Genomic DNA, 115,367 nt, shown 5'->3' on the forward strand with positions numbered 1-115,367 from the left:
TGGAAATCGGGAAATTAATCCATTGATCAAGTGAAATGTACCGCACACACACACACAATCTATTATTATTATTATCGACGGTTAAGCCGATTCAAGTATACGGTAAACTTGCTCAATTTTTCGTAACAACAACAATAGCTTTAAATACAACAACAACAACTAATTCCTGGTGATAATCCCTACAAGCGTCTCAATATAGCCATTGCCTTTTGAATGGCCTATTTGATACAAAAAAAAAATTTTTGGATCAATGAACAATCGAATAGTCATCAAGATGGAATTTTATTTGATGAAAAAAAAACAAGAATACCATGTGTGTGTGTGTCTGTGTCTGTCGGTGCACTATTCTACATTTAAGAAAAAAAAATCTGGTCAGATCAGATTCCAATTTAGTGATGATGATCATCTGTGTCACAGATGTTGAAATGGTCATCGAATGTCCAAACAAACAAACAAACAAACAAATGAACACACACATACACACACACACACACACACATGGCGACAGAGATCATCTTTAATTCTCATTCGATTTTGTTTTAGTTTACATAGGGAGACATCAAACATTATCGCTAACCAAACACAAACTCGAAATAGATATTCAATTCCAATACAAGCAAGATGATGATCATGATGAGACATGTGATCGACATATGCATGTTGTAGCAGCACCACAAACATGTTGGACATTATGGGCATACAATCACAACAGTGATTGATAACGATAATACACATGTGTATGTATCTATCTGTAAAAAAAAGATGTACCAGATTAGAACAAAAAAAAACAAACAAACAACAACTGAAGAAGAAACAGTCAACGATAATGGCAATGTAATGCAATGCGACACTAATTGATTGATCGATTGATTTCAATTAGATATTCCACAATATTGCTTATCTTTTTCTCTCTCTCTTTTCTATCATCCATATGGGAACCTAATGTTTCTGATGATGATAATTTGACCTTTTTGCCATTGTGAATATGCCAGGTGAACAGGATGATGAATATGATTGTGTTATGAAGTAGGAAATATATGCTTTTAACACCGATCCGGTGCCAATGTTGATGATGATGATGAAATGTGTATTCAATTTGCGGCTAAAAAAAATCATTTGTGATTAGATAACATTATCTCAAAGATGGAGAAAAAAAAGGGAGAAAGTTTTTTGCCATAAGTTTAAAAAAATTTTCGATTGAGTTCTAATCAATTAAAAGCTGTCATCTTGAACTTTTCATTCGGTAGTAGTAGATGTATATGGATCCAACAAAAAAAAAACTAGATTTGACCCTGTGTCATGAACCTGTTTTTTTTGTTGTTCGTTCAAAATAAAAAAAAAATTCAGAATCAGCAATTCAAATAACAGAAGCCGTGTTACTTAATATCCATTAACCTCATCATCATGATCATAGTGATCATTATCATGGAAAAAAATATCCGTTGCCATCGACAACCACATTGATTCGTGAAATGGGTAATCGTCAACAACAACAACATTGGATTGTAATAAATTTTTAAATTTTATTTTTTTTCAAAAAAAAAACAGTCAGTCATTCATATTTAAACATTTGAATTTTTTTTAGGGAAAGAAACAAAAAAAAAATGCTACCACATTTCTGATGAATGGAATGAAATGAAATAAAATGATCTGGTCGGGTCGCTTAATCCGTTTATTGTGTTCTTTTTCATCTGATTTTTTTACCCTGTTGTTGGCCTTGCTGATCCTGAGAGTTGTTCTTTTATGTCCATGTTAAAATTCAACAACAACCAAAAAAAAAATAAATTGATGATTGGTATTGGCTTTGAACTTTGAACTATTGAAAATTCCATACAGACACACCATTCAAATTTAGTCTGCATATTCAGGTATTCACTAAATGATAGAAAATGGTGAACATCATTCAGTCATGAAAATAGTCGGTTTTAGAAAAGAGAAGAGAAAAGAACGATGAAGTACCAAAATGGAAATTTATTTTTTTTTTCGTTGACTTGAATTTTCAACTTTTCAATAAAGGGATTAATGTCAACAAAATAGGAAAAAAAAACGATCCATTCGCATTCAGATTCATTGAATGGCCATTTCCAAACAATGGACAACATATGGTCACAGATTGATCAACCACCACCAGCACCAGCACCACGTTTTTCAAACGTTGTTTTTTATCATTGTTGTTGGATCATTTTACTATCATTTTTTTTTTCACTAACACACAAGATAGTTTAATTGAATTTATATTCTACATTTAGTAGCCAGTGTATTTATGTTTATGTTTTTGTTGAGTATGTGTCGATGTCGGTGATAATCGGTAAAGCCATTATGGATTATTAGTATTTGGATGGATGAAATCTAGTTTTTGAGCAGATTATACATAAGCATTAAACTTTGTAGATAAAAAAAGAAAAACTGTTTTCGTGACAACAACAACAACAACAACAACAACAAAAAAAAATTCAAACTCAATTAGAATCATGATGATGATCCTCCACATTGTTATCTACATACCTTGAGAAATGACATCATACTGATCAATGTGGCACGACCAAATATAATTCCATATTGATTTAACGTATGAATTTTTTCAATATATAAACTAGTATGAATATGTAATGATAATGGTCGTAGCGGAAAATGAACAGAATAATAAATAATTTTATGTGAACATTTATGAATCTTGACCGTATATAGGGAACAAATTAAATGGATGACAAAAAAAATGACCGTTTGTTGTAAAATGACACCAGAAGCAAAAAATTTCCAAAGATAAAATTGATTATTGTTATCGAAAAAATATGTGGTGATAATGAGCAATAGATTCATTGGAAAATTTGCTATTAAATATGATGAAAAAAGATCCGATTCATAACATGTTAATCGATTAACTTGATCAAAATTATGGCCATGTAACCATAGAAATCGATTGACAATACGGCTATAATAACGAGGATGAGATTTGTTCATAATCAGTTTTGTGTTTAGAGTCGAATTTATTTGATCTAATTTCAGAAATATAGTCCATGTTATGACGATAAATTGATACATGAATAATAAATAACAATGAGCCATCATAAATTGTGCACCATCGAAAAGTAAACAATTCAATAATGAACAAAGTATACGGCTTACTATCAACGAATATCGTATTGTAAGCCATAGAATATTCTCATTATCATCATGAATGATTCGATCAGAATGAGCTAAAAACATAGTCATCTTGTTGATGCACACATATATCGCATACAAGGCGAATATATCCATTAATAATGTAATTATTTGATTCTGTTGAATAAATTCAATCATTTTACCACGTATAAAATGGCAGATATTCTGTTGTTTATGTTGTTTATGTAGAAAGTAACGGTCACCATCCGATTTGAACAGGATCATATCCATCAAACGGACAACATTATCAGGAATATCTAAATAAAGTTTATAGATAAGATAAATGCCTAAACATGTAAGAAATACGCCCATTAAATTCATTGCATTAGGTAAACCATAAATGTAGAATATGTCGAATACCAAGATTCTGTGTTCATTATTTAATGGCAAGAAAAACAATAGCAGATAACGAAACAATTGAAACGTTTGAAACCAAATTATATGATTAATAATACGGTTAGCATCGGATTTTTGGCCAAAATTTGTTGATGATATAACCTTCTTATCATTGTTGGCCATTTGTGTTACTGTCTGAAGATATGATTGAAAATTGCTTAGATTTTTGATGGGAATCATTTCCGAAAAAATCCAACGTATTAACGACATTTTTTTTTGAAAAAAAATTTAATAATACAATCAAGTCTATTGCCACATAAACAGTAATGGTTTCATATTCGTTTATCATTTATATTTAATTCAATTTCAAAATCAAACTGTACGCATTTTTTTTGCAAAAAAAAAAAAAACAAATCGATGCTTTGGTAAGAAAAAAAAATTCTTGATAAAAATGCCATGTGATCATATTCACACAATGGCAGGCAGACACACAAAGAAAGATATCAGAAAAAAAACAACAAAGAATGTGGTTTATTGATCAATAAAACACTATACTATAATGATAAAATATTCTTGTCTGTACATACTGATACAGAGAAATCATGTGGTTTATTCTGTATTCCAAGACAATGAGAAAAATGGTCTGAAATGTTTTTTTTTGTGAATAATGATAATGGTTATGGCATTGTAACAATAATAATTTTTTTGAATATGAAATGAAAAACCTTAAATTGAAAAATTCTATGTTTCATATTAACACCAATATTCTTTATATATACAACTACATTTTGTTTGTGTGTGTGTGTGTGTGTATGTGTGTGTGAATAGTCATTATATATTCAATTATAGCCAATTTGCGTGTTTATGAGGTGAAAATCGATGAAACCATCATTATCGATGACATGATGATATAGCCAAGTGTTATATTATGCATTGAGCAGATTATACATAAGCAATAAACTTTGTAAATAAAAAAAGAAAAACTGTTTTCAAGACAACAACAAAAAAAGAACAAATTGAAAATCATACAGAATTTTGATGAACATGCACATACCTTGAGAAAGAAAATCATGCTAATCACAACGGCTCCACCTAATACAATTCCATATTGTTTTGAAGTATGAATCTTTTCTATATATAAACTACTTCGAACATGTAACGATAATGGCCGTAATGGAAAATGAATCGACCAATAAATGAGTTTATGTGAACATTTATGAATCTTGATCGTATAAATGGAACAAATCAAATGGATGACAAAAAAACCGATCAATTGTTGGCCAATAACAGCGGTAGCAAAAAATTTCCAAGCATGTAATTGATTGTTATTGTCGATTAAATATGTGGTCACAATAACCAATAAATTCATTGGAAAATTTGCAATCAAATATGATGAAAAAAGATCCGATTCATAACTTGTTAATCGATCCACCTGAATAAATGTATGGTTATATAACCATAAAAACCGATTGACAATACGGCTATAATAATGTGGATGATGTTCTCCCGAAATCGGTTTATTGTCCAGAAACGAATTGATTTGATCCAATTTCAGAAATAATGTCCATGTTAGAAAAAGGAACACGTACATGATCAACATATAACAATGAGCCATAATGAATTGAGCCAAATCGAAAAACAAACAATTCATCAGTGAACAAAGAATATAGCTTACCATTATCGAATATCGTATTGTAAGCCATAAAATATTTTCATCCTCATCATGAGTTATTCGTTGAAAAAATATGGTCATCTCATTGATAAAGACATATATCGAATACAATGTGAACATATTCAATGCTAATACAAATAATTGATTCTGTTGAATCGATTCAGTCATTTTATGACGTATAAAATGGCAGATATTCTGTTGTTTATGTTGTTTATGTAGAAAGTAACGGTCACCATGTGTTTTGAACAGGATCATATCCATCAAACGGACAACATTATCCGGAACATCCAAATAAAGTTTATAGATAAGATAAATGCCTAAACATGTAAGAAATACGCCCAATAAATTCATTACATTATTGATGCCGCAAATGTAAAATATATCGAACGCTAAGATTCTTTGTTCAGCGTTCAATGGCAATAAAAACAATAAAAGATAACGGAACAATTGAAATATTTGAAACCAAATTAATTTACTAATAATACGGCTAGCATCAGATTTTTGTTGATCACGAAAATTTATACATAATATATGATGATGCTGTTCATTATGAGCAATTTGTTTTTGTAGCTGAAGATATGTTTGAATATAGTCAAGATTTTTGATGGGAATCATTTCCGAAACCAACCAACGTATTAACGACATTATTTTTTGTTGTAATGATACATAACCACTATGCAATGTTTCATATTCGTTTGCCTTTTATATTTGATTCATTTCCAAGTCAAGCTGCAGACTTTTTTCTTCGCAACAGAAAAAAAAACAGAAATCGATGCTTGATCAAAAGAACTTTTCCCGGTGTTTCAGTACAAAAATTAATCGAATTCAAAAATCCAGACGCAAATAGACAAATCTAAACACGGAAATGGTATTGAGAAATAACTAAAATATCTATGGCCCCGTATATATTGATTATTTTTTTTTTTTTTTTTTGACAACCATTCGGTTTTGTACAAATCCATAAATTTATCCAAATTGATTGTTCCATTGTTTTTTTTTTGATGATTAAATTGTTCCATAATTTAGAAGCGAATAAGTCATGAGTAAACCTTGTATATAATACAAAAGAAACTATGGTTTGTACATAAATTTCAACATTATTCAATTCAACAACACCATTAATTTGATATATTTATATAGAAATGTTCACTTACCTGAATGAAGAAACGCATATTCATTAATTGTATTCCACCTAATGTTAGTCCTAGGCGTTTATTGTTATGCATTCTTTCAATATAATTACTATGACGTAATCGTAATTGAATGGGCTCATATTTATAATAATGTGCAAACAAATAAATTAATGGTCGTGAACATTTATGAATTTTGATCGTATAAATAGTACATAATAAATGAACGATGAAAAAGCCGATTATTTGTTGCAAAATGACCAATGTACAGAAAAAGTATAGGCCTTTCTGTTCAATTAATTGATTTTTACGTAGAAAAAATGTGGTGATAATTAACAATAAATTCATCGGTAGATTAGCTATCAAATAACCGGTGAATAAATCCGATTCATATGATCCAACACGATTCATATGATCCAATGTGTGGCCATGTAAATGAAAAAAATATAACAATGTTTTACGATATTCAATTGGATTCATTTTGATTTTCGTTCGTTGTTGAACAATATTCAATATTTGATTGATTTGATCTAATTTCAAGAAAAATGTATAACTTAATGAATACAAAGAGATAAATGATAAACATATAACAATGAGCCATCATAATATTAGCACAATCAAACACGATAACATTGATGAATAATATGGTTATTCTTAAGGACAATCTTCACATATCTTGCTATGATCATCCATATTGATGATTCATAATATTGGTCCATAACGAGAAAATAATCACGTTCAGTGTATACAACAAAATTGATGGCTATATACAATGAATAGAGTGTAAACAAATCTAAAAATGAGCAAATATTAATATTGAATTGAAATCAAACGAAAAAAAAAAGAAAAGAAAAACAAACCTAAACATATGACAAAAATTTGATTCTGCATTATTGATTCGTTCAATTTACCACGAATATAACAACAAACATTGTTTTGTTTATGATTCTTATGGATAAAGTAACGCCAATCTTTTTTAAATACAATCCAATTAGATCATTGTTGATAGTCGTTCAGGTAATTCATAATAAAGTTTTTTAAGCAAATAAATTCCCAATATGGTCACTATTATAGCCAATATGTTCATTAAATTGCTCATATTGTACAAATAGAATATATCAAACATAACGATACGTTGTTTATGTGATAAAGGCATTGCATATATAAAGCCATAACGGATCAATTCTAGAATCTGGTAACAAATTAATTTATTGATTAATCGAGCCGAATCACATGAACTAGATTGGCCATCGTTTTTTATCATCAGACGAATATCTTTAGTTCGATGCAGATAAACGCTCATACAATCTAGATTCTTATATGGGAACATTTCCATGATGAACCAACGTATGATCGACATTTTTGTTGTGTGGTGTTTTGTTGTGGATGAATTTTAACGAATGAACAAATTCTTGATCGTTGAGTGTGGTATAAATTCAAATTTACAGTAGTAACTATGAGAATTTTAATTGTTTGATGAATTCAAGTGTGTGTGTGTGTGTGGTTGCTTAATTTTTGTTTAACTATTAGAATGTCAAATATTCAATTATTTATTGTCAAAAGAATCGACAATTTTAAGCTCCATTTTGATGAATTCCAATGAATACAAACATTGCCAAAAAAAAAATTTGAGTAATTAAAGTTGAAAATGGAAAATTCATCATAATAATAATAACTACTATACAACTATACATCTACATGTGTTCATTGTGTGTGTGTGTGTGTGGGCACCTGGACCACCTTAAACATTTTTTTTTTTGTTTTTGATTACCCGCAGAGTGAAATTGATCGATTTGAATTGACTAATATTTAATCATGGTTTGAATTTAATGAATGTATTGTTTCAACAACAGCAACAAAAAAAAACAATGGAGAGAGAGAGAAAAGAAAAGTTTAAACATAGCAAAACACAAAATATCATGAAATGAAAGTGATGAAATTGAAAAAAAAAATTTACATAAATGATAATCATTACTGCTACTACTGACATTTATCAGACGAATAATAATTCTTTAAAGTTTAATCGAAAAATAATTACTTTTTTTTTGGTTGGTTCATCATCATAGCACCAAAGTTTTCAATTATTACAATTTGAATCTAATTGGAAATTGAAATTTTTTTTTTTTCGTTTTTTGTTGGCCAGAATCTGCTGGTTGTTTTCAATTTTAAATACATTTTATTATTATTATTATCATTGGTGGCCACAGACAGACTTGAACGAAAGAAAATGAAAAATTTTCGAGATAATAATCAAATTCTTAAAAACTTGAAATTGATAATCGATCCGAACCGAACCGAAACAAAAAGAAAAAAAAATGGTGGTGGTGGTGGTGGCCCTATCAATCATCATTTGTGTGTGTGTTTGTTCATTTCATGGACAAGTTATGAATGTATAATGAGACACCAATAATAGCGCCCCATAAGCACGGATGAGATCGATAACAATCAACGCTATCATTTATAATATATGTAAATGATTGGCCAATGGAAAAAAAAGTGATCCATTTCAGATTAGACATTTAATTTTTAGGGTCTTGTTTTCAGGTATGAAATTTGTATACAAACAAAAGAAAAATAGAATATCGAATCATGGTTCCAAAGAAAAAAGAAGAAAAAAAACACCACCAATCGATTTTTAAATCGCTGCACGTGTTCTAAATTTTTTTTTTGTGATTCATTGGTCAATTTGTTGTTGTTGATTAACGAAATTATGTATGGCGCTGTAGAATGATGATGATGATAAGTTTTATTGTTGTTGTTGTTGTTGTTATGGCTGACATCACGAACAATTTTTTTTGTGTCACGTGAAAAATAGATTAGACCTAAAATTGATGTGATCGCTAAACAATGGTTTGTTTATTTGTTTGTTTTTCTCAGTTTGGTTCAATTTTGCTTTTGGCCAAAAAAAAACATGGTCAAAACAAAAATATTTTCGTGACTTGAAATCATTGATGTTTTGTGGATTTTTTTTGGTTGTTGTTGTTATTGTTGTTGGGCCATGATTTACTGATTTTTTTTTTCTTTATTCTGGCCAAACATCACATTATTTATGCAGGTTTTTTCTCTCTTTTCCATGATGGTTTGGTTTCACTTTAAATGGATCATTTATATTATTTACTTGATGACTATTGGTGATTTTTGTGGATTTTAATTAATTTTCATTTTTTTTTTAACCAGAGAAGCTGAAATGGAAGTTTTTTTTCCAATAAAAATCTAAAAAAGCAAAATTTATCTGCCAAAAATGTAAATGTACAATATTTATGTGTAATACAAAATGAATGAATCCACATCGATATGATCAGCATGAGATTTTTTGTTTTTCTTTTAAATTTCGTCTAAATTTATTATTATTGTCACGTTATATTTAATGTTGACGATGTCAAATATGTGTTCGATGTGTGTATGTGTGTGTATGACAGATTCTATGGAATCAAGAAAAAAAATTGCTCAATTTACACCCAACTTGACAAAAAGAGAAATGATCATGCCATGGTCATGATCATGACATGTAAGGTAAGATCGAAGGTGTTTGTTGTTAACCATGTTTAAATGTTCGACAAGAATCTTTGATGGTCGGATGATGATGATTATGATGATGATGGTAATGGTTAGCTGTGTGTGTGTGTGTGTGTGTGTTTGCCCATGACCACCATTATATACGATTGATATTGGAAGACGACAACTATGAGCCAATCAATTTAATGGCACCAATTATTTCTATTTTAAGAACTAACTTTTAAAAATCTATGGAACATTTATCATTTATAATGGTTATTGTTGTTGTTGTTGTTGTTGACCATTTATTGGTCATCAAAATGTAGGCTTTTTTCTATCAATTCTTCAATTACTACATACATACACACACACACAGGTAGTTTGATTGGACCAAATAACAACAACAACAACAACAACAAGGTCCATCTTTGGTCTTGGCACATAAACAAATCAACAAAAACGGGTGCTAGACATACACAAAATTTTAGATTTTTTACTTTAATGGGGAGCAATAAATCTTGTTGTCTATTTAAGTGTGTGTGTGTGTGTGTGTGTAGGTCATTTTTGGCAATTGTTGTAGATATCTTAAAATTGGGGACAAGATGATGATGATGATCAAGATCATGATTATTATGATGATCATTGCTAATTCTGAACAATTGCAATTGATTGCTTTTTTTTCTTTAGGAATAATTATGCTTGACCAATGTTCTCCATACACACTCACACAAAACAAATTTTTAGTGTTTTTTTTCTTGATTGTTTGATCCGAATCAAAAATTTAAAGAAAAAAAAGATAAATAAATTCATTCATTCTCATTGCTTACTTTGTGAAAGAATAACAAAAAAAAAAATACCGTCAACATAAAAAAAAGTACCGTATAATTTTGAGTAATAAAAAAAAAATTGTCCCGTAATGGGCAGCAATCAATCTCTGCCCATAGTAGTATAGTCTCAGACACATTTCTTTTGGCTGTCATTCATTTTTCGGTTGGATTATTCGACAATATAGCGACAACAACATTTGTTATGGGTGCTTATTAACCAGAAGCACATGCGAATAATCTAAGATGATAAAAGTTTTCATTTAAATTTCAAAAATTTTGATGCATTGATTGTGTTTTTTTTGATTGTTGTTGTTGATGATGATGATGATGTTAATCATGTAGAAAATGGCCAACAACAACAACAACAACAAAAAAATTACTCAAATGTCCGACACCAAAGTATCCGTGTGTGTGTGTGTTTGTGTGCGTAAACAGCAGAAGACAACAATAATAACAAGCCCCTTTTTAAATATAACAAGAACTGATCTGATTACAATAATCATCATCAATGATGATGATGATGGTCATCGCGTCATCGGTAAGAAAAAAAAAATGGCCAGACCCAAAAAAAATACCAGCCATATATCCAAAGTCCATTGTTCTTTATTTTCTTGAAACAATTGAATTTAGTGTGTGTATGTATTCGCCCAACAACAACAACAACAAAAACAATTCACTTTATCCTATCTATCTATCTGAATGACTAAAGAATGCGTAGGTTTCAATTAAATCGTTATGTTTTACTAGTCGTTGGCTAATTACTTATGACAAGAGATATTCAAACTGAATTGAATCAAAAAAAAAATTCGATAGATTGGAATTCATTTTTTTTTCACCCAAAAATATCCAGAAAACTTTGGCCATATTTTACCACTTGAGAAAAAAAATAATAAGATGATTAACCATTGATTCTGCTGTTGTTGTTGTTGTTGTTGTTGGCGCTTTTAGTATATAAATTCAGGCTACTGACTTCAGCCTGATTTTATTTGATGGTCATCGCCATTGCTGCAAAAAAAAAAAAAAAACAATTCAAGGCGTTGTTTCACCATAACAAAGTTAATGGACCTTTATATTGCCATCAAGATGCTTTGAATCTTTTGAATGAATGAATGATTGAATTGTTGATAATGAACATCATGAACAACAAAAAAAAACAGAACAGAACAGAACAGAACATTCATTCATTTAGAAATTGCATTCTAATTACCTTTTGAAATTGGCTATAAAAGAAAAGAAGAATAAAGAATTTTAAAATTCAAGACAATCCAATGTGTGATGATGATGATGATGATGATGATGGGATGCCCGATTTAATCACGATTTATTCACGATTCATCATAATCATCATCATGGATGCTGGAAACATCAGAAGCTTCAAAGCTCCACACCTCAAACCAATGTATTCTGAAATGGAGACAAATTTGCATTCAAAAAAAAAAAAAATTTTTTTTCTTTGGTTTCCTGTTGGGCTGTTGTATGCATTCACATAATTACATTCATTCAACCTCCGCAAATCACAACAAATGGTCATCATCATCATCATCATCATCTATCTATCTAATCATTGATCGATAATGGTCATTATTACACAGAAGAAGAAGAAGAAGAAGAGAAACAATAAAACAAAAATAGACCACCATCATCGTTGTTGATCATCAACAATAACAACAACTTGTTGATATGATGTTCATTTTGTTAATCAACATTTTTTTTTGGCTACGGTAATTCATCAAGATTCATACTGGCCATTGCCATTATTATCATCATCGATCAAGACCATTGTGTCCAGACACAGGATTGATCCAACAACAACAACAACAAATACAAATAAAAAATAAATATGCAGGTTCATTTCTTGTCTATCTAAATCTTTGCCTGTCTTTTTGTCAGGTTTTTTGTTTTGTTTCGTTTTCATTTTTTGTTTTGTTTTTTTTCTAGTCTATGAAATTCACATTCACTATTTGAATGTTATTGAACTATATTGAAGAACGTGAAATTTTTTTTTCATTTTCATTTATCCATTTACTCGTGAACAACAACAACAACGACGACGACGACAACAACAACAAGATACCGAAGAAACCAAATTGCCAAATAGTGGTGGTTACACGCGCTTTCAAAAGGTCATTGGGTATAGCCATCATCATCATCATCATCATCATCATTTGAGTTTTGAACCGCACATGATTACTCTCTTTGGACTATACGATGATTGACCATAACATAACATGTGTGGGACAACTACAACAACAACAACAAAAAAAAACCATATGCCAGATGCCTGTCTGAAATGGCCTCAATCCCCCTTACTTATTACAAATGGTCTTTGTGGTGGTCTTTCCACACACACACACACACACAGGTAACTTGTGTGCAAATCTTTCAAAATTTTTTTTTTCATTCCAACAATAAACATAAGAAGAAACCAGAGAGAGCGTGAGAATGGAATTTCGGTTATTTAGATGTGTCCAGATGATTGACTATTAGTTTCATTCAAAAATCATAACATATATTATATTGAATTATTATCGTTGTTGCACATGTTGTTTGTTCCATCATAATCATGATGCATGCATGTGTGTGTGTGTGTGTATGTGTGGAAATGGGGGTGTATAAAAGCCAGATGACCATTGAACCACTCGATAAATACAAGCATTACATTATAACAACTTATCATCACGATATAAATTATAATTTTTAAATAATAACCATTGGCGTTCTAGTTGTCCATTGTTTCACATAGATGGCATTGTTTTTTTTTAATAATTTCTTGATCCGTTTTTTCTATTTTATTTCTATGGATTCATAATAACCATAACAATGAACAGTGAACAGATTCATTCAAGTACATTCAATCAATACTGTTCGATAACATTGATCAATAACTATGAATGATGACCATTTAATCACCACAGCTTGACCACCACCATGGTGTGTGGTGTATTTGAGTATATAATAAATAAATAATATATAAATCCCAAATAATCTGTCTATTATTCACACTACAGATCATTTAATCGGGTTGTGATCAGACAATTTATATATATATAAGTTATAAGAGCTTTGAGCTTATAAACACCCACCCACACACACACACACATTGTCGCCAGACTATTCAATGATAATGGGGTAAAAAAAAAATCTGTGCCGTGTTTAACAACAAAAAGAACAGTACAATGATTGTACGTGATCAATATGGCTAGGTTACGATTTGATTCGCATTTATACTTGTGTATGTTCTTTTCATGGTTAACGGGGTAAATTGTATTGCATTTTTTTTTATTGTTGTTGTTGTTGTTGTTGTTCTGTTTAGTAATTTATCGTTGGATTTCATTTTTTTTTTTTTTTTTTTAGTACAATCATCCAACAACTCTGTGTGTTCAACAGATTACATTTATTATGATCTCAATTCTTTAGCCATCCTAAATAGGTGATTCATTCACATTCATTTTTTTTCATAGTGCAATAATAATAATGATCGAACATTTTTTCAATTATTTGAACCAATTTTGGTTCGTACATCGATTGATTTTCATTGATTATCCAAATTATTTACGTACAGAAATCGATACAACCATCATCGAACTGTTGATTCAATGTTTGTGGAAATTATTTTTGGATAATAATTTTTTCATTCGACCAGCATTCATTTTATCATTAAGTTTGTTCATAGTATCATTCATAAGAAGCACTGTGGTAACATCGATTGTTTCCAGATTTGTTCAAAATGGAATAGTGGCCGAAAATGATGCACGAAAATTTTATGAATGTTTCTGGTGTTTTCTATGTCACTTGTTAACATTCGTAGTGACATGGATAGTGGTCAACAGTAACAATTGTTTATTGGATCCGAAACAATTTTGGTCAGATATGAATCGTCAATCGATACCCATTTTGTATGGATTCATTTTTGCATTCAAAACCAGTTTCTATATTGATTCTACATATTCAATGATGTATGTGTATGTTAGTGAAAAAATGACACCAATCTATATGATACATCATATGACAACCATATCGTTATTAATATTAAGCTATATGACCAAAAATTATCTGAATGGTATCACTATAATCTATCTATTTGGCCAGGATACATTGCTTATGCAATTCAGTAAATGTATCATCAGAATTCAATTGCAAATCATTCAACGTAATAGAAACTTGGTTCGTAGAATTTTATTCTATGGATTTGCCACTCTTTGGATGTATAATCGTATATATCGTTATCCATTGATCATTATACCAGAATTGGCATTATTTGCATCGAAAAATTTCCATCTAGATTGGAGCATATTGGGCTATATATTGATTCTATTATTATGGATAATTTTAGTGGTCAGTCTTTTTTGGACAGTGTTTATTGTCAAAATTGTATCAAGTACATTGTTGGATCAAAAAGATATCTATCATTTGGATGTACAGGATAGCGAACAACAACAACAACAACAACAGAAAAAACGGCAGCAGCAGCAACAGCGGACAAAATACAACAAACATGAATGAACCAAAATTTTTCATTTTAAAATGTGCTAATCATATATAAATTTGAATTGTGAAAATAAATATCACCCTATTATCATATATCAATATATCCACATAGAATTTGCATTTACAATTATGATTATTGTAGCTAATAATCACAACAAAACTTATGGCTATGGGCTAGGTCAGGCCCATTTTTTTTTATTTTCTCTGATATCTGGTAACCACACATTTATACAGGACCTAAGTATTTGATGATTATTGGTTGTGTAATATAATTTCCACTTTTCATCACACAAGATGTGGATGATTAATTGTGCACACCTATGATGTTGATGATGACGATGATGTTGATGATGTGATTTGTTCATTGAGAATGGCATATAATGCATCTACTACTCGATATATCTAACAAATTATCAGCTCTAAATTATAGTCATATTGTACAAAATGAACAAATTGTTTATGATCAACAATGGAGAACAAACACACAAACTAGCACACACTATGGTTTCCAATTACAATGATGTAAAGTAATAATTGAGGATCGGTCATCATCATTCTTGTTCATTTGACCAATGGCCAATATTTAAAGATTAAATCTAGTGATGATGATAATGGTCAGCATTATCATCATCATCATCATATCCGCTTTGCCATTGTGGTCTCATCATCATCATCATCATCATGGATTATGAGATTGTTTGTGTGTATTGTTTATTTCGATGGTTTTGTGTTGATGGCAAGGTGTTAATGTGTGTTTTGTGTATATATGTTTTTTTTTGGTGTGTTTGTGTGCGTGCATAAGAATAATAATGATGACTATATGAGTATATAACAAGGTCTGTTTCATATATAGAAATATAGAGATTTAATATTGAAATGAACAAAAAAAAACAACACACGAAAACATGAATGCGTGGGCCACGTTGTTGTTGTTGTTGTTGTTATTTTTTTTTCTTCTTCGATCGACCATCACAAACGCATAAATCATAAGCTTAACCTGATTTGAATGGCCTTCATGTATAAATGACTTGAATGTTTTCAACAACAACAACAACAGCAAAAAAAAACATTCCATTGCATCTCCATGTGAAACATAAAAAGCTTCAATGGAAACAAGCACCAAAAAAATAAAATTTTATCTTTACATACATCATTTTCACCAGTGAATTATGGCCCAAACTTTGGCATATTCATATCGGTTTTTTTATCTTTACAAAAAAAAATCATTCAATGATGATCATCTGGTAATGAGTTGTGTTTATTATTTTCATTTATCGTTATCGTTATATAATTAATTCCTTTGTTTTAGTGTTTGAACATTTAGATTCAACCTTGAAATCTAGAGATTGTTGTTGTTATTGCCTCAAACCCTTCGCATAAATAACTCTATATATAATCATCATCATCATCATCATCATGTATTTTAATGGTATTTGGAGCCATCAAAACAAAACTAGTAATTTGGATCGACCATAAATTCTTACGAATTGTTTTTGTGTTTTTTTTTATGTTGATGATGATGATGATGATGTGTGATGACAGCCTGTCATTACATAATGATGACATGTGAAAAAAAAATGAAAGGCCCAAGGTAATAATTGTGTGTTGTTGATTAGAACCCTAGAATTATGTAAAAAAAAATGTAGCCATGCCATGTTTTTTTTTGTTTATACCATTGTTGATTTATCATTGATGATGATGATTAGATAATTGATCTAATCATCATCGACAATGTTGCTGTCACCAGCTGTAATTATGCAATGGAGAAATTATTTTAAAGAATTTGATCTCTCAATTGCGGAACGCAAAAATCATTACATCACTCTCCTTCCTTCACCTCCCCCCCCCCAAAAAAAAAATACTCAAGTTCAAGTGATTGGAATGTTTGTTCACATACAGCGAGAGAAATAGAGAAAAACAGAAAAAAAAACCAATCAAATCAAACATCGATAACCGAAACCAAATGAAAGAATATAGCCAATCGATTCGGTAAGGTCAATCCTAATGGCCACTGAATTGATCATAGTGTCAAGTTGATACTACCTACTCGACTTTTTCTTTTTTTACGACAAGTTGTTGTATATGGTTGTCAAACATATTTGCCTTACATGCATAGATAATAGTTAGTCAGGCCTACTTATAGGTTCCCAAAAAAAACAGCCCTAAACAGCGATGGGCATCAATAAATTTTTTTTTATCTCAATTGATTTTTGGAACCAAACCGAATCGATTTTTGATTTTTTTTTATCATGTTTGTTGTTTACACACACACATCGATTTTCGTATTTCAATATACGACTGATAGAATAAGAAGAAGTTATATTCTAATTTGATTTTCGTAAACCATAATGGTTCCAATTCGAAAAATGAAAACACCAATTTGAACCAGAAAATGTTCCATTTGAACATATGCCATGAAAATGGCATATCATTGAATGACATTTGTTATATACATTCATGCATGGGTAGTAGCAAACAGATCAAAACCAAACTATAGATTGACTAAACTGAATGAACCATATCAAATTGGCGGTCAAAAAAAAAATTCGTTATGGTTGATCATTGTCATCATCCTCATCATCATCATCGGTTGAACAAAATTGGAACAAATGACAATAGTGGTCATCTTGGAATGTATGTGTGAATTTCTTTCTATAAGTTTGATATTTATTTAAAAGATATTTTCGATTCATAATCACATTTTTTTTTTTGATCATTTTGGTGACACATGTGTTTATGTGTGGACCATATGTTAGCCTTATCGATACAAAAAATATATGACCAATTGGTCACGGAATCGAATTGATGATGATGATGATGAGGATCCAAAACCAAACAAAATTGACTATTAGAAACGTTGGTCATTGCTGGTTGTTGTTTAGTATTTTTTTTTTTTTGGCCATGTGTATGTTTGTGTATTGGCAATGGCCAGGGTCACGATTCAAAATCTGATTGTTGCCCATTAACGAAAGAGCAGCAATAACTAATTGTTAGCCATTGGGTGATTATCATCAAATTATCGACCAATTATCAAACTATGTTTTTTTTTGTGCGTGTATGTGTGTGATCATGTAATGAACCAATAAACCAAACTAGATATAAGCGATGGCAGCGGCAACTACACTTGACATCACGATCAAATTCTCGACAATGATGATTTCGACAGTTTGACGCTTCTAGCTAGTTACAAATAGTAACAAGTTTGCTAGATAGCAAAAAAAAAAAAATGAAATTCGTGCCACAAATTCACAGCTTTTTGATTTGATTTGAATGATAATAATTATGATGATCCGACAGGTGATAAGTAGGTGTCGATCACGAACAATCATTCGATCATACCAAAAAAAAAAAAAAAAAAATAAGAGTAGGCCAGTAGCGCGTGAATCCGGTACGTGATTTTTGCCATTTCCGTTTAATGTGAGCAGATGATTTTGTTTTGGGTGGTTACAACCAAAAAAAAAAAAAAATTCGTATGCAGCAATCAAATTATTTGTCATGATTAATCAATGATCAATGAATCGAACTGAACTAGTCATGAATTAAATTAATGATGAACACAGACAGAATTGATCTTTTTTTTCGAATATATGAATCGAATGACAAAATGAATTATTCATGGTCAAAAAAAAAAGAACAAAATCATCATTTCAGAATGATTTGAATGCCCACTATACATAAAAACGGCTGTAACATATGGGCTAAATTGGTTTTTTTTTCGACACAATCTCAAAAAAAAATAAATTGACACAAGTAGCCATTTAAACATAATGTCGTCGTTCATCAAGTGTCATTTGATTGGTTGTTTGAATCATCAAATTTCTATGTAATGAAAGAAAAATTTTTTATTCATTGAATTCATTGAACAAAGCAAATTTTTCTTCACCAGAAAAAAAATTGATATAGCCGCTTTACCAAATATATAATAAATAAATTTGTTTAAAATGAATGAAACGGGAAAAAAAACGGTGGCGACATTGCAAGAAAAAAAAATTGACTTTTCTTTATTTTTTTTTCGATGACAGTTTACTGTTGTTAGTTATGAATGAATGAATGAATATGAGCCTCCAAATGTCACACATATTTAGCTGCTGCTTTCAGTCATTCAGTATGTAGTTTCGGCATTCATATATGTTACACACAGAGAGAGAGAAGAAGATACACAGAAGTCAATAAGTCGAATAATGAGTATATATCATATTGAACAATTGAAAATCGATCAACAAAAGTCAATCTTTACCTATTCTGTATATCGGATATATATACACTCCAAGTCGAGAGTTTTTTTTCTATAGTGTGTAGTATAGTGTGTTTATGTATGCATGACAAAAAACAATCCGAAATCGAATAATGGACCAAAACCATTTCGGTATAAATAATTCACAAATTTTCGATTCATTGATCACATGAAGAAAAATTTTCCGCCATTCATTCAAATTCATGTATGTATGTTATGTTTCGAGAAGCCTACTACAAATCAATAATTTTTTTTTTTAAATTTTATTTCACATTTAGCCAATTCTTTATTTTGTGCGATTAATAATAAAAAATACGGAAAAGTGCCAAACGAGACACCGTTTTTTTTTGTCATTCACATGGCATTTTGTTTGTTTGTTTGAATGAATGCAAAAAAAAATAGAAAATTATTTACGAATACGTGGTCACCAGATTTTTATTCTCACTATGTCTGTCTCTCACTAAAATTGCAATTAACTCGAGGCGGGAATGATGGTAGTTTGTTCATTGAAACCGCCATGGACAATAATAATAATAATCATGTCGATTTGTGGCGGGGGGGGGTGAAAAGGGATCTATTCATTCAATTTTTGGCCATTTAATCGATCAATATATAATGATGACGACAATGACAATGGTGAATCAAACAAAAAAAAAAAAAGAATGGTCAATCCAAAGGCGACAAATATCCGATAGAGTGAGGGCAAAATATATCAGAACAAAGCCGGCAAAAGATTCGATTTGATTTTCATTCGACATTTTGGATATGGATGACCATCGGAGAGAAACAAACGAAAAAAAGAAATGAAAAATAGAAAGGTGTGATCTCGACAACTTTCATCGATAACAAGTTTCTTTGGTTTTTTTTGGAACATTTTCAAAAAAAAAAATTGACACCCCAGTGTGGCTATTTCCAAATGCTCATCATCATCATCATCGATTGAATGATCATGGCCAATCAATTCATAGCTACATTTGATTCACCAACAATGACGGAATTGATTGATCTTGTTCAACATGATTATTGTTGTTATTCCAAATTATAATTAGCCGACCATCAACGATATTTTTGACCCTGATTTAAACTCAACAAAAAAAATCGAAAAATACATTCTGGTCCATTATGATGATGATGATGAAATATGGCCGACATGGTTATATATAATGTATAGTCATCAATAGTGATTACTGACACATTCATTTTGGTCAACGATAGCCAGAAGCAGCAGCAACAATAAAATAGGTGCAGTCCAGAAACGAAAAATTAGTCTCTAAATAGACCTAGCCAAATACATTCATTGGACCTCAAACACCTTTATTGATTATCATCACCTGCTCGTCGTCGCCGTCGTCATTGGCTTCCCCACTTGTCACGTCCCCTTTTGTTCGTAAGTGATTTTGTTTATACGATTTGTTTTTGGATGATTTTTTAAACTATTTTTTTTTTGCCTTTGTAATTTCAGATTATCCAGAATAAAAAAAAATGCGACACTATTCAAATGCATAGGCCAATCACATCTTTTTACATCATCAGTCTGTAGTGGTATTGGTATCGAAAATTCGTTACTGGCCAGTTTTTTTTTGTTGTTGTTGCTATCAACAACGATCAAAAACGATTAATCTAATTGTAAATCGAATGTCAATACAACAATTTTCCAAGTGTAGGTAGTGAGTGGGCAACATATATACAGGTGTGTTATTCATAATAATAATAAATAAAACAAATAAACTCATTGGCCAAGTGTATGTGTGTGTGTGTGACAAATCGATGATGAGAGCATGAAATAATTGAACAGCAGTTGGCTGATTGATGATGGAAAACTTTTAGAGTTTTAGTTTTTTAGTATTATATAGAAATTAATTAACAATCACCTTCTACTACTTCTAAAGTTCTTACTCTCTGCATGATATGGGTGCAAAACCCTCTTAATATTTGCCAGTAGCTATAGCTAACTAAATATAGCTAGCAAGCATCAATTAATTGAATTATAATCCAAACAAGAATGTGTGTATATATAACTTTGAAATTGATTGAATCTTGAATCTTGATGCAAAAATGCAAATGTCGGCCATATTGGTCATGTCTTATGTAATATATGCTGGTGAATGCCAATATTTTCATACAGATGACTTTCTTTTTTTGGTTCATTAATCTTCGGTTATCTATTCGTACGAATCTCACTTGAATTTCTTTTTGATTGCTTGAATATGTTTCGATTAATTGATTAGCGTTAGGATTAATTTAAATATATAAATTCCATGCACATACATCATTCTTGCTAGTTTTTTTTTGCTTGTTCACACAAGAAAAAGATTGATTGTGATAGATCCACAGATAATTTTTGTTGCTCGTATATCACAGGTGTGAGAGTTAGTCAACAAGAAAAAAAGAGAATTTTCAGATTGCCAAGATTGCCAAAAAAAAAAAATGTTCGACTTGTTGCATTCGTATGGTTTTTGTCTTTTTTTTTTTGCTCACAGTTAATATTTGACAGCTCAATAGTGAGAATCTATCAATTATTCGGATATATCGATTATTATTGATCAGAACTCTGTGTGTGTGTTTTCATAAGTTCAATAAGCCAATCATTATCAATGACAGTTCAATAAATAATAATTGCCATTCAAAATAAATTTGATCAATAGAATCTATCAATCGCCGATTGATATGGTCTCTAGGTCATTGTTGTTGTGAGTGGATGATAATAATTTTCTCACTTGACCAATGACCATTATTATTATTATTATTTGAAATGGCCCCTATGGCAACATTATCTGGTATATATTATTTTTGTAATTAATTTCAGTAACAACAACAACATGGTCTAGTATGGTAGTGTGAAACAATTCACACTTGACAAATTAATAGCTACCAACACCACCACCACCACCACCATCATCTATCTATCAGATGAATATTAGAAAAAAAAGAAGAAGAAATCAGACCTGCCAAAAACCTAGGCCATGAAGATGATGATCAATCACCATTTTTTTTTCTAGAATCCATTTTCAGATTCTGCAAACACACACACAGATATACACATGATCATTATAATCATAACACAAGATGATGATTCACATAGATTGATCGTCACAGCCTGGTCAATTTATATTTTATTTTATTTTCTTGTTCAAGACAATGAAAATGTTTATTTTCTGTTCTGTTCTGTTCTGTTTTCAAATTTTTTTTTGTACATTGAAATAAATTGTTATTTTGTTTATCTTTTTTTTTCTTTTGTTCACGATAGGTTTTTTTTTACTATAGTGTCAGTCTCATTGAGTGGCCCTGTGTGTGTGTGTTAATTTAAAAATTAAATATTGACTCTCTCTCACCTCTCATATGGTCTCCATACACTATAGATGATTTTTTTTTACACACTTTCAAAGTCAATTGAGAATTGAAGAGATGGCCATTTCTTGATGCATTTTTTTTTCTCGCAAAAATATGACGGCAGACGAAAACCTTGTTGATTGTCGGAGCTTCTTTTTCTTCTTCTTCTTTTTCTTCTTCTTCGAAGTTATCGATTAATATATATATTTGACTAAATCAACAAACAACGATGAAATGTGTGATGATGAAAAATGGGGGTGAAACGATGGGGAATGTGACTTAACTGAATGTTTATTTAGCTCCTGCGTTGGTGTTTTATTCGTTTCGCTTTATTTACAACAACAAAAAAAAAATTTCGGCGCCATCATAACCAATCCTACAATTTCCAATGAATCAAGGAGTTGCCAATTTCAGTTTAGTTTATATTTTTTTAAATCAAATGAGATGAAAAAAAAAACTAAAAATTACCGATTGATTTGCATCGAAATCTGTGTGATTCGAATTTAGATATTCTGCATTTATCATGGCCACCATTTTGAATTATGAAAACGGCTTCATTACAGATGCCGCTATCATCATAATTCATGAATTAAATAAAAAAAATACCAACAAACAGACAATTTTTTCGGTTGACCGGCTTATGAATGATAAAAAAAAATAGCAATCAAATCATATGAATTATGATTAACACACCTACTCTTCCACCCTCAACACCACATGTTGATCATCATTTGATTGATCAAAAAAAAAAAAAAAATTTTGTCTTTGGTATATGTGTGGTGGCCAAGGGTTTTTTTAGATTATCATTCACACTCACACACACACACAGGTGATCACGGAACTTGAAATCATTCTCAAATTTTATTTGAAAAAAAGTGAAAAAAAATATGAAATTCTATGTTCATTGCTGGAGGTCAGGTGAGAATTACCATCAATTATGAACGGCATCATAATCATCATCATCATCATCGATGTTTGAATCGGATCTTGGATATATTATATAAATTAAGATGTCAGAATAATTGTTGATGATTGACATTTTATGTATGTGTATTATATATGAATTATTTCATAAAAGTCAACAACAACAACAACATTTTGGCTAAATCAAATTGTTGGCTACATGCTGACAAACACACACACACACACTCATGGTCATCATTTGGCTTATGACAAATGATCTTTTCTCATACTATTTTTTTCGTGTCTCTCTCTCTCTCTCTAAACTGTTTGAATCCACACGCATAACCGCCAACAATAATCATCATTTTTTTCCGTTTATATTCCCAACATCAAGCTTATCTTGTCAAGAAATTCCTTGGTTCTCTAGAAAAAAAAATAACTTTAAGAAGTGTCTATTCGATATGAGAACATAATTCATGATTATATTATACAAACGAAACAAGATTTTGACTAATTGTTGTTGTTGTTGTTGTTGTATATATCTATCGGTCGCGTTATCATCATTATGATTTTGGCAGCTCATTTTCATTCTTGTGGTGCTATACCTGTTCATTTGTACATTATTTATCTTTACTAATCTGGATCGTGTGGTCAAAACTCGGACACGATCGACATTTACAACAACAACAAAAAAAATTACATGTCATCGTCAACGACCAAATTAATGGGCCGTTGGCGTGATATGATCATCATTTTATATTGTGTGTGTGAGTGTGTGTGTGTATGTGTGTCTGCATGATCGTTTTTTGACCATTAATTGAGCGATTAATTTGGTAAAAAAGCAAATCGGCTTATGTCAATTATATATTTGAGAGCTTTTTTCTTTAATAAGATGACCAGCAACACACTCCCTCATCACATGTACACGCAAAAAAAAATGTGAACAATTTTTTAAATAATGTTTGTCTTGTTACGACGGTTCTTTGTGCTATTGTTGTTATTGTTGTTGTTGTTAATGTTGGCCATAAATGGATGTTCACCAATCTGTTCGATTGTGGCTCGTTTTGTTGGCTGTATGGCCAACATCCATGATAGACAATCTCGACAATCAGAGCTTAATCGATAATTATAATTTCGAAGTCTTTTTTCAATATTTCTACCATATATTTGCGTGTACAATGCATCATTACGATATTGTTGTTGCCATTCGTTGGATGGTTCAAATATTCTTTTCAATGCTTGCAGTCGTTCCTGTTTTGTATTGAAACGTACAACATCCAATGGATAGAAACCATGTAATGTATAGAATAGACAAACGCCCAATGCCCAAACATCACCTTTATATGCACAATATGGACTAATCATATCGATATTTTTTTTCGAATAAAAATAATATGAACGTAAAATTTCTGGCGCCATATAGATAGATGTGCCCACCGGTTTGAAGAATATTTCTCGTTCATCGTTGCTGTTGTTAATATCTGTTGAACTTTCATCATTACGATGATCAAGCAACGTACTTAGACCAAAATCACATAGTTTGACTATATAATTAAAACGTTGATCAATTTTTCGATGATGATTATTGTTAGTAGAAAAAGATGGTCGATGTAATAGCATATTGCTCAGTTTTATATCCCGATGTACGATTCGTTGTTGATGCAGAAATCGAACGGCACTCACCATATCGGCAAACACTAAACGGCATATATTTTCATTTAATTTCCTGTAATTTTTTAGATATTGACTTAATGTCTGTGAATTGGCATATTCCATGATAATGAAACAACATTTATATAATGGTGGATTCTGTTGTTGCTGTTGTTGTTGTTGTTGTTGTCCGATAGCCACAGCCGCCGCTGCTTCATCACCAGCCGATTTATCGGTTGAATCACAATGGTTGATTATTACTTGATGATCATGATCATCGAATGGGCAATCATTTTCAAAATAATCAATCAATGTGACAATATTTTCATGGCGACTAGCACGACGCATTATATTTACTTCACTATAGAATCGTGATTTCATTTTAATCGTATTGAGTATATTGTTATTTTTATGTTGTTGTTGTTGTGATTGCGCATTCAATTTTTGCATTACATTCGATATCACTTTACATGCATAATGAATACCATTACGTTCAATATGGAATACTAAACCAAAACCTCCTTTGGCTAGAAACCAATTACTATCATTAGTTTCATATCCATTTTTATGTAAACATTTACGATACATTTGATTAGTCAGATATTCAAGCTGTTTATCATGTTTATCAATTTTTTCATGCCATAAATTCTTAACAACAGGAGGAGAAGTTCGATCAGATCCAGAATTTTCATCATCAAGTAGTTTTATACCGTTTTCATTATGGTTATTGTTGTTGTTCTGATTGATATATTGGACACCTGATCCAATGAATGGAATAAAATCGTTAGTTAGTCTAATTTGTTGATAAAAACAATCAAACACTGACCTTTATTATTATCCACGTTATTTGATGTGGATTGTTCTGATGATATATTTATTTGTTTAAAACCATTTTTTAATCGATCATAAACCCGGGTAATGCGTTCACAGTAAATTTTGGTTTTTTCATTAATCAGAGTCATGTTGTTGTTATCGTTATCGTTATCGTTGCTGATTGCGGCTATTTGCGATAATGCCGGTTGTTGTTGTCGATTACCTGTTGCCATTCGAATAATTATTATGATCGGTGTTCTCTATTTGTCTGTCTGTTCAATGTGTCAGGTAATGTTTTTTTTTGTTTTGTTTGCGAATTGATTCACAAACAAAGCTTCACTAAAAATCAAGGTCGATTATTGACAAAATATATTAAAAAAGGCTTTCACCACAATATTGATAATTTTCACTCAATTATCACACCTTCGATTGGATTTACAAATCAGAAAAATAATTGATTCAGAGAATTTGATGTAATAGATATTCTTCTACCCCCACGATGTTCTTTCCTTTTTTTTCGCTTGTGAATATGAATAAACTCGAATGGCCTTGTTTCTAGAATCTAAATGGCCACACTTGTTGTTGCATGAATAATAACACACGATAATCAAACAAAATTCCATAGATGATGAATTCTATGTGCTAAACATGGCCATTTTATTCGAAACCAAACAGCTAACAGCCAACAACGATAATTAATCATGATTGTTTATTCACTTTATTTAATTCTAAACAATTTAGAATTTTTCATTAATTTTTTTCCAGCCCCTAATCAAGCAATGGAGAAATGAAAATAAAAATAAAATCATTGATCAAAGATCTAAGTAGTGTGTTGACAAAATTAAGAAAAAATATATATATATATTGATCCAATTTCAATCAGTAATCCAATCACATATTTGGCTTCAATCAACAAACAATAAGCTCGCCCGACAACAACAATGTTTTGATGGAATACCATTTTAGAGGTTGACAACAATATTTGATGATTGTGTATGTGTTTGTATGTGTGTGTTTTTTTTTTTTGGAACAAACACAATCAACACATGTCAAATATTCATTGATTACTTCAATGTTCTTGATTCATTCATTCATATGAGAAGCCATTATAATAATAATAATAATGAATAAGTGACGATCAATAAATATCGATAAGGGCCTAGTCGTGCCAAAATTGAAGGAAATTTAGCAAAAGCGGACCAAAATATTTGTAAATAACAGTTGTGTAAAAAAAATGAATACCATTTTTTTCACTTTTTCCCATTGTATCACCGTTACCGTTTTTTTTTTAAATATTTTGGTCATTGTTATTGTTATTGTTGTTGTTGTTGTTGTTATTGGGGCCATTATTTGTTTGGTTTGATATACAACCAAATCATCATAAGATAGAAAGGAGAGAAGAAACACTTTGAAGTTTATATCGATTGCTTTTTGGTTATAGCCAATCACCAGTGTTTTATTTTATTTTTTTTTTTGTTGTCTTGTTTGGTTACATGTTGATTGAATTCGTTTCATTCCTTCATCCGTTATATTCATTTATTCAATCATTCAGAAACCGAAGCAATCACACCAGTTTGGTTATCTTGATTATTCGAAATCATTCGACCATACTACACACAGGACCCTATCTCTCTCTCTCTCTCTTACTGTTATCACATACAAGACAAGTTTACCTTGCATATATGATTGAATTGATTGTCGCCAAATGAATAATAAAAAAAAATTTGAAAGACATCGACCATTGTTTGGATGCATTTTCGCTTCATTCGGCTGGAATGGCCGAATTCAATATTAGATTGATTTCTGCTTCAACGAATTTGAATCAAATCAAAAAAAAAGAAATAGTTTTTTCCTTTAAACCCTATTGGTCTAAAGCTTAATGGACTAAATATGATCAAATATGTGGTGGTAGTGGTGGTGAAGTATGATTTTTAGCCAGATTGTAGCTGACTGAAATCTCTCAAAAAAAATCCGGTGCAATCATGCGGATGCACCTATTTATCTCATCATAAATACTATATAGTATTGATCATTCCATGGAAAAAACATATGCAACCAATTATCATCGACTAGCCTACCAACAAATAACAAATGTTACCATGGTCATGTGTGTGTGTGTGTTAACATTAATCTCGTTTCTCATTGATTAGTCACCAAGAGTTGGCCACTGTAAATGGAATTTTGATCATGATAATGATTGACCAGATTATAGCCACCACCATGACCATTATCAATACCATCTGACATTGATCTAAATTGCATTATTATTTGAATCGCAATAAAATATTCTCGCCTCATGATCGTGATGATGGTTTCATTTTTGCAACAACACCTTGTTCATCATCATCATCATCATACTATCGACTAATTTACCTTTATATAAATGGAAAGGATTGCCGCTCTTGTTTATTGTTAAACATGTTGTTACAGAAAAAAAAACGTGTCCAACTAAATGGTCAAAATTTTTTCAACACATACACATACACACACACACACACACACACACACACACACACACACACACACACACGATTTGAACACATACATATTTTTTTCCAACCGGGGACCTATTATTTACTGATGATAATGGTGATGATGATGATGATGATGAGGGCTAGTAATAATAATCTAGTATAATGTTTGGCATTCACACAAAAAAAAGTGTGAACCCATTTTTTTTTGTTTGTTTGTTTGTTTGTGATGGACACCGTATGTTGTATGAATTTGAATGAATGAATGAATGAATGTGAAATGTCTAGAATAGAATCGAAATATTTGAAACACATGTTTATTTGCTTGTTTGTTTGTCAAATGTTGTCGTTGTTGTTGTTGTTGTTGGCAATGTGTTTATGTGTGATTCTTTTGCCAATTATATTTGGCCAGATTTTTTTCTTTCTCTTCAAGTCTAGCACAAATAACACAAGTTTGATTGTCGAAGTTATTTTCTTTTCAATCATAAATGTTATGATTTATGGCATTCCAAAATGTATTATTGTATATGAATGATCAAATAATATTTGCTGTCATATGGTTGATAAAACATACAGTTGACACTATCGATTGGTCAAATAATAATAATATAATATATTAGAAACCTTTAACTTGTCTTGTATAGTCGATTCATATATATGTAATCTTATTTGGCCGGCCAGTTATTAAAACATATATAATAACTGCAATCACAGACAAATGTGAACAGATTGACTGGAACAAAAAAAGGTAAAAAATTTGTATATGAATTTGTTTTGGGCCATAAATAATAATCACAACACGGATGCCAATAAAAAAAAAACGAAACTGGAGCTTTTGGTTTTTGATCGCGTGATCAATGGCCCAATTGCCCAGGGAATAGATGTATGTGTGATTACTGAGTGCATTGAATGCATAACGGGACAGGTGTTGTTGCCATGTCATTCTATATGATGTCAACTCCTCGAATCAATCTACAGCTTTGACCTTTCTATCTTCTCTCTCTCTCTCTCTCTCTCTCTCTCTCTCTCTCTCTCTCTCTCTCTCTCTTTCTCACTATGGTTATTTGTATATCGATCGTTCGATGTGCAATAATAAGTATAGTAGTTCACCAAAACCAAAAGATTGTGACCTGGGCCACATATCACCGACAACAACAACAAGTTGTCATTGTCGCCGTTTGACCTATAGATTGTGGTCGAAGTCGTCATCGTCATTAGTTATTACAAGCTGCTGCTTGTCGACTCAATGACCTCTCATAAACTTTCACCTTTGTCAAAAAAAATACATATTGGCAGGCAGAGAGACGACGATAGTTGATCATGATTGGAACACGATGATTTATTCGCCAATCACTATATATGTAAGAATCGTCCTGACGAAAGATGGAAGGGGCCAAGAATTTTATGTTTACAATGTGATCACTAGATTATCATCATATATTGAATCAAAAAAAAAAAAAAAAAAAAAATAGGATTGCAACAAGTTTTTTTTATTTCATCTTATTTTATTTGTTTGATATAGTAATGGAGCATTGATTTAGTTTCATTGCAAAAGTGATAAAATAGTGTGTGTGTGTGTGTGTGTATAGTGATTGCACTTGAACAATTTTTTTTTCAATTCCATTTGACTTTGCCATGTGTTTGAATATGTAGGTATGTATTGAACCGTAACGGTGAATACTACACCATTGATGACCCCATCATAGGAAAAAAAGTCCAAATGAATGAATATACAACAACAATAGCTAATTGAAACATATGAATGGAATGTATACTATTCAGCATGAACGATGACGACTATGACGACAATTGAATATCAATGAAAATGCATTTTCATCTGCCACAAATGAGTGACTAAAAAGGTCCAAATTGACTGTAAATTTGCTTGTGTATACCCTTTTTTCGTACTAAAGGGTACGATACATTTCTTTTCATTCCACCATGGTATTTGTCAAATAAACAATCAATTCAAATTGAAATTCATTTCATTCATTCATTCATTCTATTTTTTCGCAATAACATTTGGTCAACTCATTTTACACTTTATATATGTGTGTGTATGGCTTTGGCCACCAACTATGTCTCATAAAATATAAACACATTGATGACAATATCGAATGACCAAATAATCTATTTACCGAAAAAAAAAAATTTTTTTTTTTTGAACCAAATTAAAGATGCGCGACACATGATGTCTGATTATTGTGAGAATGTATCGTTTGTGCTGACAACTGATCCGTTAGTCAATGTTAAAGTGGCACTCAATCAATGTCAAGTCGACGACATGAGTAAATACACAGACAATATAATCACAGGCTTGATAGCTTAGAAATGAAGTTATTTTAGATACTGTGACCCACCCTTGTCACCTCGATTCAATTAAGCCACAATAAGTAGGCACAACTTTTTTATAGATCAATTTGGATCAATCAAGCAATCAATGAATTGTGATTGAAATGACTGGAAAAAAATAATTCAAATCATCAAACAAGTTTGAATAAAAACAGAGGCTACAAAATGTCAACCAGTATTATCGTTTTTGTCTCTCTCCACCTGGACAACAAGAAGATATTGGTCATCAATATTCGACCTGTATCGACGGTGACCATGTGTCGAGTTGTAAAATGTTATCGACAATTTGGTCATAACTCTTGTCGATCTTGGATCCGGGATCTTGATTGTCGTCATAATGGCCAAATATACATATAATACACACTACGCCATTATATTTTTGGTGATTTTCATGGTAAATTGTGGATTGGCCAATTTGTGGCTAATTTTCGACTATTCGATCGATGCCACACACATCGCGTCGCATAGTCGATAGTCGAGTTGGCCATAAGATTGTGATTGAAATGGCTGATATGAATTATATGGCAGCTAGTACTGGTTGATCATTCATCGGTTAGGCTAATTACTGGCTGATTGATTCATTAATTATTCCTACTATCATTGAGAATAGTTGACTGTCTGACTGGTTAGCTAGCTAGCTCTCTTGCTTGCCTGCTAAAATTGGTCCAATGAACTTAGTTAAATTAATAATGAAAAGATTTATTAGTAGACATCATAAGTTTTGACATAATCGACCTGTCCGACTAGTTGTGTGTGTGTGTGTGTGTGTATGTTTGTGTATTTGACAGTAAGAATTGATTGATTCTATAATCGATGATTTTGTTTGTCTTGTAGTCACATTGGAAAAACAATCAACAGGTGGCCATCGATCAGCAGCAACAACAACAAAATCTTGAACCGTTTCCAATGAATCTGGTCAAACATCATCAAACAGCTTCATAAAGTTTCCATACACGATTTCTTAGCTCTTTTGATGCATAATGATCGGGATATAGATTCAATGATTTCTGCACGTATTCATAGCTAAGATCAAAATGGCCAGAATTTTCTGCTAATAATGCTAGATTATAATGTGGTTCATATCTATGGTGTGTTTAAAAGAAAAGAACAAACAAATTTTGCTTACAGAATTGCTCAAGTTTAGACACAAACTACGTACAAATAAGATCCAACATTAGCTGATGATTGAAAATAAGATTTAGCCTGTTGAACATTGGCTGTCGTTGTTGTTGTTGTTGTCGTGTTTGACCGTTGATATTGACCACCAGTTGTTCCAATGCCTTTAGTTATCTCTAAAACGCCGAGATTATTGTACGCTTCAGCATGATCATTGTTAGAAGATGAAGCTAACCGGAAACAGTACAATGCCAATTGTCGATCACCCGAACCAAGAGCCACATGGCCAATGTTATACCATATATCAGCTATCATTTCATCAGTCTCGGCAAACATGAGAGCTCGTTCAAAACAAGTGACCACCATATCGTACTGTTGTGAATAGAAACAGCAAAGGGCTATATTATTGTAGATTTCCGATTTGAATATTCCCATCTGCAGTAATCGCCGATAATAGCGAAGTGCAATCTCTGGTTGATCACTATAGAATTCATTCATAGCGATCGAAGCGATAGCTTCAATATCGATTGCATCATAAGTCAATATTGATCGATATAATCCGATCGATTCATCCATTTCGTTCATCGATTCATGAATACGGGCAGCATATCGTAATAAAAGTGTTTCATTTGGATGTTTTTCCAGTCCTTGTCGATATAGATCCAATGCTTTCAATGGCTGATCCATTCGAATGTACACTTTGCCTAACCATATATAAACGTCGACAGCCACTTCATAATGCTGTAATGCATCGCGAAAATATTCCTCTGAATCACGAAGTAATGCCAATTTGTAATAACATTTACCGATCTGAGCCTGTTTATTTATTAATGATCAAACAAATTAAACATTAGATTATAATAATGAGATATATAAAGATGAATCAACTTCTATTACTTTCCACCACCAATCCATTTTGGCCATCTCTACGTTAGTCTTTATGGCTAGCTGTAAAGCTATTCGAAAATTACATTGATTATGGAAAATATATTCAAAAAGAGCACGAGCCATTGGTGGCATTTTAGAGTATTTGTCCACATTCAAACGTTCTACGTTGAGAAATTCGCCACCACTTTCCTTCAAAGCTAACATCGAAGCTGTACCAAGACGAGCATGACGTCCAGAAGCAGTGGTCATAGGTCTAGCAGAATATCCAGTACGTGGTGCCGATAATGCAGATTCTAAAGATTGATTAGCACCAACACTGTTTGTACCAGGTCTAATCATTCCACTTAACGGTCGACCAGATTGAGTAACCGGTCGAATCGCTTGTGATGTTGATTGTCGTGCTAATGATGTTGCTGTAGCTGTTCGAAGCGATGTTCCAGGACGAGCTGTTTCTGCTATTCGTGTTTCATCCATCAACGTTTCGGCTATACCATCTTCGTCGGCTTCCAGATCATCAACATAAGTTTGTTCGGTCAAACATCGAAGTTTCAAACACCAGAAAATCTATCAATTACAATTATCAGTAAATGCTGAATGATGGATAAAAATTGGATTGAACAAACCTGATTTTTTGGATTCTGTTCGATTTGTTCATTGCAAATTTCCATACATCGATCATGGTAACGGCGCCGATACAATGACATTGCATAACATAATGGATCCATGTTGAACAATTAAATGAACATTCAATAATCACAATACCAACTAAACATAGACAACATACACAGAATGTGATCACCATGGCAACAAACCTAATGGCTCGTCAAAACTTTATTTTTTCGCACTCACTTCATTAGCAAATTCTGTGCTAGACATGTTCACATTCAATTACAATGATCTTAAATCCTCGTTATTATTTGAAATGATGATTTAGACATATTTACAAAAAAAAAGATAATTTCTAATCGAATATATGCACAGATGAGAAAATGAGGCAAATATCATGTAGTGACCATTAAAGACAACTTTCGGTTGATTATAATCGATTCATGTTTGTGGTCTAGTAGGGCTGGATGTAAATGAGTTGATCTGGTAGTTTTATTTACAAGTTGATGTGTACAGTAAGTTGATCAATCGCTGTCAAATCCAGCCGGTAGTCTACGTTTTTTATTCCGTAGATTCGATTTTGATATGGTCCGTTGTGGTACATCCTCCTAGAATCCAATATTCAGTCAGTGAATCATTTAGCCTAACCACATAACAACTTACTTCTGAAGAATCGGATTCTGTATCCGAATTATTGGCAGTCGTATTTTGATTTGATGATTTCTTGCTAGAAGTCTTTTTAGCTCCCGTTGTAGATGAATTTGAAGAGCTCGTTTTCCTTTGTGACCCAGATTGTGATGCCGTAGACGAGGAATTATTGGTTGAGCTGGCATTCTTACCATTACTACTGCTGCCATTATCGTTATCATCACAAGGCACATCGGTGAATAGATCGGCATATCTAATGAGAAATTATTTAATCTGGTATTATGTTTACAAATGATAAAGTTACTTTGTTTTTTGTTGGTTTGTACAGATCTGCTTTAATTGAACCAACATGGCTATCAATGCATCCTGGTTGAAAACTATAAGAAAAAACAAAGACCAAATAATAAGCCAAATTAATTGATATGTATTAAAATCTTACAATTGACATCTTTATTGCTGGCGAATGTTCGTCTCATTTCGTCCAAATAGAAAAGCAACTGTTCAATGTTGGCAGTATTGTTCATCTTGTTCTTTGAGACATTGTTCAACACTCTAAACAAAACAAAAAAATCAATTAGAATGAGCAGGATCTATTAGGCAATCATCACCTTTTGTGTCGTTTAGTTGGAGAACTGATGATTGAAGAGACATAGGTGCCAATCACTTCACTAAGTTTGTCTTTCCAGCGTTTCGCCCAGTACAACAGTACGCTAAGCACAAGACAGGCATCGTTCAATTTGTGATGATCACGAGCCATAAATTGTTTCAGGTATTGATTGGTGGGCATTTCACGTTTGAACATCTGAACCAGATGACTATTCAATCCTCCTAAAATGTCTACATGCAAACAAGGACAGAGATAGAAATAAATGAACACAATGAGTATTAAGAATCAATCAACAAAAAAAAATACCATTGTTTGAATCCAATTTGGACAAGGCATTTAGATAAGAATCAGGAGTAAAGTCATGAGCATCCAACAGATCCCATAGTAGATGTTGCTGGATATGATCGAATTGGTTGGCCAACGCTAATAAAGATAAATAGAAAAAAATTCATCTTAGTGAATGAATATAAGTTAATGATAACTTACAGATGATGACCGAGAGAGAATCTTTTTTGCACAATCGCAATTGATCACGTTGTATGAGAATGACCAGGTATTGAACGGAATTGTAATCACCGAATTCGAGTATCATTCGGATTAGATCGAGATTGCCCACCATAATAGTAGGAAATGCTTTCATCACAGCAGGTATCAGGTAGAAGAATATATACAGATCATGCCAGGTAGCCGTTTCCAGATCAGCGATTAATGCCGTCGATAAATCTTTGGACATGCAACGAACCAGATCCCGGTAGACAGCCATTCGATCGAATGTATTGCCCGTAACGACCAGATAATGCAAAAATAGGAAACCGATTCTTACATTGTTCGTAGCCATTTCGGCCACTAGCTGCTTAAGATGAATGGCATTGTGACCACCGCTATTAGTTTCATCATCATCATTATCATCTTCATCATCATCGTCACTAAAATTGCTCTTAGGTTTCTCTATTTCACGATGACATTTGACCAAAGCGGCAAACATTGTGAACAGAGGTCCATCAATCGATGCCTTCAATGCTCGTTGATCTGGTTGATACCAACTCGTGTACGAATGCAGATAATAATCGGGAAAACGTTTCTGGCTCATATCCTCGTCTAGTATGGCCGACAAGATGATTGTCAGATTAGGTAAAATATCGGCAATTGGCGATTCTTCATCTTCTTCATCATTGGACTGAATCAATTTTTTGACAAGTTCTTCCATTTGAGCACACTGGTCAGCACGGTTTCTGACAGTCAAAGAATTTATTATTTCAGAGTTATTTGTGATTGTCAAAACTACTTACCTGGCATCATATAGGCGCTGAATAATGGATTTGATAGGTTCCAAATTTATTTGGCTGATCTGTTCTTGCATTTCTTGTGGTGATAGACTGTAAGGCGACTTTTCCTCTACTGTTGTCGATGAGTCGTGATAATTATAATCTAATTGATGTTCAATGTAAGGGCTTTGGTGATGACTGATGGTCGAGGAATAACTAGAAGAATCAATAAGAGTGACATCATCACTGTTGTTCGATTCATCGATTATGGTTACTACTTCAGGCTTGATCTGAATGTTTAAATCATTGCCATTGGGACTATTAGGATTAGAAAACATCGGGACTTCAGCTACCGATGGCGAAGCTATCTTGGCGTTTGGGAGATGATGTCCCATCATCAATGTGGGATTCATCGACGATGTAGAAGGCGACATGATTACCGATACCGGATTTCCTAGTGGTTGTTGTCCTATGTGTAATTGTTGTTGACCATTGTGGCTCATTTGATTAGGCCCAACAATGGCCGAACCTGATGATGATGAGACTGACGATGGGGATGAAGTGGTGGATGATGACATCACAGTCGAATTCAATATGTTGGCTATATATTCGGTCGAATTATTCATCGATATGATGGTAGATGTGGGAGTAGATGATGGTGAGGATGAGGAAGAAGAAGAAGGTGGAGGAATAGATTGACCAATCGAATTTATAGAACCATTGTTTTTGTTTAATGCCATGGTGCCAGATGAAACTTTTTTAGCTGTTGCGATCATTGGCTTCGAAACAATACCACTAGTTCCCGAGAAGCTGTTTGTTTTTTTCATCTTTTTGGCGGCTGGTTGTTTAGAACCAACAACTGAACTATTGGAGGCAAGTCTTGGATTTGTATCACTGGAATCGTTAATCAATTCATCCTCATCATCACTGAATTTGGAAGTAGGTGCTTGTCCCATGACCATCGGAATTTGCGATTGTTGTTGCTGTGAATACATTATTGTTGGCATCTGTTGTTGGAGTGTTGTTTGCGGCGGCAAGTGGTCGATAGGTCCTTGTGTAGATATCTGTTTGGTGATAACATTGATCGGTTTAATATTAGTGAGTATAGGATTAATTGAAGTCGTGGTTATTAGAGAATGGGTTAGCGGATCGATCATCGGATGTGAACCAGCTGTGACCACAGTGACTACCGATGAATTCGAGCAGGTCGATAGTAAGCGAACTGGACCGGAAGATGTGGCCATCATCATCGACGGATCAAACTGACTAGTACCGGTTGCCGTAGCTTTAGTAGCAGTAGTGAGGGTAGTCGATTGGCAACAAGCAGTAGAATAAGTGGAAATATAAGAAGATAAAATGGTAGAAGCGGAAAAAGAACAAGTAACAGCAGCAGCAGTAGTAGTGAAGATTGTGCAGGAAGAAGGCGTAATGAATGTGGAAATTGTACTAGTAGTAATTGGCCAATTGCTATTAGTGACATTAAGTGTATGAGGTGATGTGGATGCCGAAGCCGAGACAATCTAAGGCAAGATCATATATCATGACAATAGCAACAGCATAAGAGGATCATATTGTCATCAATGGCAAATCAACTATATACTACTAACACTAAAACTACTCTCTAATCGATCCCACTGCACCCGAACACAACATCCGAATATTTCGCATTGTAACCATTTACTAACCTGATTGCTTCCGGCCAAGTAGTGATGACCATTGATTCCGGCCGATCCAGAACCTTGTAACGATGGCGGTTGAGGCTGTGAGAGCACTGGTTGAAACATTAATTGCTGTTGCTGTAGATCAGCAATATTTTGGATATCAGGAAATGTTTTCGTAATTAGTTGTCGTAAATGCTGCTCAATCTTGGTCGGATCAAACATGAAAGCCAATGAAGGGGTGACACGTTTGTCTACAAGATGAAATAAAGAATTTCGAATTCCCATTTTGATCTGTGGGGCCATTGGAGGACAATATTCCACGGATATCTATAACATACAATATCGATAAACAATGCCTTTAATTGAATTATAATCAATAATGCCTACCCGACATAGAAAATCTAACAATGCAGCTGTGATACCCGGATGGTTTTTAAGTGAAAAGTACATGACCAACATGCCTGGTTCAAGATCCATGATCATGTTGTTGTTAGAATCTTGAATGTCAAACATAAGCCAATCGTAGAATAAGGCCATTCGTGACCAGGGTAATGACACATTTTGTGGACAAGAGTTGAGAATCCAACCAATGATAGCCCATCGTGGAACCATTCCCATAGCCATCTCTTCATTACTCGGATGTATCGAATTGCAAATAAATCGAATCAGATCGGTACGTATCAATTGATTATCTTGCGAATTTAGGTATTGTCGTTGAAACCAATCCTGATAGCGACGTTGTGATCCAAAACGAACTTGCGAGATAAGAAAGTTTAATTTTTTCTCAATGTCAAACGTAACGAGGAGTCGTATGAAGCGACGATGAGTTCTCGTGTGCATTACTTGTATCAGGTTAAACTTGGGAGATAGACTTGATGGATTGTTAAGCATCGTTTTCCATAGCTGTTCGAATTCAGTTATCCTACACACTTGCTGCAATAAACGGATCAAATCTCGTCCAATGCCAAGAAAATCACCAAAACGTTCGGTGAGTAGACAGTGGCAATATTTCACAGCTTTCATCATCAGCCTTGAAGGAGGCATGAGGTCGGCAATTAGTCGAAGATATTTGACCAATGCATATTGCAAAAGAGGTACATTGCTATCATAGCAGAGTCGATATTCGATTAGAATGTTTAAAATGTTTTCGGCTAGAGTTTGATTCCGTTGACTCATATCACTTGGCACGATATTTCGCATCAGATTATAGAATATAGTCTCAATATTCTGTATGGAACTTTTGAGCAATTCTTTGCACAACAATAGTAAACGATTTCGAGCATGTTCGTGAAGACGTAAAAATTTTTCTGTAGTGATTTGATTGATGTAACTACAAAGTAAAGTTCCGCCATCGCGATTCGACAATATGATGGTTATGAAAAGCTGTATTAAAGAGACATGTTAATCATTAAATCATGTTAGACAATTATCATACATACACGATGTGAATTATCACTTCCATTGTCGAGCAACATCGACACGATCAAACCAAGAGTAATCTCCTCAGAATATGTGACACTTTCACGACACATTCGTGTTAGCTCTTCGTGTATCTGATGTTCCGATTTGCCTTGTATCTGGTCCTGTACGAACTTATAATTGCGGCACATTTTCTACAAAAATGATTATAAAATGATAATACAAAAAAAAAACACAAACAGAATGGACTTACCTCTTCATAGTCGTCTTTGGTTTCTACTGGACTCAAAGCGAATAACCGTTCGAGATTCTGTTCCAACGTTGCCGGTTGTTGTTGTTGTGAAGAAATTAGATTAGAAGAAACAATATCCGTTTGTTGTTGTTGCTGTGATTGTAATGGTGGCATCGGTGGTCCTCCACCAATGTAATTCGATGTCGACATGAATGACGTTTTGACGATTTGTTTCTGATGTTGGCGTTTAAAATTACTTGATTGATATCATTCAATTTGGCATTCGTTTGTCGTTATTGTTGTTTGTCGTCGTTGTAATTGAACGATGGATGATTAGCGAGAGCCAGCCGAATTCATGATCCGATTATCAATAAATCATATGATGATTTTGCATCATATACTTTCATCTGTAATATTTAATTGTTTTCTTTTCAATCGAAACCGTCTCAGTTGGTAATATATAAATTTCTATTTCGACTATTCTAGATCAATTCACAATTACGATCAGGCCAAAATCAGATGAATCGATGACATAAGTCAAAAACCAAAATAGATCGACAAATATGAGAAAATATAGTACATACACAAGCTAGACAATAAATGCCCGACAAATCGCCAGCCACTCACCAAAAAAAAAAAAAAAAAAAAAAAAAACTCATCCACACACACACAGAGGCACAGTGAAAAGCAAAAGAACAAACACGCTGTTCATACCTGTTCATAAATATCGTATATCATTTAATTAAGATCCAAGGTCCTAGCCATCGTTAATACGATAGTAGTCATTGTAACAAAACAATTCAGCTAACAATCAATTCAAATTGGATTTAATTTGACCAGAAATTAGATTAACTATCAAGTCAAGGATATATTGGATTATAATTGATGTCCAATTATACCGATAGATGGCAATCAATTCAGTCATTCAGTTAGTTTTTTTTTCTATTTAGAATTTCAATGGATTGATGATGATGATGGATCCCGCCAAATTATTATTTGTTGATCTGATGAAATTTAATGATTATGGTTCGATCTGTCAACAGTACTACTATAGTAAGTTTGCGTGTGTGTATGTGTGTGTCTATTTTGGATTTAAAATAAAATTTATCATATTTTATTTCACAACCAATTTGAACAATATTGAAACGGATAATTGATTCGATATACATCTTGTCCAAAAGAAAATTGGCCGAATTTGATATAACTAGAATCGATTCATAAGTAGAAAAAGGCAATAATGAATGCCCATCATTTTATATCCGGATATTCAGTATGATGGAATTTAGGCCACATTGTCCACAAATAACGATGAGATATGGTGACAAAAATATGCCCAGAAAAAAAGCCATGCCGTTCATGTTGGCAACAATTGTATGTTTGTCGATTACTTGATAACATGATTATGATGATGATGATGATGATGATGATGGCTTTCCATCCGTCATGTCATTATCATCATCATATAATCATAAAATCAAAAAATTGCTGACAGGATTATCCATATACAAACCAATCGACTATATTCATCAACCAACGTACATCAAAGCTTCAGGTAAGATTTGATTCAATTATCTGGATTTGTGCATGCATACTAATAATCCATTGGTCGATCAAATTGATGATCAATAGATTTTCAAAATTATATTCACTTGATGGATAATTAGTAATTAGTAATGATGATGATGGTAAATCAATTTGTTTGCTTATATCATCCATACTGGATTATCAAATCGGTCATTGGAGATAATAACATGGTCAATTGGCCAGATTGCAATGATGATAAGAAATAGAGGTGAGAATTAATCTGGACACAATGGACCATCATTTCTTCCTGTGAAACATATGATGAAGGTTATCAACGTGGATTAATGCTGCCATAAAGTTGGTGTCATTCGTGTGATTATTATGTCGTGGAAAATATAATTAAAAAAACGTGCAATCATACATTGCCACAATCAGCTGGTTGACAATCGTCGACAACGACTGGTGACGATCATTTCATAATGGGGAACAAACAAGTGTTAAAACAATTACCATAATTAGGACACCAACTGTCTTCAAACTAACATTTATTCATAAAAAACAATTGTGGACACTATTTGAATTATGTGGACTATTAACACGCGAATAACATCAAAAAAAAAGCCAAACGATTATTGAACTTTCGTTACGTTGGGTTCTCCATGCTTTTTGACGTGGTCCTTCATAGACATTTGATTTTTCTGTATTCATCACTCTTTGTGGTCAAATTCGTGATGACCCCGACTTGCTACACATGCTTTATTGTGATATTAATTCATGGAGACATCTCCATTTTTCTAGAATGATCATCTTAGATTGATGGTTTGAACAACACATTGAACTCTCATTAACACAACTCTGGCTCAATCACGATGATGAGCATATATAATAATGATGATGATAATCAAAATTAATGCCATGATCATGATGATGACCACAATCACATACCAACACTATTGATGATGATTATCATTGGCGACAACAACAAGTAAACAATCAGCTATATTGATAACCTCATTAAATTGAAACTTAAATGACGGAACTACTGAAATCAAAACCAAAAGGTGTAACACTAAAATAGTAAATCTTACAACGCCCAAATTTAGAAAGTAATTTGACTGAATTGCCAATTGTTTGATGATGATACAACGATCAAACAATCAAGTAAAAAAAAAGCTGACAACAACAACTGGTATTCTATGGTAGCAAGATGATGATGATGATGATGTCCAAAAAATAATAATGATCTTAAACCGTATTGGCTATAGAATAAGATCATTATAAACAGTCATCATGTTGTTTGAATTTTGGATCAAATTGGTTTGCCACAACCATTATCAAGCATCATCACCAGACTATCATAGTATAATCATCATCATCATCCAAAATGATGATCATCGCCACCTAAATGACAAATGGATTTGTGTGTGTGTAAGTGTGTGGGACACCTTTGTTATCATTAGAAATTGGTTTGATCCAAAATGGGCAACAGACAGAAAAAAAAAATTGAAACGAATGGAATTTAAATGACAGTTGATATATATGTTTAAAAAACCAACTACGACGACGACGACGATGTGTTTTATTTGTCAAAATGACTTGGATTCATTCTGGTTTTCCCCCAATTGGTTGAAGACCATTATTTTTATTTTTTTTTTGTGGGAGTGAGAGAGAGAGATTGAAAGTGAAAGTTGAAGTGAGAAAAAGAGTGAATTATAAAACTTTTTTTTTGTTTCGTTTTGTTTTGTTACATCGAATCAGGCTTGTTGAGAACAACAACAGTTGTTCTCTATCCACACACAACATCAAAAAAAAACAACACTATGTGTGCACATCCTTGCAATATTGGTTTTCTCTTCTTCTTAATACATAGGAAACGATTCATTTTCGATGTCTTGAACATTGATGTTCAATTTTTTTTAAATTTATTCAACATTCATTCATTCATTCATTCATTCACAGATGATTACTATACATCATACATTGAGGAAAAAAAATTATTGACACTTTTTTGTGTGTTTCTGTGTGTGTGTGTGTGAATGTTTCATTTTTTTTCAGAAAAAAATATCGATTTAACGAATAAACGATTGGTCAAAGAAATTGTGATTTATTTTTAAAATAAAAACCAATCAAACAAACCACTGGTCAACACAAATCACATTGTCATCGTATCCGTGGTCTTACCATTAAATCATTCAACTTGTTGTGTCACACATAATTGTCATTTTGTGTTTGTCTGTGTGTGGGTGGGTGTGTGTATGATTGTGTCTTTGTTTTCTGGTTTTTTGTTTCGACAAATATACCTAATCATAATTAAAGAGTTTGATATTGAGAGAAAAAAAAAGAGAAAAAAAGATTTTGATATCAATATATTTATCGGATATAAAAAAAACCGATTTATTGGATGAAACCAGTGAAACTAAAAATCTTAATAAGTGGATGTGTCATAAGCATTTTGGCCATATAATTACAACAATATATACACGATAATCATACGTTTGTCATCATCAATCAATACAATCATTATTTGATTATGGATCGGGTAAGTCTTATTCGATATATAATAATAATTCATTTTATTATCATTATTATTAAACTCTGGTTCTTTTTTTTTGCTTATTTGTTCACCTTAATCTTATCTGTACTAGTTACTATCGATCATAGTGATTGCCATATTATTACCTGCTACAATTTCGTTTGCATATTCAGTTCCACCACCATTAACCGATGGTAATGATGTTGAAACGAATCGAGTTCTGGAACAATTCATATGGAAAAAAATAATTAGTGCACCAACAGATCCAAAAAAAGCGTATCAAGAATTACGATCATCATTGGATGCGATCTCTCAACGTAATGACGATCACATTCAATTACCTGAATCGTTGTACATGTTAAGAAAATCAGTTATGCAACCTCGATCATTGAGACGTCGATCATCGTATCCATCGCCTGCATCGAATGAATCGGCCATTCCATCCACATCGGAAACTAGCCCTGGACAACAAAAAATTTTCAATCATTACACCAATCTTGCTACGACCAACAAATATATTCCCGAATTTGGAGCTAAAGAGCTGTATCAACTAGTTGCTCCTATGGCCGGAAATCCTGATAAAGAACAGCCACCTCTACCACAGCCGCCTTCACCAACACAGGATAACAATAACAACAATCACAAACAAACCGATATATCTATTGCTGGTCAATCGCAACCATCGTTGAACAATCGTCGTGTGATCGATTATATACAGGAACAATTATCCGAATATCAGGAAATACTACGTAAACATCCGTCTAAAAAAAGAGCCTACAAAGCAATACAACAACAAGATGCTAACGACATTTTGTCAATACACAAATATAACCGTAAATCACTGAATAAACAACGGCCAGCTACTTCTAATCGATTGGAAGAGGAAATCAAACCTGAACAAGAAACCCAACAACAGGTTAGCCATCCACCGCCGGTCAAAAGTAAAAATCGTGGCCATCAACAGGCACAATCACAATCTATTTACGATATTCTGCCGATGCCATCATATGGACAGCTTAAGAATACAATCCGACCATATGGAGGATTCGGAAGCGATAATTATGGCAACAATATGATGGGATCAACTGGTAACATACCACCATCGCCAGCCACTCAATTATCATCTCCATTCGAAGCAAAACGGACATTTCAAATGGCACCATTGATGGAATATAAAGGATCAGAAATGGAACAATATCCTGAACAGCAACAATATGAACCGACATCTCAAACATTGGAACCACAGATTATCGATGTTGTACCGGATGAGCAGCCAATTCAAATCGTATTCCGTTCATCATCGGCCAAAGTACAAGTAAAACAAGTGCATACACCCATACCTTATAATGACGTAGAAACTACAAGAACGGAAGAAAAACCACAACTAGTATTACATAAACTGGTCAGGCCCATTGTACAGGTAAAATAAATTAAGAATCATTAATTATAAGAATAAGAATTTTAAATTGAAAAATCGTATAGCATCTGTTGCATTTGCGTCCAACAAATGACACTGTTTTCTAAAATATGTTTTTATTCCATTTTTAATTTAATTTAATATATTCATTACAACAACAGGAAGTGATTGAAATTATACAACCGTATCGGCGAGTTACCCAAGAGATTAGGCCTGTTCTGGAAGAAATCCGTACTGTCGTTGCAAAACAGGCTGATACCCAACGTATACAGAAAGATCGATTGGGAAAAGGATCAAAAAAATGGTAAACAACAACAACAACAACGATGGCAGGCAGGAACCTTATGAAAAAAAAAACACACACACATACAACTATTGTCTACATAAATAAGAAAAATACACACAAATCATATCCGGATAATCACTGAAAAAGCAACATAAATATAGTATCATTTGTCTACTTTTTTGTCTACTTTTTTTCTCATCGATTTGTCATCAATCTAAACCAAACAAACAAAGTTCCTATCCATATTATACAAAATGACAAACAAACAAACAAACAAAAAAAGATGACCATTAACCAAACAAATTATAAAAACTATGCATACAAAAAACACTGACCATTATATCTATATCTATCCGGTATCGAAATCGATATTTACACTTTGTTTTTTATTCTTTTTTTTTTAAAAATAACCGTTTTTTTAATCAAAAATGTACGATCCCGATTATTAGTATTGTTCTCATACGAATCATCACCATTCATTCATTCATTCATTTATTCATCTCATAATTTGCATAAATCATATAATTAATTTAAAAAAATAATTGATTAATAAAGTTTATAATACACAAAAAATTCTTATAAATTGAAATTGGTTCAAATGTTGATGACGTACGTATCCTATGAACAACCCCAACAAAACAAACAACGTGATAATAGTGCAAAAGTAACGGAGCAAAACGTGTGCACGAGCGATGAAATAGGTGATGACGAACGACATTCTATAGAATTTAGATAGTCATTTTCGATTTCACCGTGATCAAATTAAACCAACGGATGTCGAGATCGAATCATCACTGAAAATTCGAAAACGTTGCTCATTATCTGGGTGATAAAATTCAAAATGAAATCATCCAATTAATATGGAATGCCATCAGAAAAGAAATCTTGTGAATGGCTAAAGAAGTCAAATATTATTTCTCTATAATTCTGTATACCACTACAGATATTAGCCATAAAGAGCAATTATCAGTAGTAAGTGCGATTCATTTGCCTTGATAAAAGTATTATAACCAATGGCGAATTCACGAACGTTTTCTGGGTTTCATACCTCTTAATGATACAACAGGATAACAAGGTTTGTTTGATTCTATCACAAATTTTTTTACAAATTTTGAATCTTAACATTAATGATGATGATTTACCAGGTCAATCCTACGATAATGGTGCAAATATGCGAGGTAAAAATAATGGATTGCGACAAAAAAAAATTCTTGAAATTAATTCAAGAGCTTTTTTTATTCCGTGTGCTGCTCATTCATTGAACTTGGTGGCTAATGATGCAGCTAAATTAACTTATGAAACAATCAATTTTTTTGCGTTGATACAAGAATTGTAAAAGTATTTTTCATCATCTACAAAAACGTTGGGCAACATTCAAAAGACATATGCCTAATCTCAATTTGTAAACGATTTTTACCACTCGATGGAAAAGCAGAATCGAAGCTATAAAGCCACTTAAATCAAATTTTTAAAAAATAAGTATTTCTCTCCATCAATTTGCAGATGATTTAACAAAAAATATGAAGTCTGAAGTTCAAGCTGTCAATTTGATTGAAAAAATTGAATCTTTTCATTTCTTATGTTCAATACATGTATGGCATGATATTCTAGTAAATCTTGCAAGTAAGATGATGCAAAACCCTACTTCTAATGTAGGTAAAATCATTGAAAATCTAAACAACATCATATTACGATTGAAAGAATTTAGATCCGATGAATATTTTGACAAAAAATATAATAAGAATTTGGCAACTGAAATGGCAAATAGTCTTGATAATCAATTAACCCTAGAAAGGTAACCTACGTAAAATTTATGCTTTTTGCACTTCAAAATGTTCCAAAAAAACACTCACGATGCTAAGACAGCTGGAACCCCTTTCTATTCCTCAAGAATATATTTCTACGCCTTTAGAAATAGAAAAGATCCAGTTTTTGCCTTTTATCTGTTATCTATAAGCTTAGGCGTAAAAGCTTGTACGTAAAATTTACGTATAGTTGCCTGAATCAGCATAGAAAAATCTTAGAAAATTTTGCTGAGAGCGATAGTTTCGGAAATTTTTCCCAAAAAACGTCATTTATGAATAAAAATAATTTTAATTTTTTTCTTTTTTTATCTTTTCACTTGTCAAAAACGTTTTTTGTCGCAATATTTTTTGAAATAAACGTCTTTTCTGTTCATTTGTTTATGTTTTTCACTTTATTCAAAATTAAAATGCTTGCAAAAAGCGTTTAACAACGACCGGATGTAAACGTTGTGGCACCGCCCCCGTGGCGAATATCAGATAAAAATTTGTCAATCATGTTTCGAAACACAATCATCGATTGATTAATCATATTTACAGGATCATTTTTCATTTTTTCTTGACGCTGTGATAATTTCAAAATTGACAATAAAAAAAAATTCAAAATTTACACCATATCTTTAATTTGATATTTTTGAACTTTCCACTTTTGAAAAATGATTTTTTCTTCTTTAATATAAAATAGAGGTGTGATTCAACGAATAAACGTTAAAATTTAACATAAATAATCAGATAAATAATTTTTATAGCGGAAATAAGTTAGGCATATCAACTACGTAAAATTTACGTAGGTTACCTTTCCCGCAATATCGATAAGGTTACCTTTCTAGGGTTAAGCAGTTATTCACCGATGAAAGAAGAAAAACCAAAAAAAAAAAAAGTTTTTTAATTATAAATCACTGTTTTCCTCATTTTCTAAATATTTTAATTATCAACTATATATTGAACTTAATCTCAATAATGATCTTTTTTTTTAATTAAATGAATCAACTTGAAAGGATTATTACCTTATATATGAATGAATGGTAAATTCAGTTATGAATCAAAAAAAAAATCAATAAATATGAAACTTCGTGTTTAGTAGATTATTTTGTTCATTTCGTTTTTTTTGTCAAAAAAAAAACAAACAAACAAACAAAAAAAATCAATCAATATTTTGGCGATGAATTTTCCTAGTATATGAACTAACTAACTCATCATCATCATCATAATCAACAGGTAATGGTGTGTGAGTGCGAATGAATGAATGAATGAAAAAATGTTTTGCGTTCTGGTTATTGAAAATGGCTCGTGAAATTCAACTAAAGTGGCGATATGCGGAAGCTATTTCACGCTGCAATTTTTTTTCCTTCTTCTTTTTCATCTTCTTTTTTGTTATCCAATTGAAATTTAATCGACCGATGATGCATCGCGGACATTCTATGAATGTAACAAACAAATAAACAACAACAACAACAAAAGTAGAAGAGAGATAAATGAGAAAGAAAAACATTTTGATCAAAAAAAAAAAAAAAAATATAAGAAAATAGTTGGTCATCGAATTTCAGGTAAACGAAAATCGCTAATTCCAAATGGTCCAATTATTTTTGTAGATGGCCACACACACACACACTTAAAAAGGTTTTATTTATGCACGTGATACCATCACGAGTGATTGTTTGTCCATATTTCGATATGATTTCATAACAATTGAAATTGGCCAATCAATTCGATCGATGCCATTGATTGTATATGTCAAACACATAATCAATCAATAATGTTGATGTGACCAAATAACCAACCAACCAACCATCATCATCATCATTATTGTGATTATGATTACCTACTCTAAATATCTTTGCAATCATTTTAAGTTGACGACGATATTTTAGTCATCATCATCATCATTATTATAATCGCTAACATACAATTTATGTTCATCACATTTTTTTTTGTTTGCTGATACAAATTGATGCTCATTCTCTTTCATTCTATTCTTCCGCCCCCCCCCATGATAATATAACAACCATTTTTATACACAGGATGATGAGATAATTCCAGGTCATTTATGTGTGTGTGTGTCTATGAATTTTATTTAGATCTAACATTGGTCATCTAACATTCGATTCTGACCACATATGACAGGTCATCATCAAAACAAAAAAAGCAAAATAGATTGTCGTTTGAACCGGACATTTTTGTGTTTGTAAATTTTTTTTTGTTTTGTTTCATTTTATTGTTTTTGTTCCTGGATTAAATAATCGCCTTATGATGATGACAATAGACATAATCCAGTTTGATGACACACATGATGATGATGATGATGATGATGATGTGAACGACCGAAATCCATATTGTCTATTCGATTAATAAAATTATTTAATTTTCTTTTTTTTTTCAATAATCCATTCGCGTGGTGAGCATTTCTTTCTTTCTCTCACACACACACTCTCATTCTCTAGTTTGGCCTATTGTATTCATTCCAACAGCATCCAATCATGATTGTTAAGCATATATAAATTGATTCAATTTGATCTGCCAAACGCCAATGTATAATTTAGATTTGTTGTTGTTGTTGTTGTTGTTGCCATCTTCACACGCGAACATTGATTGTGTAACAGTGTCGAGATTTTTATCTGTACTTGTATTTCGTATTATAAATGATCAATAAATCTAAATCGAATAAAATGATGATTCGTTATGCATTACCATCAATCATTTGGTCTATTATTTTATCCATTCTGGTTAATATGGATTTATCTGTGGCCACCGTACAAATACAATTAGAATCTTTACGACCAACTTCATCATCATCATTATCATCTAGTTCGTCATTACAATCATCAAGCGCTTCATCATCTACATCGAATGCTTTGGCTACGGCCACCACCACCAATACAATAGTTGATCATTCTTCCGATTTATTTGATCCGTCAATCCTTTATGGAGGTGTGTTTAAATCATCACCCACATCTAATTCGATTCTTCAAGCAGCTTTACCTGCTTCAACAAGTAGTAGTAGTAGTAGTAGCTCGAATTTAGGGCAATCTATTCTTCGTCAACATCATCATACTCAAACACCAACCACTGTACCAGGTAGTTCACCATCAACATCCGATTATGTGTTCCAATTGTTACCACAAACAGAAAATGATGTTTCACATAGCTATCCTAGATCAACAGGCGTACATCAAGAAGAGCTATATGAAGAGAATAGTATTATGCCCCATCGTGCTCCGCTCTATCCAACGGCTGTATCAGCGAAACGATCTTATGAAGTAAAACCGATGATAGTCGAGAATCATCCAGTTGAACCATCTGTCGTAAATGTTGATGGTAGCGAACAGCCAGTCAAGGTGATTTTTCATACTCAATCAAGTCCAATGATGGTTCGTCAAATACATACACCACGTAAACCGTTAGAAGTTGAACGAAAAAATACAATAGACGAACCACATCGCGTCATACATGCCGTGATGCGACCAGTAATTCAGGTAAACAACAAATGACGCTGTTTTTCCCGAAAAATGTTCTTAATTTAACATTTTTATTCCTTTCTTATTAATTCATTACAATAGGAAGTGCGAGAAATTATTCAACCATATCGTCGCCTTACACAGGAAATTCGTCCAGTGTTAGAGGAAGTACATACCATCGTTTCCAAAGATGAACGTCGAGACGAACAATCGAGAACTATGACAATGCAACCTGGAATGAATGGACCTACAACAATGTCGTATTCTTCTTCCAATCAACATCTTCAACGTTCACCACAACAACGTTACAACAATAGAATGCTTGATTTGGGTGCCGAAAATGGAAATTTAGCCACTCAAACATCAAATGGTTATCGTCAACGGGATATGATGACTCCAATGCAATCGAATACGATCAAAATGATTCGAATGAATCGAGATTATGGTCTAGATTACAGTGGTAATAATCAAGTAGTGGCCATTCTTACTGACCAATTCGGACATTCAACTACAGCCGCAGCAAATTCCGCATCAATTGGACCACCAATATTGATGGCAGCAGGATCGTCATTGAATTATCACCAACAGATGTCACCACAGATGTCGTCAAAGAATATATCACCATCCAAATCAATTCCAATGACAAACAGTGTGTTTGGCGATATTCCTATTGAAACATTGTTTAATTTAAAATTAAATCGTAATAGAAAACCACGATTGTAAAAGATAGATGGGGATAGATTCGATCATCATTAATTTTTATTTGTTGAGCTTTATATTTCCAAAAATAAAAAATATTTCAGCCATTATAGTATCGCCATCTGATGTTGAATTTACGAATTTTTTAGATTTTTATTATTCTAAAATTTGCTTATTATTCAGCATCAACAAAGGTAACAAGTGTTCTCTGTTCAATCTTGGAACGTAATCAACATGAATCACATACACACACACACACATACATCGTGACAAGATGATCAAGTGACAAGTGAACTTTGACCTCATCACCATCATCATCATGTACCATATTAGACATTTGATTGAACGAATGAATGACCTAGATTTTTTGTTTCTGTCAATAAAATCTACTAACTTGTAATTATTGACAAGAATTATTTGAAACAGGATCCATTTTTGACAAGTGTTAGAAACATATTTTCCAAAAAAAAAAAAATTTTTTTTGAATTCTCTAATTCAACAATCGAATATTCAAATTCCAAAAAATTCGTAACCATTGATTATGTTGATCACAAGTGGCCATTTGTTGTTTGTTTGTTAAATTGCTTGAAGCAGATAGGCGTGTATGTGTGCTGTTTGCACCGCACATCATAACAACAACAACAACAACAAACAAACAAAAATAGCAATATAATAATCGAATATGATTAACAACAACAACAACAACAAAAATTAATCAAACAACAAATTGATGTTTATATTGACAATCAATGATGGTCAATGATTGGATAAAAATATGCAGGAATGGCAAAATTTTCATTCTGTAAAGAATCAAGGCCATTTTATATTATATATTATGGCGTAGCAATAGCAAATCAAACAACAACAACAACGAAAAAGAAAAAAAATTTTCGAAACTTTTTTTTTACAATGGATGTCAGCCAGATTGACCGAAAAAGTGTGAATGTGAAAAAAAAGGCCAGATTCATGGCCCATGGCCATTGTCAATAATATAATAGACACAATTGAAACGAGTAATAATTAATACCAAGTTCAATAAAAATAAAAATGGAAAAAAAATTCATTAATTAAATTGAATTGCACCACATTCATTGTTTCTCATTGAAATGAAAATGAAAATGAAATGGAAATTTTCCACAAAACAGAATCAATGAAACAGTCTATATTTGAATGTGAATATAGCTAAATATAACCACACATTTATGTGTGTCCAAAAAAAAAATCCAAGTGGAAAATAGAAATAAAAATTGTACATCAAATAAAAGTAAAAAATTAAAGCAAAATTTTACAGTATGAAAAAAAAATAAAACTCAAAGGGTTACAACACTGGTTAGTTTTTTTTTCTTGTTTTTGTTGCTGTTGTTGTTGTTGTAATTGTTGTTGTTGTTGTCGTTGATAATTAACGAAATCAAGAAAAAAAACAACAACAACAACAAACTTCAATCAAGATTTTGCCTGTGTTTTATTTGCCCCATTTATCAAGGATTTAATGAAAGATCAAAACAACAACAACAACAACGACGACGACAATTGCTTGATTATATCGCAGTGTCACATACATACGCACATTACAAATCAAACAAACCATCTCAATTCGATTAATTACGATTTTATGTGTATGTGTGTGTGTGTGTGTGTGGTTTTTTTGTTTGTTTTGTTTTTTTTTTGCTCTGTTCCATTACAGATGGATGGCATTCACAATTGAAATGTGTATGCAATGCATATTTAGATTCATCGTCATCAGCATCAGCCAAAATGGTGATCCATTTTTTTTCCTTTTTACTCTCTCTCTCTCTATGATAGAAGCGACGACGACGACAATCAATCCAGATCAATTATCATGATGATGATGATGATGATGATGATAAAGAAATAAAACAGAAGAAATTACTGCACTTTTCATTTTAGAAAAAAAACCAATCAAAATCAAATCTTATTTAGTGGTGGATAGATAGATAGCCCTCTAGATAGCATATATTTGAAACAATCCAGTTTTTTTTAAATATTCACAGATAATGAACAATCGAATCGTTTCCTTTTATATATTTGTGCATAAAGGGCTGGAATTAGAAAATGATACACACATACACACACACACACACAGTATTTTTTTAATTGATTCTTTTGAATTAATTATTATCATCATTATTATTGGCCAGTAATTTCCATTGAATCTCATCCCCACTTGATCATCATATTACCATTATTATCATACACATTCACCAATGGATAAAAACAAAACAAAAAATCTTATTGATTGACATATGGCCTAAAGATATATATTGCAAAGTTGTTCCAGATCCAGATCTAGTATATAGATATTTTATTTTGGTTACCATTTTTGCCCATTGGCCATTTGTATTGGTATTATCTTTGGGGACCATACATAAATAAATAAAATAAAATAAAATAAAAATATTACCTAAAATGATGATTGTCCATTGCTATATATTTGGTGTTTGTTATGACCGAAAAAAATAAAAAAAAAAATTTGGCAATATAATAACAAACAGATCAACAACAACATGCTTTTTTTGAACATAGAATGATTGATCTAATTTAAAAAAAAACGGCGCAATCTAAAATCCGATGCAATGGTAATCGGATGTTGTCAATAAAATGAATCTATAAATACTCACATTCATTAATCGATATCGATGATCAGATGATCGATGATGATGATGATGATGATTGTTTATTGCCCGTTAAAAATTATCATCGAAAACCAAAAAAAAAAAAAATTTTTTTTTTTTTTTTGAAACAAATCATCTATAATTGGCCTGGATCAACAACATTTTTGCTAATTGTTTTTTTCTTTGCTTTCTCTTCATCTGAATATTGTTCTTACTTGAAAAGCCAGAGCCAGAGTCTGAGGATTCATTTTAATTTTTCCAAATAATCGATACATTTGATACCTGGAATTTTTCCTTGATCAGAAAATTTTTTTTTCTGAACTAAGAGAGAGAGAGAGAGTGTATGTCCAGTTGGCAAACAGCAATATTACCTCATCATTGATGTCCTAACAATTTTCGATAGCCAATTAGTGAAAAAAAAAAATAAAAACAAGAACAACAAGAAAACAACCTGGAAATGAATGACTCGATTAATGATTTTTTTTTAAATAAATTACCTGCCAGCTTGTTTGTTAGTGTGTGTGTGTGTGTGTATGCACGAGCCGGACAAACTGGCTATCAGTGAAAAAAATGAAATAAAAAATTAACAAACAACCATAGATAAGAGCGAGAAAGAGTAAGTGAATGAGTGAAAGTGATAGGATGAAAATGTCACGAAAAGATCATCATCATCATCATCATCATCGACTTTGCCGAATGTAAAAAAAAGCCGGGCGCTTCCATGATATTCATTAAAAATCAATTCAGCTTTTTTTTATGGCAAATGAACAACAACAAAAAAAAATTAAATGAAATTCAACCATGTAATAATGACACAATGATGGCTAAAAAGGCTATCATCAACAACATTAACATTTCATTTCATAATGAATTATTAATCATATATCCGGATTCATTATTTAGCACCCATTGGATATTCTTTGATCAATATGTATATCATCATCATCATCATCATTCACATTTACATTTACATCATTAATCGATTTGGAATGAAAGAAGAGAAAAAAAATCGGATTAATCCATACGGTGTGTGTGTGTGTGTGTGTGAAATGATCAACTAACACTTGAACCGGTCAATGTTTCGATTGGAATGATGGAGAAAATAGGGGGGAGGGGAGAAGGAATGATCGACAAAACTTGCACAACTGTTTAGTAGTAGTGATTTGATATGAAATCGATTTAAACAACAACAACAACAACAACAAAAATGAACATCCTGTTTTTTTTTAAAGAAAAAATGTTTGAATAGGATGATGATTCGTAGGTTTTTTTTCCAAAGCTGATGTGTTTGTGTGTGTGTGTATGACGGTTATAATGAGGCAATCAGTGCCAAGCATTTTTTTATTTTTTTCACCACTATTTTCATTTGGCCAATCGATGTTTACATCGATGATGACCATCATCAATGTATCGATCAATAATCGATGTTTTGATCATTTCAATCACATTGAGCGTTTGTATTGATGATGATGATGATGTTGGACACTTATATATTATCCTATCCTATCTTTTTTTAAAATGGCAACATCGAAAATTATTTGCCTTTACCAATGAGTGTGTGTGTATTCATCACAGAAGCCGATTATCTAAAAATGATCTAGTTTCTCATCATCATCATCATCATCACTTACAATACTGAATTATAATAGAGAAAGAGGGAGAGAGAGAGAGAGTTATTACGTTGTTGTTGACCATATAGTATGACGATGACCAGCAAATGGTAACCATTCTCTTTTTTTTCTCAACAAGCTCATCATCATCATCATGGTCGGTCATGTTTTTCATGTATGCTTGATAGTTGTGAGAAATTTTTTTCTTTTTTTTTCATTTTCTGCCAATAAAGAAAATGAAAAAATGAATCCACAAAAACAAACCGTAATCGTAAAATGTTGGTGTCTGAATCAATCATCAAATATTTTACTTGTATCAATTGCTCTGATTTTGGATTGGACAAATACACACACACACACACACACGAAAAAATGGATGATGACCAAATCAAATTGGATGTGAATTCAGAAAAAAAAGATGACCATTACCATATTATGGTTATTACAAATAAAAAAAAATTATTATTTTGCAAACGGTAAATCAGTCATATATAACAAATTGTCCATTCATTTCCTTGTCCCTCAATGTATATTGTGATCTATCTATTCACATTGGTCAGGGTGAATCGGCTTCAATATTGGCCATTCATTAGCCAATGAAATTTCACTGGCTATTTAATCAAATGGTCAGAGTTTATAAAATCAATTGTTCCGCCATAGAAAATAAAATAAAATGTGCCAGTTATTCATTAATGTTTTTTTTTTGCCGTATAAACCATGTATGTGGAAATGAAATTTATGAATTTTTTTTTCATCTTGTTTTAAAATAAAACTGAACAAATTTTCTTAAATCACCTGGTGAATAATAATCCGTGAATGTGTTAGTGAGAAAAGAAAATTTCGATACAACTGAATGAATCAAATCATTCAAAAACAACACAAAATCAGGGATTATGTTGTTGAAAGAAAATTTACAAGCTTCCAAATATTCACTTTCCGGATATCAAATTGCTAATCCAAACGATTCTTAATCTTATCCCAGACATACACACACACACACACACGCACAAACAGAGAGCCATCAGAAATAGTGAAACAATCCAATGATTAACTGCACAATCAACAATCAGGAACTTATTGAGCAAAAAAAAAAAAAAATCGATTGGCTATGATTATGATTGAAAAGTAATCATAGATTCTTCATAAAATTCATTCATTCATTCATTCAATCAATCAATCAATCAATTGATAGATAGATAGATAGATAGATTCAATCAACATTTGAATGGCAATTACAAAAAAAAGTGGCCATCAGCAATAGATAGATTTGTTGAATGAAACACGTGGAACTTTTGTTCAAAAATTACATTTGGCTTGTTTTTTGTTTTTGACCATGTCATTTTTTTTATCATACATTCTCGATATGAAAAAATTTGAAATTGAATTTTTTTGTTTTTTTTTTTGGGAAAAAATAAAAATCAAATCAAATATCTTACGTCATCATCAGTCAGACTTATTATATATTGATTTTAAGATTATTGTCGGCATCGATTTTTTGTTTTTTTTTTTTTTGGAATCCTGTTTTGGATAAAAAAAAAATGGTCAAAAAATAATTCGATTCGATTTGCTGCTCATTGCAATGTGTATGTGTGTTTTTATTAAGTTCATGTCACATAATCGTCCTCTGTGTTTGTGTGTGTGTGTGTGTATTCAGAGCAGGGAGATGTTATCATAATTGTTACGATTACGATGAAGAACACAAAAAACATTCAACATCAAGGAGATAAGCAGCCTTGTTGTTGTTGTTGTTGTTGTTGTATATCCTTGCCGTATTTGACACTGTACACGTTTTTTTTTATCATCATCATCATCATCGACGACGACGACCATTGATGACCATTACGTTGTGGTGATTTTAATTTGGTGGACAACAACAAAAAAAAAGAATCTAAATCGATCGATAATAATAAAAGAGGACGCCAGATTATTAGTGAGATAGCAAATAAAAAAAAAGAATTTGTTATGGATTCGAAATGGAAATTCCAATGTTTTTTTTTTTTTTTTTTTTTTTGATGAACAACAAGTAAGTTATCCATTTGATCATCATAATAATAATGGTTTGTTTGTTGTTGTTGTTGTTGTTTTTTAACCACATTTACTTACAGTGAAAGTGCTTCAAGCTCAATAGAAATGGCATAACTTATAATTCAGTTGATATCGAACTTTGAACATTCAATTCAAATCGATTAGTTTCGATTGGATAATAGTAGTAGTAGATCCAAATTTAGATCATTCAAATGGGTAGCGCCTTTACATTTTTTTATTTTTTTTTTTTGGCTTGAAAATTCCGGGCGTGTTCAAATGTGGATTGATTTTTATTTTCTTGGTATTTCTGTGTTTATAACATCTTGGCTATTCAATGATGATGATCATTGATGATTGTGAACACATTGATGATCATCAAGGACGATATATTTGTTACGATGATCATTTTTTTTTTTTTTGATTACGACCATTTAATGATTACAAGAGAAAATATTTATCAAAGTTTCTCACAAACGATAATCATACAAAAAAAAAATCTTTGCTGATGACATGATCTTTTCCAATTGAAATCTTTAAAATTTGTCATTTATTGTCCAATCGTTATCGTTTAAGATGAATTCAAGTTTTTTTTTATTTGTAGTATGAATGAAAATGACTTGGCTAAATTAACCCAAACATTGTCTGATTGTTAATAACTAATGATATGTATAAATAATACATGATGATCTAGACATCCAGCTGAATTGATCGATCAATCAAATGTATCATGGATGTTTATCATGTTCAAGATCAATGCTTGCTACATACACACACACACACATACAAATTCATTGCTGGATCATCCATTTATATCCCTCATTGTCATTCATGGTTTTTTTTTGTGTTGCTGCTGCTGAATGCTTTCGTCGAATGTTCCATCAAAATTCTATCGAACATAGAGGGCGATCCAATGACAATCGTTGTCCATTGCTCAAAGCATCAAAGAATTCATTAAAAAGAGTGAAGGAAAACTTGATTGACTTATTATCAATGTTATCAATGCAATTCGTATCGCCATACATACAAGCCTTGATTCCTATTGATACAAAAAAAAACTTGTTCATCAATTCACTGTACCTGTACGATGTCCAATCTAAAGAATTCATTGTATCTGATTTGATCCATCAAAAAATGACCGATTTCAAAAAAAAAGATTGATCGACTTGTCGAATGGTTGAAAATCGGCTTAATGGATCACATCAAAAAAGCCCACAACAAAATGGGTTAACCATCTATGGTGATATATTATAAAACGTTGATATGAATGGTGATAAACCAGCGAATAAATAGCATACAACGATCGATAATAGAAGCGTGAAACAATAAGTTGATGGCCACAAGCCATTCAATGTGCCATACTGATCATTGCTATTGTTTGTGTTGACGAGCAAACAATGCACACTTGAATTTACTAATGCTTTCCATGGTCGGGTCGTATCGATTGGATTATAAGCTAGTATAAGATGTGACCGATTGTTCTAAATCTCATCATCATCATCATCATCATCATCCGAACCGGTTCGTTTCCTGGACTTTAGACGAATTGAATTGGATAAAGAGAGTGGGTCGATCATCATCATCATCATCAATATGGTTTTGTTGATCTAGATCAACATCGAAAGAGAACCGAAAATAACTGCTTGGTCGGATACGAAGGTGAAAGCAAAACAAAAGCAACATAAATGTACAGTGTGTAATATGAATGCCATACTAAATAATAACCATTCATAATCGAAACATCAACAGTGACCCTTGTTTTTTTTTCTTTTTGAATCAAAAGTCTTATAATATATAGCCATAGTCAAAATATGGTCATCAATAATAAATTACCGGAATCCGATCCAACCGGATCCGACCGATATCATTTCCATATTCAATTGTGTGTCTACACACACACACACACACACACACAATTCAATTCTATTTATGGTCACTACTTGACACATTTGGTCCATTTATACAGGAAAAAAAAAACAAATTACATACATACAATAATGGTTTACGATGAGAGCAGCTGTTTTTGGCAATTGCTTTTTTTTATACATTGAAAGCGTATAATAATTAACAAAATAGCCAATGGTCATTTTCATCAACAGACAACAACAAATTCATCAGATCCATCTGCATATATATATAAATGAATGAATGTGGTCATAGATTGGCAATAAATAGTATCATTTATTCATTCATTCATTCACTCTCAATTATTTAATGCATGTGTGTGTGTGTGTGTGCTAAGAATGGGCAGAAATCACCGGTGTATCTGAGAAAAAAAAATGTAAAGAGAAGAGAAAACTATCAATGATCTCCAAGGTAGTTTGATCTTGTTTCGCAGTAATAATTGGTCAAGAAAATCATCAACATCACAAGATTTAGGTCATTCATTGGTGATCCTATTCATTTTTGATGCACTATACCGTAAAATGTACTTGTTCACATTCTCTCTCATACATGTGATATGTAAATGAAAAAATCGTTCAAAATTTAAGTAACAGCACAATAGTCAGCCATCTTTATCATCATCATCATCATCAATTGAATTGAATAAAAAAAAAACCAGCAATTAATTCAAAAAGAGAGTCATCATCTGTAACCAGAAGCAACAGGTTTCATCACTTTTTATAATCTATTTAGTGAAAATGAACTTGATTTATTTCAGAAAATAAAAAATAAAAAATTTATTTTGATTCAATTCAATCAAACATTAATTGATGGCCATTGTGTGGAATATATCCGACGTACACGACATTTTTGATGTCATTCGATACATATTTTAATACCAAAAATGTAAATGTACCTGAATGACAGGAATGAATTGTCCATTTGTAAAAGTGTGTGTGTGTGTGTGTGTGTGTGTGTGTGTGTGTGTGTGTGTGTGTGTGTGTGTGTGTGTGTGTGTGTGTGTGTGTGTGTGTGTGTGTGTGTGTGTGTGTGTGTGTGGTGTGTGTGTGTGTGTGTGTGTGTGTGTGTGTGTGTGTGTGTGTGTGTGTGTGTGTGTGTGTGTGTGTGTGTGTGTGTGATAAAGCTGCAAATCCAGTTGCCATTTTTTCTTTTCGTCCGAAACTTGATATCGATAATAGCTATAACTAACTATATGGTAGTCAGATATACAAATACGAAACGTTCTGCCCTACGGGTTTAAATGGAAAAAAATCGTACAGATATCCGGTAACTGTATTTTTTTTATTTATATATAATCTACCACCGGTTAAAAATGGTATATTATCGATGGTAATACAATAATAGATCCGTCGGATATGGTCATCAACATAATAAAAAAAAAAAATTTAGCCAAATATTTAATTGTTACTTTCATATTCAACTGGCTTCAATGAATGGTAAATTCAATTAACCGAAAGAGAACAAAAAAAAAAAAAAATACGTGATAGCATGGCAATTAGTAATTTGATGTAAACATCTCAAGAAATTATTTTCATTGAATGTCCAGTTTATTATTTTACCAAATCGATCGTTATGGGCTACCCTTACCCATATATATACATATGCTGTAAAACAAAAACCGCATCCTTCCATTTTGTTATTGTTGCCGTTTTCGGTGAGAGTGAATAACGAATATTTATATATTTTTTTCAAATAATTGAAGAAATAGAGAGTGAAAGAGAGAGAAACGGCGGGTACACACACACACAAATGTATAAATCATCGTATGACTTACTGACTTACTTTCTCTCTCACTCTCTCTCTGTTTTTTTTTTTTTTTTTTATTAAAAAAAACACCTGTTCCATTCATTCATTCATTCACAATCTTGATCTTAAATCTGGATTTTCATAGAAAAATAAGATATAAAGAGATAAACTGAGATAGTTATGGAACAACAGTAAATAAGAAGAGAGTTTCTCTCTCTCTATCCAATGGTTTTTCTTATGAAAAAAATCACGCCTTATACAAGTCATCATCATTCATGATGTTTATTCTCTTTTTTTTTATAACTAGAAATTGTTTATAAATAAAAGGCGAAAAAAAATTGTAATGGATAAGAACCATTTGCATGTTTTACGTTTGTTTGTTTGTTTTTTTTTATTCATTTGTTGAAATATATCTATCTTCTATATATATATTAATGTGTGTGTGTTTCATGTGTTTTTAAGTTTTACTTGTTTGTTTGTTTCAACAAAAGAATCATATTCGTTTACTTACGTATGATTATCATTTATTATTATTTACTACTACTCTACTATACAATTCATCCATTTGTCACGATCCACCATCACCATCAACATCAACATCAACATCAACATTAACATCAACATTAACATCATCATCATCATAATCATAATAATAATAATCAAATTGTCGACAATCCAAAAAAAAAATTCATTCTTACATTCGAATCGGTAGCATCAACAGCCAAAATCCATTAAAGGATCTCATCAATAACTAAGGTGTGTTTGTGTGTTTGTTTGTTTGTTTGTGTCGGCGTTTTTTTTTACCCAGTTGTTGTTGTTGTTTGTTGTTTGTTGTTGTTGTTGTTGTTGTTGTTGTTGTTGTTGTTGTGTAGGCTTGCTTATATTTTTTTTTTGATTCTATTATTAATCAACTAATCATTTTTATTCTTTTTTTTTCATTTTCACATATATTCTATATATAATCATTTCATCAATATTCATCAATATTCGTCGATTTTCACAAACAAAAAAAAAATGAATTTCATCCATCCAAAAATTCCTGGTGAGTATTTTTATATATTCAAATCAATAAATTCATGCAACAGGTTGACCTATTGTGTGAGTGTGTGTGTGTGTGTGTGTCGCTTGAATAACTTTTTTTTAATGTTCATCAATTCAATCTTTTTTTTTACTAGACATTCTCACACACACACACACACATAATGACCAAAATGTTTGACCACATTCTGGGATATTCACATAGCCCATTAGACCGTTTGAAGTATTAATTATTTATTTTTTTTTGTCACACATAAAACAATCATACACTGCTACTTGTTTATTTATTTATTTGTTTGGTCAACCAACTGTAAATCGGTTTTTTTTTTCGTATGTATGTGTGTGTGTGTGTGTGTGTGTGGACATAATAATTGATGACCATTTAGATTGAATTTTGATTTAGTTCCGGAAATTCATTCATTCATTCATTCATTCAGTGGCTATATCGACTCAAAGATTTTTTCAATTGGATAGCCAAAACAAAACAAAACAAAAAAAAATGACCCGGTAACTTGTTTATTTATTATTTATACATCATTAGTCCATGGTCATTGGCTGAACTTTTAATTCATTGAATTGAATGAAAAAGTGAATGAGTTAGTGAGGAAATATGTCACTAGGGAAAAAAATTGATGATGATGATGCATCAAAACACAAGGACAAGATGAAAGATGAATTGTCCAATATTGTTGACCAATTTTTGACTTGCATCATACACACACACACACACACACATCAGGCCATATACAATTTTTTTTTTTTTTATTCATCTGAATGTTGATGGTGATCAATACATTGGCAATGACAAATAATCGAACTTTATGAATGAATAACTTAGCTTATGATAATGATGACGATGATGATGATGATGATCCTGAACTTAATGTCCTATAATCATCGAATTCATTACATATATTTCGAAATATGATCGTAGCCATTGACCAACAATCATATTTTTTATTGTGAATGAATGGATTAACTTTGCTTTTACTTACTTGAGGTTGCCAATATTATTTACTCGTTCACTCACAAACAGACTACTTTATGGTTTTTTTCTCTAAAAGAAACAAAACAAAACAGAAAAAAAAATATTCTCATTTATAGCCAGACAGTGAAACAACTACAGTTGTGTAATGACTTAGATGCTGTATATCGATGTCATTCAGGTAAATAGCCGAATAGTTAAAAAAAAAAAATAACGGACCCAATAACGAACCATACTACTGATATTGTTGGTAGCTATAATTAGCCCCTCAACAAAAAAAAAATCTATCTATTTTACACATTATCACACACAAACACACAGAAAGAGCGAAATTGAAGAGTCAAATTTATATTTACCAGAGTGAATTTTCTGTTTTTTTTTTATTTTTGTTGTTGTTGTTGTTTATTTCGATGTTTGACACTGAGATTATTGAATCACCATCATCATCATATATATGATTATGGTTCAAATATTCAAATATCGATCTGGTTCTGGATCATATCGGGCCACGTTGACAAATTTGACTGTCTCGTTTTCTCACTCTATCTGGATATCGTGGATAAATAGTTAGTTTGGTTGGTTATAAGTTTTTCATATCGACCATATCAGAGATCTTTCAGAGATAGCTCAGAAAGGGCCATTTTTTTTCGTCGATATATATGGATGATGATTTGCCTCTGGCTGCTATATGCTTTGATCGTGATGATGATGATGATGATGACGAAAAGGATCATCAAAAGCCATCAATATATTCAGTATACCATCATCATCATCATCATGATGGTTTATGTTTGATGATGATGGTGGTGGTGGTTTTTTATTTTTGGTTACTTTTTTCCTCCGTTTTTTTTATCGTTCCTCGTATATATAACATTCAATCTGGTGAATATAAACCTCTCTCTTTCTATGGCTCTCAAAACACAATCCTGATGACAATGAGGATCATGTTCGTGATGATCGCATGAAACATATTTACAGGTATAAACAGTACTAGCCATCTAAATACCAACCAGTCAGATGTCATCTAAATAATATGATGATGTGGTTATATTTATCACATGATTTTCAGTTCGTTTGTCCATAATGTTCTTCTTCTTTTTTTTTTTCTTCTACGGATGTCATATTCGATCATATAAAATGGTCTATGATGATGATTAGTTGATAAAAGTTGTTATCGAAGAATGTCTGTTTTTGTTGTATCGAAAAGATTAAGTAATCCATTTTTTATTTTTTCATTTCACAATAGCAATCGATCAATATCACCGTATTGGATGTGGGGATCATCATTAAAAAAAAAATGAAAAAAAACGCTAAACAGTAATCCAAAGTCATTTGACAGGACTAATAACAAGGAATAATCAACATTTCTTTACATACACAGCATCCAATTATGTCACGGGTAAGTTTAAATTAATGCAAAAAATCTGATGATAGTGAAAGGCTGAAAGGGGTGGTTGAATCGAATTTCGAACATATATTGTTGTACCGAATCGATTGTATCGATAGTTTGTAGTTTACATTTTTATTTAGACAACAACATTGGCATTGAATTGAGAAAAAAAACATAAGAAGACAAAATAATTGGTATATATTGATTGAATATAATTAAATCCTAAATCCTAACTTGTTCCGGTTCATTCATGGACAGGTCAATCTGGTAACGATCTTTTTTTTTGCCATGTTCAATTACATTATATGAGTATTAAAGTTTTCACTGTTAAAGTCGAATATATATAAATACCTACGCTATGACCATTTGGTTTTGCTTGACTGATGATGATCGGGTTTTGATCCATTTGGCAATCGTGGTATGAACTTGGACAATATTATATTACTATGGCCAGATTATTTCTCTATGTTTTCGTTATGAAAACCGATTCGATAATTTTTCTTATATCGATCAATATATTCAATAGACATTCAAATAATGATTACAATCGAATATATGATCTATTAAGTAATCATGATAAGCATGGATGAATTGATAATGATTGTTATAAATTTGGCTCCATAATATAGTTCATATAGAAACATAAGAAGGTAAAGACACGGTTCATTTAGTCATTCATTGAACGAGAACAATTAAAACCAAATATAAATACCCGGTAAATGAATAAATAAATCCAAATCGATAGTTAAAACCAATAACGCGTGTGTACTCCGATCCGATTATCTTTGATATTAGGTTATAATTAGAATGAACGAACAAAACAAAAACAAAAAACAGGACCACAATCATTTGGTGTTTTGTGCCCTCGAACGAAAATTATTTAATACAGTCTACATCCGGAACACATCGCTAGATGGATGGATCGATTAATGTGTGTGTGTGTGTGTGTGTGTGGGGTGGAGGGGAGGAAACAATTAATGGCAATTGCTCAAATTCATTTTTGATGATCGCTTGAGGCTTATCTATCGGAAAATAAAGTTCGATAATACAACTTGAATACTACTAGTTATGAGAAAGATCCAAGCATAGCATGATTATCATCAACAAGATTGTTTGTTTCTACAGTAACAACAACAACAAAGTGGATGATTTTATGTTATAAAAACATACGGCGGAAATGTTCCAACGATCCAATCGAATTGAGATGGCCATCCATCCATCTATTACCAGTGATGATGATCATGATTATCATGATGATGATGATGATGATGATGGATTGCTATCCAGCGTTGTAATACACTGGTATGCGGATGTAGACACACTCTATAGAGCAGTAACTTTTTTCTTCAGTGACAGTTAATTGGATTCAACAAGAGCAATCAACACAAATTGCACTGTCCACTGACCTCGATGTAATGACGATGGCAATCTAGTTGGCCCATCTGTCCTGCATCATTGATCCTAAAACATTGGAACCTTTGATAAAAAAAAAGATCAAACATTTTGAACAAAACAAGTCAATAATCTGCATTATCTAAACAAAAAGATGGCCGATGGCCATTGCTTAATCAATGAACTAGATGATATAAATCTGGATATAATTAATCTTTTTTTCTGTTGTTTATTTGTAAAATAATGTAGATATTGGCCTCATCACTGGTCATGGTAGCGTTGATCGCTTCCAGCCAAGCAACCCTGACACCAGCTCAAACCTCAACGGCCGCAATTGCGGCGGCTTCTCCACAATCATCAGCATCGAATGCTTATCCATCGTTACAATCGTTGTTGGCCGCTAATCCACCACAAGAACAAGTTGTAACATTACCAGCTAGCCAACCATTGTCTGCAGCCGCTAGTGGTGGCCAAGGTTATGGTCAATCGTATGGTGGTGATGCTCAAGAATTGGTCGTTCAACATCCAAATCCAAGACGGATTTTGGTTCGTGTAGTGAAACCCATCATTTTCGAGGAAAGAATCGTCATTGTGCCATATCGACGAGTCACACACGAAGTTCGACCCGTTATCGAAGAACGACATACGGTTATCTATGGCAAAGATGGTAAACAAATCTCTGGTCCTACTGGTTTCTCCAAAGAATTGCCCGGTTTGGATAAAGCCGGTACCTATGCTTCGGCCAGTGGTCATATGACACGAACTATTGAAAAACCTGTATACGCTGATCCAGTCATCCGAAAGATTGGTTTCTCCAAACGATCGGCAGCATGGGATATGGCTAATTTGAGGCCCACAACACAACAAGTACAGCCATCCGATTTGAATCAATATGGTAAACGGGCTTAGAGTAGTAGTAGTAGTAGTATAATAATCTGGAATGACATTTTACGGAAAAACGGAAAACGATACACCACGATACGACAATAAAAGACAACCGGCCACAACAACTATCAATGGTCATCCAATATATTGCGATAGCCAATGCTTTTTTCATCATTTTGCTTTCTTTTTCTTTCCCTTATTTTCCCTCTCTTTAATTTTTGCTTGTATTTTCTTGAATCAATTTGGAATTCAACACATAGTCTAGCGATGTGAAAAATATGCATAAAAAAAAATAATAAAATTCTGCCATATCAATCAATGGCCATTGTTGCCTTGTATACTAATTGTTTTTATTACCAATAATCAATCGTCGAATAATTATTTTCGTACATAAAACAGTTGTGTATCGATCGTTGCTATTGTGTCGTTTTTTGATTACATTTACCATTTCGTTACCATCATATAAATATAGTGATATAATGAACAGAATGGAAATGTCCACATACCTATTTTACATCACTTTATTTTCAATGGTAATGGCATGGACTGTTGGCCAAACAATTAACCAAATCGAACGATTCTGTTTCATCGATGCAAATCGTATTCAAGCTATGTTCATGATGGGTGATTATCTACTTTTTCGAATGAATCCAACAACACCATATAGATTGTATCATTGGAGAAGTGGCCATTTATTGTCCAGCGCTTGGCATCAACACGATTTATTTGTTAATGTCTCAACACAGCATTATCGTCTCCAATATCTGACCACAATGGATTTATGTGAATTGTTTAGCATAGTATCGCCATCTGTTATCCAACAGACAAAACATAAACGTTCGATTCTTGATAATGATATTGTTCATTCGTTAGCATCCGATTTGCAACAATTGATTATTGATCCTGAGAAAATGGCCGGTTTCAATAATATGAACAATCACTTCCGTCATTCACCACTAAATAAAGATCCGTATGTCGATGTTAAAAAATATGATGACATTAAAAGCCAACTTGAAATGTTTGAAGCTAGATTGCGTACCATTTCCGATCGGTTGTTGCAACCATCCTCTGGAACGATGACAAAACCATCTTGTGGTCAACTTATTGTGGCCACATTTTGTCATTTCGAACGATCATTTGAGAATGACATATGCCATGACTCATTCGAACAAACAAGTAAGAATCAACAGGTGTGCTGGCCTAAGACAATGTTTTATCAATATTTGCCTAACGATAATCCTTCTCATCAACTACGCCTGATACCGATTCCATTCAAATACAGTCTCATGTCCAATCTTTTGTTACTACGAGGTTTGTTCCAAATGTCTGATCCTCGTCGTTTCGTGCAGATATCGAGCAGACTTAGATGTCATAATGACAAGGCAATTTTGGCTCGCACATTAATAGACGTGATCGATTTGCACCGTGATGATCTGATTAGTGGTTTCAATCTAGATCAATTCGATTTTCTTCAAAGTCGTATGATTACCGGCCATCTGGAGTATTTAGACTCAACAAAAATTTCTATGGCCGAATTCTTTAATTGTTTTGGCAATTCTTCGGCTATACAACGACCACTAGCCTTGCAATACGATCATCGACAACCACAAGCCACTAATGACCAAATTGTCAAAGTGATCGCTAATAAACCAACTTATATTAAACCGATATCCGAAACCGTAATTAGCCAAAGTCCTCCTAGACAACTAGCCAGGAGCAAAGTCAAATTGGACCACCACACCATACGATCTGTTAAAATGAGAACATCAAAGACTTTGCCACCAAAGAAAAGGCAATCTCCAACCACAGCAACGTTTATGAAAACCAAAGCAATAGAGCATCGAACAATGATGACAACAATAACAACAAAAACATTCATCGCTTATGATGACGAACACCAAGCAATTGATACTTGGATTTACAATCATCATCCCCATCAAGCAATCGAACGTTCATTTGAAAGACAAATTGATCATATAGTACCAGCAGCAACAGAAAGTGCAAAAACAACAACAGATGACGAAGTTAATCATAGCGAACCACAAAATGTAACAGTGAATTCCACACAATTCTACGAGCATCTGATAAAGTTCAAGACTTCCCAGAAATCTAAATTGATCATCATCATTATAATCACTGTTCTGATCATGGCTGGATGTTTAATGCGTCGTAATCGTCATAAAAACACAGGAAAAGATGTGTCCTTTCATCATGATGATTTGAGCCACAATTATCGTCATTGGAAAAAGAAATCCAAATCTTCTAGTGAAAAAAGAAGCAAAAAACCGAATCGAATTGAACAGAATGGTAAAAGTAACAACACTAACGATGGTCCATTTGAAAAAAACATCATAGTGATGGATGTTAAAAATATGCAACAATCCAGTCTGTTTGATCAATCATTCACCGATCGAATCCAAACCATGGTGGACGAATCCCAACTCATTACAAAGATGATGAATCAACCGTACAAGGCCATTTATGAAACCGTTTCATCGATTCGCCCATGTCCAAGACCTATTGAATCACCACCTACCACATCTCTTACGTTAATGCCAGAATTATCTCCTCCACTTGAGCCGATGATTGAAGCTGGTGATGAGAGCATTAATTTTGATAATAATAATGGATTAAAACCGATCAACACGACCATCAATGACTCGATATATGAAACGATTGAAGATGAAAATACCCGATTGATCTACATATTGCATCGATTGACAAAAAGTCTGCACATATCATGATTTTGTTGGCTTTTTTATTTATTTGATAAAAACATTGATTGAAAAAAAATGTTTCTTGTCAACTAATTCATGCTTTTGGTGACAAAAAAAAGTATGTGATAAAATAATTTTTTAGTTGCAATGATTATATAATATGTATGTGTATATGTCGATGATTATCTTAAATATATGATAGATATGCGTTTTGGATTGAGGTGTGTGTGTGTATGTGGTAAAATGCAATGATGATTAATGATTCTTAACTTCGAAGTCGTCCCAAGATCCGACCTAGGTATGTTGGCCATAAAATAACCAATGCAGCAAGAACGGCTAAAATGACCATGAACATGCCCCACATTCTGAGATCTTCTAAAATACAAGAGGTTGGATATAGAATCAGCTTCTGTTGTTGCTGGTGATGTACAGATTGTTTGGCATCATCATCATCATCATCGTCATTGCTCCATTGGTCATAACGGCTGATGGATGGAGTTCTTGACATTCGATTAATGGCTGGTGTTTTATAAGCAGTTGTGGTCGTTGTAGAAGTATGCGATACGAATGGTGATGATCGACGATGGAAATTACGTAGTCGTTCCTGTTGTTTGTCATAGATCTCCTGCAATAGACGACCAACATAATTCTCTTTGCTTGCCACCTTCTCTTTGTCTAAATCATCATCTTCTTCTTCATCCTCGTCTTTGTCCTGCTCTTCATCATCCATTTGGTCATCATCTTCTTCTTCTTCTTCTACTTCTTCTTCTTCCTCTTCTGCTTCGTCCAGTTCACGTTCTTTTGATTTGGATTTGCGTTTACGTCGAAGGTATTCGTCCAGGAATTTCAATTGATCAGAATATTGACAACTGATTGGTTGGCTGGGATTTTTGCTTTTACGTCGTAGATAGCCATTGTACAAGGACCGTATAGAACGCCATTTGTATTGACATTTGTCAACTGTTAGATTGTAGTCAATTAGTATATAAAATTCTCATTAAATCATTGACAAACTTACCTGGCTGTTTCAAGATTCTGGACACTTCATTCCAAGCACGTTGTCGTTGACGGTATTGTTGATATTCGGGTGACAATTCATCATAAAGAACGGGTCGTTGTCTAACCAAATCAATCAATTTGTAGCTATCCACTTTATTATCGGCTGCAGAGGTCATTATTAAATTCTTGGTGGTCGAATTTTTGTAAATTCAAAAATAATCTGGCCAACAGCACCTTGGTTATAGTGAATGATTAGGACCATAGAAAAAATTCCAACCGAAATTGACAACTAGCATCGTACAAATCTAAATGCAGTATATTGTATTATTAATGTCAAATGATGATTGCCATTTGCCTGGTTTATACATTGCAAGAATGAGTAAATTATTATCGTTATAGATGGCCAAGAATAAATAGTTTGGCTAGTTTATTTAGCGTCAAATAATGGAATTACAATATGATTGCTATACATGCTATATATCACAGATAATAGAGGGGAAAAAGGATTGATTATAATTGATAATACCAGTGTTTAGTTAACGTAAGTCTTGCGGTGTCAGATTAGTGCTTCCCGGTGGACAATGTGATGCTACAATGGGTATTAAATTGGCCAATGCTGGTGGTGTGGTTGAGTATTGGCGCAACGTTGCTTCGGATAGAAGATGCCAGATTTTGGTCATTGTTTCTAAACGATTGGCCACAGAGAATGATTTTAACTTCATCGCTACGTAATCGGCAAAAATGTCCATTTCGGATCCTGTCACATCTTCGACGGTTGTTGGCGTCCATTTGGATGGATTGTTGCTGTGATGATGTCGACTGTGATTGTGGTGATGTACATCGAAACAGATAAGCATCGATTCTGGAGCCTCCAATGTGATTCGTTTCATTTTCTCGCCTTTATTCGATGTAGACGATACTGTGGTGGCCATCTTGACATTATTCAAACGTTTTTCTTCATCACCATCCAGTTCTTGTTTGTCCACAAGTTTATGTCTCTTGGAATGGTGTTGGATTTCACTCATATCATCATCATCATCATTATCATCGTCATCATCATCCTGTTGGTCATTTTGACATTCATGGTCATTGTCGTCACAGGTTTCTACGTCTACATGATTAGGCTCCAGAATTTTCGAATTGCCGTAGGTAACATTTGATTTGTTAACCAATTGTTGAGTGGTTACTCGATCAAATGAAGAGATAGAATTAGATCTGGCACGATTTGTTGTCATCGATAGATTCATTATGGAATGTGTTGGCGACGGTGTTTGTCCATTCATGTCATAATAGTCGACATGACTTCCACTGTGATTCGAATTCGATAAATCGTGTTCATCCGATTTCATTGTTGTCAATGTCATTAGAAATGCTGCATCAGTCGTCGAAAGTATGTCCTTATCGGACAAGTGATGAATGGAATTATTGTTTTCGTTGGAATGTATCGAAGCAGAAGCCGAATAACGATTGCGTTTAAGGTATTGTTTGAGGAAAGCCATTTCATCGGCATGAATCCATTTGGTACGTGGTTTTTTCATCCGTTTCAATTTGTTCAGGTATGTATTAAATGCAGTTCTCAACGAATTCCATTTGGTCTTACATTCGCTAACTAAACAAAACAAAACAAAAAATAACTTTAATGATACAGCTGAATTTAGACTGGATTATAACTCACCGGAAGCATTCATTTCAATAGCAATCTCAGACCATTTACGTTCAGCGATCAACTTATTATTGTAATCTTCCATTTCGAAGTTGTATAACATGGGTCGTGCCCGTATCAAACGTATCAATTTGTGTGTATGCATCGGTTTCCACTTTGTACGATGGTAGAATCGTCAAATTGAATTGATGTGTACAGGACCAGCGTCAAATACAAAATGAAATGAAAAACCCAAACAAAAACGAAAAGAAATTATGCCTTTTTCTTGCATCTTGGTAGTGCATTCATTTTTCTTGCTTCGTATGTTCAATTCATTCATTTCCCAAATCATCATCATCAACATCATCATCATCATCATCATCATTATCATTTGCTGCTGATGTCGAATAGCGAATAGTTGATGATGATGATGATCATTATCATCATATACAGTCACATAGCAAATGAATCCCCACACGGCCATCATCATCATCATCATCATTATTAGTTTTGTTGTTGTTGCAATCGGTTGGTTGTATGTTCGGGACTTGACCAAAATGAACGAACAAACGAACTATCAAGCTAACAACGAACCAGAACAAACCATATAGAGAAAGAGAGAGCCTATTTCGTTTGTGGTGGTCGTATAGGCAGCTATACACAGTGTTCGTGGGTTTGGGGTAATCATTATTATTATGATGACGATCATCATCATCAACATAATCATCGCCATCATCATCATCATCATCTTCATCATCATCATCATCATCATCATCATCATGATCGGCGGCCGTAATCACCATCATCATCATCATCATCACTATCATCATCATTGCAATTTCCATTATAATAACCAAATTTATATTGGCCAATGATGATGATGATGAGCCGTCTGAGTCTGGTGATGAGGCCAGGCCAATCTTTCATTTGACAATGGGGCTCAAATATCTGTCGCGTTCATTGTCTTATTTAAATGACGATATAGTGCAAGATGCCTTGTTCTATCCGTTGTTCATCACTGAATTTATACTATATCGGGCTCTTGATTCATTGCTTGTTTGCAAGGCTGATTCGATTCTTTTCGGTTCGCTGGTGGGGGCAACATAATGATTATGATGATCATCATCATTATTAAGCAACCGATGATGATGATGATGATGATGATGATGATGATGATGATGATGCATGAGGAAAATGACTATGAACAACAACAACAACAGCCAACATAGACCAATAGCGATCAACTTGATGATGGTCGTCCTCATTATTGCTATAGTGATGGTGGTAGTTGTTGTTGTTGTATTTATCAATCTTGGGATTCTTGCCTACGAATCGCCAACCTTGATGATGATGGAGCCCCATTCATTGAATGTATGAATGTCACATGCTGGAATGTTTGATCCATGGCTGACAGCTTGCCTTCAATCCTAATGACCATTCATTCCGTTCATAATGATCATCATCAAGCTCGTTCGTTTCGTTTCATTTAATCAACGCGCCCTTCCCTCTCTTTTTTCTCTATCTCTTTCTTTTCTAACTCAATACACAATTTTAACCAACAATTCAGCAATCGTCTCTCTAGCCATTTATGATTTTCACATAATCATCATCATCATCAACTATGTATAAGATGTTAAAAACAGAAAAATCTTTAAATTGTTCTGATTTTTATTCATAGATGATGCTACAATCAGTTTTTAAGGAATTGTAATGAAATATAATGCAAGAGATATGAAACGAGCTATAAAACAAGTATAAATCAGTCATGAATGGGTGGAGAATAACATCACCGATAATGGATCAATAATCAAGAGATCAAACAGTGATTGTCCGTTCGAATGACAAGATAACTAACTAACTAACTAACTGATTGATTGATTGATTGAGTGGTTTATTTTGGACTTGTCATTCCATATCCGTTGGGCATTTATCTTCATTGTTACTTTCAAACTCAATCCCATTCGATCGACATTACGATATCCAAATATACGATATATCAAACAAAGAGTTCACATCTTATGGCTGATCCATGAGATGTGCTCAAAATAACCCAAGATTCACATACATTTACTGTATATACGAAATATTTCTGTGCTTGAAGCGTGTGTTTGTCGGTTATAAATACCAGCCACGATCATCATTACTGAACTAGTATGACTATTGTATCGTGCTCTATGACTGTTCCGAACAAACATTCATTGGATTAATAGATAGATGGATAGATCGTTTTCGAGGTAATGTTTCAAGGAAATGATAACTCATATGGTAACCACCTACATATGACACATGCGATTTTAATTTTTTATACGGTATAATTGGTTGATACACACAAACATAATAACACACAGATGACCACTACCTACTATGCAAGGTCTGTCTTATCACTAGGTATCGGTTGATAATGACCAGCAGTTGCTTGTTTGTTGACTTGTTGACATATAAAGCCTGTCTTGATCGCATGAAAGTTTCAGTATTAATTTTACTTCAAACATGTCTTCACCAATACAAAATATGCTGATTTTATGGACAATTTTGGGCCAAATAAACTCAATTATGTCGTCATCATCGCCATGGTCTTCTGTTTCATCGCTCAACGATTGCTATACATTACGAGCAATGGCCATGAATTCAACGATCAAACCGAAATATTTATTATGGATAACCATTATAGCTACTGGACTGTACGAATTACTGGCCATTTATTTTCTTTATCTAATCCAAATAGTTTGCCATTCTAATACAGCCATTATCGAACATGTGGATCAATATCTTTTCCATTCCTATGACTATTGATTTAATGATAATCATAAAGAGATAATAAAACACTTTTTGCTTTTTGAAAATTTTAAACGTGTTTAATATACAATTCCGTTTAGTTATTTTTTTTTTTTTATTATTTTTGTTGATAATCCATGGATCATGACGTTTGTGAAAGAAATAACAGGAAGGCTATTTATAATCAAATCAGCATTGCAAATGGCCAAGTGTCGATTGCGAATGAACATAGGATTAAGGTAAAAAGAATCGACGGTGGCCATGCTAATGGAAAAGCCACAAAACGAGTGGTGGATTTTCAAATGAACAAAAAAAAAGAAACAAAAAATTCAAACACGACAGCTTTCCTCATCATCATCATTTATGATGACGGGTATTAGATTTACACGTAAACACATACAATGATGACACGCCACGGAACCAGGAAGGCATCAAAACTAGCCCGACTGCTTGATTTGATGAATGCCAATTAGTGGCTGAAACATTTGCAATCTTATTGGCTAATGTTGTTGATTTTTTTTTGGTCGATAATATAGAGTATAGCTTGCTTGCACTGATTATCCATCCATTTAATCCGGCCAATTATGAACAATAAAATCTCATTTGCATTATGAGCCATAAATTGCAACACCTAGCTTGGCCAACAGTATTCATAGATCCGAACATAAGGATTTGCCTTGGCATAACAACGACCAATGACCATCAACGGACTAAACCGATTGATTGTGGTTATTTTCGATCAGCTATGACATTCGATCCAAATAACATGGCTTCAGGCATTCGATCCAATTATAACTGATGGTGATTCAAACATTTCCTCGTTATGCTACAAATCTATCAGTGGAAGAAATCTTTAATGTAATGTGTGATGGCTATGATAAGTGGACTTACATTTATTGCTTATAGTACTATCTTCCTTTTTCTTGGTTCCTAGATGGTTGTCTCATTTTTAATGATGATGATGATGATGATGATACACGGAACCTTTTCATAAAATACAAGGGTCTCAACGAAAATCAAGCGATAACATTGAATCTGTATTTGTGTATTCATGATTCACGTCTTGATCAACTATAAAATAGTTAATCAAAAAAAAAGATGACCAAACTAAACAAGATATAATACAGGAAACATTCGATTAATGTGATGTAAACAAAATGTCGATAATTAATGTGATAACAAGTACGTATTTAATAATTAATTGAAATGAATCCATCCGGCTATTGGCACTAATCTGACGATGGGGTTTCGTTCACATTCACTTGCATGGCTAGTCATTCCATTTTAATGGACAACAATGAATGAGAAGAAAACCTGTCCGATATGGATCGGGAAAGTTGTGCCCGAAATAGCCGGGTATAGAGAAAGTGGGACTGACATTAATTGGATAACTGCTGAGAGAACTGGACCGTTGTGTTGTCGGGTTGCATCAATCGTATAAATAGCCATAGTCGATCGTGATTATTTCAGACATCAGCTTGTCATTCAAACAACTCGTTTCGTTCATATTTTTTGAATAATCGACCAACACTGATTCCCGCATCAAATAACTCCTTCACAATGATTCAGGTAACCATAATAAGGTGTTTACTATAATCCCAGGTGATTTTCAAAGTGTTAATCTGTTTATCCTATTCACGTAGTTAATATTATCAGCTTGCTTATTGTTGACCAGCACTTGTTATGCAGCCGGTGGATACGGTGGGAGTGGTGGAAGTAGTTATGGCAGTGGTCTTCTTGGTGGTGGTGGTGGTGGATCTTATGGCGGTGGATCTGCTGGCGGTGTCGTTCAGCCAGTTGCCGGTTTCGGTGGAGGTCCTGTTACAGCAGCTGTACAATCTTCACATACGGTTGAGATCCGTCATGTTAATGTGCCGATGGAATTGCCTCAGCCCCAGATTGTTGAAGTAGAAGCTGGTAATTTACCGCTTACCATCCATTTCAAATCAGCCTCCAGTGCTTTGAATGTCGTGCAAACACATCAGCCAGGTTCGGCAGGTGAAGCTCAACATACCACATCGGAAGATGAGCCTCATAGATTGGTACACGAAGTTACAAAGCCAGTTATACAGGTAAAAATAATTTTAAAAAATTTATTAACAATTTAAATTTTTTCAAGTTTGGCGCGTGTTTTTCACTCTGCAAATACTCCATGCACTAAGCGACTTAATGATTAGGACAAGCGTCTTTAATGATAATTTTTCTACCAAAAACAGGAAGTTCGAGAAATCATCACACCATACCGTCGAGTTATTCAGGAAATCAAACCTGTCCAAGAAGAAATCCAAACGATTATCGCCAAAGGTGAACCACGTGGAAATTTGCAAGCAGCTGACTTTGGCGCTGGTTTGGGCGGTAGCAGTGGTTCTGGATTTTCTTCTGGTTTAGGCAGTGGTATCAAAGGGGGTGGTGGTTTGAGTGGCCAATACGCTGCTGCTGCTTCGAACCAACCAACCAGTTCGATAACACGAGCTTCATCTTCGTCAAGTAAATTATCAGGCAGCTCATCCGGTCCGTCATCAGGTGCCGTATCTTACTTCAACGATGCTTTATCGGGCGTTTCATTCGCACAAGCAGCCGCTTCATCTAATGGAGCTTCAACGGGCGGAACCAAAAGCTCACCTGTTTCACAATCGACAGGTGGATCCTCGATTCGAATTCTAGAAGGTGGTAGTAGTCGATCTAGTGGAATGAGCACCATCAACGCTTACAAATCCCGTGCCTAATGAACTGATGGTCCGTACAACTAGTAAAGTAATATCACTTAATCCAGTCCAGTCATGTTATATCTTTGGATCATAGCATCATCATCACATACGCACACACACACACATCTGACTTGATGCTGATCATCTATGATTGGGCCTCAAATTCGAGTCAATTTTTTTTCGTCCACTGAAACTGATAACACCAATGAAGTCAGTTTTGGTTGGATTAAACTCACAATTCTCATCAACGACGACAATGATAAAGGCACAAATAATAGGTGTGCCCAAAACCATTTGATCGTACGTGAATCTATCCATCTCATTATTATTGTATTGTTATTGAAGAAATAAAGCCTCATTCATTTCATTTCACTTCATTTCGTTCATTTTCATTCACTGTGCATTCGAATCATCAAAATCTGTTGCTATTGTTATTGTTGTTTTGAAAGTTAATCTAAAAATAAACCACATTTTAATCGCATCATTGCATCCAACTATTGAATTGAATGGTTGAAAGTAGTGGACAAGTATTATTTTTATAATAAATTACTTGATTCAAAAAAAAAAAAAAAAAAAAAATAAAAAAAATCTAGAATTGTTAAACTAAAAACTTTTATGACTTACTTGGTAAATAAAATATATTTTTTTTATTATTCAAATTTCATTTTATTTATTAAGAAAATAAATTCATCATCATCATGACTTAACAAATTACAACATGAATTAATTAATTAATTAATGAATAAAACATACAAATGTCGCACCGTCGAAACAAACATCATCATCATTCGAATTATGATCAAAAAAAAAACAAATCAACTTTGTGAATTTGTTCTAAAGCGCCATCTATGAATGAGTATTCTTTAGTATTACACAAAGACCATCTTTGTCAGGTCATCAAGTGTTGTTGTGGCCAAAATATTTTTTTCTACCAGTAATTTTATTTGCATTTGGCCGGAATTGGTAAGATTGAAACAAGATGTGTAAGCACCGTAATTATCATTATTTGTTTGTTTCCACATAAGGTATATAAAAAAAATAAGATATCAATTCTGGCATCAACAAGTGGTCAATGGCCATGTTCGTAGGCCGAAAAGCGAATAGTTATTCGATATTGGCGATGCGAATATGGAAATTGTTTCTCATACTTTGCTCAGTCATATCGGGTATACTTTTTGCTATCGTTTGGTGCAATTATGAACAAACAGTTATGCGAATCACTTCGATGCATTCTCCATTGTCTATGGTGAATCATTTCGAAGTCGGCAACGGTAATTGGCAATCGAAATTGGATGATCATTTGCAACAGAATTCAATGAGCTACGATAAATGGCTTGCATCATTGTCACTCGAATCTGTGCTTATTCCGAATGAACAGGTTAGTTATGGGAAAAAACCGTTCATCACTGAAGCTGGAATCAGAATGGTTGGCCAATCGAACCAGAATTCTTTGTTTGGTGTTGGCTACCACACGCAGTCGAATTCGAGCTGTAAATCACACCTGGACTCGACATTGCAACGAACGTCATTTTTATGGTGGATTTCACGAGAAACAAGCACCTTACATCAAAATTAAATTCCTGGACGATTCATTGCTATCACCTCGTACGTTTTGTTTGGCGTTCATCGATTTAATGGCTCGAGTCAAACATGACTATGATTGGCTGTTAATTACCACCGATCAAACGTACGCCATTGTAGAGAATCTAAGATACCTTGTTACACCGTTGGATCCACGTGAAAGATTCTACATTGGTCGACCAGTCCAACATTACTTTTTGGGTGTTTATAATTCTTTCGATTCGGGAATCGTACTTAGTCGTGGATCAGTCGATCTACTAGCAAACACACTGTTCATGGGAAATCATACCACTTGTATTAATTTACCAACCAATGGCCTTGTATATGGAGGACAGTTTGATTCTTACATTGGCATGTTTTTTGCCAGCCATTCTGTACGCCCGGAAAATTCTTACGACCAATCCAGCGGAACTCGATTTCATCCCTTCATGCCGGAAAAACATCTCAACCCACAACTTATATCCGTGTTCGACACATTTTGGATGTCGAACTTGTTACCTGTGAACAGCGGATTTAGATGTTGTAGTGATCATGCTATCACTTTCACTGGATTTTCCTCGGTCACCATGTACTTTATTGAATATCTTCTCTACCATTTGGCAGCTTTTAGCAAATTCGACTCAATTGACGGTTTAGGCAATCATCCACCTCCATACCTGGCCTATCGAGTGCCATCTGACTTGGACGGAACAACAATCATGTCCATGACGACAACCAATACTCACCATAATATACATCATCATCATCACCACCACCGGAAACGAAAGAGAACAAAACATCGAAAGAAAAAGCCTCCTAACGAGGACGAATCATCATCATTTATAAAAAACAAAGATTTTTCGTGAATAAATGGTTATTTTTTTTTAATCGATGACGACAATCAATCATTTTTCTAACTTTCTGTCGGCCATACATTGCAGGTCGTACATCGATCGGTATGAGAACTTAGTGGTTATCAATGGGGTAGTGAATAAAAAAATGCTTATTATCTGTATTCGCATGTGTATGGTGTGACATTATGGTATGAGTGTAATAACAAAACACAATGAACGACAATGGTTACTTTGGATTACAAAACCATTAATGGCCTGCTAATCCGACATGAAACAATTTAGTTAAGTCGAACAGAATGAAGAGCTAGGATGTGTGTGATGTAATCTTGTGTAAATATATATGTCATTATGATAATAAATGATTATAGCAGTATATGTAATTATATGGTGTGTTAACTAGACCTAGTCCTCCTCTTTGTCCACCCTCCTAAGCACGTTCACCACGGATTCGACGGGCCAATTGAATATCCTTTGGCATAATCGTCACACGCTTGGCATGGATGGCGCACAAGTTGGTGTCTTCGAACAAACCGACCAAATAAGCTTCAGAAGCTTCCTATAAAGACGAATGCGAGCGATTAGAATAATAATTAACAACATCCATTCTAGACGAATGGCCAACGACGAGGCCATGGTTTTACTACGTACTTGCAATGCCCCAATGGCTGCACTCTGAAAACGCAAATCGGTTTTGAAATCCTGGGCGATCTCACGAACCAAACGTTGGAATGGGAGTTTGCGGATGAGCAACTCGGTAGATTTTTGGTATCGACGGATTTCACGCAAAGCGACCGTTCCAGGACGATAACGATGGGGTTTCTTTACACCTCCGGTCGACGGTGCTGATTTTCGGGCAGCTTTAGTAGCCAATTGCTTACGTGGTGCCTTACCACCAGTCGATTTACGAGCAGTTTGTTTAGTACGAGCCATATTTTAACTTCTGGAAAATAAAAAGAAAAAAAATTAGTATGAGTATAAAAAAAAACAAAAACGAAAATAAAAAACCACATTTGGAGCCAGAGTAACATTCATAACAATCAAATCAACAATGGCGCCTAATCATACGACGCCATCTTTAGTCACTATCACTGAATTCAATTATTTATCAATAAAAATTTTCGCGGCATCTCACCTTTATCTTAGAAATAATTAATACTAGGCGATTAGGTCAATTCGGTGGTCAAAAAGGCGATTCTTAGGGTTCAAAGATCGAGAGCGACACGCCAACAGTAATAATAACATAACAATAATAATAAAACACAATAAACAATGAGGTTATGTGTGCTCGCTAGCAATCATTCAGTCCACTCTCTCTCACAAAAGCATCAAGTTCGAGAACTAAAAAGCTAGTAGCATTGATCATTGCTATGAGCGACAACAACAACTACATGAGACATATGATGATGGGCATAAAGAGCAAAAGTCAGATGCCAATGAAACGGGACTAGTAGATGACAAGAATCTAATCGGAAAAATGTATCCATCCCCTATAAACAGATTGAGATCTCTATGTGGTCAAAAGTCTCAGGTCAATTTGATTGGATCTAGGGGCAAATGCCTACCAATCAACAACAGAAAACAGAGTAGTGGCATATCATTTCAAATCCGAACAAGAATCTCTATCTCTATGTCGCTTATGTATTTTAATGTGTATAATATGCTTATTAATAACGATTGGATCGGGCACCAAATTTTTCTATATATACTATGGCAGGCTAGTACCTGGTAAAAAAAAAGTGAGAATGGATCGATGGCAACACATTCCAGCCTGTCTGACTACATTACCACAGTGGGTAGTGGTGGTACAGGAAATCCATGATCATCATCACCACCTCCTACTCTCTCATTCTTGTTCGTTCTCTTTGTCACACACCAGGTGGCATCATCGTCAACATGATGGTTACAAGAAAAAAAAATCTAACCGACATAACGAGCACATCTTGTCGATTGCTTGCTTGCTTGTTCGAATTACCAAGATGGCCGCCGCCTTGCGTTATTATTGCGAAATTCATTGTGGATACAGAGTAATCAGTGTTGACCGATTAAAATTTTCAATAAAGCTTGTAGAAAACTTAAAGAATTTGATTTATTTATTTACTTGACATGACGAACTTTCTAAGGACAGAGGATTCTTGTCTTCTATATAATCTCGATGATGCAATAAGAAATTTGACATGATAACGCACTAAAACAAATGAAATAATCTTTCAATCACTAATGTCAAAAAAAAACAATGACTACAAACATGGAAAAATATTGATGGCGTGAATGAGTTTAGGTGTAATTTTAATGATGACGATGGATCTTGGCACCAAATTATTCATTTACATTGATCAATAAAAATACATACCTTCTAATTAAATGATTAAGAAATGATGATGACCAAAATTTATGTCTAAAGATGTTTGAAAAGTAATTTAGATGAAAACAAGTTTAATACTTGATGTTAGCAAAAAAAAAATTCTGAAATGATGAAATGTGATTTCAATTTCGTTCGATGTAACGACGGTTATTCGGTCAAGGGATAAACGGATGCAAAAATAAAGTGAAGAGATAAACAAACAAGCAATAACAATGCACAAATGTAACACTGACTCAATCGCTGGCCACTCAAACACAAATCACAAACACAATGCTCAACTTCTAGCAAACGTATAGGTATAGTATGATTCATTTGTGGTAGTAGCATTGTTTAGTTTCTTCATAAGATTGGTCAATCCTCCCGCCGCTAAATCTAAAATTTTTAACTCCCTCTAGTGATGGAAAAATTTAAACCTAAACATACAAACATAACTATTGCCATCTGGTGATAAAAAAAATGGTCGATTATTTCAATGTAGTCTGCTTGGCGCATATGTAATATACATTTTTCCATTTGGAACAATGAAAAAAAAAATTGATAAAAGGTTTGTTTTGTTTATTTGATTATTTAATTATAAAATAATAATATTGAATTCGAAAATTATTTGCAAAGAATTTATTCATGATATTCAATACCAATAAATCATTAATTAATATCATTTGGTTAGAAAAACAGTCACGACCAACTCATGTTTCATTGTCCATCTTTTATGTTGTATAGATTTAACAATGTTCATGTGTCAATTGTATCTGTACGATGAATCATCAACTATTAATCCTTGCAATCATTATGGCAATGTCGCCGTCTTATACACCTGTATAAGACGAGAGGAGGGAGTAAAAAAACATTGGCATAGAACCAGGTTCAAAGGTCGTCAAAGTTTGTAAGCCAAGGCTGTGTAGAATATAACACACACACTTGTTGCGTTGACCACGAAATGTTCGTATGTGTGTGTGTGTTTGATGACGATGATGATGATGATGGACCACTACTAAAACTTAATTGTCTTGAATCCACCATTCTCATTCTTCCCTTCTCGTTTGTGTTGAGTGTGTGTGTGTGTGTGTGTGTGTGTGTATGCAATTGGCCAACTAGCTGAACATTCGTGCTAGTCATAATATATACTCGTCAAGCGAGCTCATTACATACGTCGATTCAAAATGAGTTTAGCTTGCTTGGCACAAACAAATACAAGTATATAACATCCAATTAATTCAAAGTCGAAGAAGCATCGAAAAGTTGACATTTGATATTAGTATTGATCATCACAATTTTAAATGGATTGTGGTCATTACCTGTTTACCTGATGTTTATATTGGTTCTCACGCTACCTGTTGTGATGGCTACATTCTCCATTTGTATGGCTTCTTGATTGTGCTTACTCAAAACATCATCCATTCATAGTGATTGTCAAGTTTCAAATATCATTACCATTCCATTACTATCAATATTGCGTACGTGTGTGTGTGTGTTTGTATTAATTTTTGTAATTTTTGAATTCAACCATCATCAACAATCTAAAATCAGGTAAGCATTAAGTTCAATTATCCATTCAATTCAATCATCGACTAGATCGTTTTCCATAATATCACACACACCAATCAATAAACACATGGTATTCGTTCCATAAAATGAATCCATTTATTCTATTCGAATCGATTGCTATTGCAGCCAGGCAGGCACACCCGTCGGCAATATGACCGTTTGGATTGCATTGCAGCTGGTTTCATCAACCCATACTGGAACGGTCCTTTTCATTCACACACACACATACACGTGCAGACACATTAGTCTGCAACAAGACACCAGAATGTTGTGAATGGATCATTGACTCCCTTTGTTTTTTGTTCCATAATAATTGTATATAACTGACAAATGATTCTCATTTTTCAATTTCTCTACACAGAATTATAATGGCATTTCAAGTTTGATTTGATTAAATTTCTGAATAAACATATCACCATCAAGCTATGGAGCTCATTGTGATCGACAATAATCATGAAGATATCGATGATTGCATCCAAAATCAACCACGTGATAAACATTACAATCGTTCCACTATACGACCACATTTGCTTGATCATCGGACACATATTCGAAGACGGTTTACGATATCAAATCTACATCAATGGCCACCTTTTGTCATTCCCACAATACTAATGTTACTGCTGCATATCATCACGATTGTCCACTCAGGTAGGCGCCCGTTATCATCATTCAGACCAATCATTATCCAATTGGAAAAAGGCCAACAGATAACAGATTTTACTCATTATCAGTGAAGAAAAGATATCATTTGCGAGAACAATGATCTATTAAGCAGATAGACAAAATTTATTGAAAACAAATCTGTTCCAAATGGACAATGCTGGCCTTTCTGAAATACATTTATTTATTGATAAAATGACTATTTACTAACATACTTATTATTCATTTCTGTAGCTATTCATCCGCCTCGTGATCTATCGGTTCAAGTGCAAAGTGGCAAATTAGTATTACTTGATTGGAATCCCCCATTGGAAGGCCGTTTTCATTCATTCAAAATAACTATAGAACCATTGTCTATCCAAGATGATAGTGGAATACGGACAATTGTCGTTGGCTTGCACGATGCTACACCGGTTCCAATACGTGATTTGACACCAGGAGCTTCATACCAAGTTCGCCTGCATACTGTCTATCGAAATGAAGAATCTCGCCAATATCTGGAAGCCAATTTCACCACCAACCCAGCTTCTTTACCTGAACCCAAAATCTGGTTCCGTAATGAGACGACATTGCTTGTCAAACTTGCCAATCCAGCTGAATCTATCTTTGATCATTACCGTGTCACGATTTCTCCAGACGATGCTTATGAATCCCATAAGAATTATCGAACGTCCGGAACTTGGACATCGACCTTCGGTTGCTTTTCATGGGTTGACGGCAGGCAAAACATATAACATCTCGGTACAAACGCAAAGCATAGACAGATGGAGTGAACCAACGGTAGACACATTTACCACGATGCCATTCGCTCCTGGTCATATTACCGAATACGAGGACTATCCTGCCAGAACATATTCGAATTCTGCTCCAACCTCAATTCAACAACACGAACCTCCCACATTCACTAACGGTGGACCACCAGAAACGTTAACTATACAAGACGGACGTGATGCAGAAATCCAATGTGAAGCTACTGGATCTCCATTTCCTACTGTCGAGTGGTGGTATCAAACTACCGGCCAACCAAAACGTCGTCTTGATTTGGATTCAAAACGAAAATACGACAGCAATGCCCATGGAGCTTTGATTATCACTCAAGTAGAGAAATCGGACGAGGGCATGTACACCTGCGTTAGACAAAACAATCTAGGTGTAATCAACGGAACGACACGTTTGTCCGTCATCATACGTACACAGATTGACCAGCCACCGGTAGACAGTAAAGTCATTCTTAGTTCGACTGCTGAACTTCAATGTCGTGTACGTCACGATCCGACAATTCCGGTCAAAGTTTACTGGACTTTTCAAAAACGAAACCTGACGGCCATCACCTCTTCACGAATCAAAATAACGGCCGACAACACATTGCATATCGAACAGGTGCGAAACACTGACGTTGGTCTTTATACATGTCGTGTGGAATCTATTGGCGGTAATGACAAGCGCTCTGCTCGACTTGACGTTATAGAATTGCCACACCCACCAACCAATGTTGTAGCCACACTCAACGTCAACGGTGGTCTCGTAAACGTATCATGGACGCCTCCGTTTGATGGAAATTCACCCATCACTAAATATGTAGTTCAGATGCGAACGATCGCTAACAACCCTATTAATCATGCAGATTCTGATTCGACTCGGGTTACAGCAGGAACAGCTTCAAAGCAACCATCTAATGACGACGAACTAGTTTATGGTGTCAACACATGGACAACAGCTTCAATGAACATCTCATCCACACAGAATTTTGTACTCATCACCAATCTTCGTCCTGCAACTACCTATCAATTCCGTGTATCGGCCGTAAATTCTGTGGGTGAAGGTCAGCCCAGTGCTTCGTCTAATCCACCGATTACATTGCCTGCACAACCGCCAAATTCCAGTCCAGTAGGTGTGGTAGGTGCTCCTCGTTCATCGACAGCCATCACAATCCAATGGCAGCAGCCACCTCCAGAATCACATAATGGCCACCTGTTGGGCTACATTGTTCGTTACAAACTGGCTGGCTATGCCGAACACACCCCTTGGTACACGTACAATGTGACCAATGCTGCTCAAATGTCCTGCTTGCTTGAAGATTTGATCGTATGGCAGAATTATCAGATTCAGGTAGCCGCATACAACGAAATGGGTATAGGTATTTATAGTTCCAGCATTTACGTTCGAACCAAAGAAGGTCGACCGGCCGCACAAGTCAGAGCGTTACTGGCCGAAGCCATTAATTCTACTGCCATACGTGTTCAATGGTTTTCACCCGATCCACAGCTCATCAACGGCATTAACCAAGGTTATAAAGTTCAGGCTTGGATTTCAAAGAATTCCACGGCCACCAATGTAAATTCAGCCAATCCCACCGAAGATTATCGATCGCTAGAATCTAACACACATCCATATCCGAGTATCGGACTGTTTTCAGAACAGCTGGCTCGCGAAATCACTGTACCACCCTCACCATTTCATCAGGATGGTCAACAAATTGCCATCATGGACGGACTAGAACCATATACTACGTACGACGTAACTGTTCTTTGTTTTACTAGTGCTGGCGATGGACCGAAATTTGAACCACCTCCTGTTGTTACCACCGAACAAGATTTGCCTCAGGAAGTAGCTTTTCTTAAATTCCGTGATATCCTCGACAAGAGTGTTCGTGTCATATGGTCTCGGCCGAAAAAAGTTAATGGCAAATTGAAAGGTTATACACTTCGCTATTATTCTGTCGGCCATGAACGAACCACCGCTATAGTTAAGAATCTGACTGCCACAGAAAACCAGACCATAATCATGAATCTTATTCCTCAAACCGCCTACACATTCCAGATAAATGCATGGACGGATGTTGGAGCTGGACCTATTATTAGTTCGACAATTCAGAGCTCAGTTCCACCTGTTCTTCCAATCGCTCCTACTCATCTGGCCATATCAAACATACAGCCTTTTTCTGTCGTCTTGCAATTCACACCTGGATTTAATGGCAATGCATCTATCACTAAGTGGATCGTTGAAAGTCAACTCTATAAATTACGTAATGCTGAAAACTGGTCAGTCATTTATGAATCGATTAATCATACACAGGAAGATGCCATCACTGTGCACAATCTTCGTCCGTACGTCGAATATCGACTTCGTCTCATTCCTGTAAATGTAGTGGGCCCAGCACTCAAACCATCTGCTCCTTCACCTCCATTTCAAACGTTGCAAGCATTACCACAGGGTCCACCATCAAACGTTACCGTACGTACAGTATCGGCTACCGCTTTGCGAGTTCGATGGACACCACTTCCGCCTGAATCATGGCATGGCCATCCACGTGGATACAACATCACCTGGCGTCAACTAACAAACGATGGATCGCCAATAACAAATGAGCCTTTGAAATGGCACATTCTTTCTGATTATCATTCACATTCTTACCTTATCACCTCGTTGAAAGAATACACTAACTATGGAATACAGGTGTTTACACTCAACGATCTTGGTACATCACATGGCAGCCACTATTACATACAACGAACCAACGAAGCAACTCCAAGCTCTGGGCCTCATTCTGTCCAGGTAAGATCCACTTCATCGACGACCATCGTAGTCGACTGGGATGATGTGGCCGAGTACGATCGTAATGGTATTATCCAAGGCTTCAAAGTTCGATACGCAATACTCAAGAATGGTAATGTTGCTCAATTCAAATTGATCGAAAGCAATTCATCACGTACGGCTACACTAACCGAATTGAAAAAGTACACTCGTTATCAGATCAGTGTGTGTGCTTTTACTCACGTTGGCGATGGTGTTTATTCAATGCCAGTCATGGCCGAAACATTCCAGGACGTACCTGGACCACCGTCAAATGTGACTTTTCCAGATGTTACGCTCACCACAGCTCGTATCAAATGGGATATACCTGAAGAGCCTAACGGTGAAATTTTAGCCTACAAGATTGCCTATCGTCTTAGCGATGATCAGTACTATCACCAATCACCTATCACACGCGAGTTCCAATCAACTGACCGGACCTATCGATTTTTAGACCTTCGTCCTGAAACATACTACATGTTCGAGGTTACTGCTAAAACGATTGAAGGCTGGGGTCAAGCAGCTAAAGCACTGGTTTACACGACCAACACTCGTGAACTTCCATCACCACCATCACAGCCGCTTATCAGTGTATCGCAAATAAGTTCGCGACAAGTAACCATCAGCTGGACCCCTGGTCGTGATGGCTACGCTCCACTCCGATACTACACTGTGCAAATTTCTAGCCAGGGTGGTCACTGGTGGACATATCCGCACAAAATAGATCCAACCATTCGATCGTACAAACTGACCAATCTTCGACCATTCACAACATATCAGTTTCGTTTGAAAGCTACCAACGATATCGGTGATTCCGGTTGGTCTTCTGAATCACCCATAACTCGAACATTACCAGCTCCACCAGACACAGTTCCAGAATCAGTGACCGTATCACCGTTCACACCTACATCGATATCGGTTCGTTGGATGTCTGTACAGGATTGGAATGGTGATGAAATGGGCGCTGGCTATCGTGTCCAGTACTGTCTAATAACCGAGCAAGGAGTGGGTGGTTCATGTCCTTCATCACTAGTTCGTGGCAAGAATCGCACCCAAGCCACTATTGACAATCTTGAAAGAGATCAGCATTACGAAATACGTGTCATCGCTTTCAATGGACAAGGTGATGGTCCTTCTACCAAGCCCAAAGTTGTTTACGTTGGTGAAGGTAAGTGTTTTCATGATCAATTTTATGTAGATCACTAAAGCCTTTTCACTTTCGTTAGCTGTACCTACCGGTGAACCATTGGATATTTGTGCCGAACCGCTTAGTTCAACCGAAATTAAGGTCACATGGAAACCCCCAGATCAATCCAAACAGAATGGCCAGATAATGGGCTACAAGATATTCTACTGGGTTCATATGCTTAATAGATCGAATTCTGTGATTGACTCGAATCAACATACAAAATCGTTGCCACGCGAGATGATGGAGATTGTACCTGACACACTTTCTTCGTTTATTCTACTTGACTTGTACAAATGGACCAACTACTCAATACAAATTTCGGCATTCAATCCAGCTGGTGATGGCCCTAGATCCAAGCCAACGATCGTGCAAACACTAGAGGATTTACCTGGTGAAATTGGTCCTATTGAGTTCGATGAGATCACCATGTCACAGGTGAAAGTATCATGGCGTCCACCGGCAGAACCAAACGGTCTTTTGCTCGGCTATTACATCACATATGAGACATTGATTGGTGATTTCAGCAAACAAGTCAAACAAAAAATAAACGATTCCTACCTTATGGTCAGTGCTTTGCGTGAACGAGTTACTTACACGTTTAAAGTTCGTGCTGAAAATAGCGTAGGCCTTGGACCTGAGCGTATTGGAAATGGTAATGAATCAAATTCATCATTTTCACTTTTAATTGGATTTTTTTTTTACAGTGACAACCGGCCCTCAATTTGAAAGTCCACCTCCACCTTTCGAAGTTATATCACAGCAAACGCTAACATCAGTCCGACTCAAATGGAAAAATCCAGATTTTCGCGAGCCGATCTTAGGTTATCTGATCGAGGCTAAAAATCTAAACAAAAAATCGTCTCTTGAGTGGCAACCGATTATTACATTGCGCAATGGCCGCCAAGATCGTTACGAGTTAAGCTTCACACAATTATCACCTTCTTCCCAGTATCAATTCCGAGTCATGTCGTTCAATCATATTGGTGTTTCTGAACCAGCCTATCCAAACAAATTGTATGGTGGCCAGTCCATTATAATGACGCCATCGCATTTGGAATTAAGAGCTAGAATGCCATACTACCGAGAGACATGGTTTGTGATTCTCTGTGCCTGTCTCAGTGTCATTATCACCATCATGGTAATTGCGGCACTCTGTGTACGTAACAAGACATACAAATACAAGAAAGAAGCAATGCAAAACACTGGAAGTCAAGATCGCCTAAGTGAACTTGGTTTTGGCCTTGATGACAATTTTGACAACCCACTGAGTCAGATGGCCGGACAATCGCTCGAAATGGAAATGCGTGGCATAGTCAATGGAGGTTCGACGGTTGGTCTCATCATGCCAAACATGGCCGTTAATAGCGATACGCTGGTTCCAATCGCTATGGCCGGTAACTCTAACCTAAATGATCGCAATCGATCAACGCTACGATCGAATCGTGGCAAGGGCAAAGATAATCATGCCAACAACATGCTTAACACGGCCGCCATTTCCGCCCAAGCCAGACAACCTCCAAGGCCATGTCCTGGTTCGTTTTCTTACTCGGATGAAGACGATCTCGACAATGATGATGACCTTTATGTTGGTGATTCAGATATAAAACCGCCCGCTGGTCTCTATGATCTGAGCAGTGGAAATGATTCGTTAACCGAAAAACCAAGCGAATTGAGCTCGACTGGACCAGATTCTGAAGATTCAGATGACCATGATGAGCTAGTGGCTGCCAATATGTTTGTAAACCATTACGCCAATGTAAATGATACTCTTCGTAAAGGATTGTCTTGGAAAAAACAAGCCAAGCCTTACATTGTACCAACAAGCAGTAATCAAAACATTTACACCACCAGTACATCGAGCAAAGCTCCCCCTTCACATCCACCCCCACCACATCCAGCTTCAGCAGCCACATCTAGCCGTTCTCCTTACAAACCGTTACCTTACCCCCCACCTCCCCCTCCACCGATGATACAATCGACAGCAGCTTCTAAAGTTCCAACACCACCACCTCCAGCATCATCGTCTTCATCACTGCATGGATCCAACTACAATCTAACATCGAATCACCAGCCGCAATCATCATTGTCCAAATTCATGGCCGCATCGTCGTCCTCTCAATCATCAATCAATAGGGTCGGTTTTCCGAATCGACCACCGCCTCCAGCTCCAGCCCCACCTAGTTATCTATCTGCATTGAGTGGAGAAGCTGAAGTGGACAATACCGTGACGTCTACTCAATCACAATCAAATGGTGGCCCAAGTAATTCTAGCGGCAGCAACACTGTTTTGAATGGAGGCAGAATCATCGTAAATAATATGGCCGGAAGTCGAGCTCCTTTACCAGGTTTCTCATCATTCGTGTAAATAAATACACACATGTCTATAGCTCCTACAGGTGTGGGAGATCCAAGTGTAAATAACATTGGTTCATTTGGTCATATTTTCACATTGTAATGTTTTATCATTCTCATTTTCATTTATTTTGAATAAAATACTTATACATTCGGAAACTGAATGATGGACAAATTAATATTTAACCATATACCAAGCACGGATATTTTGAATCTATTCGACAAACTCTACATTCTGGCCAAAGGTGGCGTTTGTATCTGTTTTGATGAACCAAAAAATCTGAGATCGACATTCAAATGAAACAAGTACTTGGAACAAATATTTGATTCAAATAAAACACCAATTGAATAATATTTGAAAATAGCCATTCATTATCGATATTACATTACCGATGATGATTTTTATCATGCCATAATGATGTTAATTGCTACTGGACTACTATCAAAAGCGAATCCATTCGAATCTCGACGTCATCGAAGACAGAAAAACACCATCAAATACATTAATAACGGGTACCACCATGAATTTTCTATCAAACAAATTAGAATATAAATTTTTTTTTTCGTTTTGTTTTCCCATGTTTTCATATCATAAACATATGTTCAATCAATCATAACAAAAAAAAAAATGCCAACAACATGCGAAAAAATAACTAAAACATCGAGAAAAATTTACTAAAAAATGAACTGAACATGAACATTTCTACTGATAAACAATCATTCATTCTCATTGAGCGATGGGGCCAACAACAACATGTTTGAATTTTTTTTTAATCAAATTATATGAAAATTCATGATAAATCATTCAAACATAAAATTGGATGACCAAAAAATGGATCATACATTTAGTTTTAGTTTTCTATTATCCATACCTATATTTATTCATTCATTCGTAAACAATCGATCAATCAATCGATGTCAAATTATGAGAATTTTTCTATTTTGAATCCTAATTCCATAGTTGATTAAAATGAAAAGAATCAAAGACTTGCTTTGAAGATTTTTTTTTTCACCAGAATACAAAAAAAAACAACGTGATTCGAATTCACATATCTTATATTCATCATTTTCTCTTTTATTTTTAAAGGTTTTAAAGTCACATCAATTTGAATCATCATCGTCATCATCATCATCAATGTTGATGGTGATAATAAAATCAAGAATATCGTGGAATGGAATAAAAATTTTTTTCCCTTTAAAAAGAAAAATTTCAAGCCAATATTCGGTTCGATGCTTACAACGACTACGTTACTTGATGATGATATTTTCTCGAGAATTCATCCAATAACCTCTTGGCATATTAGAAATATTTGATATAATAAAATTTTCGTAAGAATTATCAACAGACAAACAAAAATAATTCTGAAATTTCATATCATTTACGTTCATACAAGAATATAACGAGAATCATATGAATCGTATTCCCAGGAATCAAAATATTTGATGATTCATCCAATTAACGATACAAATTCAATATATCGATTACTAAACAGTCGATTATTGAGCTAAATAGTCATTGGAATTGATTACGATAATAATAATAATAATAAACAAACAATTCAGATTCAGAATTGAATAAGCAAAACAATAAGCACATTAGAATTAAGAATAGCCAAAACAATATATAAAGAATGGCTATCATAATGATGGTGAGAATTTTTTGTGTAAGATAAAAAAGAAAAATTCACACATTCATTGCTACCATATACTGCTGCTATCTAAGAAAAAAAAAACGTTAAATGTTTTATTTTTCAAAACAAACAAAAATTCCATTCCGAATAACATCATCATTTTTCTTCTGAGGTATGTGTGTATTAACTGGTGGAATATCTTTTTTTTTCTTTTTCATTTAGAATCGAAACACACATAGCATAGCATATATATAAGATTATGTGGCAAAGTCACGTTTATTTCAACTTTTTTTGTGTGTGTGTGTTTGTGTAGTGTTTTAAGCTAGAATCCAAAAAAAAACGATCCAGAACCAATCAACAACAACAACAACAATCTAGAATCAGAATAACACGGACATTTGGTCAGCTCGATTCATTCAAAGTTTACAAGTTTCCAATGAGATATCTGCTTGATTCAAAAATCATCATTTCAATCATAAACATTTTTGTCGTTGTTGTTGTTGTTGATGTGTTAAACTGTGATAAACTTTCATAACATCTTGTACAGGAGACATACAGCAATCCATCAAAATAATTCGATCGGTTTCTCGAACAAAATATAATGGGTACGACCGGTCGATTTGGCAAAAGTAGTTCTTTCCTCATCCGATCCAATTGTACACGTTATACCATAAATAATTTTGGCATTTTAAAAATTTATTCATTCAAATTGATTTGATTTTTGGTTCAAGTTTTTAATTTTTCATCATAATAATGACTAAAATTCCACAAACTGATTTGTTTGTTTTTTTTTCGTTTTTTATTATTACAATAGCCGGAATCGAAAACACTGATTATTCCGAATTATTTCTTGGTATCATGTACATATTGGGTTTCTTTTCAACTACAATCATTTTATTCATTCTATTCTTATTCATCATGTGGTTACGTGAACGTTTTTGTCTTAAACGTCGACAACAACAACAACAACAACAACAATTACGAAGACAATCAACAATAATGAATCATAAACAAAGACAATCAAGTCTTATTGTACCGGATAGGATTGTAATTAAATCATCATTATCATCATCATCACAAATGAATCGACTACCGCCGGCACCATTACCGCCACTAGAAAGAAAAATGCGTATCGTTTCCATGCCAAATTCTTAGCATTGCATGTAATTAATTAATTAATCCCAGAATGTCACCAAATTGCTGCCTTTTTTTGTAATAATAAATAAATAAACTATAAATTAAAATAGAAAAAAAACAGAAACAAAATTTTTAATTTAATTTAATTGAAAAAAATTTCGTTTCATTATAAAATAAAACGGAATTAAATTGTAATGATCTGGATTGATTTTTTAAAATTATAATTTGGGCGTTTTTTCTGTATATTTTCCAAAAAAAAAAACAAAAATTTTTGATAATAATAATAATAAAAATAAATGGAATCAAAAGAAAATTATGGCTCAAAAAATAAGCTTATAAGTCCACCACCAAAATATATTCGTAGTACACCATATCGTTTTAGAGAATCATCACCGAATCGAATTAGATCACCACCAAAATCACCAACAAAACGACGAAAAACACCACCACTATCACCACGACAACAACAACAACAACAATCGCCACCACAAAGAATAATCACACCAATTAAAGTGAAACGTCCATCAGATAAATATTCATATCTAGATGATATCTGTTGTATTGCATTAATATGTAATGAACATCAACGTATTGGTCTTTTGGATATACCACAAAAAGGTCTATTCTTTCCATCATTATCATGTCGAATGTCAAACTATTCAGTAAATTCGGTGGTCCGTGAAATGCTTAATCGTATATTTGGCGATGTTCATGGTAAGAATTTTTTTTTGTGATTGATTTTTTTTCTTACAAATCCAACTCACTCACACACACACAAACAAAATCGGTAGCCATTCAACCTGAATAATTCAAAGTTTATCACAAACAAACAAACACAGTGAACAAAAAAAAGTTTTTTTTTCTTTCATTCTTTTGGTATATTTTCATTTAATCACTAATATAATTTATTCTTTATTTTTTCTGGTTTCACCACCACCACCACCACCACCATTCCGTTGAATTCAGCCAAATTTTGCAATTTTCAATTAATAGCCGAAAGAATTCAAATACCCGTAAGAAATTTTCTACTTCGTTTCATTTATCGTATCGATGTTAGTCTTTCTACTACTACTAATGGTAATCGTTCAAGTAATAGTGGTAAAAATAATAAAAATGTAATAGGAAAAAGAAAAACAAAGGTTATTGATAATCAAACAAATAAAATGTCATCAACATCACCAAATACGACATCTGGACAACAACAAAAATGTATTTGTCAAATGGTTCAACGAACAACTATAAAATGGTTATCATATGATGATATCTGTACTAAATTATCATCAACAATGACAATATTAGAATCTATGAATAATACCACCGGTATTGGTGGTGGTGGTGGTGGTAGTAGTTCATTATTGAATATTCGTACAAATACTACTACTGCTACTACTATTATTAATAATAATTTATTGGGCCCTGAACCTAAATACATACTTGAACAACAATTTGGTTTATTGAAAAAACAAGTACAAAAAAAGCAAATTTCATCATCATCATCATCATCAACACCAACACCACCAAATAATGATGTTGAATGTAAAAATGATAATGATGATCAAATGAACAGTGATGAAGATGATGAGAATGATGATGATGATGATGATGATGATGATTATCCATCAAAATATTATTCATTGGGCTGGAATGAAGTTAAATTATTCAATGATGATGATGATGATGATGATGACCAAAAAGAGAATGATGTTCATCATGAAGAGAAACCACCACAACCATCATTGACAAACAATGTAAATTTGAATGATAACAATAATACAACAACAATTCATCATCATACAAATAATGAAAGAATCAAATTTGGTCAAATAATCAAACCTAGTACAATCAAATTGATTCAATGTCATCATCATCATCATCATCATCATCAATCGAATAATGAAATTTTCATTAAGCAAAAGAATAATACAATAATAAGTGGTCGTCGTGAAGAAATCATTTCATTATATAATGAATTCCTATTACAATGTTATCCATCACGTTACATGACAATAATTTCATTCAAATTATTTATGGAAAAAATTCTATCAACACAATTGACAAACGAAAGAATTGTACAATATTTTAGGTATTTGATTGTTATTGTTGTTTCACAGGGGGGAAAACAGAAATATTTTAAATATTTTTTTTTCTTTTCAGATCATTTGATCGTCAACAATTATCATATCTAAATTTTAATAATCTATTACTTGGCCTTTTGATTGTTGGAAGACCATTTGCATGTTGTCCATCATCACAATCATCGAAAGAATGTTGTTGTCCATGTCGACAATTGAAATATCGTTTATTGTTCCATTATTATTCATCATCATCAAAAATTCTTGATCTAAATGATATGAACAAAATGATTATTGATTATAAACGAAAAACAAAAAATTTCTTACCACCAAGATATTCAGGAGAAAAAATTATTAATGGAAATCCAAATAATAATAATAATAATAGTAGTAATGACAACAATGAATCGATGCCACAAAATCGACAACAACTTGAAGAAAGATTTCGTTCACAATCTCAGATTCCAATGGAATTAACATTCAAACAGTTTTATCATCACATTCAAAATGGACAATTATTTCGATTATTATTTGGTCTAGACAACAATATGAATGTTGAAGAATATTTTGATAAAATCATACGTATTAATATTGAAATTGATGATTTAATATTACCATTATGGCGTCCATTGACATCAACATCACAATGGATTGCATTACAATCATCAACACAATCAACATTACGTTGTTATTCATGTAAACGAACTAGATATTATCTATCCACTTATTTTCATACATTATCAGAAATTGGTGAAGTAACTGAAGTGAATCGTTTAGATATTGAAAATATAAGTCCATCGGCAATTAATGGTGTTGGTGTAATGACCACAACAACTACAGCAACAAATGCACAGAATGTTGCTCGTCAATTTCGTCAAGATATGCAAGAAAATGAAATACATGTATTGGCCAATGATCTTATTAATCGTTTGACAAAGATTGGTTCATTTTTATTCGATTCATCCAATGATAATGAAATTGTTAATGTTGATCAATTAACATTATTGGAAAATTGGTTCTATAAAGAAAAAATTGAAATGATTAATAATTTGAAAATGATTTGTCAAAAAGCAGAAGAAATATTTGCCCTTGAACCAAGGTTATTGAACGTATGTTTTGAGCATTTCTGGAAAAAAAATTTCAGAAAAGAATTTTTTTTTATTATTATAAAAATATTATACCCCCAATATATATTGTGCAAATATGTCAATACCAGAACTCAATTTTTCGTTTTATTTTATTCCCTCTTTCCGTGTTTTGGAATCTATCATACCTGTATCATTTCATTTTTTCTTATTTTTTTCACATCTTTATTGATGATAAGTTTTTTTTTCTATTCCATTGATTTAGATTTCATCACCATGCTATATAATGGGCGATATACATGGTAATCTAAAAGATTTATTACTATATTCACAATTATTATGGAAATCAACACCATTCATCAATCAAGGCCGTTATTTATTTCTTGGTGATTATGTTGATCGTGGACAATACGGGGTTGAATGTATCATTTATTTATTTTGTATGAAAATACTTGCACCACAAAATTTTCTTATCCTCAGGGGTAATCATGAAATTCGTGATATACAACAACAATTCTCATTCTATGGTGAATGTTGTACACGTTTTGAATTAGAATTATGGGATTCGATCAATAGGGCAATGGATCGTTTACCAATTACAGCTATAATTGATGGTCGTCTATTCTGTGCACATGGTGGTATACCAATTACAATAACAACATTGGAACAAATTCGTTCTGTACCAAAACGGATAGAAAATCCACTTTATTCATCATTTGAAACATGGGAAATATTGTAAGTAAAATCTTTCTATTGTTTTTGAAAAAGAAAAGTATGCTACTGTTGCTGCTGCTTACCTTAACATTACAGATATGTCTAATTATTCCACGAAGCTAATAAATTTATCGTGAAAAGTCTACAATAATCTTATTTTTTTTTTATTTCTTTATTTTTCTACCTTCTAGATGGAATGATCCGGTATCAGGTGGAGAATTGGCTAAAATTGTTGAATTTGAAAAAGATAATTATGAACGTGGTTTTGTACAGAATACACGTCGTGGTACAGCGTTTCAATATACTGAATGGGCTGTAGATAGATTTTGTCAACGTAATCAAATTGAATATATAATACGTGCGCATGAAGTTTATCATGAAGGTTTTCATTTTGATCATCGTGGTAAAACAATGACAATATTTTCTAGTTCAAATTATTCTGAATTAACAAATCGTTCAGCCGTTGTATTTATTGATCGTGAACGTATACGTATTGTACAGGTAAAAAATGAATAAAAAGAATTATTATTTTTTGAAAATGGACAAAGCAAATAAACAAAAAAAAACATTACCAATACAAAATTATTATCAACAAGAATGAACATTGAATAAAAAAAAAAGAAAAAAATAACTGTGTCAAACAACCATTTTTTTTGTTGTAGAAATATAATTCCATAACCCATGAATCCATTCAAAATCGCAAAGCAAACAAACAACACACAAACGACAAATATCCTGAACCAATTTGTTTAGAATATATTTATACTACTATTATATCTCTCAATAATTTTTCCATTCAATTATATATAATAGCTGTTTTGTCTATTTGTTGTCATCATACAAAAACACATCTAAACATTAGATCCATTTCAAATAGAAATCTCGAAAATTCCATTAAATTAATCATTCATTACACAATAGAAGGAACAACAACAACGGAAAAATTGGGACAAAAATTATCTCAAAAATTCCAACGATATATATCGGTATTAAGTAATAATAATAATAATAATGGAGCTTAATATACAAAAGCATACAAAGCAACAACAACAACAAAAAGGGGCCTTAGGGTAATGTAATTGTGTCCCATTTGTATTCAATGTTTTTTTCCATTGATATTTTATTCACAGAATTCATTGAATAGAAGAAAAATGCAAACAAATAGCATCAAGGGGCAATAATCATGATTATTGTACAGAATCTTTTTCATCCCTATACAAATAGTATGGAACATGGCCATATGGAAAAGATGATCATGTGAAAAAAAATGCATCAACAAAAACAGGGAAAAAATGTCATATGGATGAAAAACTTTTTGTGATTCAGGTTGAATTTTGTGTTTTATGTTTATTCACCGTTGTTTATATGATGAATATGAATTTTTTTTTCAAATTATTTTTTGATTTGTTTGCTGAGGGGGAGGAAAAAAGACAGAAACAGAAAAAAATTTAATCAAAAAAAAGTTGACCATTTGACTATAGTTTTCCGTAAGGAATTTTATATACTAAAAAGTAAACATGAAATTTGAATGATAAAAAAAATTTTTTTTAGTGTACACACTAGATACTCATACATATCGTCGTTGTAATAATTTTTTTTTTCGTAAAAACGTTCCACAAGTTAAAGAATGAGTGAAAGTGAAAAAAAGAGTCGAAACCTTAGTTTTCTTTGAATCAAATTTCATTCGAGAATGAGAGAGAGAGAGAGAAAGCAATGAAAAACTTTAATTAATCTTTATGGTTATAACAATTTTTTTCTATTATTTCCGACATGAATCATTATTATCACATGATTATATTGATAATAATGACTAGGTAATGAAAATAAATTACCGATTTAAAAACGAAAGAATCAAAAGAAAATTCTTTTGAACCGACAAAAAAATCGATTGAATAGCGATTGAAAAAAAATTTAAATTAATTTTTTTTTTCTTCCCACCATAATTTATTATAGAAGTTTGATGTGAAACAATTTCAAGGAATCATAAAAAAAACATATCAAACCTCAACACACGATAGACCAAATGATAGACCAAAAATGGTTGGCCATAATAGACAGAATTTTGTTTTCGATATATCAGATTATGTTTGTTACAACCAAACAATAATATTCTTTTTGAATTTTTTTTGCAAATCCGTATGGTAAAAAAAATTGATGAGCAAGAAATAAAAATAAAACAAACGAATAACGACAATAAAATAATAAAAATAATGATGATGATGATGTTGATGACAATAGTAATATAATACAAGAATAACTTGTTCGAAACAGAGATTTCCGGTGAGATATCGACAGCAATGATCATCATCATCATCATCATCATATACACTGAAAGATTGAAAACGTAAACTTCGATACTAAAAAAAAACAAAAACAAAAACAAAAAAACAAACATTATTATAGCCAAAAAAAAAATCACTAAAAAAAGCTAGCCTTATGAATTTATGAATCGTTTTTGTATTTTACTATTTCTCTGTATATCACAAGTAGAAAAACTAATAATGATTCAACAGCATTATTAGATCCAGATGAACATGATGATTTGACATTTACACGAACATGATGTGTGTGTGTTTATGTGTTCAATGTTATCACATAATATTTATCTTGAGAGAATAAAATGAAAGCCAGAAAAAAATGATCATAATAACAAACATACCAAATGATGATACACACACACACAAACATATATATAATGAACGAAATTCATATTGAATGATATAAAAATGATGTTTTTCTCGCTGTGCGTGTGTGTTTGTGTTCTAATAATATTTGCATTATTGGATCAACAACGTAACGAGAAAATTGCAATCCAAAAACAACTTTGATGTAATACGAGTGGAAAAAAAATCTCTTAACAAACAAAAATTAATTAACATTAACATTACATTCTATGATGATTATGGATCATTGATATGTATATTCACATGAATTAATTAATTAATTAATTAGATCGAAAATCGATAGAATAATTTTCGTTGATTACATTCAAATCAAGGTGAACAAGAGAAATAAATACTCAGAATACTATTCATTTAATTTGTTCTTGTTTACGATTTATAAATTTTCGTTCACCGAAATTGAAAACCAATTTGAATTTGGATTAAAACATATTATTATTCTATGGTAATGATGATCCACACATATGAATATGACGAAAATAACGACATGGAAAAGGGTGAAAGAAAAATTTAAAATTTATCAATAAAAAGTAGAGCAAATAGAAAAAAGTTCAGAATTCACTTGAAATTGTCACCAAAACAAAAAAAAAAAGATATATTACCGTATGGTATAAAAATTCCAACGACAGAAAATTCCCTATGGAATGTAGCCGGGTATTGTGTGTGTGTGTGTGTATATGAAAAAAACACACACACAAACACATACAAAAAAAGGACAAAAAGTTTTTCATCATCACAAACTGGAAAATATATATAGAAGATGAAGAAGAAACCACACTAAGAATAGGAAAACAAAACTTTTATGGTTTCATCAACTGAGAATCTCATGAATATAGAGAAAGAGAAAAAATACAAACAGAAATGAAACGAGACAAAAAGAAAGTTTTTTTTCATCATCATCATCATCAAAATTTAGAATAAAAAACTGAATGAAAAACGATGATGATGATGATGATGATCAAGTCTTTTGTTGATGATTTTATTTTTCCATTTGTCTCTAAAATGGCTTCTGTAAGAAAAATAAAAAAAACAAACGTGAAATGAAATGAAATGATAAACTTATTTTTCGAGGATTTTCCACCAAAAAATAAAAAAAAAATCCAAATGTAAAAGAAATTAATCACTGGGAATAATTGAATGCATGAAAAATAATTAGCATACTATTTGAATAAATTTTGTAGGATAAAAATCATGAATCTTATGAATTTTAAGAAGAAATAGAAAAAAAATAGGTCGAATCAATTTATTCAAAGTTTTTATCATGGATCAGGATTGAATCGGTTTGATCACGAATAATATTGACAAGCACAACATATACAAACAACATTTTTCAATTGTCTCAAAGAACATCATCATAAGAATCTACTGGATAATTCTATCCCGTCAATCGTATCAAAAAAGTGTCTGTGCTTGTTTGTTTGTTTTTTTTCAAGAGAAAAAAAATCAAATAAAACAGCTGAATCAGCATAATCTCATTTATATGTGGTATAGGATATTTGAAGTTTTTTTCCCATCATTATTGTTTGGTTTTTTTTCGGTTGTTTGTTGATATTTGAAAAAAAAGTATCAATGAAATTCAAGTTCGGATATATTTTTGTTGTGTGTGTGTGTGTGAGTGTTTGAAAACAAATTGATCGATCGAATCAGAAATAAAAATAATCCATTGAAAATCTAAATAGAGAGAAAAAAAAACGGAGATGGATTTGAATATTCGTCTTTGTCGTCAAAATTGATCATCATAGATTTTAGCTGAACTTTGAATTTTTCTTGTTTTTTTTTTAAATTTATATAAAAAGGCTAAATTTAAAGACTGACTATTCAAAGTGCAATCTATTCACAATGTGTTTTCTGATTGACGTTGAAGATACAACACACATTGATGCATTGCAGCGGAAAACCAAAAAAAAGTGGAACAAAAAAATCTTTGGTGAATTTCAAAGAAAAAAAAATGATCAGCATGATCCATTATTCTTCGGCTCAAAAAAACCTGAACATGCAAACACACACACACACCAAACCAATAGATAAACGGAACATCCGAACTTTAATGGGATCATTGGAATAATGGATTTGGTAGATTTTCAGAAGAAAAAAAACGATATTCAAAAAAATGACAATCTCCATACATACACACACACACACCATAATCACGATGAATACGGAAATACATTCTATGAATCTGAAAGTGAATACAAAAAGAAAAAAAAAACCTATTAGCAAACTATAAACGATATGAATCTATTATACTATTCATTCACACATACACCCTTTGAACCGCAAAAATGAACTTTTGTTACAAAAATAGATAAAAAAAATAAATCAGGCATTACATCTGTTTTTGATATGAATCTACTATTTATAAAATAATTCATCGTAGTAGTGTCTTAGTGTTACCATGTCAACACATCAATTTTATTTTATACGACTACTTTATTTGAATATACGTCATCATCATAGTTACATTTGTATTGTTTGTTTTTTTCATTCACCCACCACCATCATCTTATTTGATATAAAAAAAAAGAATTAATCCATCGTAAGATGTATTATTATAAGAATAAAAATGGAAAAAGAAAGAGAAAAAAAAAATTCATTTTTCAAATTCAACAGAATCATATAATGGAAAACATTGAATTCAAATTGGAAAAAAGAATCCTAATCACTAAAATGGATGGAAATAAAGCTTCTTTTTCATAGATAGACAGATTTCGATTTGAAAAAGAATTATGATGAAAAAAAATGATAAATTCCAAATGAATTAGAATTAGTACCAAAATGTACACATTTTGTACGGTGAACATTATCATCAACAAAGACTTTCAATTAAATCTTCAATGGAATAAAATGAATATGTGAAAAAAAACTTTAATGGTACAAAAAGAATAACTTCGGTAGTTCAAATGTAGAAAATGAACTAGGCACGCCTGGCAAGAGAAAAAAATTCACCAAAAAAAAAAACTTTTGTGGTTTGGGTGGAAGAAAAAAAATTAGCATTCTTTCTCTCTCTCTCTCTTTGTGACAAAGCTGTGGTATATTTTATTCTCAATTTAATTCATTTGATGTGTATGATAGTAAACTGTTGTTGTTGTTGTTGTTGCTTGTTTGTTTGTTTGTTTATTTATTTTTGATTTCCATCCCATATTTTTTTTTTGTTGAATGTCATTATCAAACTTTTTCATTCATTCACTCTACAAGTATGGCACAAATTATATTGAATTCCATATGTATGGAAAAGTGAATGAAAATCTGAATTGAATTAATCATTAAGTAATGATGATAATGATGGAAAAAATGAATAACAGCAACAACAACAAAAAAAAAGATGAGAAAGACCGGAAATTCAAAATTAGTAATCACTCTCGTTATCATTTTCATCATCATCATTATTATAATCATTGATGATGATCATCAATCAATCCAGTTTTGTATATTATATTATAAATAGATTAAAAACATTCAATTATGTTCACAAACACATTGAAAATCTAGGTTAAATATTTAGAATATTAATAGAAAAGAAGATAACGGCAACAACGACAACATCTGTGTCAATCCTTTTTTTGGTCATGGGATCAGAAAAAAAAAGAGAGAAAATCATCATTAATTTACCGTTATAATGGAAAAATAATTATCATATACCTCCATATGGGCAAGTTTCAATTTATATACAGGAAAAGTTTATAAATACAAAAAAAAATTTGTTTTTCTTTTTTTTCTCCCAAAAAGATTAGTTATCATTAGGCGAAAAAAATAACAAGTATAGTACACATTTATGAATGGCAGAAAAATAATTGTGATCCTGAACATATAATGAATTAATTAGACAAAAAAAAAGTTGCAAACTAATGTTTTTTTTCTCTGTGTGCAAAAAAAATTGAATACTGAAATTATCATTTTCAATAAACTAAACAAGACTTTTTAAACATAAACACACACACAGACAGACAAAAATAAAGAAAAATATAAAAGTTTCAAGATTTTCTTTTTCTCATTTTTTAAGAAAAATGAAATAATTTTTTTTTATGTCAAGTTAAATTCTGTAGGACATCCAATTACAAGAATTTTTGTCCAGTGTATTGTGAATTTAATGATTTTAGACAGAGTTATTATAGACGAAACAACAACTGTATATTGAAAATTTTAACCTTTATCGCAAATAGACCATATATACGGCTACACACACACACACACACAAACACAAATCAATAGCATACATTTAATCTCATATAGGTGATATTGTTTTTTTTTGACATTACAATATATTAAAGTAATATAATAAAAAAGTTTACTTACCAATTTCCAAAAGAAAAAAAAACGGTTTAGATTCGATTTCTATTTTTTTTTCAAATGGACGATATTGGCACAATGGAATCGTTTTTTTTTTGTTTTGTTTTTCATTTTTCGATGCTTTTATTATATATCAATACTGTTGTTGTTTTGTCTATTGTTCTTAATGTAAAAGTTTTTTCTTCTGTTCACTGTTCATCGATTAACATTATGATGATGATGATGATTATTATTGTAATGAATGATAAGACAATTGAATGGGAAAAACATTTTGATAATAATGATGATGATGATGATGATAATGATAACTCATTAAACTTGATTGGAACGATATTTTGGAATTTTTTTTTTGTTTCGTAGAATTTTAATGATTTGAAATTTCGATTTTCATTTCATCGAGATGTTCATCATCATCATCATAAAAATGTTGAATTTATGTGAAGAATTTCATTGCATTGTTCAGTAATATTCATTTCAGCGTTCTTTAGTTATCCAAAGAATTAAAAAAAAAATCGACAATTTATGGAATCTCAAATCAATGAATGAATTGAATGAATAATTTCGACAAAAAAAATTCTTGCGAAAAAAACCTATAATCCAATGAGAGAAAAAAAAGAAAAAAAAACTATCAATGGAATGCATCATTTCATTTCATTACAAATATATATATATAATTATTATCAATGAACATTGGTCGATGACAATTTTTGAATTTCAAATACATTCCATTGATTTTATTCATATGGAAAAATAGTACAAACCATTTAATTGACATAAAAATAATAATATAATAATTGAATGGATTTTCCAATTTAACGATGTCGTCTTCTTCATTGAAAATGTAAACATGTGAAATTATGATGAAATAAACAACACATCCGGAAATATGTGTTTGAGTGGGCGTCGATGTATGTGTGTGATAGTTTAACGAATTTCCGATATATATCATAGCCAATCATCATAATGAACAAAAAAAAAATCTAATTTTCAGTCGTCATCATTATCAAAGAAGAAGAAATATCTTCTTTTCTTGGTTTTGTGAAGTTTCTTGGCTCTTTTTTTGGATTCAATTTTTCACGAATACCATACAATAAAGATTTTCTATTCAAGATTATGTCATGAGAAATGTTTTTCTCTCTTTTTTTTCCACAAAACGTTTTCCTTTTCTTCTTTTTTTTTCATCTAGTAACAATAATATTTGTATGTATTCATATTTTCTTTTCATATCAAATCGTTTCACCTGATGACTAGCATCAGTAACAGCAGCTAGAAGAAAAGAATAGTATGAGCATTTTTGTAGATTAAATTCCCGTTTTTGTATACTTCTCATTTTATTCAGCTCAAATCACCAAGAGAGAGAGAGAGAGAGAGAGAAAATTTTCCATCCGTTTGCTTTAAAAAATGAAAAAAAAAATTCAATTTCAAATACAAAATCTGTTGTTATAGTTAATCCTATAAATGTACAGATACATAACACCGGAACTTACTTACAGATGGGCAGAATGAAAATTCATCGTATTTCTTGTTTGCTTACAATTTACTGTGCGTTTCACTTCAATGAATTAGAACTTCTTTGGAAAATTTTGCCATAAAAAAAAGAATGATGATACCAAAGCTTTTTTCTTCGTTGTCGTTGTTGTTGTTGTTTTTCTGTTGCCGTAATTTTCCCAAATGCACAGAAGCAATTTACCATGAATTTTGTTAAAGGATTTTAACGTTAAGATTCTTTTTTTTCTCCTCTCTATTGATTCGATATTTATCTGATTGTCTGGATGTGATGTTGGTGGTGGTGGTGGTGGTGGATGGAAGGGGAAACCAAAAAGCTGATTGCAATACTCATAATCATCATAATTTAATAGAACAGTCTTCTATGGAATAGTGTGAACGAAAAAAAAAAATAAAAGAATTACAATATTCAATCAGATAAATTGATTTCGAGAATGACAAAATCTCATGATAATAACGTTTGGTATATAATACCTGAAATGAATTCAAGAATAAAGTTATGCAAATCAAAACAATAATAAATCAAGAATCAGAAACGAAAAATGTTTCCAATTTGAAATTTTTTAATTTTCTTTCAATCAATACACAAATGAAAAAAAAACAAAATTCCATCAATGAACAAAAGAGAATTCAACTACATTCAATTCGAATGATGATGATGATCATGATGATTCGAACAATGATGAATCATAATCGATACAATCGATTATTAGAATACATTTTTTTTTGTTTTGTTCATTCTTCTTGTTTCATGTTCGAATTCTTTCACCTCTTTTTGTTGTTTCTTTTCATCTGTGATGTTTTATGAAATCGATTTTATTTAATTTCCGATTCCGATTTATATTTCTTGTCATATTCCAAATGCATTATGATCGTTAGATTTCCGTCGTAACGACCGTCATCACCATCAACATCATCATCATCACCGAGAGAATCGTTTACATTTCTGTTCACGTTAATGGGCGTTTATCAATTTAGAAAAGAATTTTTTTTTTATTTTATTTCACTTTTTTTTAACACACATTTGTTTGATGATGATGACAACAACAATAACAATAACAACAACAATAACAACAACCAGAACCAGAACCAGAACAAGAAATGTGCATTTAAAATTTAAATCAATTTTTACAACACACTATCAAAAGTGTATAGAAAAAAAAAATTCTTTGAAGGTAAGTTACCCAAAATCTTTGATATGTATCATCAATTACTAACGTTGAAAATATTTATTTGAAATTTTTTTTTTCAAAGAGGACAAAAAACCTACGAAAATGATGCTTCACATCATTTCATTTCTCTATTTTTTTTTTGTATTTTGCGGCTATTTTCATCGTCATCATCAACATCAAAAATGATGTCTGAATTTTTTCTCCTCATATATAGATTTTTAACATTCCAAACACATCTCATTACGAATGAATGAAGACATCAAAACCAAAATGGTTGGTAGTCAATTCTATAATTTCAATTCTTGTCGTCGTTGTCGTCGTCTTCGTCAATTATTTTTTTTCATATTTTTCTCTTTCATTATTCTTGGAAAATACTTTGCTTAGATTTTCATTTTTTTCACTTTTCTTCTTTTAAATTTTTCCTATACAAATCCTTTCTCAATAATTCAATATGTTTTCTTTTCATCTTTTTTTTCTTCATATAGATTTCCATGAAATATTTAAAATCATTTTTTCGTGAGAAAAAAAAAACTTGGTTTGAGAACAGAAAACAATCACAATGACATGTGATCCGTTCATCATAATGTAAATGTATAGATCAAAAGTTACAATCACCCTTTAACGTAAGCAAAGTGAGTAAGTTGTCATTAATAACATGATGATAATGTTAACTTTAATCATGTATCTCTAGATTTCTTTCATGTTCATGCTATATTCAAATATATACGATGGTTTCTAATTGAATATCTACAATTGATAAACTAAAAACAGTTTATCTATAGAATCCATGAATTTCGTTAAAAAAATATATATTCCCAATATTTGAATGGTTTTTTTTGTAGCGATACTGGATCATTGCTGTTGTCGACATTATTATTATGTTGAAATCTAAATTGCTGTGGAAAAAAACAACACAGCAAAAAAAAAAAATTCACCAAACACACAAACACATACATACATTTACTCTATAGACCAAATTATAATAATCATGTGTTTGTATGTGTGTGTTTTGGATCTGAATTTTTTTACTTTTATTTTTGTTTCATCTTTCATTTTGGTTACTACTGAAACGACTGACTGATTTTGGATTCCGATCAGTTTCAGGCTATCGCTATGTTTTGTATGTATGTATGCGTGTGTGTTTGTGTGTAAATCGCCCATTTTTTTTTGTCTATCCCCAAACTCACTTATTTCCCATTCAGTTTTTTTTCGTGCTTTATTTCACAATTTAGATATATAAATTTGATTTGATTTGATTATTTGCGCTTGACCGAGACCTTGATTTGTTAGAAACTATAGTGTACACACATATCTCTCTCTTTCTTTTCTGTGATTGGATTTTTATCGAAACTTTGTTATTTTTGTTTTTGTTTTTGTTTGTTTTTATTATTATTATTTTTTCCAATTCTTCAATTCCATTTGAAACATTTGAAAACATTATCTGTTCTAGAATGTTTCATACTGATTGATGATTACGATGATAATTATATAATGAGAATGAAGATGAGCAAAAGGAAAAAAATGAAGTGAAAATCAAAGTTTTCTTTTTTTTTCTTGGCCTCTGCTTACTAGCTTGTCATCAGACATTGATGATTTGGAATGGGGAAAGAACCAAAAAAAAAAAAAAAAAAAAAAAAATAACCAAAACAGGCCCAACGACAATAAAATGAGCCAATAGTGATAATCAATCTTTGGCATTTGCAGCTAACCGATTTTTCTTTTTTTTTTCTAGTTTTGTCCATCTAATCGGTTGAATTGATTTCAATCAATGTTTTATTTTTCTTCTGATGGACCTTGTAATTTTTTTTTCTTTCTCATTTGATTGAAAAAAAAAATAAAACAAAACAGAAAAGCTTTAAGCTATTCTTGGAACTTTGTTTTTGTACGATAATCATCTCAAAAACAGAGATTGTTTTTGTTTATTTTGTTTTTTCATCATCATCATCATCATAGAATTTCAATTTTCAGCTCTTTGGTTGATGGAAATTCTATCCATCTAAACAGCAGTCAATTTCAATTTGTATTTAGTAATTGGTAATTAGTGTTTCAATTCATTTCATGTGATCTTTTTGTGCTTTTGTGTATAGTGATTGAAATTCTTTTTGTTTCAAATTTTAAATTGAAATTTTTTGTTTCATCATTTGGTCAAGATGAAACAAAAAATTGAAGAATTTCAATCATCATCACCATATATAAACAACCAAAAAGAAAACAGAAAAATTCTGCATACAATTATGTTAATTTTTTTTTCAATTTTTTTGAGTATTTTGTCTGTTTATTGAAAATTTTCAACATAAATTTTCACTATTCAATGTACCTTATGAATTTGATTTCAGGTTTGTTTTCAATTTCACAATCTAGTTTCAAAGACTAGTTTCTAATCTCCTTTTTTTCCATGGTTATCTGAATTTCAAATGCAACTGAATATGTGTGTGTGTTTGTGTTTGTGTATGGATGAATTACTTACATTTGAATCGATTATTTTGTTTCGTTGTTTGAATGAAAACAAAACAAAAAAAATTTTTGAAAAGACAAATATAAAAATTCTAATCCAAAAAAAAAAAAAAAAAAAAATTCCAACACACAAGATTGTTGAAGAAACAACAACAGTAACGAAAACAATAATCAAAATAAATGTGATGATGATGATAATAAAGATGTTTTTTTTTCTCTCTTTTTCTTTTCCATTCATTTACAAAGAGAGACGGTGTGAGAGTAAAAAATTCTCTCTTGTTTTTTGATTTTTATTCTGTTGTACTGTTTATATTCTTTATTCTTTGAGTGTTTGTGTGATTACCACACTTATTTATTTTTTTTTTTATTTTCACATTTGATATTATCTCTCACACAACGTTTGTATTATATTGTTTGCCATTTACAAACGTACAATTCTTGTTGTTTTTTTATCGTTTTTTTTTTCTTTCTTTCTTTTCCACTTTTTTTTATTCTTGATTATCATCATCATCATCATCATCATTGTAGACGCTTAATTCCGAAAGAATTCTGTTTTCTTTTTGTTGTTGTTTTTTTTGATGTTCTTTTCAACTTTAATAGATGGTGATCATCACGCTCGATGTTCATCATCATCATCATCATCATTGTATCATCACATTGTTGGTGTTAACTGTGTGTATGTGTGATCCAAATCGAAATTGAGTGGCAGAGAAAAAAATAGCAAATAGTAAAAAAAAAAAATTTTTTACTGCTGCCACAGTTTGCGTTTGTGTTTGTGTGTGTGTTGGTGTTGGTATTATACATTGAATTGTTGATATTATTATTTTCTCATGCTTCATTCTTATGGTTTTGTCCAAATTTATTCTGTTTGTTTTTTTTTGTGATGATGATGATCAATTTGAATGATCACTCAAAATTCATGGAAAAAAATATTCTATTTATATCGAAATTCTATACACTTTTTTTCGATATATTTATGAATATAGAGACGATAATATTCTGGCCAGAAAAATGTGTATGTTTGTTTTCCTGGTGTTTTATTTCTGGTGTTCAATTTTTTTTCCTCTCTTCAACATAAAGGTTTTCTTCATTTTCACATTCGATATCTAATGTCAGTCATAGTGGATAGATATTTGATGGTATGCAATTACGGTAAATGAAAATCATGATCACATGTAATACATAACTTTTGTTTGTCTGTAAAATTTTGTACAATGTAATTTTGTATTTTTTTTTTCTCATTTCTGCTAATTTTTTATATTCATTCAATAGATATCCAATAGACAATGTACTTTTTTTTCTTCATACTTTCCATCGATAAATTTAATGTTTGATTGACCATTGATTGATTGGATTCGATTATTTTGATTAGAATAATGATAATAATGTCTATATGGGTTTTTTTTGGTGGCCTGTATTGGTGATTCTCGTCTTATTTTCATCAGGCAATCAGTGATATGAAGTAAAAAAAGAAACTGGGTGTGTTTGTGTGTGTTGGTTTTGTTTTTTTTTTTTCACCACTGAATTGTTATTATTATTGTAAACATCATCGATGAAACTAATCAAATTAAATTTGTGGTTTTTTTTTGTTATTCCATATACAATGAAAAAAAAACAAATATGAATTTTTGAGTGTGTTTGGATCATATTTTTGTTCCAGAAAGAATCAAGAGAGAGAGAGAGAGAAAAAACGAAAGAAAAACAAAAGCTAATCATCAGTAAAAAATGAATTAATTCAATTATAATTTCTACATTGACGCCCTTGTAATGTTTCTCTCTCTCTCTCTCTCTCTCTCTCTCTCTCTCTCTCTCTCTCTCTCTCTCTCTCTCTCTCTCTCTCTCTCTCTCTCTCTCTCTCTCTCTCTCTCTCTCTCTCTCTCTCTCTCTCTCTCTCTCTCTCTCTCTCTCTCTCTCTCTCTCTCTCTCTCTCTCTCTCTCTCTCTCTCTCTCTCTTTTCCTGATTTCTTGTTCTGGTTTTCATTTTGTTTTTTTTTCATCTTGCAATCGAGAGAAGAAAAAACAACAAAAACTAACCAAAAATTTGTTGTTTTTTTTCTCTCTCTCACAAACTCACACACACACACAAACCATCCAGATCATCATAGTACACGACAAAAAACGATCAACTTATGACATCAATTCTATGATGATTCTATAATGATAATGATGATGACATGAATATAACTAAAGAACATAAAAAAAATCTTTTAATTTGATTAGTATTATAGCCATGTTTGAAATGAAATGCAAAAAAAAAACTTTTCAAGCTCAATGGTTCTATGTTTGTTTTTTTTTTTCTTCGATATAACCAGAATATACTCGAATTTTTTATTCTATAGCTAGCTAGCTAGTTTGTCGGTTTTGTGTGCAGCTGCGACTATCGACTATTTTTAATTGAATAAGTTTTTTTTCATACTTTTAAAATCTTTTCTTGTTTTTATCTAGATTCTAAATTTTAAGAATTCTGCAAAGCAACAAAAGGTTAAGAGTGACGATAGATACAGAGTGACATCGACCAACCAAAAAAAAAACGAAAAATGTCAGATTAATTGTTCATGTCACTTTATTGTGTTCATGTCAAATGTTTTTGTTCTGGATTCTTCTTCTATTGAACAAGAAAAACAAAATTTCTGGTTCATTTAATATTTTTTTTTTTTTTTGATTTTAACATTCATTTCATGTTCACTTTCTTTTTTTTTACAAATTTTTTTCTATTCATATGAAGAATTAGTGGGTTTTTTTTTGCTGATTCTTTTTCTTTAGTTTGACAGTTTTTGTTTTTTCCACTTTATTATAACCATAATATTACACATTTGTAATGAACACATCTATCATCATCTTGTGTTGTAGGATTCTTATAAGAACTTTTTGGATTCTCGTTCAAACAACAACAACATTATCATTATTGTATTCGATTTATTGATCAAAAAAAAGGATTTGTTAAGATAGGAAAAAAAATTGACTCCATTTTGTTTGATTTATATAAACGATTATCAATGAATTTCATGTAATCATGCAATATTTTATCCATTCAAAAATGTCTCCAATGGATAAAAAATTGTCGTAACCAACGAATTATCCAGACGAAAAACGCCAGCATTTTTTCGCTGCAAAAAAAAACAAAGTCAATTAGAATCAATTATCACAAATGCTGGAAAATATTAAATTTAAATTTAAATATATTTACAAAGATGATTTAATTGTCCAAAATTTTTGACAATTTGAAAATCTCCAATTCGGTTTTGCTGCAATGGGATAATCCGATATTGAAATATGACTTTCGTTATAAACCATTGTAGATTTCCATCATTTTTCTTCCACGATTTCGTTTGATGCCGTTTTGTTAATTAAACAATAATTCAATATTAGTTTCAACAATTCCAACACTTGTTTCAATGGTTTTGTTTCAATCATTAGTAATTGCCATCGAAATTGACTACTATATTCTGTTTGACGATTTACATAGTGTGATGAAATCTATCTTCAGAAATTACCAAACGATCAAACAAACAAAGAAAAATGCTTAGTAAAAAGGATAAATTATATATATGGTTTATTATTTAGTGATGTACATCGTCAACTAAAACACTAAAATGGATTGCAATAAAGTTTAACATTAAATATGTTATATTATACGTACGTTGAATTTAGAATTTAGTTTTAGTTCGATTATAGAACGTTGACGTGTACTTTTACTTTTAATTGCTTAGACATCAGCACCATCGTGTTTCACGACAACATTGGGAATTGTAATTGTTATTTTCCATTTTATTAAGATTTTTATCCGGTGGATCCAAATCTTTTAGAATAAGAGCAAGAGACGTTTAGAAGTTGAATTCGAAATTTTATTCAATTTAAACAAAAAACAGGCAAGTTCGAGGCAATTCTAAAACTAACTCAGAATGGCGTAAACGCCAATTGTTTAAATAGCAGTTGGATATCGAATCTAATTATCGAACACCAATCTACTATTTATATTAGATTCAACACCCAATTTATATGCTGAAAAGAATTTTTTTAAATTTCAACATTGAATTTTGAAAAAAAATTCTATTATCAAAAAATGATCAAATTGTTTTGATTTTCAATTTTATTCGATTGTTTTTCAATGAACATAAATACCATTAGAATGGATTTTATTAGCGTCGAACATTATATAATTTTATGTGTTGTAATGAGATATCATTCAAAAATTACACAATTAAATGAAAGATTTATTTTCAATTTCACAAAATGACTTTATTCGTTCACGTCCAAAAAGCAACTTTTATATACAAAAGCAAAAAAAAATAGAAAATGAGCAACACAACACGTGTTGCTTGGGCTTTACGCCACTTGGGATTTAATCCACACTAACGGACGATGATCAGTTTCTAATTTGAAACATTTGCCTTTTAAATATGTTGACCATTTATCGATCGCCGTTTTGAGAGCAGTAGCCTCTTTTTCAATAGTGGCATAACGACTTTGACAATCAGTAAATTTCATCGAGAAATATTCCACAACGTACCGTATTCCATTGTCATCTACTTGTTGTAAAACGCCCGCCATAGCTTTATCACTGGCATCAGTGCAGACATGCGAGAAAAAAATAACGAATATATATCTCATTACATTAATAATCCAGAAAATAAAAACAGTTGTGAAAAAAAAACCAACAAAAATGCAATGTAGGGAAGCGCACTTTTCCATCATCCCAATCGAATATAATGGATGAGTGTGATGCTTTTTACAAGACAACAACAACAACACCAACATCAACTAATTGTGTTTGGTTTTAATAATAATAATGATGATCACAAAATGGAATGAAAAACTATCGACTTGCAATCATGAACATTGTTATCGAACAAGTCTGAATATATATCCTGTATATTTGCTGTGTTTGTGTATTTTTTGTTTTGTTTTGTTTTGTTTTGTTTGTTTGTGTATGTTTGTCGATTGTATTTGAACCAAACTCAAATCTATAATAATGATAACGATAACGGTAACGGTAACAATAATAATAATAATAATGAATCGAAATGATGATGTTTTCGATGAATTATTAGCGAAATTTTTT

The 115,367-nt window shown here is 32.6% G+C and overlaps 16 protein-coding genes, 1 long non-coding RNA gene and 1 other non-coding gene across 21 annotated transcripts; 9 read left to right on the plus strand and 9 right to left on the minus strand.

Moving 5' to 3' along the window:
* Positions 1-179: 179 nt before the first annotated feature.
* On the minus strand, positions 180-3,066 carry LOC124493837 (uncharacterized). Its single transcript, XM_075731855.1, has 2 exons — positions 2,506-3,066; positions 180-218 (listed from the first exon to the last, which is right to left on the minus strand). Exons 1-2 carry the CDS (start codon positions 3,064-3,066, stop codon positions 180-182), a joined length of 600 nt encoding a protein of 199 aa, XP_075587970.1.
* A 1,302-nt stretch (positions 3,067-4,368) lies between these two features.
* On the minus strand, positions 4,369-5,136 carry LOC124493561 (uncharacterized). The gene is made up of 2 exons (XM_047056657.2): positions 4,553-5,136; positions 4,369-4,481 (listed from the first exon to the last, which is right to left on the minus strand). Exons 1-2 carry the CDS (start codon positions 5,111-5,113, stop codon positions 4,425-4,427), a joined length of 618 nt encoding a protein of 205 aa, XP_046912613.2. The 5' UTR covers positions 5,114-5,136; the 3' UTR covers positions 4,369-4,424.
* Positions 5,137-6,036: 900 nt separating this feature from the next.
* Positions 6,037-7,467, minus strand: LOC124493429 (uncharacterized). Its single transcript, XR_012832312.1, has 3 exons — positions 7,161-7,467; positions 6,325-7,093; positions 6,037-6,241 (listed from the first exon to the last, which is right to left on the minus strand). It is a non-coding gene; the product is annotated as an uncharacterized LOC124493429 (transcript).
* Positions 7,468-24,444: 16,977 nt separating this feature from the next.
* Positions 24,445-26,721, minus strand: LOC124493336 (uncharacterized). The gene is made up of 2 exons (XM_047056402.2): positions 26,054-26,721; positions 24,445-25,985 (listed from the first exon to the last, which is right to left on the minus strand). Exons 1-2 carry the CDS (start codon positions 26,271-26,273, stop codon positions 24,529-24,531), a joined length of 1,677 nt encoding a protein of 558 aa, XP_046912358.2. The 5' UTR covers positions 26,274-26,721; the 3' UTR covers positions 24,445-24,528.
* A 4,823-nt stretch (positions 26,722-31,544) lies between these two features.
* Positions 31,545-33,622, minus strand: BBS8 (tetratricopeptide repeat protein 8). Its single transcript, XM_047057543.2, has 4 exons — positions 33,491-33,622; positions 32,877-33,431; positions 32,023-32,795; positions 31,545-31,946 (listed from the first exon to the last, which is right to left on the minus strand). Exons 1-4 carry the CDS (start codon positions 33,590-33,592, stop codon positions 31,790-31,792), a joined length of 1,587 nt encoding a protein of 528 aa, XP_046913499.1. The 5' UTR covers positions 33,593-33,622; the 3' UTR covers positions 31,545-31,789.
* Positions 33,623-33,662: 40 nt separating this feature from the next.
* On the minus strand, positions 33,663-39,959 carry IntS3 (integrator complex subunit 3). 2 transcript variants are annotated; one of them, XM_047057542.2, is made up of 12 exons: positions 39,327-39,959; positions 39,094-39,267; positions 38,042-39,037; positions 37,679-37,981; positions 36,018-37,057; positions 35,215-35,960; positions 35,035-35,151; positions 34,730-34,958; positions 34,561-34,673; positions 34,426-34,498; positions 34,137-34,374; positions 33,663-34,081 (listed from the first exon to the last, which is right to left on the minus strand). In XM_047057542.2, exons 1-12 carry the CDS (start codon positions 39,513-39,515, stop codon positions 33,998-34,000), a joined length of 4,302 nt encoding a protein of 1,433 aa, XP_046913498.2. In that variant the 5' UTR covers positions 39,516-39,959; the 3' UTR covers positions 33,663-33,997. The 2 variants fall into 2 exon arrangements, with proteins under 2 accessions (XP_046913498.2, XP_075588435.1); XM_075732320.1 differs by having other exon boundaries at positions 36,018-37,513.
* A 2,697-nt stretch (positions 39,960-42,656) lies between these two features.
* On the plus strand, positions 42,657-45,638 carry LOC124494366 (uncharacterized). Its single transcript, XM_047057544.2, has 3 exons — positions 42,657-43,368; positions 43,475-44,782; positions 44,941-45,638. Exons 1-3 carry the CDS (start codon positions 43,360-43,362, stop codon positions 45,085-45,087), a joined length of 1,464 nt encoding a protein of 487 aa, XP_046913500.2. The 5' UTR covers positions 42,657-43,359; the 3' UTR covers positions 45,088-45,638.
* Positions 45,639-49,418: 3,780 nt separating this feature from the next.
* LOC124493718 (uncharacterized) lies at positions 49,419-51,111 on the plus strand. The gene is made up of 2 exons (XM_047056823.2): positions 49,419-50,340; positions 50,425-51,111. The coding sequence occupies exons 1-2, from the start codon at positions 49,507-49,509 to the stop codon at positions 51,043-51,045; spliced, it is 1,455 nt and encodes a 484-aa protein (XP_046912779.2). The 5' UTR covers positions 49,419-49,506; the 3' UTR covers positions 51,046-51,111.
* Positions 51,112-61,269: 10,158 nt separating this feature from the next.
* Positions 61,270-66,942, plus strand: LOC124493489 (uncharacterized). Of its 2 annotated transcripts, XM_047056566.2 has the most exons (3): positions 61,270-61,693; positions 64,279-64,359; positions 65,992-66,942. In XM_047056566.2, the coding sequence occupies exons 2-3, from the start codon at positions 64,351-64,353 to the stop codon at positions 66,649-66,651; spliced, it is 669 nt and encodes a 222-aa protein (XP_046912522.1). In that variant the 5' UTR covers positions 61,270-61,693; positions 64,279-64,350; the 3' UTR covers positions 66,652-66,942. The 2 variants fall into 2 exon arrangements, with proteins under 2 accessions (XP_046912522.1, XP_046912523.1); XM_047056567.2 differs by lacking the exon at positions 61,270-61,693 and having other exon boundaries at positions 64,260-64,359.
* Positions 66,943-67,106: 164 nt separating this feature from the next.
* Positions 67,107-69,498, plus strand: LOC124493487 (uncharacterized). Its single transcript, XM_047056564.2, has one exon. It carries the CDS (start codon positions 67,107-67,109, stop codon positions 69,369-69,371), a length of 2,265 nt encoding a protein of 754 aa, XP_046912520.2. The 3' UTR covers positions 69,372-69,498.
* On the minus strand, positions 69,368-70,628 carry LOC124493719 (uncharacterized). The gene is made up of 2 exons (XM_047056825.2): positions 70,363-70,628; positions 69,368-70,304 (listed from the first exon to the last, which is right to left on the minus strand). Exons 1-2 carry the CDS (start codon positions 70,517-70,519, stop codon positions 69,610-69,612), a joined length of 852 nt encoding a protein of 283 aa, XP_046912781.1. The 5' UTR covers positions 70,520-70,628; the 3' UTR covers positions 69,368-69,609.
* A 108-nt stretch (positions 70,629-70,736) lies between these two features.
* LOC124493488 (uncharacterized) lies at positions 70,737-72,561 on the minus strand. The gene is made up of 2 exons (XM_047056565.2): positions 72,019-72,561; positions 70,737-71,952 (listed from the first exon to the last, which is right to left on the minus strand). Exons 1-2 carry the CDS (start codon positions 72,149-72,151, stop codon positions 70,880-70,882), a joined length of 1,206 nt encoding a protein of 401 aa, XP_046912521.2. The 5' UTR covers positions 72,152-72,561; the 3' UTR covers positions 70,737-70,879.
* Positions 72,562-76,203: 3,642 nt separating this feature from the next.
* On the plus strand, positions 76,204-77,840 carry LOC124493856 (uncharacterized). The gene is made up of 3 exons (XM_047056964.2): positions 76,204-76,329; positions 76,404-76,832; positions 76,977-77,840. Exons 1-3 carry the CDS (start codon positions 76,321-76,323, stop codon positions 77,484-77,486), a joined length of 948 nt encoding a protein of 315 aa, XP_046912920.1. The 5' UTR covers positions 76,204-76,320; the 3' UTR covers positions 77,487-77,840.
* Positions 77,841-78,340: 500 nt separating this feature from the next.
* LOC124493855 (glycoprotein-N-acetylgalactosamine 3-beta-galactosyltransferase 1) lies at positions 78,341-80,438 on the plus strand. Its single transcript, XM_047056962.2, is given in 3 exon segments — positions 78,341-78,431; positions 78,494-78,876; positions 78,878-80,438. Coding segments are annotated over 2 exon segments (1,353 nt in total). The 5' UTR covers positions 78,341-78,431; positions 78,494-78,540; the 3' UTR covers positions 79,895-80,438.
* On the minus strand, positions 79,885-82,536 carry LOC124493857 (histone H3.3A). 2 transcript variants are annotated; one of them, XM_047056966.2, is made up of 3 exons: positions 82,233-82,536; positions 80,531-80,822; positions 79,885-80,438 (listed from the first exon to the last, which is right to left on the minus strand). In XM_047056966.2, the coding sequence occupies exons 2-3, from the start codon at positions 80,810-80,812 to the stop codon at positions 80,310-80,312; spliced, it is 411 nt and encodes a 136-aa protein (XP_046912922.1). In that variant the 5' UTR covers positions 80,813-80,822; positions 82,233-82,536; the 3' UTR covers positions 79,885-80,309. The 2 variants fall into 2 exon arrangements, with proteins under 2 accessions (XP_046912922.1, XP_046912923.1); XM_047056967.2 differs by lacking the exon at positions 82,233-82,536 and adding an exon at positions 81,015-81,408.
* Positions 82,537-83,312: 776 nt separating this feature from the next.
* sdk (sidekick cell adhesion molecule) lies at positions 83,313-91,725 on the plus strand. The gene is given in 6 exon segments (XM_047056960.2): positions 83,313-83,771; positions 84,151-84,440; positions 84,687-85,105; positions 85,107-89,193; positions 89,252-89,866; positions 89,919-91,725. Coding segments are annotated over 5 exon segments (7,008 nt in total). The 5' UTR covers positions 83,313-83,771; positions 84,151-84,214; the 3' UTR covers positions 91,580-91,725.
* Positions 91,726-94,677: 2,952 nt separating this feature from the next.
* Positions 94,678-98,827, plus strand: LOC124493854 (uncharacterized). Its single transcript, XM_075732321.1, has 5 exons — positions 94,678-95,048; positions 95,301-96,417; positions 96,489-97,515; positions 97,757-98,226; positions 98,397-98,827. Exons 1-5 carry the CDS (start codon positions 94,982-94,984, stop codon positions 98,719-98,721), a joined length of 3,006 nt encoding a protein of 1,001 aa, XP_075588436.1. The 5' UTR covers positions 94,678-94,981; the 3' UTR covers positions 98,722-98,827.
* A 12,378-nt stretch (positions 98,828-111,205) lies between these two features.
* On the plus strand, positions 111,206-111,867 carry LOC124493673 (uncharacterized). Its single transcript, XR_006959153.2, has 3 exons — positions 111,206-111,320; positions 111,386-111,457; positions 111,578-111,867. It is a non-coding gene; the product is annotated as an uncharacterized LOC124493673 (long non-coding RNA).
* The last annotated feature ends 3,500 nt before the right edge of the window (positions 111,868-115,367 follow it).

This window comes from Dermatophagoides farinae, chromosome 6, assembly GCF_024713945.1.
Source record: "Dermatophagoides farinae isolate YC_2012a chromosome 6, ASM2471394v1, whole genome shotgun sequence".
In the NCBI taxonomy this organism is placed as follows: Eukaryota; Metazoa; Arthropoda; class Arachnida; order Sarcoptiformes; family Pyroglyphidae; genus Dermatophagoides; species Dermatophagoides farinae.

Coding starts and splice junctions, on each gene's coding strand:
- LOC124493837 (XM_075731855.1), bottom strand. CDS start 3,066: ATGGCTCATTGTTATTTATTATTCATGTATCAATTTATCGTCATAACA. Junction 219..2,505: donor GTATGATGTCATTTCTCAAG/GTATGTAGATAA, acceptor TGTATCAAATAG/GCCATTCAAAAGGCAATGGC.
- LOC124493561 (XM_047056657.2), bottom strand. CDS start 5,113: ATGGCTCATTGTTATATGTTGATCATGTACGTGTTCCTTTTTCTAACA. Junction 4,482..4,552: donor GCATGATTTTCTTTCTCAAG/GTATGTGCATGT, acceptor TCTTGAAAACAG/TTTTTCTTTTTTTATTTACA.
- LOC124493336 (XM_047056402.2), bottom strand. CDS start 26,273: ATGGCAACAGGTAATCGACAACAACAACCGGCATTATCGCAAATAGCC. Junction 25,986..26,053: donor TAACGTGGATAATAATAAAG/GTCAGTGTTTGA, acceptor TCATTGGATCAG/GTGTCCAATATATCAATCAG.
- BBS8 (XM_047057543.2), bottom strand. CDS start 33,592: ATGGATCCATTATGTTATGCAATGTCATTGTATCGGCGCCGTTACCAT. Junction 33,432..33,490: donor AACAGAATCCAAAAAATCAG/GTTTGTTCAATC, acceptor TGTAATTGATAG/ATTTTCTGGTGTTTGAAACT. Junction 32,796..32,876: donor AAATGGATTGGTGGTGGAAA/GTAATAGAAGTT, acceptor ATAAATAAACAG/GCTCAGATCGGTAAATGTTA.
- IntS3 (XM_075732320.1), bottom strand. CDS start 39,515: ATGTCGACATCGAATTACATTGGTGGAGGACCACCGATGCCACCATTA. Junction 39,268..39,326: donor CCAAAGACGACTATGAAGAG/GTAAGTCCATTC, acceptor TCATTTTTGTAG/AAAATGTGCCGCAATTATAA. Junction 34,959..35,034: donor CAAATTGGATTCAAACAATG/GTATTTTTTTTT, acceptor GTTTGCATGTAG/ACATTTTAGGAGGATTGAAT.
- LOC124494366 (XM_047057544.2), top strand. Junction 44,783..44,940: donor TGGTCAGGCCCATTGTACAG/GTAAAATAAATT, acceptor TTACAACAACAG/GAAGTGATTGAAATTATACA.
- LOC124493718 (XM_047056823.2), top strand. CDS start 49,507: ATGATCAATAAATCTAAATCGAATAAAATGATGATTCGTTATGCATTA. Junction 50,341..50,424: donor TGATGCGACCAGTAATTCAG/GTAAACAACAAA, acceptor TCATTACAATAG/GAAGTGCGAGAAATTATTCA.
- LOC124493487 (XM_047056564.2), top strand. CDS start 67,107: ATGAACAGAATGGAAATGTCCACATACCTATTTTACATCACTTTATTT.
- LOC124493719 (XM_047056825.2), bottom strand. CDS start 70,519: ATGACCTCTGCAGCCGATAATAAAGTGGATAGCTACAAATTGATTGAT. Junction 70,305..70,362: donor CAGAATCTTGAAACAGCCAG/GTAAGTTTGTCA, acceptor ACAATCTAACAG/TTGACAAATGTCAATACAAA.
- LOC124493488 (XM_047056565.2), bottom strand. CDS start 72,151: ATGCATACACACAAATTGATACGTTTGATACGGGCACGACCCATGTTA. Junction 71,953..72,018: donor TATTGAAATGAATGCTTCCG/GTGAGTTATAAT, acceptor TGTTTTGTTTAG/TTAGCGAATGTAAGACCAAA.
- LOC124493856 (XM_047056964.2), top strand. Junction 76,833..76,976: donor TTACAAAGCCAGTTATACAG/GTAAAAATAATT, acceptor TACCAAAAACAG/GAAGTTCGAGAAATCATCAC.
- LOC124493857 (XM_047056966.2), bottom strand. CDS start 80,812: ATGGCTCGTACTAAACAAACTGCTCGTAAATCGACTGGTGGTAAGGCA. Junction 80,439..80,530: donor CAGCCATTGGGGCATTGCAA/GTACGTAGTAAA, acceptor TCGTCTTTATAG/GAAGCTTCTGAAGCTTATTT.
- LOC124493854 (XM_075732321.1), top strand. CDS start 94,982: ATGTCAAACTATTCAGTAAATTCGGTGGTCCGTGAAATGCTTAATCGT. Junction 95,049..95,300: donor TATATTTGGCGATGTTCATG/GTAAGAATTTTT, acceptor CGTTGAATTCAG/CCAAATTTTGCAATTTTCAA. Junction 97,516..97,756: donor TTGAACCAAGGTTATTGAAC/GTATGTTTTGAG, acceptor CCATTGATTTAG/ATTTCATCACCATGCTATAT.